General features: G+C 38.7%; 6 protein-coding genes and 1 non-coding gene across 7 annotated transcripts; 6 read left to right on the top strand and 1 right to left on the bottom strand.

Moving 5' to 3' along the window:
* The first annotated feature begins 13,234 nt into the window (after nucleotides 1-13,234).
* TRNAW-CCA lies at nucleotides 13,235-13,306 on the top strand. The gene has a single exon. It is a non-coding gene; the product is annotated as a tRNA-Trp (tRNA).
* Nucleotides 13,307-13,648: 342 nt separating this feature from the next.
* On the bottom strand, nucleotides 13,649-14,340 carry LOC122643626 (pentatricopeptide repeat-containing protein At4g37170-like). The gene is made up of 3 exons (XM_043837233.1): nucleotides 14,092-14,340; nucleotides 13,980-13,996; nucleotides 13,649-13,886 (listed from the first exon to the last, which is right to left on the bottom strand). The coding sequence occupies exons 1-3, from the start codon at nucleotides 14,338-14,340 to the stop codon at nucleotides 13,649-13,651; spliced, it is 504 nt and encodes a 167-aa protein (XP_043693168.1).
* Nucleotides 14,341-25,925: 11,585 nt separating this feature from the next.
* Nucleotides 25,926-43,968, top strand: LOC122642986 (homeobox protein knotted-1-like LET6). The gene is made up of 4 exons (XM_043836614.1): nucleotides 25,926-26,230; nucleotides 26,352-26,601; nucleotides 42,968-43,212; nucleotides 43,754-43,968. The coding sequence occupies exons 1-4, from the start codon at nucleotides 25,937-25,939 to the stop codon at nucleotides 43,955-43,957; spliced, it is 993 nt and encodes a 330-aa protein (XP_043692549.1). The 5' UTR covers nucleotides 25,926-25,936; the 3' UTR covers nucleotides 43,958-43,968.
* An 11,005-nt stretch (nucleotides 43,969-54,973) lies between these two features.
* On the top strand, nucleotides 54,974-55,667 carry LOC122643625. The gene is made up of 2 exons (XM_043837232.1): nucleotides 54,974-55,075; nucleotides 55,421-55,667. Exons 1-2 carry the CDS (start codon nucleotides 54,974-54,976, stop codon nucleotides 55,658-55,660), a joined length of 342 nt encoding a protein of 113 aa, XP_043693167.1. The 3' UTR covers nucleotides 55,661-55,667.
* Nucleotides 55,668-63,831: 8,164 nt separating this feature from the next.
* Nucleotides 63,832-65,715, top strand: LOC122644153 (pentatricopeptide repeat-containing protein At5g18950). The gene has a single exon (XM_043837770.1). The coding sequence runs from the start codon at nucleotides 63,868-63,870 to the stop codon at nucleotides 65,692-65,694; it is 1,827 nt and encodes a 608-aa protein (XP_043693705.1). The 5' UTR covers nucleotides 63,832-63,867; the 3' UTR covers nucleotides 65,695-65,715.
* Nucleotides 65,716-81,655: 15,940 nt separating this feature from the next.
* LOC122642778 (adenylyltransferase and sulfurtransferase MOCS3) lies at nucleotides 81,656-110,175 on the top strand. Its single transcript, XM_043836357.1, has 11 exons — nucleotides 81,656-82,050; nucleotides 82,593-82,685; nucleotides 83,887-83,942; nucleotides 93,622-93,686; nucleotides 93,777-93,851; nucleotides 93,975-94,053; nucleotides 94,316-94,354; nucleotides 95,046-95,154; nucleotides 105,210-105,328; nucleotides 107,097-107,213; nucleotides 109,691-110,175. Exons 1-11 carry the CDS (start codon nucleotides 81,789-81,791, stop codon nucleotides 110,075-110,077), a joined length of 1,401 nt encoding a protein of 466 aa, XP_043692292.1. The 5' UTR covers nucleotides 81,656-81,788; the 3' UTR covers nucleotides 110,078-110,175.
* Nucleotides 99,519-100,180, top strand: LOC122642779. Its single transcript, XM_043836358.1, has one exon. It carries the CDS (start codon nucleotides 99,519-99,521, stop codon nucleotides 100,143-100,145), a length of 627 nt encoding a protein of 208 aa, XP_043692293.1. The 3' UTR covers nucleotides 100,146-100,180.
* Nucleotides 110,176-121,127: the final 10,952 nt, after the last annotated feature.

Here is a 121,127-nt window from a genome sequence, read left to right as displayed (position 1 = left end):
AGTGTACGAGTCTTATTCAATATGGGAGGTCTAGGTATATCAGAGCCAATCATATCCTTTAGTTAAATGTTCTGGTGGTACTGGTTTTGGAGATGCTACCCTTTGTTCCAGGAATAATTATCACCTCCAATTCGCTGACCGCTCCAATTTCTTCCAAATCCTCACATAGGAGTGGAAATGACTATCCTACCGTACCTTGGGTAGTGTGTTCGGGCAGGGGGTAGGGTGGCCATGTCCGCTAATATGCATGGAATTGAAGGGATTGGAAATTCCTTGCATCTACGTGTGTCCACCTATAGTTGTTGAAATATCTTGACATTTTAAACGGGAATTTTAGCTAGAACTTTTGTTACAGGTTTGGTAGCAAATCTTAATATTTTTTAAGTGTGGCCCATGTTCGAGCCGACTTAAGATTTCCTAGACCTTAGATGTTGGGTCAAAACAGCTTGGTTTATGAGGTCAGTAGTTTCTTACATTGATTTTGTTACTGGAGATTGTCAGAAGTTTTTCTGGGACTCGTTAAAAATGGATCATTATCTGCTCCTTTTCCTCCAAGTTCTTCAAATAGGGGGGTGGAAATGACCATCTTACCCCCTGCCCTGAACACACTGCCCATGTGGGGCCGCCTGTGCCTTGCTCTACTTCTCTCCAAACATGCATGCAGCCAATGATGCATCATCCCTATTTTGTACTGCCGCTGCATCATCAGATCAATGAGTTGTTTTTCTGATTTGCAGGATTATCAATCACCAGGTTCTGGATGATCGTCAGCCATAGGTGGTTCTTTGGGAGGATTTTTATTAGTTTATATATTTAACTGCTACTACAGCTTTAACTACTATTCCAAATTTGTATTTTATTATTGTCTTTTATTTTTGGGGATGATTAGTTATTAGATGAGTTTAATTAATGCAAATACCCATCCATATGGATATTATTTATTATGATTTAAGTGAAGAATATATATATGGTTGTTAATTAGTTTGATTTCTTCATTCGTATTTCATAATTTGGTGTTTGTTTTAACAAGAAAGGCAAGATAGATGATGGTTACGTATCCATTACTTTACTTTTTATGCTACTATATATGGACTCATCACTACCAATTTTTTTTTTTTTTTCTTTTGGGTACCCATTACCATTTGATTGAATCACATATATATGGATCAACATATAGATCTATCTATTTAGTTCATATGGCTAACTAAAATACCAGTAGGCTTCATCATCAAGTTTTCCTCATATATATTCTTCTTTTTATACATAAAACCCTAAAAACACTTTCTTCCCCTTCCAAATCACACATTTCAATTCAAGTATACTTATTATGATCTTCTGAATAAAACTTCGTAGTAACAATCCATTTTACATCCTTAAATTTTTTCTATAGGGAAGTAGTTTTCTGTACGGGAGTGTGGCCTACGCCAATATTCCCATGTGTCTATCTCTCTCCTCCTTGAAACAAAGGGGCAGAGGTGTCTTTTCACATGGGGAGGAGAGAGATAGACTCATGGGAGTATTGGCATAGGTCACACTCCCGGATGAGAATTTGTTCCAAATTTTTTTTAATTATGCTTCTTTTACTCTGCAAAAAAATTAAAGAAAATCTCTGCAATGAATGATGTAATCAGAGATGAAAATAGACAAGTAAACTAAACAAATATTTTTTAGATATTTTCCCAAAGAAATGTTTGCACTGGAATAGAATAAGATATATAATAATTGACCTCCTACTACTACCCCACAAAACCATATCTGAAGTCTAGAGTTAATTGGATATATAGAGGTTAGGGTTTCCAAGCTAGTAAGAGGAAATACAGCCTATACAGGCACTGTGCTTCTAAGTCTCTCCCACCAAGTGAGGGTATTGTTTTCGTTATCTGTGAAACATCCTTTATACTAGCTAGTCCAATTAACGAAGGTTGTTCATGAAAAGGAAAGTGAAAGGAATTTGAGAAGCTGGAGGGAGGGTAAGCACTATGGAAAGATAAGACACTCTTGGGGGTGGGGAGTTGGGGACATGTGAAGACCTCGATCATCAGATCAGGCTGGGACTGTGGGCCCTGTTTAGACTTTAGCTTGTCTCCAGAGAGCCCAGCACGCCTAGGGTGTTGCCAGCCATTGGGCTATGCCACACATATCCCTAGGCATGTGCCGAGATATGTGCAACACAACTCAACCGCTGAATACTCCCTGACAACAGGGCTCCCTGGAGACGATCCTGATCCGTCTGTCTAACTATGTTTAGGTGGTGTCAATTTTTGTTGCAGACCCTCTTGACCCTTCTCCAGTTCTCCTTCCTCTGTCAAATCCTTCTCCCTCCAGCCAAATCACATTCCTCATTCTCTTATATTTTATGAGTGAGTGGTCCATCACAGCACTACCACTACTTTCTTTAAGCGCACCTCTAAACGCAACGAATAAATCGAAGCCCCCTTGATTTATATGAATTGAGATCTTAACCGAGTTAAATGATTCATGAGTTGAGGAGACATTCTACCTCTATGGAAATGCGTAAGAATGACATGGGAAATCCATATTGGATCACTTGTGAATGGATCGATCGACCCAATTGTCTTTCTTTTTAGTCTATCAATGATTTATTGATAGCATATATGCCTTGGTTTTTATAGGAATGAATGGATGGTCTAAGGACTAGTGAGGTGTCCTTTCTTTCCTTGAGATCGGTCTATGGATTCCACAACTCAACTTGCCAAATTTCTTGCGTTCAGACTTGAGATGGGTCCAACTCATTCAATTCCTTACTCAGATAAGTTTTCTTTGTTTTGGGCCCTTGTGTGAGTTAGAATTGCATTCCTCGTGTCAGTCGATCACGGCCTGGAGATGTTTGGTAGATACTAGGGGTCCAAATTTGGCCCTGTTGGCTCGAACCCGCCCTGAGCCGGAACAGGGCCTGGGCTAAAGATTTCTAGCCCTAAGGGCGGGTTAGGGTCAGAAATGCCTGGCCCTGAGTCAGGGTCGGGTCGGGTCTTGGTTGAGGCATCGGGCTCAGCCTGACCCTGATTTTGACCTTGATTTTTTGCTCTGATTTTTTACCCTGATTTTGACCCTGAACTTGGCTTTGATCTTGACCCTAATTTTGACCCTGATCTTGGCCTTGATGATGACCCTGATCTTGACCCTGATCTAGACCCTGATTTTGAACCTGATTATATATAATGATAATATGATATAAGAAATTATTAATGTAACAAATAACAACTAACAAGGATTCATAAATTAGACTTTTAACTACATTATATATATTATATAATCTATAATCAGAATTGGAAAGGATTAATGTGTAAATTCATTTAACAAATAAAAGGCTGAGAGAGTGAGTGACTGAGAGAGTTTTTCTATACCAGTTAACAGGTAATGCATGTTGTTATTTGATAATGAAAATTTTATAACTTTATATTATAAAATGAGAGAGTGCTACCTGCTGGTGTGAAAGCATGCGTGGTCATGGCTTATAGATATAGTCTGTTTGCACTCTATACAATGAAAGCATAGAGTCTATCAGGGTCAGGGTCAGGGTTAGGGTCAGGGTCAGGGTCAGGGCCAGAGCAATCAGGGTCAGGCCAGGGCTTGGGCTGGGCCTAGCCTGGGCTAGCCCATCAGGGTTTTTAGGCCTTGAGTCAAGGTCAGGGCGGATCTAGGCCGAGCTAAGGGGACTCAGGGTTGGGCTAGGGTTTTAAAAAGCCCGACACAACCCGACCCTGTTGCAGCCCTAGTAGATACTCTTCCTATCTTAGATAAGTTTCGGAGGTGTTCTTTGCAGGTTCCCCTATTTTATTGCTTTTATTGGGCAGGGTTCGAGAGTAGAGACCATCTATTCTTTGAGTATCCCTTACATTCCTCATTTGGGGAGATATCTTGGCTTTTTGTTCACCGTCTAGGAGACTTAGGAGGAGGGTTGTTTTGGAAACCCAGTGGGTGAGAAAAATTCTTTTTAGGGGGACTCTATTGGTGGTTTGCCAAGTTGGCCTCCTACTGCTCTATTGCCCATATATGGATGGAACATAAATTTAGGATCTTTCATAACAAGACGCGGACCGGATCATTATCACCTACAATTCTGACACCCTCCAATTCCCTACAATCCCTCACATGGGAGTGAAATGACCACTTACCCACTGCATTGGGAAGTGTGTCCAAACAGTGGGTAAGTGGTCATTTCACTCCCATGTGAGGGATTGTAGGGAAATTGGAGGGTGTCAGAATTGTAAGAGATAAAAATTCGGGGCATAATTCGCCTAGAAATCTATTCCTTGCGGAGAAATGGGAAATGGGGAATGGGGGGGGGGGGGGGGGTTATCCCTTGTGGGAACCCTAGCTGATGTTGTTTGTCTTTCTATGGGTTGCATCGTATTTTGTTTTTTTGCTTTAGCTCTTGTCGTTCGCCTACTATACCCCTTTGTAGGGTAGTTTTTGGAGCCCCTTTCCTCTTTGGGTTTCCTTTCAATAAATTGATATTACCTATATAAAAAAAGCCCGGCCTGTGTGGATGAGAGGGATGACAACAGAGCTGGTTTCATACATGTCACATTTCATGGCTTTGAACCTATGGGGGTGCAAACCCTAAAACTTCACCATTAATGTGATTGTTACACTATATGCATTGATTAATGCTCAAATTCTTTCAAATCTTGGAGGAGGAAGGAGAAAAGCTAACATGGTTTCTAGAGCCTTGACTGGTTGTAGATTTGTAACCAGTAGGCACAGCTGGTTAATGCTTTGGTTGGTGGTATTTAGATCTTGGGTGCACATCCCACCTTTACCTTGGGGAAGGGAGAGTTAGGGAGGGGTTAATGGAAAAAATACATACATATAATAAATCTTTCTTTTCTTCCTTAAGGGAAGCAGATTAAAATTTTTGGTCATTTAGGGTGAGTGAGAATATCTTCATCCCAGTGATTTATCGCTATAATTGGATTCATGGAACAATGAAACTCATCATTAACTCATTCTCCCTATTTTGACGATGACGAAGTTTAAAACATCTTTTCTTAATTGAATTAGAAGGTGATCCTGTGGTCAAAAGATTCTGTCATCACCATTGGTGAGTGAAAATTCGATCAAGCAAAAAAAAAGTAACAAAGAGTTGATGACATATTCTGCCTAAATAGGAACAGAGCTAGCAATGGTTTGAGGAAGTGGACAACAATTGATTTCCTAGTAGAGGACATACCAGCTTAGATGTCTTGTTATTTTTTTCCAAATAAAATTTGTAACAAATTTTTTTTTTTTGGGGTAAAATTTGTAACATTTTAGACTCTATCAATTCTGGTTTTTGGAAAGGTTTAGAAAGTGCCCAAAAAAAAAAAAAATTCCTTGATTTCTTGGGATTTATTTATTGTCCTAAATCCTTAGGACTTCAATTTCATAGTAGCTTTGTTCATAATAAGGTTTTGTTATTAAAATTAGTTTGGTACTTACTTATTAACTCTTTTGCTTTTATAGGAAAAAAAATGTTAAATGCTTGATATTTTCATAACTCTGAATTAATTTGGTGGAAGTTTTGCCATTGATTTGTTTCCTTACTAAGGATGGATCTCTCACAACTAAGATGGTAGCAAATTTTTTAATCAGTTCCCAAAGAGGGATGGTTAATAGATCATCTAATAGAAAGGTTTGAAATATTATGTTGAGTCCTAAGATTTACCCAAAATTTAGATTGTCTCTATAGAAAACTTTAATAGGTGATCTTAATACTCAGGAGGGGCTATCTCATTTTTTTATAAAATTGGATCCATTGTTTGTGTTTTGTCATAGGCAAGTAGAGTTGGATTGGCATCATTTCTATCTTATGATGTTCCAAATAGAATTTGAGTTGTAAAATCATTAGGGTTGTATATAGAATCCCTTCAAGGTTCTTCTCTTTTCAATTTGATAGAATGTTTTCTGTTCAACTCATTTGACAAAATCTAAACAACATATGATTTTGTCAAAATCTGTTTTGATATTCTTCTATGACAGTTATGATGTTCTATTAACTTCATCTCTTAACTCTTATTATACTTAAACTGACCTCATTTGATGATCAAATCTTAAGACTGGCTAATTACTAGAGATTATCATCTATGAATCAGCTTATTCGTATCTGTGATGACAACTTTGATCTTGTTGCAGGAGAGGCCAGATGGATTTCATTGTGTTATTTAACTTTCAATTTGTTGTTGCATATGTAGAAAATGATTTTTCATGATGTGCTCAAGATCCATAAAAATGGTTTTTCATTATGTGCTTAAGATCCATAAATTAGGAGAATTCTATAAGAATTATAGGGGAAAAATATAGGGATAAAAAAGTATAAAAATTTGGACTAATTATCTAGACTTTATGATATGGTTGGCATATGTGAATAGTTCAGACAGACCTTGGGAAATATTTTCATTGTCACATGATGTTTCAATTGTTAATTCACACTATTGATTCTATAAATAGTGCTAAAATCAATAAACAAATAGTTTCGATTGTGTATATGTTGGCCAAGAAGGCTAGGTCTTTAAAATTGAAGGACAAATTTTTGGTAGATGTACTTATAATTTTAGGGAGAATATTTTCTATGCCGGTGGTGTAGGCTGCTCCTAAACATATGGCGATGGGCGAAATGATCATTCTGCTTTCTTAAATGGCAGGCTCATGTATCTGGGCACAGGCTACGCTATGGCACAGAGAACGTCAACCCTTAATTCTCTTAATGTTTTAATTTCTTTTTTTTCATATAAAAAAGATCTTGCTTGATGTAATCGACGATAGGTTACACCAAGACACCATGCTTGGCAACCCCGAAACCCTAACAATAGACAATATTTTGTGTAATAAAGAAGTTACCTTCATTAATGGTTTTCGTCTCATTCAAAAAGGTTTTTTTGTCTCTTGTGTTTGTGTGCCACATAGGATGGTGACGACTTATGTCACCTCCTATGGCTGCACGGAGATTTATCCAAAATGATATATGTATAAAGGGTATCACGTAATTACATTAAATGAATAATTATTATAAAAGATAGTGAAAGTAATTAGGACTGCATGATACTATTTCTATTTTTATTCTAAAAATAATATTTTATATTTTTGTTTATAGGTCTAATTTTTGTAAAAATAATAACTGTGTTTGAAAAATATAGTAATTTTTATTTTTGGACCAAACAAGAAATAGAAACACATTTGTTATGAGTAGTAATTTCCATTTATTTACACCGCCACCAAGGAATCAGAAGATTTTACTGTTCTCCAAATTGATCTTTTGACTTGAAGATTTTTAAAATTTTTCTAGTAAAACGTGGAAATTTAGAACCGTATCGATTGACACCCTTATTTCGAGTGTTGAAAAGAAAAAGGTCGTGGCCAGATTTTTTGATTGAATCTCACCTTCTCCTTGTGGTCATGGCCACTAGATTACGTCTATTACCATTGGCAACTGGGAAAAATAAAATTATATTTTTATGCTCAAGAAATTTACTCGAAATACAGATTTAAACCGATTTAATATGGATCAAAATTGGATTTGATGTCGGATCCGGATATCCCTGACTAAATATGGATACCTATAAATGGATACAAATGTGAATTAAATCTGGATTTTTCGTCATCGGTTTATATCCTTGACTTGTGTAACTCAGACCCTTCCTCTCCCAGAATGATACAATTCGCTCTCAATCCATGTATTTCCCTTGTTTTAGCTCTTTTCCTTACTCTCTTGAACTTGTGAAATCTTCAAGAACCATCAAGATCATTAATTATTTAATTTTTAATATTAAGTGAATATATATATTCGAGAGGAGAATATAATCTGCGTGAGACGCAGGGGCCACGCCCACACACAACAAGGGCTAGAATGATCGCCATGCCCCCCATGTATGGAGGAAATTTTGTCTCGTTTTGTGCCATCGCGTGCGCTCTCATTGGCTGACATGCACGACATGACCCCTGTATCCCACCTAGAAAATAACACCCCATATTCTAATCAGATGGATAATGTTCCAAATTACCTGAATTTTATCTGGAAACCCATAAATGGATTCGAATGCAAATGGATTTAGATTTTCAATTATTTGTGTACATTCCTAGAATCACCTGACCTGACATTGACATGATAAATTAGCAAGTTCTCCTTTGGGGTTGTTTGTAACTCTTGTATGTTTGAAAATCACATAGGAGTGGCAAACTAGCAAGGAATTTGAGCAATGCCATTGTTCATAGGCCATGACAGAAGATAACCAGATATATTACTAGCGCTGCAACTGGAACGAATACGAATTGGATGTGATAGGATTCGGATATTCTCTGTTTAGATACAGATTTCTCTAAACAGATACAGATGCAAATCGAATTCGAATTTTTCATTATCCATTTACATCTCTAACTTGTGTAACCTAGACGACCATTCTCCTCCCCAATGGATACAATTCACTTTCAATCCATGTCTCAATTGTTTTAATCTCATAATTCTCATTTCCTCATTCTTGGAACCAACATGTTGAATCTTCAAAAACTCACAAGATCATTAGTTATTTAATTTTTTATTATTAGTTTGATATCTATTTAGATCGAATAATTTTTACTGAATTATTCAAATTAAAATTCGAATACCCATAAACGAACATAGATGCAAATCGAATTCAAATTTTCGAATATCCATATACATCGTTAATTCTAATCTAAAAGAGTTATTGGGTCCACGCCAACTCCATGTGGAGTGTAGAGTGGACATTACCATCATATGCAAACCACTGCCCAGTTACCACACGACACGGCAGTACAGTAGCTCCATGGTTTGGCAAATCCATAACTCAATCTTCACCAAATAAGAGAGGGAAGAGGGAAGTGTGTGATGAGTGTGCGTGTGAGTGTAGGTTTGGTACTTTTGTAGGGTGCATGTCTCTTCTTCTTTCAGTCTATGACTGCATGGATGTGATTTTTGAACATAAATCAGTCACAAGTCCTCTCGCTCTCTCTCTCTCTCTCTAAACAATCTAACGTACAAAACAACTATTAGAGGTAAGGTCAACTCAAAACCAGAAAGGCTTTCGTTCTCCCAAGGTCCAATCCCTGTTCCCCACTCATAGAAAGAAACCCATCAAAAAATGGTCTCTTTCTTTCTTTCTGTCTTCCTCTATCAATATATGAAAGAGTTTTTCTTCATATATTGGTAGGAGGAGTGGGAACATCAACCCAATCTTTCTTAAGATCCAAATTTAATCAAAGAAGGGGTGGAGTGACAGTTAATTGAAATTTAATGATAAATGAGGAAGGCTTTTCAGTGTCACACCAACAAAAAGAGGACAGGAAGAGGTGGGATGTGTGAAGTGATCCATTACCTCCACCATGTGGTGCTGGTTCACCAAATTCATCTTGGATGGATGTCTTAATTTTCGTATTGATATTGAACTGATCAAAGAATTATGAGTTATAACCCTCTACTTATCAGATTTTTCTTTGAAGTTCGAACAGTAAACTGAAGTCACTTCATGCATAAAGTTGTTTTTAAGGGAAAAAGATCCTACCACAACCATGGTTCTAAGTATCGGTATTGTATCGGGCGATACATATTAGTTTTGTAGGTGTTTGATTCCGATACCAGGCTGATCTTGGAACGTTTTCATGGATCGATTATGGTATCGAGTAGTATTGTCGGTATCACCCGGGTAGCCTATCCCTTAAAGTGCGTTAAATTGTAATGTTAAACTTCTAAATTTTGAAATGATTGTCAAACTTTTCACATCAATTTCAATCACATTCAAACTTTCAAAAGTCTTAATGGAATGACCCTTGACCAATGGGACAATGACACTTATATAAACAGGCAGTTTTTTAATATTTTCCAAAGAAAACTTTGAAGCATTTTCTTATTTTTCTCTTCCTTGGAGTGTGTTTCTATGAGTTTGTGAGCTGTGATTTTATTCATCAAAAAATTTTTAAAAAAAATTGTCTTTTAAAATCAAATACATGGTTTGAGGTATTGGTATCGTATTTGCAAGTGATCGATCCTGATACTGTGTCGATATCGTATCAATGATACGGCATGGACAAGAAGTAAAATGGTAAAAAAAAAAAAAAAAAAAACAAACATTTTTAAAAGAGAATCATGGGCAAATTTGTCTAATATGGTCAATCCTTGTCGATACCGTATCAGTTTTCAAGTTGATCAATACTCGTTCCAATACCGTACACTAAAATCATGATCAAATAACAAACAAAGAACAAGGTAGCTGAACATTTGATCTGCATTTTTGTGATTTTGTTGATCTTTCCTGCCCATCCTCCTAATCTCACAAGATACAAGTCTAATTATCAAAAGATCTTAAAGGTAGCACCGTGTTGCATAATTCTTCACATCCACCTATCGATTAAGTCGGTTAATCTTTCGGGATTGGTGTGTGATTACACTTGCATTAAAAAAAAAAAAAAAAAACCTATTGAACGAGATGGTTGAATGACTGAAATTTCTAGATTTTTCTCCTCTTCAATTGGTTTTTCTAAAAAGTTAAAACTGAAAATTACAAGTAATTTCCATGATAAATTTTGAATTTTATGATTTTAATTGCAAAAAATATGAAATTCAACGTGATATGTCACTATTAAATATTAATACAAATATCAAGTGATTGTTTGCATTTATCATACAAAAGTAATTGACTTTATAGTATTTTTGAACAAATATTATATTTTTTATTTATAGGATTTTTTAGAATTTTTTGTTATTTATTTATGGAAAAAGTTTTCTGTCTGGGAGTGTGGCCTACGCCAGTACTCCCACGAGTCTATCTCTCTCCTCCCCATGTGAAAAGACACATTTTTCCCCTTGTTTTAAGGAGGAGAGAGATAGACACATGGGAGTGCTAGAGTAGGCCACACTCCCGTACAGAAAACTGCTTCCCTTTATTTTTTATTTGGTCAATACGGGTCCGATACCAAGAAAGTATGCTGACTCAGCCTTTTGGCCGAAACCAATCCGATATAGACCATACCTATTCGATACCATATCATTTTTCGGGTTACCGATACCCATTCCGATACCGTGCACTAGAAGTGACCATGCACTAGAAGTGACCATGAGCACAACGGACAAACGCAACAATAAACGCAATTGATTAATCTAATCCATTGATTATATATTATGAGATCCTAACCGTTCAATATTTTACCCTTAACCAGCTAATCCAAACTCCATCTTCCCTTTCATAATAATAATAAATAAATAAAAACTCCATCTTTCCACCGACAATACACAGGAAGGGCGGAGGTGGGAGGAGCGAAGGGGGCGGTGTTGCAGATGGGTTGGGGGAGTTGCAGAGGGTAGGCGGTGGTATTCTGTGAAGAAGAAGGGTTAGAAATTGCAAGGAGGGCGGCGGTGGAGGAAAGGGGGCGGTGTTGCAGGTGACCAATGTTTCTCCTCTTTCTCTATAAAATAAATTGCCCTCTCCACCTTCTCAACTCTCAATTTAGGATTGTATATCATCACCTCTTCTATCTTTCTGCTCTTTTATTTTTATTTTTACCTCATAGATTTTCTGATTTGGTTTGTAACTCTTTCGTTAATCGCATGGATCGATCTTCTTCTTGATTCTATTAGTTCTTTGTTCCCTTTTGAAATTGGAACTTGGCTGGCGAAGAAGAAGAAGAGTCATGTTCGATATCTAATAAAATATGCATTAAAATAACCGGCTGTGGGAGGTAATAACCAGTAACTATTAAAATAGACTTAACGGTTAAGATCTCATTCCATAGAAATCAATGGTTAAGATTTAACCATTGCGGTTAACGATGCATTTGATGAAAATATCGGTCATGCTGCGACCAACCACTCTATTTTTAATGGAAATAAAAGAAAAAGGGCCGAATTTCCATCCAATCACAGTGAATGGGATCCGCAGAAGAAGTCAGGAAAAGGTTTTAATTGGGAGAATATTTTGAAACATATTAAAACCCTAGGAGAGATTTGTGAATCCTTCAACGGTTGGTGAACCGTCTTCTATGGATGGAGAAAAATTTTACCCTAAGAAAAATATCATTAACGTAAAGATTCCTAAATTCTTTAGAATCAATATTAATAGACATCCTAACTTTCCCCATCCTAACCTTCCTTGCTAGAATACAACTCAAAGGGGAAGAGTTCTCTTTTGTTGGGAGTGTGACCCTTGTGCCAGAGGGAGGGCCAATGAGAGTGTGCATGGAGGCATCAGCGGGAGTGGGATTTTCACCTTTCTTGGGGGTGGGGGCGGTCATTTCATCCCACCGTGTGTCTGAGTACAGGGGTTATGCTCTCAGACAAAATCCGCTTGATCTACATGATCAATTGAATCAAAGTTTTCTGAATCCAACCAAACCTCTAAAGATTTTCTACCCAATAATAGTGCTACTTGTTGGCTGATGTGGCCCAAAGTGCCACATCACTTAATTTAGTTTTGCTAAAAGGTGGTTAGTGTATTTTCCCTATCCATGAGGGAAAGTGGGAAACTACCTAATGGTAGTAGTTACAAGTGATAAGAATTTTGAGGGTTCTAGTCTTACGTTTTGGGATTACTCTTTACCATCCAGGAGTGTGTATTTTGTGAGAGACGAAAAGATTATACAACTATCTTCTCTGCCATTGAAGGAATTTTACTAGATAAAGTGAATATATCGGCGGACAAGAAATTCACCGGAGTTGTTCGGAGATAATGGATTCCTTGGAGCAATCTCAGGGTTTATAAGCTTCTAATTTTAGTTGGAATTCGACTATTTAATATTCTCTATAAAAACAATTTAAATTTAGGATGAATATTGAGTTTCCACATACACTTCCATCACTTACAGGCAGCCAAATTACCATAATGGAAGAAGAGAAGCCCTTAATCTCTAGATATAAAAGAAAATGCATTTTAGTAGATAATATACCGGTTTTCTTAATAGGGCAACACTACTAATCCATAGTTTGATTTGTAGAAAGATAAATTTTAGTGATAGAAGATGCTATATGTTGAGGAAAAATCTATAAATGACCTTGAGATTCCAAATCCTATCGCTGATAAGATCACTCACCAAATAGAATTCAGGATGCCTCAAGAACAATTAATGGAAGAGAAAAGTCTCACCGATTATCTAAGAAGAGACATTACGAAAATACTTAACTTTTAAGCCAGAGTTCCATAGACTATCGGAGTTAAATCAATAATCACCAGCCAAGTTTAATCAAAAGTTCTATATGAGTCACTATAAAAGAAGCAAGATATCGTCTTCACAAGGATCCGTGGCGCAATGGTAGCGCGTCTGACTCCAGATCAGAAGGTTGCGTGTTCGATTCACGTCGGGTTCAATTCCCTCCAAATTAAGTAATTTTTTTTTGGGATTTGGCGTAGTGGTATAATTCTCATTTCAATAATTTATGAGTTTTTTATAATTATCATCCCAAAATCTTTCATATTTACTATTACCCCCCAACAAAATTTTGAAACAACTATTACCCTCTCTTGTTGCATACTAATAACCAACTGGCCCCCACCGTTACAGATCCGTAACGGAAGGGGTTAGTCGTGAGAATGTACCATTGTCACGGAATTTTTAAGATCAAAATACCCTTATGTCAAAACGAAATAAACTTCAAAGGTTTATCGTCTTCACTTCACCTGCACTTCATCATCTTCACTTCCTCTTCACTTCACCTGTTGTAGCAAATCGGAGGAAGAACTTCGTCGACGGCGCTAGAGCACCCATCCCCGAACTTCATCGGCGGTGCTACAACACCCATCCCCTCTGCAGCTCGTTTTGCCAGTCTAAGGTTTGCATGAATTCTACAACCACCAAGTAATGATGCCCATAAGAACTTATCAGGCTTCATTGGCATATTATCAATAATCTCTTCAGCTTTCTCAAATCGGCCAGAACGACCAAGCACTCTCAATGTTTACACACTTCGAATACAGATGGACAAGAGCACTAGCAGCAAATCAGACCGGTTCAAACCCAATCCGAGTCATGTGCCCATGGACCTGTTTCCCAACATCTTCTGCAGCATGAGTTGAGCAAGCAGTCAAAATCCCAGCAAATGTAAATTCATTAGGTCTGACCCTTGATCTCAAAAGGTTAGTGAATAACTCAAACCCCTCTTTGTTCCTCCCACTTTGAACGTATCTTCCTATCATCGTAGTCCATGAAACAACCTCTCGGTCCATACAACTCCAAAGCTTCCCTGGGCTGGTCATTGCGAGAATACCCAGAAATCATTGAACTCCAAGAGCAATTATCCCTATCAGGCATTTCTTCGAACAGTTGGTGAGTTTTATTAAGCTGACCTATCTTTGCATAACCCGCAATCATGATGTTTCGAGAACACAAATCCCTGTCAGTCATTTCATCAAACAATTTCTGGGCATAGACCAGGCTGTCACACTTCTATTACTTTTCAAGGAGGCGATTGCAGATAAACAACAGGTTCAAAAACTGAACTCTTAATGTGGTTATGGACCCTTCTGCCCTCCTAGAGTGCTCGTTGTTGAAGGCATAGTTGTAGAAGAGAAGAATATATTGAAGCTGATTAAAAATGATCTAAAATATCTAGCATTTGACTTGCTTGCTTCAATTGTCTCCGTTGGCATAATATATGTATGGCTTCTTTCCATTTGTTGTTGTTTTATTTTTTTGGGTTAATCAATTTGTTGTTTCTATAGAGTCGGTTTATGAGGCTACTTCCATCGGATTTTAAGAATGGGTTTTGATAAAGAGGTTTCTTCAAGTGGGCTTGTATTAATGTGGAGAAACACACCTCCACTGAATTTGAGTTAGACAAATAGAAGCTCTCCGGTTTGGTGATGGGTGCTCTAGCGCCGCTGACGAATAGAGAGCCGAATGAGAAGAGGGGATGGGTGCTCTAGCGCCGTCGATGAAGTTCTTCCTCCGGTTTGCTGCAACATATGAAGTGAAGAGGAAGTGAAGACGATGAAGTGCAGGTGAAGTGAAGAGGAAGTGAAGAAAATAAACCTTTAAAGTTTATTTTGTTTTAACATAAGGGTATTTTGATCCTAAAAAATCCGTGACAAGGACACACTCTCACGATTAACCCCTTCCGTTACGGATCTGTAACGGTGGAAGCTAGTTGGTTATTAGTATGTAACATGGGAGGGTAACAGTTGTTTCAAAGTTTTTGGGGGGTAATAATACATACAAAAGATTTTGAAATGATAATTATAAAAAACCCATAATTTTATAGAAATATAGTGCAAATAATTATACCAAACACCTTCCAAAATTGAAAGCACTTCCTGAAATAATTCTCGAAATCAAATCAAAGAGAGCCTAATATTTTTTACACTTTATTTTCGTAAAATTGAAACTTGCCCGCTTTGAGATCAGATGATAGGAATGCTTTAATGTCCTCTCCATGCATAGGATCGATGATGTCATGTACTTAATGTCATCACACATCACTCATATTAATCCCTCAATTAACCAACTAACTAACCAACAAATTGAGTCAGGAGGATTGAATCTCTTTCACTAGGGTGTTGAGTAATTATAATACGCAATCATTGATTTATGTGTCTATCTTTCTTTTCAAATTCAAATTTTTTTTTTTTAAAATTTTTTCTTTTCTTAACTTACAAACATGGCCGTAAGACTCCTTTGAACCCAAAGATTGGAAAGCCAACTCCATACACACTTAAAAACCCCTTCTCCCCCAATAGTATCACACCCTTCTTCTGGGGCCAAACCACTGCAAAAATAAACCCCCTCAAAATTAACAGAGACACGTACTCTCCAAGATCCAAGAATAACATAGCTAGGGTTCTCAAAAGAAAGGGGTATTAAAATGTTGATGATCAATCACCACTTTCTTTCTTGGGTCTATAAATTTTAATACCAAGGAAATCGGCCGATAAATGGATTGGTTCCAGATGTGGGTTGTCATGTCGGGTCATCTTAGGATCTAAAGACAGAGGCTCATCTACAGCAGTAGATACATCATGCATAGGAGGAGCAGAAGGTTGCTCCACAAGGGAAATATATAGTAGGAGGAATAGACAAATCCTCAGAGCACACCAGAGAGGTGAAATGCTCTGATGCCTTCTCCATAAATAAATTTTCTAGTTTAAACTCATCAAAATCATCTACCTGTGTATTCAAAGCCGAGGAATCTGAAACTGGATTAATAGAACCCTCATGCACCTTCTCTTGACATTTCTTCAAGGGGTAACAGTAATTGATATGAGATCTGTATTTCATTCCATGTGAATTGTATCGGTTCCATAAGTTATATAGAATACAAGAGAAACCCTTTTAAGGTAGAATTCCACATGTGATAATAGATTTGGTTTTCATATCGCATCTGGGTTATACTTAGAAAGAGAATAACCTACTCAAATTGAGAAAATCAATATAGCGTTTCGAGAAGAAGGAAGGCTATATTGGTTAATACACCCTCTTAAGATAAAGAGTCTGAACAGTGGATCTTTAGCTTGTCCCGTAAAAATTGAAACCGACCGATAGGAAGGGCTTTGATCAATGCCAAATGACAAACAACAACTAAAACTCTGAACAACAACGTACTAAAAGAACCATAAGATGCCAAATGAATCACCCTATGATGACCCCCCCCCCCCCTCCTCCAATTGTTTACACTTTACAGACACAAATGACCATCATTCCTATATTATCTGTCAACCTTTAAACCATAGGAAACCCAAAGTGGCCCCATACAATGAGAAGATATCAAGGCTAGCTGTCACTACTTAATTAATAATATGTATTTTAAAGTATAAGAAATTGGGTTTGTCTTTAATTTGTAGCTAGTTAAAAGATAGAGTAGATGTCTATCTTTGCATTCTTTTCTTCTTTTTTGGATATATACTTCTATCTCACATGCAAACGTTCGTGATACAAAAACATCTACAAGCTTCATATCATAAAAGAAAAAGAAGGGAAGGGAAGGGAAGGGAAGGGAAGGGAGGAGGGAGGAGGGAGGAGGGAGGAGGGAGGGGGAGGGGACAATATCTCATCCTAGAATTGAAAATAAATAAATAAATAAATAAAGGTTTTTTCCCATCACTATGCCTACTGAAGTATAACGCTTCACTATTTACCACATGATAGTACATGGGTTAGTCGATGTTATAGAAGACCAGACAACTATAATTTCAGCTTAAAATGAGTAGGGTGAGTGGTTAAAATTACAAAAGATGTCATTATGCATTTTATATCTATCTCCATTTGATGGCATGCATTTTGGTAATTTTTCTAAAACTTTGAATTAGAGTTCGAGCAACTTTTCATGCTTATGTTGGACTAAAATTTGGCCATTGAGATTTATATGGGGTTTTCAATGTCATGGATTAACCTATGATTGACAAATGGGAAATAGTGAAGCGTTATACTTCACTGAGCATAGTGACGTCTAAAATGACCCTAAAGATAAAACAACGGTAGTTCTAGGGATCTTTGTCCCCTCCGTGCCCTACCTGACCCAGTTTCCCCAGTGCCTGTAATAAGGGGGGCAAAGACCACCCTACCCCTTCCGAGATGGGATCCACTCCCCCTTATTACAGGCACTGGAGAATTGGACAGAGCAAAGAACTGGAGGAGATAATTTTCCGTAATTCTATTATCCAATAATAACAGTCCCAACAATATTCATGGATGACACCATGGATTAAAACTAAATGTGTGTTGACTCCTTTTTTAACTATTATTATGAAGAATGAAAGTAGGAAACTGAAGATATAGAAATCTTACGAAGCATAAATTTATTTGATTTAGTGAATAAGATATTTTAATTGGGAACGATTGGTGGTTCCCACCTTACCCCTTCATGAGCTATTTTTGTGGTATTTTTAGTGTTGATGTTAATGTAATTTGATGCCTTCATATTTGTTGTAGGAATTCTTTATACGAATGATGGTTTTGATCAATCATAACAAAGGGGTTTGACCACTTAATGATTTAATGTTTTCAAAATAAAGCTTTATGCCAGGGGAAGAGATCTAAATTTAGGTTGTGTTTGGTATGGATTCTTGGAATGCATTCTACGTTGATTTTGCATTTTTAGATGACAAAAATAACTATTTTCATCACTCAAGAATGCAAAATCAACTTAGAAAGCTTCCTAGAATGCATACCAAATGCTGCCTTAGATTTGGATCCAATATAAAATTAAACATCCATGATCTATTTATTTCCATGGATGAAGGAAGAATACATGACCAAATTTCTAAGGATTGTGATTCATGTCATAACATGTTGTAAACAACACCAATAAATTTGAGAATATAAGACTTATTTATCTGCTAAAAAACATGCCTCGTAGTGACTTCCATAGTTTGTAATCTTGGGATCAAATCAATCGATTCGCCTGGATCGGATTGGTATCAACCAAGGCCAATCTTGAATATTGAGCAATTTGATATCGATCCACTGGTATGACCAAAAGTAAAAAAAAGTATTGAAAATCAATTTTTATTAAAAAGCAGGATCCCATCTTATTCGAACCGATTCAAGGTGATCTGGATCGGTATCCGCTCATCCGATTTCCAATACCTTAAACCATTGTGATTACGAGCAATAGGAAAGATTACTCCATCAAGCACAATAACATTTACTCAGTACTGCAAGGCTGCAACAAAAATGCTACAAATAAGAGATTGAAGATGGGCTGAGTCGTGTGATCCTTATGGTGCAATACGTGTTCTTTGTGAATCAATTTCTAAGATGAAATGACCATGTAAACCCTTTCGGTAGTTGTTGCACTCACTTACTGGACTATGTTGGGACACACTTGATTGTGTTCAATAAACAAGTACAAGAAACTCAGAATACTTTTCAAAATCAGTAAAATCAAAAGGCAAACAGGGTGAGAATATGAGAGACTGAGTGAGGAAGGTGTAAGACACTAAGAAAAAATCATATTTGAAGTGAAGTGTGAAGAATGTCATCTACATATAGAAGAGAGACACCCCTTGAAAACACCAATCCAAAATGAGTCAAGAGATGTCTTTCTTATAAAGAAAAGACATAAAAAAAGGTCACCACGGATGTTTGGTACCAACGCGTGTCTCCGACGTGGGTAAAAACTACTAAACGTGGCATGTCGGTAAAGTTTTTGTCTTGAAATAATTAAGCTCCGCAGATAGCAAAACGGAAACCACTCACACATAGATGAATCGACATCCTCTACTTGTGCGGGTAAGACGGTCATTGCGTCTCATTGTATGTAGGGCACACACAGAAGTACGGACGAACAGAAGTAGAGGATCCGGACTCCACATAGATACTCTACCTACCTCAACTTAGGTAAGGTTTGTGAAAATAACACCCGACCTTGAAGATAAGTGACTATGATGACAATTTTTTCATGGAAACCTGAACTTATAGTTTTCATTACAGTATAAAAACCTCACTTCACTCTCTTTCAAAACCAATGTGGGATTAAAGATTTTTCACTTTTTTTTGCATATTGCGAAAGAAGTAACATTGGGAAAATTTTGGTTTCAACATTATGTGTTGTGTGTTGTGTATATCCACTGGAAGTCGATTAATCTTTTGGGATTGGTGTGTGGTCTTGAAGTCAATTAACCTTCTAGCCAAGGTTTTAAGTCACTATATTAGCGATGGTATCGGTCACTACAGATATCGATATGTGTACACTTGTCAGTTGGTTGAATTGGCTCTATATCAAAAGGTCGTTTTTGGGTTTAAAAAATTATCTTTTTGACTGTATCAACTGATTGTATTTCTTCTACCAAAAAAAAAAGTGATTGTACATCGATATTACATTCAGCCAATATCGATATGTATTGGCCAGTACACTGACACGATACCGATATTTAAAACCATGTTTCTAGCGGCCCAAATTTACCAAGTCCTCATTGAGGTCTTGCAATGATTAACAAAGAAAGTAACCTCAACTGAAATTCCCCCATTAATCATGAGTCTATGAGAGAGAGAGAGAGAGAGATATCATTTTTAATCTTATTTTTTTCAAATATATCTTTTCTAATCAAAGTAGCTTATGAACTATTACTTTTTTTGGTAAACAGGGAATTTATTGATGAGAGGGGTGGATACAAGCAGCAGCATCATTCACATAGAGATCCTGAAGCCACCAAATGGAGTTTGGCCAATCTGTCACGCACCCAAGTGACAGGGCCTTCCTTGCTAGGGCATCTGAAATGCTATTCAGAGTCCTGGGAACAAAAGAAAAGGCAATGTTGGAGAAAGAAGAAGCAAGCTTAGATACATTAGAAACAAGATCCTCCACCTCCCAAACTAAAGCTTGCTCACCATCGATAAATCGAATCGCATCTCTACTATCAAATTCCACATCAATGTTGTCCAGCCCCAATTCCAAAGCAGCAATCAAAGCACTACGAATGGCCAACACCTCTCCTTGGATGATCGAACCAAACTGAAGAGGAAGGGACCTAGCCAACGAGATAGCCCTTGTATGATCTCTCCAAATTACACTCAAACCACCTTTCTCGGCACCCTTAAAAAGCGCCGCATCACAGTTCAACTTTGTAGTACCCATCGGAGGGGGGTTTCAATGGGCACAATAGTGTGGATTTTCACCAGCATTAGGAGTAGAGTGATCACCCGGCCTTTGGACAGCATTAAGAAATTTCAGGAAAGCATTATCAGCCATTTGAAGAACATCACTAGGAGTCCACGTCTTACCATTAAAGGTCAACTCATTTCGAGCACGCCAAAGATACCAACAGAGAAAGGAGGCACGAGAGAGAGAATCCCGAGCAAGCCTCTTATCCTGCTTGAGCCAAAAGTCCCAACCCCGAATCCAATGAGCTAAGCGGGGCGTATCACTCGGGGGGGAGAACTGCAGCGGGCTCCCAAACCAAACATTGCGCGCAAAAGGGCAATCGAAAAGATGATCACCGGTTTCAGGGGAAGTACCACATCTCATGCAACTCTGATCTACACTAATCTGCCTCGAGTGCAACCCAGCCCCAGTAGCCACCGCTTCATTACAAACTCTCCAAAGAAAAGCTTTGATCTTTGGGAGGGTTTGAATGGACCAAATGCGATTCCACACCATGTCTGGAATTTGCTCTCACTGCCTTGATCTAGACGTTGAGGCCCTGGTGTAGCCTTCTTCCTCCTCCTTCCTAGCAAGGAAACGATAAGCAGGCTTGATTGAAAACCGGCCATCTTTAGAAGCCCCCCAATACCTCTGGTCCTCACCAGGAAAGATACTAAGGGGGATTTTGAGGATAGCTTTAACATCATTCGGATGGAAAGTAGACTGAAGCAAGTTACGATTCCACATACGAGTAGTCAGGTCAATGAGATCAACGACCATTGACAGAGCACACCCCTCCGGCTTCGAAGACTGGAGCATGTAGTTTGGCAAGGAGGGGACCCACCTATCCTCCCAAATCCTAATCTTTGAACCATCACCAACCTTCCAAATTAGCCCTTCCTGTAGAACATCCCTTCCTAGCAGGAGACTCCTCCAACCCCAAGAGGAGCGATTATCAATCTTAGCCTACATAAAATCACAGTGGGGGAAGTTGTTGGACTTTAGGAATTTTGCCCAATAAGAAGTAGGGTTCGCCCATAATCTCCAAGCAGCTAATTGAAATGTATTTTACTTACTAATTGATTGATTAGTTTTCAAAATTAAGATTAAAATAGTGAAAATTCATGTTACTACATACTAAGAGTTTTGAAATGTTTTTTTTGTTTTTTTTTTGTTTTGTCCTTTCTGGAAGAAGATGAACAGGTCCTTGTTTTTAAGTGAATCATCATTATTTAACAAAAGTACTGATGAGTAAAAGTATTACCCTTTTGTTTTGCTTTCATGGCAACACATAAGAATTTTTTTGAAAACGTTTTTCCCACTCAATTCAACTTAAAAGCTCATTTCATTCCTCCCACTGTTTTAAATGGGGAATCGGTGATAAAATCTGTCTTGAGCGCTGGGCTCTTAGGAGAGGAGCCCGATGCCCTTTCTAGGAGGTCTTTTGGGTTCAAGTCTCTTGGTTCTCATTTCCCCTCCATCCCCCATAGAATATACCTATCTTAAAAAGAAAAAAGAAGAAGAATTTGTAAATGGTAAAAAATGAGGAGGAAGCAAAATTATAGCCTCCATAATTTCATGGATTGTAACTATTATCCCTACGAAAATTGTTTTGAAAATTCCTTTGATTGTATGGTTGTTTTAAATTCTCTTCTACCTGATATGTAATATGTACAACATCTTTCATTGTAGGCAGTCAACTGGATGCAAGTACAACACTAATTTGAGGGTGCAAACCATTGCGGATTTGTGGTCTTAATTCCATTTTATATCTGGTGGCAACGAAACACTAGATGATATGAGGGTGTTGCGCATCCATCAGAGGTTATTATCAGATGGGTTTTTATGATCACTTTGGGAATTGGGAAGTTGATTTTAGGACTTTACACATTGTTTTAAAGAAGCAAATCCAATTCTGGATTTCTTAGCAAAAGAGGTAACAAAACTCGGCTCAACTTCAACTGATTATAGTTTCCCTAAAATCGGTTAAAGAGGACCTTCACTGGGATGTAGTGGGAAAGTCCAGGTTCCGATTTTGCTAATGTTGTAATTTGGAGATCAGATTTCCCCTGTTGATGGCAATGCCGAAGGTGGGAGTTTTCTATCTTTTTTCTCTTTTCTCCCGGATTTTATATTCTTTCTCCTCTAAGGAAAAAAAATAAAGTTCTGTTATGCATACGGTATGGTTCTACGGGCAAAAGAATAGGAAAAATAAGTAGAAGAAACAAATGCGTCTTGAACTCTTGGTCAACTGCCAGATGATCTCCAAATTTGCAAGAATCCTTTTTTTTTGGGGTGTAAAAGAATCCTTTTACCCAAAGAGGAAATTCTCAGTGAGCCAAAATGGCCGTGAACTATGAAACAGTTTAGAGACCATTTAGGTGGCATATATATATATATATATATTTACGAAGAAAGGACATGATTTGGTTGCTTGGGGTTACAAATGGAAAGGAGATGATGTGGCAGGACTCAAGGGTTGTTGATTTTAGATTTTGTTCAGTTTATCTGCATTCATTAACAAATAGAAATAGACCTGGATCCTGTGCATCCGGGCAGCTGGGCTGCATGGGTAGCGCTAGAGTGACGTGTTTTGATTGCCTTATCCTGCCCAAGTGCCTTACACCGGTTCTTACAGCGTCGCACCATTCCACCCATCATTTTGTTACATGGTTAGTGGATAGAACAGGGCCTCCGGATCAAAGGTTCAAAACTGAGAATTCTTGGAGTGAGATTTTCTGTTTGCAAATTCCAGTTTCATTCATCAAGGGTAAAGCGGTGCGAAATAATTCAATTTGGATCCTCTACTACCGAGCTGCCTGGCAGGACCGTGCTGCCCAGACACGGTGTTGCGCGTAATGTCTACCTTACCCCTGCCCAAACGCCTTGCCCGAGTGGGGATAAGGCGGTCATTGCACGCAGCACCGTGTCTGGGCAACACGGTCCTGTCAGACAGCTCGGCAGTTGAGGATTTGGATCCGAAATAATTAGGATGTACAATAAATGACAATATTATTATTCCTTATCCTTGATTGGGGGTGTAAATGAATAGCCGAAATCCGTTTTTGTATCCGTGTCCGCATCCGTTTAGCACTATCCGAATCCGTCCGAAAGCTAAACGGATGCGGATACGGATACGGATAGATTATAGCTATCCGAAAAGCTATAATTACATGTAAACGGATAAAATATCCGATCCGTATCCGTGTTCGTATCCGTTTAGCACTATCCGAATCCGTTTGATTAAGGGTGTCAATTTGGGACCGGAATCGGGAACCGTCCCAATCCCGTCCCGCTAAAACCCGGTACCGGACCGTCCCATTAGTAAATGGGATGGTACTGGTATCTGATTTTGGTACCGAATGATAAATGGAACGGGACGGTTCTGGGACGGGATTCCCAACGGTACCAGTACCGAAATACCAATTAGGTACCGGATGGTACCGAAACTACTAGTACCATTTAAAAAGAAAGAATATATAAGATCTTTTAAAAAAAAAAAAAGGTATAAGAATTACGATTCATTAGGGTTTCACTAATTGCCTTTTGAATACGAAGAGGAAGAACAGGTCAATAGCTGTAGCTTGAAGTCTCTCCTCACAGAATCTGCTACAGTGTTACTCCCTCCTCCCTCGACCAACTACAGCTACTAGGTTCTTCCTTTTTGCACTTCGTACTTCGTACCATACTACCATGTGACATGTGTGATAAATAGAGTTTTATTTGGAAAAATAAAAAAGAAAACACAACGGGATTCTTCCATTTTGTAAGACTTCACTAGATTTAAAAAAATGAGAAGCTTATTATATGGGATCTTAGGAAGTTTGAAGAAGTAAAAGTATGATTTCATAATTTAAGTTGCTTTACAAAAAGCAGTCGACAACTTAGATTTCATGATAGTGAAAAAAATTCCACAACACTAATAAACCCGCCTTGTTAGAAAAAAAATTAAACTTCTCTATTTTTCTACAGTGCCTAGAACCGTTGAAGAACTGGTACCGTTTCGTCCCGCTAGTAATCGGGACTGGGATCTAGCTTTGGTCTCGTTGACTAAATGGGACAGTATTAGGATGGACACTTTTGGTATCAGTATCGGTACCATCCCATCCCAAATATCAAGAACCATTTCAATTGACACCCTTACGTCCGATAACTAATCGGATGCGAATGCGGATATAGCACTATCCTAGCCGAATCTGATCCGTTTACAACCCTATCCTTCATAGTCTGATAGATGAGTTAACCATGCTTTCCTCCAAGTTTAATGCAGGCCCTAATTAACTTGCTAAGCAACCCTTCTTCTTCTAGCTCTTTCACTTCTTCTCCACCACCTGAACAAAATCTTTCTGAAGAAAACCCTTCCACCGTTCTCTCTCTCTCTCTCTGTCGCTCGCGTCTGGAGTCTGGACTGTGTAGAGGTAGCTGGAGCCCTGGAGGCAACCAATAGATTATAGGAGAGAGTAGAGAGTAGATCCACATAAAGAGGAGTTGGGGGATGGGGAAGGGTGGAAGAGACATTCGGACTGTCCCACCCGACTTTTCTTTGTTAGACCATTTTTTCCTACTGTGTATAATTACCGATTTGATGGAATGACACTGATAAAGAATGAATTGAATAGCAGTGACACCAAAATTGAAATGGAGAAAGAAACTCGAGTCTCGAGGGACAGACGTTGAGCAAACACTACACGAGCAAGCACGAGCCAGAGCTAGAGCTAGTATTAATTGAACGGGCTGGGGTGATTGACACCAAAAGTACAGTTTAAACTGTAGAGAGAGAGAGCAGTGGCCACTGGGATTAATTCCGTGCATGCCCCGGAAATCCTCCCCCTTCGTTTTTACTTATAATAATATACTATTATTGCCTTTCTTGACTCATCCTCGATTTGGTCGTCTATTTTAAATCTTTCTCATTTTCTCTCCATCTCTTAAGCCTGTTATAGCAGCGGATCAGTGGCAGTGCAAGAATCGAGGAGGAGGGTTTTTGATCTCGGGAAGGAAAGTTTTACAGAGTGGGCTGCAGGCACAGGATAATATTATGGGCCGCCCTTTATTCTTTCCTGTTTCACTCCCAAACACCGCGTTTACTATGCGTCACAAATAAAATCTCTTTTTCTCTCTTTCTCTCTTTCTCTCTTTCTCTCATATCACAGTTTTCATTCACTATTGAGTGGCTCAGAGAGAGAAATAATAGGGAGGGAGAAGGAAAGCCCAAAGCGAGAAAAATCAAAAAAGAGACTGAACTAATAATGATTTTAATGTGCAGAAAGGAAAATTACTCATTTCCAAAGGAACCCTGAATCTGAATTTTTGCTTTTTGTTCTAACACCAGAGAAAGCAGTAGAAGAGCATAAAACCCGGGAGAACTTCCAAAAGATATTATTAACAGAATACTCTTAATTAATATAGAAGAGAGAGAGAGAGATGCAGGGTGGTGGTTATGGTAGTAGTAGTAGTAATTCATGTTTAATGAATTTTGGAGATAATAGTGGAAATGGGTTGTCTTCCTTGATGATGATGATGAAGCCTCTCATGACTTCTCCTCCTCCTAATCACAACACCAGTAGTAGTGGGAATGGGTTTTCTTCCCTCATCCTCAACAACGACAACACCACCACCACTACCACCACCAGCAATGGTTCCTCCTCTATCAGGGCTAAGATCATGTCTCATCCTTACTATCCTCGTCTCTTAACTGCCTACGTCAACTGCCAAAAGGTAAAGAAGAAGAAGATAATAATCTTTCCTTTAATCTTTGTTAATTTTTAGGGTATTGAGAAAGAGACCCATTGACCTAAAGTGAGAGATGGGTGGGTGTCCTTTTCTTATTTCCAAACAGGTGGGAGCACCACCTGAAGTGGTGGCAAGGTTAGAAGAAGCTTGTGCGTCGTCTGAAGAAGCCATGGCTAGGAACAGAAAGGGATGCTTAGGTGAAGACCCAGCACTTGATCAGTTCATGGAAGCTTACACTGAGATGCTCACTAAGTATGAACAAGAGCTCACCAAACCCTTTAAAGAAGCTATGATGTTCCTCTCTAGGATTGAATGCCAATTCAAGTCTCTCACTGTGTCTTCTTCCACGGATTCTGGTGATGACCCTTTCTTTTTATTTTCTTTGTTTATTAAAATTATAAGTTCTTGCAGCTTTTGCCCATGCATGTAGGCGGAAACATAAGGCAGTGTATTCTTTTTTTTTCTTTTTTTTTAATTTATAAATTTCTTTAATTTAATTGGTTTAGCTATTTTATATTTAATTTTTCATGATTTTTCTTTGAGACAAGAAAAGAAGCTTCCTCTCTCTCTCTCTCTCTCTGTGGAGGGTAAGTGAGTTCCTTTCTGTCCATGAAACATACGTAGTAGAGGAGAAGGGGGAAGAAAGGGTAGGGAGAGATTTAGTTGACAAACTACTGAATGCAACTGTAGAAGACAATGGATCGATTTGAGGGGTGTTTATGGAAGATTTTTTGGAGTACAAGTCTGGAAGTTCTTTTGGTTGGAGTGTAGTTCTTAGTTGCTAAAAGCTTATATTTACAGTTTTCTTCGAGTGATTTTGATTTTTTTTTTTTTTTTTTCATTAGATTAATAATTTTCTTACTGGTAGTATCCATAAGATAATGAGAGTTGATTGAGAATATTTTCAACTGGTTTGCTTGAGATGTACATGATATTGATTTAGGTAAGAGTTTATGTGTGACTGACGCTTAAGCAGTCGTTTACTCGTTGGCCCGATGACCTAGGGCGCAACTTGCATTAAAAGACTCGATGGTTCACAGGAATTATAGGTTGTACTTAATTTATTTTTTTCTTCCTTCTATCAAAAATCTTGCATTCCTATTGAATTTTGGCTCTTACAGCTTCGACTTGAGACTGGTACATCACATTTCACACTTTATAGAGGATGCAATCTTATGCTTTTCCTTTTTCCTCTTTTTTTTTTTGGGGGGGGGGGGGTTGGGGGGTGTTCTTTTAGCTGAGATTGGTTTACAGCTCTTCAATATAAGACTGATGTGTCTCATTTTTCAATTTAGGAGGGGAAAATTATTATTTCAAGATTATAAAAAAAATACCCTACCTCAGTTGAAAAGGTTACATTGAATAGCCTAAATTTTTCATAATGGTTGTTACCTACTTTTTTCCTTGAGCTTATCTAGACTTTATTATTAATATCAGTCAAGATTTGTTAAATCTGCAAGTTCTTAGTGCCTTTTATGGTGGAGCTTTTTGGAAAAGACAACTTAGTTTATGAGCCATACATTTATATGAAAAGACACCTTAGTATATGAGTCATACAATCAAAATGTGACAACCAATTTATATTCAATGTGCAATAATATGCATTCTTAGGTCCTTGGCAGTTTTTCTTAATAATATATCATTTTCTTAATTATTTTCAAACTGATTTATATTTTTTCGTTCCTTTGAATGCTTATGGAAATTCTGATGCTTTAATCAGAGATGGTATCCTGGATATATACATCTAAAGCATGCAAAAGAAACTTCATTTTTTGTATTTCTTAAACAATTACAAAGCAAATCCAGCTTGAGGAAACCAAAAATTTAAAGTATCTTAGTATCACCCTCATGCATATTGTAACAAGGGAGACAAAATGGAACTCAACATTCAGGATTCCAATCATGCTTTAATATATGAGGGCCTCTCATAAGTTGAAAATCTGCTATCAACGAATAGGGGGTAAGGTTGCGTACATTTACCCCTCTCAGACCCTACGGTAGCGGGAGCCTAGTGCACTGAAATGCTCGATCTCCAAGCCATGTGATATGTTTTAAGATTCCTTTCTATTTTTTCTAAGAAGATATAATTAGATCCTATTAGTAGTACTGTAAAAATGCAGTTATCTTCAAATCATCTTGTTCCAACAAAACTAGAGAAATCCCTACAAATAGAAAATAAAAGAAAGAAATCTGGGGTTTTTGTAATTCTTAATAGGAATAAGATTAGACCTTTCTCTTGCATTTTAATTGAACTTATTTTAAGTGGATTAGCAGCTCTTATGGAACTGCTGTGATAGTGCACAGCTTGTAAACTTTTCATCTAACTCTGTTTGAAACTCAAGCCTTTTTTGTTTTCTTTCTTTTTAATAAGATGGCGCAGCCTTTGTTTTAATTAAAATGAAGATACTACACATGGTTTTCTTTTCTTCATGAGCATTGAATTAATCTTGCTATTATTTGGGAAATTTTTTCTGATTCGGGTGAAATTGCACAACAGATGTTTCAAATCTAGCCTCTATTAGATGCCATGCTGTTGAGTCATGAGTGTTCAGGGAAATTTTACATTTCTCACTTTCTGTTCCTTTAGTTGGTATAAGTTTATTATTTTTTTTGCGCCTTTCTTCAATGTAAGCAAGATCAATGCCGGTATGTCAGTTTGGTTTTCTCAACTCCTTTCATAGCTAGCTTCATCAGCTTCATGGTTTTCACCTTCGATAAATGCTATTCTCTGATTGTTAATCTTTTAAATACTTGAATTAGATTCCCCCCTTCCCAAACAAAAGTGGTCTGCTAGACTTAATTATATTCTTATCTTGTCATGGATGACTCTAATTACATCCTTTTGGGTTGTCAAGCATGGAAAGGTCTAATTCCTAACTTGTCTTCCTTTGGAAGAAGAAAAATGGAAAGAGAAAAACAATTAGAATTTATTCTCAGAAATCATTCTCTAGAAGAATGTATTGGCAAATTTACAACAATTCTTCATAGTTATATCTGAGAGGAGACATTGGGAATTGAAGATGAATAACTTTATATTATCATAATCTGTGCATGAGATGCATTATATTGTAGCTTGTGTGTCTCATCACAATCTATATATAAATATATGATTTATTTGGTTTCATATTGAGACTGTTACAGTGGTGGTTCATTAAAGAACGTACCCCCCAAGAAGTGATAAACTGATAATGGTCCATCAATAAATTTTGATTCCTTTTGAGACTGAATAACTGGGTGCACAACCAACTCAGCTTTAGGATGGCTATTAGGAGAAGATTGTTAAATATGCTTAACCATCGGAGTATGGAACTCAGGAAAAGATCTAGAATGAAGTATTGCATTTGACTGATTGATCTCTGTGTTATTCACGTGGATAATGGATTTTATTTCTGTGTGAGAATATTTAAAAAATTCCCCTTCTAATATTTGATGGTTTCCTTTTTCCCCCCTCCCCTCTCCTTAAATGTCTCTTGAGGATAGCCTTTATTTGAAGCACTTGGTTGGGTGGATTGATAAATGTATCAATCTTTTTGTCCTCTGATGGTTAAAGTAGCATTTTATAGTTTGGTTCCACCCATTATCTCTGGTAACCAGTTTATAAAATTTTGTGCTTCCAGATCGGATGTATATATCTATATCTTTATTAGAATAGCTGAGACTTTTTGTGCAGATCAAAAATGCATTTTGTGTAGCTTAATAATGTGGGTGTTTACTGCTACTTGTTGAAAACTCAATAAATGGATGCTTTATTTGTAGAATGAATGTACTGTATATGTTAGGTTCTGCACTCAAAGTCAAAGGTATCCAAAATGTCGTTGGGTTCTGTTAACTTCCCCATCATTCTTGTAATCGTCGCCTGAAATTTGCACAAGTATGTCCACACCCCTCTGATTAGGGAAAATTTGATGACTAAGTATGCCAAGATAGACGCAAAGGTAGGTTTAGATCACAATAGGAGCACAGAAGAAATTTCTTTTCCCAGAATCGATCGATAGGGGCATTCTTCTCAGCCAAAAAAAGATAATGATGCAGTCTCATTGGAAGCTATGGATCAGGAGAGTCAAGAACACACTCTGACTCTACTGTAGAGTGTGTAACCATGGTTAGTAATCTCGGATCGGATTGGCCGGATCGGATCGATATTGTGAAATCTGCAATAAATTTAAATTTTATGAAACTTGTGTGATTTTAGGTTCCAGCTCTGAGTCTCTGGTGGCATCGATGCTATGGGCTGCATCGGTCGAGGATACAGATGAATCTCTTGACACTACTATGGAGGATTCTAGGGATTCTTCCCAACTTGCCCTTCTGGAGTCAGAGGACCCCTGTGGAACCTTGCATCGGAGTTACCTGTGTCGGATTTGCTACTTGGAGGCTATGCAGAACCTCTCTCTTAATTAAACTCGATGTAAGTATAATTTAAATGAATCTCTCGACACTACTATGGAGGATTCTAGGGATTCTTCCCAACTTGCCCTTCTGGAGTCATAGAACCCCTGTGGAATGCCGCATCGGAGTTACCTGTGTCAGATTTGCTACTTGGAGGCTATGTAGAACCTCTCCCTTAATTAAACTCGATGTAAGTATAATTTAAATGTATTTTTATAGTGTTATGTGCGACCAATTAGAGTTCTAGGGGTAGTTTGGTCAATTTACCTCTATGGGACCCACGTCCTCAGTGGAGAATCCTATTCCTAACATTTACCCGTATTTGGATTATCCCTGATGTCATATGACATCATTATATAATTAGAACAAGATTTTAGGTACGAAATTCTATTTAAGATCTATTTTAAAATCTATTTTAGAATCTGATTTTTAACTTAACTAAACAAACAACCCTTAAATAGTCCACTATATATATAAAACCCATTCTTAAAAATCACTATTCACAACTCCAAAGACTTAAGAGAGGAAACGATTCAGTTTGGAAGCCTTGGAGAATAAGAAAAAGAGGAGGGAGAAGAGAGGGCTGTACTTGGAGTTTGATCCCATACTTGGAATTCAAGCTTTGGAACCTCCATTGGAGACTTCGCTGCATAATTGGAGGCTGCCTTCACTTTGTTCTTGCTACTACACTTAGGTAGGCTATGGAAAACCTGCTACTCCCTCTTTATCTTCTCTATTCTCTAACTCTAATTCAGCCAAATCACCTTGCTGCCATTAAAGCTTCAAGACCAAGCTTAGATATTTAGGCTTCTACATGAAATTGGACTGTTTTAGATCAGTCCTGGTTCAGTTAGACCTGAAATTTCATGACTAATCCTCTTCTGGACCCAATTTCTGTGTTTATTGTCCTAGTGATAAACCCTAAAGCAACCAATTTGGGTTTATTTGTCAAAATTCCCAAATGGAGAACTTAACCATGAAATTGGACCCTAATTTACCAATCTGAAATTATTACTAAAATTCCCCAAATTAACAACCAAATAAGCTGATCCACCTTAGAATTAGGTCAAATGATGAAATTCAAGTCATGCATGTGAAGATCCATCCAAGGAGAGCAAAACCCCCAATTCGTCCTCAGGGCCGGATGCAGTTGTAGGCCCAGGGCCGGACGTTCAGCCCTGTATCCCTCTGAATCCGGCTGCTCCTTTTGGTGCCCCTGCTGCCCTAGTATCTTGGGGTTTGCCCTTAGCTTCTATCTGAACCTAATGGATGTTGTTTGTATGTGAATTAGGGTTGTAATTCCTGTATTTTTTCTATCTTGACTGGATCTTTAGGAAAGTATTTGACTAGGACTAGACTACTATACAGGTAAGGGAACTTTGATTTTAATTTTTGGTGTGTTTATCACTTTAATTTGCTGTTGTTCTGAATTCCATTTCATGCATCATCAAAACTACTTAGATGCATATGGTTTCTTAACTTTTATTTATTGCAATAGAATCTGCATGTGAACTAGACTGCATTGGCATCTTGCATTGCATTAATATTATTCTTGTTGTGAATGTATTGATGGTGAGGTATTGTACTTTTATAATTCAGCTATCCATACATGTGCCATCATGAATAGATTGCACTGGGCTAGGTTGTATGTCATCGCACGGTACTACGTCTCTTACCAATAGGGGAAGAGGTATTGGACAATCCGTGGTACAGTCGAAGGGTATGTCGGGGTACCATTCACTGTCCCATGTTAGCGTCTGTGCTCCGCTATGGGAATAAACAGTAGGGTTGGTCTTTGGGGGTTTGCTGGTTGGGCTGCCTGGTGACATGCCTGAACTGGTGGGTCCTCACCGTAGTAGAATGGTTTCGCTCGGGTGACCGACGTCTGGTTATGTGTTTCCGGGACCAAGGTTAGCATCTACTACAGTAGTACTTAAACCTCATGAGACTTAGTATCCGTGTTAGGAGCATGTTAGATTAGAACATGCATCATAAATTATTGTGTTTGTTTGCATGCATTCCTTTACTGGGCTCAGTGGAGAGCTCACCCCCGTGGATATCCTTATTTTTCTTATAGATGAAGCTACTCTCGTTGCTGCTAGTGTTTCTGTGGGGATTCCTTCTACTCAGGACTTTCCTGCTGCTCATGGAGCTGATACTCCTCTCCTGGTTGAGCACGATGCTTCGTGTTCCTGTGATGGATGCACATTCTCCTGATCCTCCAAAATGATCAAGCTCTTTCTTCCTCTTTTGTTATAACACTTTTGTATTAGTTATTGTATATAGTCATTTAGGGTCTTTGAGTTACTCCTTTTGTGAATCACCAATATAACTCTCTTGTACATAAATGTTCATATAAATATAATTGTTATCACTAGTTCTTCTTTATTACTGTTTTATTGCCTTATTTAATTGCTTCCGTTGCATTTAGATTTTGATTATTATGAATGAAATTGCGAATAGAGTACTGCATTTGCTATCCTAGTGGGTTGGTTAGATGTCTGAGACATCCAGTCACACTTGGTCCTTATAAACTAGGCCGGGGTATGACAGGTATCGGTCATGAATAATCCCGAGATATGGCCAAACCTATCTAGGTTTCATGGAATGGTAGTTAGATTGGATAACTCGTTGGGATCGGCCGATCTAATCCGACACATATGACAAACGGTTAAACATGTTTCCTTGTTCTTTGTCCTGAATCTTTGAAGCAAATATTCCTAGATTTGGGAGCTTCATATCCACGGAAAATTAGGGGGATCTTACCATTTTTTTACTGGGGAATCGATTAAGGAAAAATTTTGAAGTTCCCAGGCAGTGAGAGGGGAGGGGTGAATCAGTGCACACACAAATTTTCTTACAAAGACTTCGGTCGACAACCCTGTTTAGTTGGTAAACCAAATAACAAACTCATCTACTCCTCTTCCCAGCAGAACAGGAAAGGAGTCTACCAGATGTGCTCAACCACTCTGCAGACAAAGGCACTTCTATGCAAGACAAGCAATCAAAGTACACAAAGATTTACGTTGTTCAACAATATGCCTACATCCACGGAGTGCCCTCACTGGGCAAATCTCAATAACTTCCTCACTAGAGAACCCTTACTAGGCTTTACAAGTGCCTCTCATTGAGGTCTTATCCTTTGTAGCACAAAGTAGATAATTGAGGTTTAAACAACACTCAGCATCAAGTCTAGGCCAACTGTGGCATTTCATTAAACATATAGCATGTCCACAATGACTTGCAATATAATCGCAAACCCAAAAACAAATATAGGTTTCTCAATATATCTATAACAAATGGGACTAGGGATTTAATACCTCACTTGGGCTACGCCAAGTGGAATCCACTGCTCCACAAAGCCTAGAAGATCAAACAATCAACTCCCATGGCAACCAAGAACAAAGCCATCTTCAAATAAGGTTTTCAATAAATGAAATAGGCTTCTGCCGCAGAGCTTTTTTCCTGAAAGCATCAAATGGAAAAGCTAATTCTTTCAATTTGTAGATCTCAACAAGCTACCCCAAATCGATATATTTCATGCCCTATTTGGAGTTGTGTAGTTCCTAGAAATTAAGAAACAAGTTAGGCCAACCACAGAGTCTTATTTAGAATTTTTTCAAACAATACACGCCGTCGGCGCAATTCTCGGGCACGCTTTAATCACTGCTGTACGATTGACATCATATATTAGGATAAAGACGCGACCGTTAGATGAAAATTCCAGCCACCCAATCTAGTGAGGCTCGTGACAAACAGAAATTTCACTACTTAAAGTCCTCAATTACGCATGTGCGTAAATCACAACAAATGATATCCAATCTTTGATCATCGCTGTTGATTATCACCGGATCAGATCAATTAAGACCATAGGATCAACATTTGATCACATACAATATTGAAGCACAGAGTGATCAAGTGCCAATTAATCAAATAGAAGGATTTAAAATCTATACAACCCTTTTAATTTCAGCCATGCAATCTACCACGTTTTTTGGAAAACGAATTTTCAACTATGACCAATCCACGTGGCTAAAAAAATCGAATCTTATATGATTGTACTCCACATCACCTCCTCTCTCTCCATCTGTACGGCTAGATGACTCACCGGGTGATTTAAAAAAATCACAAAAATCATTATAACGTTCTTATTCCAGAGAGCACTTTAAATTGGCATCCAAAATTTTTCTAAGGCATGGAAGACTGATTTTGTATCCTCCATGTGCTCGACAAAAATCCTCTTAGGACTTGGCTTCATAACGACAACCACAAAGCCCATCGTACGCACGTCCAGTGCCTGTGTGCATCACACCCTTTCAGCCATGCGTTGCGTGCCGCCCAAATGCGTGCTGCTAGGCCATGCCGTGCACACAAGCCATGTCTTGTTGACCATGCTGCTTCTGCTATTGCCTTGCCATGCTGGCTGGGCTGCTGCTGCCCAACTAGCAAGCACCAGTAGCCATGTCACCTGTGCCAACGTGCCATGCACCCATATTTTGTTGCACATCATATGTGCCACATGGCATTATTTCTACTTAAAAATTCTGCCACATCATCAAAACTTGCTACATCACCTCCATGTGGGCCTTACCTAGCTGTAGGCCCATTTTAGCTTCAAAGGCATGATTTCAAGTTCCCAACCATAATGCCACCATTTCAAAAGCCATGGGCCACCATGTCTAAAGCTGAAACAGATCCACTGTAACATTTCATGCTCTACAAGCACCTTGCACTTGCAACCTGCACTGCTACCACCACACACTGTGTTGCCAACAATGTCCCACTTTGGAGTTGTTGGCAACACCTATAGGGCATTTCTTCACCTCCTTTGACAACAAGTACAAAGGGTCTTCAAGGGCCAAAAAAATATAAAGATAGATACTCCCCCTGAGTTGAGGATTCCCCCTAAAACGCACAACTCTCTGAGAGTAGTTAGAGATGTGAAACATCTGTTAAATCTAAACACGCACCCTACAGCTATGCTGTCCTACAGGTGACACCATCAGAATAAGACTCTAAGGGGGTGAGACAACACCCAATAGAGTCCTCAACCTCTCAAATGCTTCCTTGCACAATGGATTAGTGAAGATATCAGCCACTTGGTTTGTTGTGGGAACAAAATCCAGCCTCACCTCATTCAAAGCAACCTGCTCCTTCAAGAAGTGATATCTAATGTCAATGTGCTTCGTTCTTGAATGTGGTACAAGATTCTTAGAAATAATGCTAGCACTTAAATTATCACCCCTTTAGAGTCTTATTCTGGTGGTGTCACCTGCAGGACAACATGGCTGCAGGGGGAGTGTTTAGATTCCATAGATGTTTCACATCTCTAATGACTCTCAGAGGAATGTGTGTTTTAGGGGGAGTCCTCATCTCAGGGGGAGTATCTGTCTTTATATTTTTTTGGTCCTTGAGGACCCTTTGTATTTGTTCTCAAAGGGGGAGAAGAAATGCCTTATAGGTGTTGCTAACGACTTCAGGAAGGGGGGGGGGAGATTGTTGTTCCCATGATGAAAGTTGTCGTTGTTGGAAACACAGTGTGTGGTGGTAGCAGTGCAAGGTGCTTGTGGAGCTTGATGTGTTTCAGCTTAGGAGATGGTGGCCCATGGCTTTTGGAATGATGGCATTATGATTGGGAGCTTGAAATCATGCCTTGGAAGCTAAAATGAGCCTACAACTAGGTGGGGCCCACATGGAGGTGATGTGGCAAGTTCTGATGATGTGGCAGAGTTTTTGGGCAGAAATAATGCCATATGGCATGGATGATGTGCGGCAAAATATGGGTGACATGGCTACCGGTGTTTGCTGGTTGGGTAGCAGCAGCATGGCAAGGCAATGGTAGTAGCAGCATGGTTAGCAAGACATGGCTTGTGTGCACGGCATGGCCTAGCAGCATGCATTTGGGTGGCACGTAGCGTATGGTTGCAAGGGTGTGATGTACACAGGCACTGGGCATGCGTATGATGAGCTTTGTGGTTGTGGCTTTAAAGCCAAGTCCTAAGAGGACTTTTGTCGGGCACATGGAGAGCACCTGGTGAGTCATCTGGCCATACTGGAAGAATTTGGGTTAGCTCGTCGAGATCTACACACTGGAAGAATTAGTTTTTTGATTTGGCGCCTCCAGGAAAAAAGCTCTGCGGCAGAAGCCTATTTTTTTCATTGAAAACCTTATTTAAAGATGGCTTCGTTCTTGGTTGCCATTGGAGTTGATTGCTTGATCTTCTAGGCATGTGGAGCAGTGGATTCCACTTGGCATAGCCCAAGTGAGGCATTGAATCCCTAATCTCTTTTGTTATATATATTGGGAAACTTATATTTGTTTTTGGGTTTGGGAGTATGTTGTAAGTCACTGTGGGCATGCCACATGTTTGATGAAATGCCATAGTTGACCTGGGCTTAATGTTGAGTGTTGTTTAAACCTCATTTATTTACCTTGTGCTACAAAGGATAAGACCTTAGTGAGAGACACTTGTAAAGCCTAGTGAGGGTTCTCTAGTGAGGAGATTATTGAGATTTGCCCAGTAAGGGCACTCCGTGGATGTAGGCATACTGTCGAACCTCGTAAATTTGTGTAATTTGATTGCTTGTCTTGCATAGTAGTGCCTTTGTCTGCAGAGTGGGTGAGCACATCTGGTAGACTACTTTCCTGTTGTGTTGGGAAGAGGAGTGGATGTGTTTGTGATTTGGTTTGCCAGCTAAACAGGGTGGTCGACCGGAGTCTTTGAAAGGAAATTTTTGTGTGTACTTATTCACCCCTCCCCTCTCAGTGCCTGGAAACTTCAATTGGAGTCAGAGCTTGGTACCCAGAATTTAAGGCTTAACCGTCTGGGGATCTATGAGAGGTCAAGATGGTAAAGAGCATTGACAGAAAGGGGAACAACAAATTTATTCAAAGTAAACATTGATTTCATCCGTTTGCGATTTCATTACATTACGTGGTTAGGGTTTTAAAACCCAGATTTGCAATTTGGAGATTTGGGAGTCTCAAATCCTGGAGAAAAAAGGGGGATACTACCCCTTTAGATTGGGTAATCGATTAAAGTAGGATTTAATTCCATAAAAACATACTCTAAATAGGGATAATGGTGGTAGTGGGTGAGGTTGATGAAACAAATCAATATAAGTTAAACAAAGAAATAGGGATTAGGGTATAAGTTGGTGATTATGGTGGTAGTGGATAAGGTTAATTCCCCACAAACCTTGTGATTACCGCTTTTTAGATTTTTTATATATTTTTTTAATTTTTTAATATTTTTTCTAACCAGTACTAACCAATTCCAGGACTTATCCAATAAAACCAAGATATTTTCTACTTTAGACTGATCCAAAACGATTTTGACCGATCCTTTCGGTGTAGACCGATCCCGGGATTAAGAACCTTGTGTGTAACTGAGTAACATGAACACAAAGAGAAAGCAGAAGCGAAGGGGAAAAGCTACAGTTCTTCTAGACTGTTGTGAAATTCTCTGTGGTATCAGAAATGGTATCATAAACTCAACTGAGTAATTCTTACTCATTCAATTCATTGTTGGACTTTCCCAAAACAAGAGATGGTTGGTCAAAATCCATATTTTTGCAACTTTCCAAAAACCAGAATTTCTAGAATTTATGATGTTTGGAAAGTTCCAGAATTGATGAGTCATCCTTCACTAAAGACATGAGTGAGGTGGCATTGTTGGTCAAGGTACTAAAGCTCGAAGTCGGTGGGATCTCGGTCCCTCGAAAAATCGAGTCGAGTCAAGACTCGAAGCCTCAACTCGGTGGGTTTTAGACCTAGTTTGGGTCTGAAACTTGGTATTCAGCTTATTTTTTGCCATTTAAACACAATTGCATTATCAGATTTCTCAAAAACAAAGTCCAAATATGAGTTTTACTTTGAACCCGAAGTTGGTAGATCGTCCAAAGTTGTGAAACATATCTTAAAATGACATGAATCTACCAAGGATTGAACAAATTTTTTTTAAATAAAAATAAATTCGGAGAAAAATAGTTTACCTTTGAAAAATCCTTCAAATTTGTGATGAATCTTGAAAATATGTAGTTGAATCTTCGAATGTCCAACTGAATCACCTCTCCAGAAGTTCAAGTCATGAAATCCATCCAAAAAATGTAGAAAGAGAGTGGTTTTGGAAAGAAGAGAGCTTATTTGGGGGTTTTGGACAGAACTCGCCATATCTCGACGAGTTCTATTGAGTTAGGTGGATTATTAAAGTGGTACATGGGCAAAAATGTGGGTCAAACCGAGATATCGACCCTAGACGAGATATCTCGCCGAGATTTCGGCGAGATATTGTAATTTTGAATATCGCCTCCCATCTCGATTCGGGTTCTCAAAAAATCGAGAAACTCGGCGAGATCTCGCAGAGTCGAGACGAGTTTTAGAACTATGTTCTTGGCTAGGCGCAGATGGGCTGGCATGGCTGGTGTTGGGCCTTCATGTGGCTCCATGTGGGCATTGCTACACTTTGGCCATCATAAAATATGACGGTGGCTGCTTTTGAAATTGATCTGAAGTGATATAGAATCCGCATCAGATGAGGCCTCCATTGAAGAAAAGGGACTACTTATAGGGAGAACTATTAACTCAATGAAATGTGTTGATTATTCGATTCTCCAATGGAGAATATATATCACATAAAATATATAGCAAGGTATTGGAGATTACATAAATATAATGATGGGCCTGGTTGAAAGAGGGAGAAGAAGTGTGGGATAAGAGAGGGGTAACTGTGGCAGATGATGTGGCTGAGTCCACAGTCAATCTGCCGTAATTCAATGTAATGTGCTTGACTATTCGATTCTCCAATGGAGAATATATATATGTGTTTACAAGAGAGAGTTCCTAGAGTATATAAACTAGGAAACAAGATATTGGAGATCACATTAATTATCACCAATGCACCCAAGACAAGAGTCCATAACCAAGTCAATATCTTTGGGAGAGTCCATATCATATATGTGGATTTTGTTTTCCAAAGACAGAGAGTCCAAAAACGATGGGAATGGTTACCGTCAATAAGCACCCTGTGAAAATGTGAAAGTGAGTGCATCGATGGAGTGAATTCGGACTGCATACCGTCTTCAAGGGAGTGCATTCAAGTCCGTGCATTATTAGTAGTGGAAGCAGTGTTCGGTTGCGTAACTGAAACTAGCATTTAGAATATGAATTTTGATTTTGTATATCCCACAAGAAATGCCATAGGTGCCAATCATTGCAATTATGGGCATTTATTTGATAATAAAAAACATAGAGTCAACTTCCACCAATATGTTTAAGAGGGTTGTTTACGGTCAATACCAACTGATATATGTTGACACGGCCATTAAAGGCCCAGGTGACTATCCGACTATGATTTTGTTTTTGAGATCAGACAATGAAAGAGATCGATTTCACACACAAAAATGTAGGTTTCAAAATACTTGATCTTTATGTTTAAAATCATTGTTTTTAATCCCATTTTTCGTTATAAATCAATTGATTTAGGTAAAACTAAGTTAGTTGATGCTTCGAACTTGATCATTGGCAAGGATTTGTACTCAAATCGTTGAAAGTTTGGTCTCATTGTATGTTGTTCTCCATTTTAATGTTTATGCATAATAGGTGTTATATATTGCTTGTTTAGACTGTTTTGTGCTTCAAAAGTGTATTTTTTCATGTGTATCTGTAGTGTACGATATGTATTTTCGATACGATACGTCTCTTAAAATCACCCTTCTGATACACTACCCGATACCGATACTTTAAACCTTGCATTTACATTCCAATATCTTAAAGCCAATTTAGCAACTTCATCTTTAGTTGCAATGGATTAGATGATCTTCCTTCAAAGACCAATTGATTTTCTCCAGATCATCCAAATGACAGTACATGAATTTTACGTTGTATTATAGTATCTTACTTATTTGGTTGCTAAAGTTTCATGGGTACAAGAAGGAAATCAAAGGTTACCAAGGTTTATATGGTTATTGGTATGACACTACTTGAAGTCTTTTGAAAACTAAATTAATGGAATCCTGATTCAATTGCTGTGATACTTCTGAATTTCCTAATTCAAACTAATCAAATATTAATGCCTCTCACTGTATACATAACCATTAATGGCTGGCTTACATCACTAGAACCTAGATCTGTGTCACATTTGATAGATTAAGATGTCAGAATCAATGTTGGAAAAGATATAGATCACATTTTTCGGCTTTTCATCCACGATACCTTGTAGGAATGTAGGCTCTGTGCGAACCCTGTGTAATAATCTTATTTATCTAAGCTGATCTTGTTCCTTCCATGTCTTTCCGTGGCCATGAATGTATCATTCTGTTTCAACTCAACCTAATGAGCTGTATAACTATCTCAACTTCTTGGGGCTGCCTAAATGATTTGACCATTGCATCCATGGTACTATTTGAAGCTTAATTTGCTGCAATGTACAACAGTAAAGGTAGATTCTTTTGTTTGCAATATTATGGATTTGTATTTAAGAATGTTAGTCACAAGTTGGTAATGTGGATGCACAATTGAATTGAAGAAATGTGAAAATTTTGATGGATATTTGACTGATTCCCAATTGGTTGGTTTCTTGTTCATTATCATCTTGAAAGTATTCCAAGATTGGATATCCCTTCAACCTTTCTTATCATCTATTATATGGAAAATTTTGCATTGCTATAGGGATGCAAACCCTATTGTGCATTTTCTTGCTAAGGAGGCAGCTAAGCTAGGAGTGTCCTCTGCCATGGTGGATTTCCCACAGCATGTTAAAGAGGAGTTGTCGGTTGATGACCAATGCAGATCTAGATTTCGGTTCTCTAGGTGGATATCCCTTCAACCTTTCTTATCATCTATTATATGGAAAATTTTGCCTTGCTATAGGGGTGCAAACCCTATTGTGCATTTTCTTGCTGGAGGCAGCTAAGCTAGGGGTGTCCTCTGCCATGGTGGATTTCCCAAAGCATGTTAAAGAGGAGTTGTCGGTTGATGCCCAATGCAGACCTAGATTTCGGTTCTCTAGGTGGATATCCCTTCAACCTTTCTTATCATCTATTATATGGAAAATTTTGCATTGCTATAGGGATGCAAACCGTATTGTGCATTATCTTGCTGGAGGCAGCTAACCTAGGGGTGCCCTCTGCCATGGTGGATTTCCCACAGCATGTTAAAGAGGAGTTGTCGGTTGATGCCCAATGCAGACCTAGATTTCGGTTCTCTAGGTGATTTTTTGTCTTTGGTCTGGTTAGTTTTCTCCTGCTGATGGCAATGCCGAAGGTGGGGGGTTTCTAACCAGTTTTGTCATTGTGGACATTAATTATGTATTTTTCTATTCAGGAAAAAAAAAATTATGGAAGTATTCTGTTATGTGAAAAATCTGGAATTATATTATAGCAAGTCTAGTGAAAGCAATATATACAACTAGGGTGGATTCACCCTTGCACCATGTGTACAATCCCCGGACAGAATACTAACAAGAGTTTTAATGTTACACCTTGCGGAAAATCGGCCGATCGGCCGTTACTCTACAAAATTCCTTGCTGAGGCCGTTTCTCCGCATTCTTGCTTGATGTGCCCCCTTTTGAGTCTTTCCTAAATCCCATTTTTGTTTTTTTTTGGCGTGCATTACTTATCCTATCTTTTTCTCTGTCTTCTTCTTGTTAGTGTTTTCTGTGTGTTTGGCGGTCCGTAAATAAGGAGCTGTTTGGTTTTGATGGGCCTTCTATAGCATAGCTGACAGGCTATCCAGTCTAGCAATGCGTATTTTTCTGTTAACATTTCGATAGGATATTCCTCCTGTGTATTCTCTTTTTGGAGATACTGCTCAAAGCATTCTGCCATAGTGGTTCTACTTTGCTTTCTTGCAATTAGGTCCTCATGCACGGATGTACACATCTACCAATTTTCTGTAGCATTTGAAGGATAACCTTGGGCAATGAGAACCAAGGGACAATGATTAATGACTAAATGGTCTTTATGTGTTTTATCTCTATAAAATTTTGGTAAATGTAGTTAATTTTCTAGTGGTTCTGAGTTTTGTGTAGAAATATCTATATTTCAGTTAATCCTCTTTTTCCGTTCCCCAAATTAATTTGTTTTATTAAAATTAAGCTTTCATTCCAGTTGAGGTTGCAATCGATCGGTGTATCTGAAGAAATATTAAAGTCCCAAGTAGGAATGAGGTCAAATACTCCATTTGTATATTTATTTATGTATGTACATAGTATATTTGTTTTCACATTTGTTATGCTTATTCAAATATTCACTATGAATACGTGTATTTATGTCTCTGCATCATATCTTGCTTTCATATTTGCAATACTTATTGATCGATCACTTTTCGTCAGCATGTGTTGTGGGTTCAGATCGTAATGGATCATCTAAGGACGAGGTTGATGCACATGAAAACTTCATTGATCCTCAAGCAGAAGACAAAGAGCTGAAGGGTCAGCTTTTGCGCAAGTACAGTGGATACTTGGGCAGTCTCAAGCAGGAATTTTCGAAGAAGAGAAAGAAAGGAAAGTTGCCAAAGGAAGCTAGACAGCAATTGTTGGACTGGTGGAGCAGAAACTATAGATGGCCTTATCCCTCGGTACTATATCTTTCAATTTTCTTTTTAAATTATGAAAGAAAAAAAACACATCATTGTTTGCTATTACAAGGCAAAAATTCAATGGTCTCGCATAGTAAATGCGCTAGTTTGATGTCCCGGACCACAACCCTTCCCCCAATTTGGCTCTCCTCCAGCTGTGGCTGGAGCTGGAGGATCAAGCCCAGCAAAACAAGGGGTGTTTGGGTAATTTCACAGGGGTTTCACAGGTTAGTCCCCCTGTGAAATGACCAACCCCCCCCCCCCCCCTTTTTGCTGGGCTGGATCCTCCAGTTCCCGCGACGGCCTGAGGAAACCCAAGTCCCCCTCCCCCCAAAGCCCCAGGGAATGTGAAATGGTTTGCCATAATTTGTTTTCTTTGGAGGAAAGCAGTAGTTATGGTTATGATCATGAAACCTGAGTCTATTCATGGCATACAATATCTTTTGTTCGGAATTTATACAATGCCTGCTCTCTATGTTGTCCCTTACAGTTAACTTTGAGTTATCCATGGAAGAGTGAGACTTTGTTAGTTTGGTTGCAGGAATCACAGAAGCTGGCACTCTCAGAATCAACAGGTCTGGATCAGAAGCAAATAAACAACTGGTTCATCAATCAGAGGAAGCGCCACTGGAAACCTTCAGAAGAGATGCAGTTTATGGTGGTCGATGCAACACATCCCCCCTACTTCATCGACAATGCTATGGGAAATCCTTACCCAATGGATTGCACGCCGACATTCCTTTGAAATGTTGATGGCAGCATCTTTGAACCTATCACATATTCTTGCATGGTAAATTAAATAAAATAGTTCCAGTAGAGAGTATACTAGTATTAGCGCATGTATGTAGAGGCAACCGGTGATTGTGCCAATTCAGCTCGGGTTTTGCATGGTGTTTTTAGGGCTCGATTCATGTGTGGACTTGTATAATTCTATTGGACAAACCCAAGGAACTGTTGGTTCTTCTGAACTAAATCACTGTTTCAATCGGGAGAAAGTTTTCCTCCACTGTGGGTGAAGCAAAAGTACACTCATCTATGGTCATAAATTCTATCACCGTACCAGATATCCTCTACACACCAGTGGAAGTTTGAACCCTCCACGGGTGAAGGAAAACTGCTTGTTTTGAAATGTGTATGAAATAAAATTGAATAGTGAAGTGCTGATGGGTAATGGCTAATTTGATGTGGGTCTCAGTTTCTTTGCGGTGGATTTGTGTAATGGAGATAGGGGTGTAAGTTTGGTTGTATTGGCCCAAGCCCGCCCTGAGCTTGAATAGGGTTTGGGCTGGATTTTTCAACTCTGTGGGTTGGTTAGGGTTGGTTAGGGTTGAAATTTTCAGGTCTGGTTCAAGGTTGGGTTGGGTTAGGGTTGAGGTCTTGCGCAAAGCGTAGTCTGGCTCGATTCTGTGTCAAGTTATGTTTTATAATTTATTGTTTATATTTTGTAAATTTTTTAGTATCTAATTATTTATTGATTTGCAAAGAAATAAAAAGCTAATTTATCTATGGAACGAAATATTAACAATTTTAAGATTCGACTAAATTTTTTAACCTAAAGAAAAGTCTAATAGTCAATTGAGTAAGAAACAAACCAATGTCCAATCACATTGTCTATTTTTTGAATGCATAGGATTTCATGAATGGTAAAATATCTTGGCCGAACCTGGCGTCTTTCACTCCCTAGATGGAGATGACATTGGTGGTTCCATGGAGACAGACCTCTTTACCATGTGTAGAATCACTTTTATATGGCCTGTAGTTGGGAGTTCTTTCACTCCCTAGATGGAGATGACATTGGTGGTTCCATGGAGACAGACCTCTTTACCATGTGTAGAATCACTTTTATATGGCCTGTAGTTGGGAGTTCTTTCACTCCCTAGATGGAGATGACATTGGTGGTTCCATGGAGACAGACCTCTTTGCTATGTGTAGAATCACTTTTATATGGCCTGTAGTTGGGAGTCCAGATCTTATACGATGCACTGCCTTGTTTTGATTGTGCTGCGTAGACACAGGGCTTCGTCCAATGACCACCTTACCCCAACTTGGGCAAGGCACTCGGGCAGGGCTAAGGTAGTCATTGTTCCTGGCCCTGGGTCTGTGCAGTGCACCGTAGAGAATCTGTTTCCCTGTAGCGGGTCATTTTTCCGTAAACTGTAAAGAAGATTTTTACCAACAAAAAACCAAAACTGTGAAAGATCATTCATAGGAAGCTAGCCAGTTACTATTGTCTACTGCCACAATGGGTACGTAGAGCATGAGACAGCAGCTGCTTTTGTCTTTGTTAACATTGTAGTTTTTTGTTCTCTACCTCTGCAGTTTTTGCTTTTCTTTCTTTCTTTCTACACTGAGCCGAGGAACCTGAACCAACAACTAGATGGGGTTAAGACTCAAGACGGCCATTGTGGACGGTGGTGGTTACATGAAAAGTAGTTGTGCTGATGTTGCAAATTCGGTTGACCAAGCTGTAAATTCCAACCTTTCTGTGCCACTTCATCCTATTAACCAACCTCTTCCATCTCAACTTCATAACTTCCCTCCTAACCAAACCTATTCTAAATCAGCCTCAAACCTATACTTCTGCCCTATTTCTTCCGACTCAGCTTCAAAACTACCCTTATCCTATGTCCGAACAATCTCAGCTTCATACCTTTTTCTCCTTTACTATTTCTAATATTAATTCCTCACCACAACCAGGAAACAATCCTATTCAGATACCTACACCAATCCAACCTGGATTTTCTACTCCACCATCTAACCCTTCTTTCCTTTCCATGCTGGCTGAGATTCATTCTAAATGCAACTCTAGTGATATTTAGTCTCCTGACATTACTCACCTTCTCTTTAGTATTTTGCCACACCTTTCAACAGTTTTCATCACTAATCCTAATTCGGAATGTCCACAACAAAAATCTCAACTTCCTATTTTTATGCATATAGACACTAGTGAGGGAGATGTTTCTAATTTGGTTTACTCTTCACTAGATGCTTATGAGTCACATGAGAAGAAGAATAAATGTGCTCGCTCAAACCTCTGTTGATGAGTCATGTTCTCTGGATGGAGAAGATTTCGACTAGTGGATCATTGTGGGTTCCGTTGTTTGGCCCCACGGGAGCCAATGAAGATTTTGAGCTGGAATTGTGAGGGTTTGGGGAGTCTCTTGATAGTTCAGATGTTTGCTGGAATCTCTCTATCTACACATCCTAATATTATTTTTCTTATGGAGACTAAATGTGGCTATCAGCATTTGAAATGTTTGTGTCGTCGGTCGAGAATGGACCATGTTTATTCTATTGATGTGATTGGCTCACCAAGTGGTCTTGATTTATTCTGAGAGCATTATATCAAAGTGATCCTCAGTTTTAACTCTAATCGAGTTTTGGATGCAATTTTTATTGTAAATGGCAGCTATACATTTTCCCTTGGTTGTGTATATGGTGATCTTGTACGGTCTACACGACAACAGGTTTAGAATCAATTGATGCAACTGGGCCGTAATAGATCCAATGACTGGCTTCTATTTGGTGATTTCAATTCCTACTTAAAGTGGCAGGAGAAACATGGAGGTACTCCACCAAATGCTCGAGACACGTCATCCTGGAGAGTCATGGCCCATCTTTCACTTGGTGTAATAGGCGAGCAGGGAGTTCTAATGTCAAGATCAGATTGGATCGGGCTTTATATAATCATGCTTGGCGGCTTAATAACGTAAGTACTGTTGTTTTTGTTACGGATGCTATTGGCTCTGATCACTCACCACTTTTGATCGATACAGAAAGTGTAAATTTCAAGGTTGTAGACCCTTTCGTTTTGAATCTATGTGGTTTTGCCACCCTGGTTGCAAATCAGCCGCACAGATAGCTTGGTCTATTCCTTATACTTGTGATGCTTCTTCTATTATACATGATAAACTAGTTTCTTGCAGAACAAATTATAAATTATGGAACAAGGAGGTGCTTGGTAATGTACACCAACGCATTCGATCTCTTGTTCATGATATTGAGGCCTTTGAACGTTTACCTTTTACGAAGACTATTTGTTTACAATTTTTTGTTCTCAAGTCCAATTTGGAGGATGTATTAGGAAGTAAAGAGGAGTTATGGAGACAAAAATCCAGAATTGATTGGTTGAGGGCTGGAATACGAAAGTTTTTCATGCCACTACTACTGTCCATCATCGACAACATAACATGATTTTGAGTCTCAAGATGCCGAATGGAGTTTGGACACAAACTGATCAGTAAATTTATAGTATTGTTCTTACTCACTTTGAAGAAGCATTCACTACAGAAGGTGTGGACTCAGTATCTGTTGAAGCTGTGCTTGGTGTTGTAGATCCGGTCATTTCTGATGAGATGAATACGATGTTATGCTGCCTGCCAACCATGGCTGAGATGGGTGCTACACTTTTTGATATGAGCCCTATGAAGTCTCCTACTCCAGATGGATTTTTTGTCTGCCTTCTTTCGATGATACTCGGAAATTATTAAGGTAGACCTCTTTAATTAGGTTTGCAGTTTTTTTGAAACTGGATTGATTTCAGGTGTACTTAATGATACCTTAATATGTCTTGTACCAAAGGTTGCTAAGCCTGAAACTACTGATCAATTTCGACCGATAGCTTTATGTAGTGTGGTGTGTAAAGTGCTTACTAATATTATGGCTAGTCGGTTGAAATTAATTCTTCATAATATCACAAGTCCATATCAATCTACATTTGTTCCTGGCCTTTCTGTCACAGATAATATTCTCATGGCACATGAATTGTTTCATTATATGCGGAAGAGGAAGAAGGGAAAAAAGAAATATCTTGCTATGAAATTGGATTCTTATGTATGGGTTTTATAAGCAGCCAGTGGGTTTAGATTGTAATGGGTCGTTTGCATTCAGTCTCTTATCAAATTCTAATTAATGGTGCTCCTAGAAGATCAATCTCTCCAAGTTGGGGAATACGTCAAGGGGACCCATTATCACCGACGTTGTTCGTTTTTTGTTCACATGCTCTTAGTTATTTGTTGTTAAAGGCATAATCTGAACAACATATTCATGGGACCAAAGTTCGTAATCGGGCCCCATCGGTTACACATCTACTGTTTGCAGATGAGCCTAACTTTTTTTCGAAGGTAAATATTGAGGAAATACACTATTTGAGAGATGTATTACCTCTCTATTGAAAGGTATCGAATCGATCCATTAATTTGAAGAAATCATCCTTGACTTTTTCTCCTAATACTCATCCCCTCTCCTAATACTCATCCAAAGTTGAAGCGGTGATTATCTAGGATCTTGAAGATTCCTTATAATTTAGGACCGAGGAAGTATTTGGAATTACCTACAAATTTTGGAGTCTCAAAGGTTGCTCTCTTTAAAGACATCACTACCAAGATTGAGGGGGAGAATACAAGGTTGGAAGTCTAAACTTCTATCACATGCAGGTAAGGAAGTTTTGTTAAAATCAATCATTTTCTCTATGGGGAATTATGCTTCTATGCACTTAAATTGCTAGCATCACATCACTAGAATGTTTGAAAGATTTCCTCCATTTTTTTTTTCTGGGGTGATAATGAAGGCCACATACATTGGATTTCATAGGATCGATTATGACGATTGAAGGAAAAAGGAGGTCTGGATTTTGGGGACTCTACTCTACAAAACCCTGCTTTATTGTCTAAACTGCTTTCAAACTTTGGTCAGAGCCGGACTTTTTACTTTCACAGTTTATGAAAGCTATTTACTATCCAAGATCTGATTTTTTTTAATCCACTAGTGGCCATGATCCTAGTTGGGGTTGATGGAGTATTTTGATTGAAAAGGATGTACTTGTTGATGGTTTCGGTTGGAGTATTGACAATGGCAATTCCATTAATCCATGGTTGGATAAATGATTGCCTAATCAAGTTGAAAGGAAATCAACCACATCTAAAATTTATAATCCTGATTTAAATCTGGTTTCTGATTTAATCGATCATTACAATATGACATGGAGGGATCTACTAAATCTTTATTTCTATCCTGGTGTTGTGGCAGCGATTCTGGGGATAAATCTTCGGCTTTTTCTAGGTGAAGATAAACTTCATTGGTGTGCCTCACGCAATGGAGACTTCACTATGAAGAGTGTACGTCTACCATTTATTATCCAATCAAAGATTATCCTTGGAATTACAGAGAGCTTCAACTTCTTCAACCTTATCTTATAGGCCCAGATACAGTGTGGAAGAAGACTATTTGGGGAAGCAAGACTCTTCAAAAAATCCAATGATTCCTTTGGAGATCATGTGCTTCAGGTCTTGCAACATGTGAAAGCTTTAAGATGCTGTCAGATATGATGTAGATCATGTTTGGCTGTGGTTTAGGTTATATTGTTTCATCTCAAACAGATTCACAATTGGCATCTTTCATTAAAGAATGGAGATATTTTGCTAATTGTGGGAAGGAACGTAGCAGTCGTCTTATTTCATTTCCTTCTTTTATTTTATGGTACATCTGGCTTTCTAGATGTGACTATGTTTTTGGAAAGCATATTTGGAGCCCAGAAGATGTAATTCTGTTCTCTACTAAAGTGTATGAAGTGTTTCAAAGTGTGTCACCAATCCTGAATATTAGTTGTGATACTGATAAGAAGAAGATAGATTGTAGAATTCTGTAGTTGTTTGTTTTTTTCATTGTAATTGTATATGGAATATATACATAAAAGAGGATGAATATACAGGGAATGATGGAAGAAAATAATCCTAAGATTACTCTTAAACATTGATTGAGAATTGAGAGGAAAAAAATTAGGAAAGATTTGATGAAGAATCATATCCTAATACTCCCCCTCAAGTTGGAGTATGGAGTTCACAAATGCTCAACTTGGACTTCAAAAATTGGAATTGTTCCCTGCCAAGAGATTTGGTGAATAAACCGGCTATTTGGTCTGTAGTTGCTATTTTTGTTGGCCGTATTATCCCTTGTTGATGTTTTTCACGAATCACATGACAATCAATTTCGATGTATTTAGTGCGTTCATGAAAGACCGGATTCGAGGCAATGTGAAGAGCAGTTTGGTTGTCACAGTATAAAGGTGTCAGAGTGAGAATGGGAATACCAAGATCTTTGAATAAGAAGGACAACCAAGTGAATTCGCATGTGGCAACCGCCATTGCACGATATTCAGCTTCAGCCTAGAACTGGGACACCGTAGCTTGTTTCTTAGTCTTCCAAGAGATGGGACATGATCCCATAAAAATGCAGTATCCAGTGGTGAAACGCCTAGTAGTAGGACAAGAGGTCCAATCAGAGTCGTAATAGGCTCGAAGCTGAAGTGGTGATATAGAGGAAAAAAATAGACCTTGTCCTAGACTTGACTTAAGATAACAGAGTAGTTTATGAGCGGCATCCATATGTGGTTGTTGGGCTGATACATAAATTGGCTAAGGATATTGATAGTGTGTACAATGTCTGGTCGAGTGATTGTCAAATAAATCAAACGACCAACGAGACGATGATAAGAGGAAGGATCAGCCAATATATCACCAGTTGAGTTCCTTAATTTAATATTTTGTTCCATCGGGATATCTGAGGGACGAGTGCTAGTGAAACCACAATCAGCCAAGATGTCAAGGATATAATTTCTTTGATTAAGATAAAGTCTTTTGTTGGAACGGGCCACTTCAATTCCAAGGAAGTATTTCAAATGTCCAAAATCCTTGATATGGAATTGACGATGAAGAAATTGTTATACTTGCTCGATCAAGAGAGTGCTGGAACCGGTGATGATTATATCATCCACATATAAGATTGGAGTAAAGATTTGATGAAGAATCATATCCTAATAGATACATCTACCGATGAACTGCCAAGTTGGACTTTTCTTTGGACTCTTCCTCTAGATTGGATCAAAGTGACTTCTAATGCAATTAAGTTTCCAATCACGCTCTAACAAAGGGGGACTTGGTTTTGTCTTTTGGAACCAAAAAGGTCATGTTCTTCGTGCTATCTCTGTGCCTGTAGATTTCAACACTATCATCGAGGTAGAGGCTTTGGCAATAAGATATGCACTATTGGTGGGGATCTTAGAGGGATATTATCAACTTACGGTGGAATCAGATCATAAAGATATTGTCCTCTATCGTCAACGTAGAGGAAGTCCTTCACCACTGGTTATCAAACCTATTTTGGATGATGTTATTCACCTATTTTCTTACTTTATCTCATGTAGTTTCTCATATATTCCAAGAGAACAAAATAGCTTTGCTAACTCTTCGGCATGGAAGGCTCTGTCGGTAACGACAATGTGACCTAATTCTGCTCTATAGATTATGGAGTTAGTTTCTTCTCCATCCCATGTGTAATACACGTTGATCTCAATAATAAATCTGTCTTCTTGGGTCTAAATTCTATTATGGTTTTTTTTTTATTTTTTCATTTGTTTTAAATAGAAACAAGATTCATATATGATATCAATCACTTGTAAAAATATTTGGATAATTTACACATACCATCCCTACGGTTTAACGAAAGTATAATTTTACCCCCCAGTTTTGGAAAATTCTATGTACCCCTTGAAATTTACAAATGCTAACAAATACACCCATTCCGTCAGTCTTAAAAACATGGTGTGAAATGACAAAATTACCCTTGCAAAGAAAAAAAAACCTGCAACTCATCTTCCCCAATTGATGAGTTGCAGGTTTTATGCAGAAACCAAAACTAATAGAGAGCTCTGTATCTGAAAACAATTGCTAACAAAGCCATGGCAGTCTCCCACTCCCCCACCCCACCCCACCCCACACAGCAAGCAAGCCAGCAAACCACGAGAGTTGCAGGCTTATTTTCAAGAAAGTAAGCCCCAAATTTGCTAATAACAGATAATAACAATAACGAAAATACTTTATTGCCAATTTCTTTGAGGTAGCCTTACAAACAGAAAATCCCTCGAGAAATTGGACGAGACGCATCTTAGTTTCTCTTTCTTGAAGAGAGGTTTGAGTCTCACTCCTCTCTCTCTCTCTCTCTACACTTTGATTTGCTATTTCTGAAATTTGTGCTTTAATGGCGAACAGCAATCTATCTCGACGGATTATCAAGGCATGTCTCGATCCTGTACTTTGATCCCTTTTTTAATTTCTCTGATCGCATACCCAATCTTGCCGTTGGTTGATTCTTGAAAATTTTCATGAAAGAAAACCTTTTTCATGATTTTTCCGTTGTTGAAGATTTTTTTTGACGATCTTCTGTTCCCTTCTTTTTTTCCCCTTTGATTGAGTTTCTGATTCTAGGGTTTGGTAAATATTCTTTGGTGAATCATAAGATCGATACTGTGTGACTCTTTTTGGATGATCGAGTTTGATCTCAAGAAACAAACACCAAACACAAAACACAGAAAGAGATAATTGGGAGGATGAAACACAATTAATTACGCATTGTTTCTTTGTCTATTAATTAGAACTTCTATCTATATGAGTCCTGAGAATATTGATCGATTAAACAGAACAGAGAATAACTTTATAAAGGAATAAAACTTTACCTTTAATCTGCTTCGTTAAATTCTAAAAGGAGTTGTTTCATTGGATGCTTATGATTCTTACCAAAAAAATTTGGATGCTTATGAAAGTTGCGTATCGTATCGTTGTAGATTTACAATAAAAGCACAATATTACTTTCCATCCAGGATAGAATTAATACTTCATCGAATTGATCCTTCTGCTGATTTCAATCTCTCTCTCTCTCTCTCTCTCTCTCTCTCTCTCTCTAAAGCTCTCTCCCTCAAAGTCCAAAAGAAAGAAAGTGGAGGGAGCACTCCTTTCGATCTGCATCGTCTGTTGGTACTTAGATTCTAAAGTCATTCATACCATGCATTGGGTGCGTAAAAGATTTTGGTTTCTGCATAACACCTACAATTCATCGATTGGGAAAGATGAGTTGAAGGTTTTTTTATTTTTTTATTTTTCTTTACAAGGGTAATTTTGTCATTTTAATCTATGTTTTTAGCACTGTTAGTCATAAACTGACGGAATACGTGTATTTATTAACATTTGTAAACCTCATGAGGGTATACAGAATTATCCAAAACTGAGGGTCAAATTATACTTTCGTTAAACCTCATAGGGGTGGTATGTATAAATTACCCAAAATATTTTTGTATTAAAAAAAACAAAAAATAAAAATGATACTAAAAAGACCCTTAATTTCAAAGTCAAACTACTCCATACGATCCTGCATTGATTTTTACCCCTAACCATTAAATTCTTCATTAAAATTGAATTGAATCGAGTTTTCATTTACCATGGATGAAGGAAAGAATCTCTTCATCAATTACCATTATTGGCCATGAGTGGTTGCGAGAAAACAATAATTAAAAGGTATTTCGTACCTCCAACAAACAAGGGGAGAATTAATAATGACATTAAACTGGTTTATTTGGAAGGCTCGAAACCAACTAATCTTCCACAACCAATGTTGGTCTCCTTAGCAAGTGATCTCTATGGCTGAAAAGGCTTTCAATGAATTCTCTGAGGTTTGTTTTAAGTCTAATTCAGTCCATGCTACAGTTTCAGTTTGTTCTCCTCTCCGTCTTTGCGGCTGGTCCCCTCCTGATGATCCTTTTGTGAAGGTAAATTGGGATGCAGCCTGGGTGAAGAAGACCAATAGAGGGGGGTTTAGGAATCATCATCAGGGATCATCTTGGGATTCCCCTTCATGCCTTTACTGCGGGTTTTGATGGTGTCTCAAGTCTTTTCGCTGAAGCTGTTGCTGTTAGAACTGGGCTTCTTCAAGCGGCGAAGTGTGGTTTCTCTTCCATTGTGGTGGAGTCGGATTGCTCAAATTTGATCTGCCAAATTAACTGTAAAAGCTTCGATTTGGAGATCAGTGGGGTGGGATTTGATATCCTTCAGCTTCAAGGTTCCTTTGCTGCTTGGTTTTTTAGGTTAGTTCCAAGGTCGTCTAATTCAGTTGCAGACTCCTTGGCCCGGTCGGCCTTTTCGCATGAATCCCCGATTGCTTGGCCAATTATCTCTCAATGGCTGATAAATCTTTGTAATTTAGATGTCACTGCTTGTATCGATTCGGTTTCTCAATGAATTTGCTTTTTATCACAAAAATAAATAAATAAATAAAAAAGGGAAAACTTTCTCCAATTTGAAATGCTAACTGCACGCACATTGGAGTGAGTAATAACTAATAAGAGACTGAGAGAGTTGGTACTCAAACCCAGCTCAATTTTTTTCATTTCTGTGCACTAAGTGGGCCAAGGTAACCCTATTAAAGAATTGGACCAGCCTGGCCCAACTTGTACTGGCTCTACTAGATATTTATCGTTTTTTTTTTTTGGAGTTGGGGTTGTTCTACCGGTCCTACTTAGTTCAATTGCCATTTTCTTTCTGTTGCAAAGGAATCGATAGCTTTCGATAATCCAATTTGATCCAATCAATTATTAGAAAGTCATACAACTTATCCATAAAAATGAAAGCGAAGAGAGCAAGAGAGAGAGAGAGAGAGAGAGAGAGAGGGAAAGGATGAGAATTGAGAATAGACCTTTCGCCTGCTTTAAAGGATAGTAAAGCGTGGAATATTTCAACAGCACCACGTGGCTCGTTTATACCTAATTATTCTGGCCACGTCTACCACCATTAAAGCACCCCTCTCTCTCTCGCTCTCACTCTCTGTTTCACCTTCTTCATCACTTGCTCTTTTAAGTAGAACACCACCCCCACCCCCTGATTGCTCTTCATAAGGCCAAGAACAAACGAAGAAAGGAAGAAAGAAAGGAGGAGGAACCATGGGTCAGCATCATCTTCTCCAAACAGTTTCATGGTTAAGTTCGTCGCTGCCCAGGCCAGTACTTTTGACATCACCATCGCTCCAGAGGCACCTCATCAAGGTACCCACTTCTTGAAGTAAAACTATTTGCGTTCACCACATACCCTTTTCGCCGATCTTCTTTTAATTTTTTATTTTGAGTGGAGGGTTGGGTTTTTTTTTTTGGTAAACTGGAGGGTTGGGTTGAGGTTGAGGTTGGTTTGGTTTGAAATTTTGAATTCTTCTCTGTTTCTATTTCTATTTCTTATGCCATCTGCGCGTACGTACATCTGGTTACCTTCTAATTAGAAGAAGAAGAAAAAAGATGGAAAAGAGGAGAGAGGGATGGGCATGTGACTGATTTGATTCATTCTTGCAAGTACTTCTATAATTCCATGCAATGTGTTTGATGAATTGTTTGTTTCAGAGATACACTGAGAGCAAGGAGAGCGATGGACATGTAATCGGAGAGAAAGGGAGGTCGACGGCGGAAGAGTTCAGTAGGGTAGCTAAGGAAAAGGCAGAGTCGGTGAGTCGAACTGCTAAGGAAACATTGGAAGGCGTAAAAGAAGCTATGGTGGGTTCCACTGACGATGAATCCCCGAAGCAGGAATACAAGAAGCCTGTGGAGAAGGGTAATTACGACAATATGGGTCGCCAGGATTAGTCATTATAAATAGCAGCAGTTGAGATTGTATTATACTGAAATAACGCAGGTAGATAACAAGACTTGGATTTGATGATATCGCCCGTGAATTTCTCTATGATGATATTTTGTTCAATTTGGATCTTGTACCATGCAGTTGTCCGTTCTGTCTGTGCTGCGCAGACATAGAGCCGTATGCAAAGACTGCCTTACCTCTACTCTTCTACTTGGGCAAAGCGTTCGGACAAAGGTAAAGCAGTCTTTGCGTGTGACTCTATTCCTGCACAACATAGGCAGAACGGACAGCTGCATCGTAGACAATCTGGATCATATTTTGTTTGGATTTATTAGAGGGCCGGAAAGAAAATTTACCTCTATTGTAGAGGACTGAAAGCTATGATTCCCTCGTTAGTGGAAAAAGGAAAAGGCAAAAAAGGTATATCTTTGGTCATGTGAGGGCCGAGGGGTGATATATCCTAGATGGTCCCCAAATGGTTCCCTAGCGCGACTTTGGGCTTCACATCAGGTCCAAGCTCTATGGTCCCATTCTTGTCAAGCTTTCTAACGTGGCTTATAGGGTATACTCATTATCGATATGATTCTCCCTTATAATCAATAAATAGAATAATAAATAAGGTAGTTTATCCCATGTAATAATGGAAAGTGATATTTTCAAAAGGGTTATCTTTCGTAGCATTAAAGGGAGTGGAGTGGAGTGGAGTGGAATGTTTCACTATGATTTTTTTGCATATATTTATTTTCTCTTAACTTTGTTCATTATATTGACGTATAGCAAATATAAGAATTTCACAAAGTACGAAAATTGTGCTAAATCCTTGTGTTTTGAGTCTAGTTCTTTTGCACGTACGTACAGGTGGTGCACATACATGTGAGAGGTAATCATTTGTCCCAGTTTTGCCATTCAAAAGGGGAAGAGGGGTATTTATGAAAGCAAAAGGACAAGTGGTTGTCTCTAACATGTACGTTCACCTACACGATGATCTATTCTCACGTGGTTCCCCCTCCCTCACGGACTTGGGTTTTTTTCAATTGTGGCGGGAGTTGGAGGATCCAGCCCAACAATACAAGAGGTGTTTGGGTCATTTCACAGGTGAGTCCTATGTGGGTTCTCCTCCCGCTGTTGCTAGAGCTAGAGGATCCAGTCAGCAAAAACGGATTTTTATCGCCCCCAATGCATGATTCCCCATTGTAGATCCAGTGCACCCCTAGGAGGATGACATGTGTCAAATGACCATCCAACGGTCCAAATTAAAATTCCTTGAAAGAACCTCAAAAGACTTCACTCCATTCACCATCTCTCTTCTCCATGAACGACGACCAAACCAGACTCTGATTTCGCACTTACCTCTCCAGGCTCTCTCACGTCGGCGCACCTTCACACGACGGAGCGACGAGATTGAATCGAACTTCTTGGGTTTAGAATCTCTAACTCCCTCTCTGCCAAACTCTGATTACAATCGTTCATCTTCCTAGCACAAACGAATCTCGTCCCTCTACAACTCATATATTCATGTTGGCTCCTTTGTAGCGCGACAAGGAGTGTAGCGCACCATCTGACGGCCTGTAGTGCTTGGGCACGCAACCTACCTTACGACACCCTATCTATGTGTTTGGCTACGTGCCTAAGCGCTACAGGCCACCGGATGGTGCGCTACACTCCCTGTCGGTCGCTCTATAGAGAACCCAAATCCTATTCTACCAGTATTTCTTATTCCTGGGCTCAGCTTCCAACACTTCGGATAAATCAATCCAACTTAAGATCATAAGAAATAGAGGATCTATACAGCAATCATATCAACACGATTTCTCTCTCCCTCAATTTCCTCAATTTCCCCTCTCAGATGATCAACACATGGCATCCTAAAATTCAACGGTCATTTTTAAAATTGAATTTCTTTTCCCCTAAAGTGAGAGGATATCTTGTCTCTCCTCTTTCCCGCACATCTCTCTCTCCACTCCACCCTCTCTGAGAAAGGTGCGAACCTCTCTATCACTGCAAACATATTTGCTGGAGACATAAAGTCAGAGATCTGCAACCTGCGCTACCACCACTCCTCCCACTCTCAGAGAGAACCTCTCTCTTGCTCCTCTCGCTTTCCCCAGCCGTTCTCACCATCTCACTTTGTCGGAGTACCCTGCAGCTGTGACCATCACACCACAGGAGAAGTTCTCTCTCCTCTCACTCCTCTACATATGTCGGAGTACCCATCGGAGAAGGCTTCATTCTACATTCGCATCTATCTCTGCCGTAGTAACCAAACCCCACCATTGTAAATCCCTTCAAATTACTTTCTCTCATTATACATATATTATGAATGAAAAAATTACTGAAATAAACAGAAACAGACTGTGTCCTTGCGTGCCTTGTTATTCATAGAAAGGTGATGGATTGCTTCATTGAAAGTGGGTTCTTTCAAGCTATCCATATATGGGCCTTCACTGTGTCCTTTGTGTGCCTTGATATGGCTTCCGATTTGTTGCTGGAATTTCGATCTGCTCATCTTGTATTAATCCATCATTTTGCCAGTTTTGGTTGGGTCCCAGGGCTGATTCAGTGTTTTGGTGAATACCCAAAACATATACTAGTTGCTAGGAAAAGAGAAACCAATGATTAATTATATTGGATTAACCTAACATGGTTTTAATTGATGTAGGTGAATCTTTAGCTCAAAAAGGTCGAGCAATTGATTTTTTATCAGGAAATAATGGTTTGAGTCTATCAAAACTCTCATATTAATTAATTAATGAATTTTCTTTCAAATTCTGACCTTGGAATTGTTGTTTTCCTTTCAGAGTTACCTTTTTATTCCCTGTCATTGACTTGCTGTTAAGTTTATTACCTATTGCTATTAAGAGACTTGTGCATCTGTGTGGTGTTTGTAAAGGTGAGTACCCACTAAGAATATAGGGGGAAAAAATAAAATTAATTAATACAAAGAATGGGTTGGTTCAACTCCACTGTAACTTAATTTTTCTTTTATTATATTTTTTCTTCATTCACAAGGGCCACTATTGTCACCACATGAGTTCTCATGAAGATCTTATAAAAATAAGTTCTCATTCAAAGAAAAGGTTCAGAAACAATCATGGGTCCTCCTTTTTATTATATCTTTCTTCTCTTTCTGGTAGGTTAGAGGACATGCATGTTGAACAAGTGTGTGTCCATCAAACCCGGTTTGATCCGGTTCAACCGGTTCACTTTTGTATTGAACTTTTATACATTTTAGTTTGATATTGTCACATGCGATATAAACTTTTTGAGCATTATGTATCCCTAAGTTTTACTTAAAATGGTAGTCACGACTAGGGTTTGGGCTGGGCACCCTTATCATATGGTCGTCACATTGGGTATGCCTAGACATGTGATGTCAGGGTACGAATGCGCGAGTGCTCACATGTTTGATGTGTGCATTGGCGAAAAATCTACTTTGTCGATTCCCTCATGTATTATTGCCAGATGTAGGAAGGGATAAACATGTGTCATCGACATCCTATGCTTGAGGGAACCCTATCACTGCAAAATGTGATTGCATTCTTTGATTCATCAATGACTGAAACTCAAGCGAGTCGAAGCCGGTGTTCTGGGAATGCGTGAACACTTTGTGAGTGAAGGAATTATCCAACATGGTCTCCACTACCCGATTGGGGAACACCAAGATTGAGACTGTCTATGTATGGTCGGATCAGAATCTGGATCCAGTGCTGTTTTGGAAATGGTTTTGCAAAAATCTATTTTACATAAAATGATAGATTATATATAATTATTTGAACAAAATGTTTTATCGAGTTTTGCGGGACCCGATCAGATGCACAGATGCTCTTATATGGACATGTACTATGGATTGGGGTTTGGCAGTACATGTGTACATGCCCTATAGATTCCATAATGATGGTGTTGATTAGTGGGGGGGTTGTCTATGATAAATAGTTATCATATAGGGAGTTATTTGGAATTTGCGGTTTTAATTAATACTTTATTTAATTAATGGATATGGTGCTAATTGTAATTATCCATTAATAATTAAATAAAGTAATTAATTAATACTTTCCCTATTAGATTCTGCTTCTTCACCTGTGTAGGACTCTGAGTTTAAACAGAACTGCCAAACAGAGAGAGAGAGACAGACAGACTCTCACTGGGATTAAAGTAATCCATCATGGTTCTAATCAAACTCTTATCTATATAAGGGGACCAAAACGCAGAGGGGGCAGACAGTGCTCCATGTTTTTAGCAGACCCCCTCTCTCTCCTGCTTTTTTGTCTCTCTCTCTCTCCCTCTGGTGATCTTTCTTCTTCTTCTTGCTTCTCTCATCTGTGTTTGAGAGTTAGGGTTTGAGAAACCCTAAATCTGTGCTGAAGAGGTTGAGAGCATCTGAGATTGGCTTGAAGAACCTTGGTAGCACCATTGGAGGTTCAAATCTGTTTGCTAGGAGCGCTCACTGGAGGAAGAACCACTGTCTATTGGAGGAGCAACACTTGAGGCTCACCAGGTTAGCAGTTCTTTATTAATTCCTTCAGTTGTTTAATTATTAATATTTATGGGATGCGAAAGAAACTCGAATCGATTATTTTTCGCTGCGCATTCGAGTATGGGATGGATCCCTCTTGCCATGTGATGGACTAGAGATGAATTTCTCCATCCCTATTGTGGTGATAAATTTTATGGGACACAATAGGGAAGGAGAAACCCTAATAGGGATGCACCAGGGTTCCCATGGGCGACCATGGGAAACCCTAAAAATTAAATAAGGCACCCATGAGACACCATGGGATAACCCAGGGGGTGCAATACTCTAATTGGTTTATAATTGGTTTCCCTAGGGAGCCATGATTTGATCCTTGGACCGTAGTTATGCCTACAATGCATGCCTCAATACATGTAGTGGCAAAGATATCCAAATAAGATAATAACATTAAGGGAGAATGTTCTCTGTGCTGCAGCGCAGGCTACGCTCAGGCACATGGGCCTACCACTTAGGGGGGGCATGGTGGTCATTGTGCCTACCCCCCATGTGCCTGGGCGCAGCCTGCTCTGCGGCACAGAGAACAGCGCCCATAATATTAAACAGTTGCAAGAATCTGAAACATGAAATTAAGAAAGATACTACTAAGCCCTTGATATTTAAATTAATTCTTTCATTAGTTAGCCGCAGTACATGGAGAGGAATGAAGTGAATAATATAGAGAAGAAGAATACAAAATACCTATTCCATTGGTGTAACACAAGGGTTCTTTTCTGATTCTTCGTATCTATTGATTAATCTATCTCTCTCTATACACAATTAGAAGTAGTCAAAATGGTGAGGGATCTGATAAGTAGCTTCTCTTTCTTTGAATTGACACTTGCTGATATCTTTTCCATAATTGTTCAGTCACTGCAAGCAGCGACAGAAATGAAGGCACCAAGTCCACTAACCATGGATCCACCGCTACCTGGTATAGGTGCTGGAGGAGGAGCTGAGGTTTCTGCAAATAGAAATCAATTAAAACCATCAAAGCTCAGTGATTTCATCAATGAAATATAGGAAATGAAAACATAACACATTGTTTGCGTATAAAACGTCTCTTTATTTAGATCAAAGAGCATTAAGAAATTACCAGGTTGAGGTGGGTTACACACTGGAGTAGCATCAGAGGCTGCAGGAGGTGCTGGCTTTGCTACAAATGCAACATTAAAATTTTAAGATAATCCATCCTTCAAAACCATCTAGGCATTATGAAAGACACTGATAGTCAAGGAACATCAAGAAGTAAACATGGAAAGCTTAAAAGAATAAATTATGTCACTGGTTGTTGATGCAAACCCGAGAAGGTAAGCAAGCCAAGATCGAATCTGGAAGAGGGTTTTGATTTGAATCTAATTTGAGTGGGTTATGGGTAGGTATGATGGAGGTTGATGGAGGGTACGTGGCTGGAAGGAATGGGTGATGAAGATGAAGGAGTCCCACCTTGATCCCACTTGAGTCTCACTAGCAAAAGTTCAAAGAGAGTTTTGTTTTCAATTCATGGGTGCTTTTGAGAGCAGCTAGGACTTGCATTATATAGAAATAGAAATCTTGAGTACAACACAAAACATTAAAAGAATCTTATAATTCCAAAAACCCCTTTGAAATTCCCCATACATAGATAACAATTCCTAGACATAGAAAACTAAACAAAAAACAATTGATGACACACTGAATAAAAGATAAATAACAAAGTGGGCAGCATAGAGAAATAAAAGCAATATCTCAGCATCATACAGTACTATCAAGATCAATTGATGTTTCTAGGCGGTACTCAAAAAAATACAGCCACATGTGTAGGGGTTCCCCTACATCAGCAGCACTGTAGGTGTAGGGATTGCCCTACACCAGCAGAAAATCGTGGGTTGTTAGGTCTTATTTTAGGGAAATGTTCTCTGCACCAGGGGTGCAAGATGTGCATAGACACATGGAGGTGGGCGAAATGATCGCCCCATGGCACTGTGGTGCAGAGAACATTGCCCCCTTATTTTATTAGACTTTTATTTAGTTCTTATTTTATGTTGAATTGTATTCTTATTTGGATTCTAACTTCTATTTTCTAGTTTTTGTCTCAGTCCTTAAGGTTATAAATATTTAATTGCTCTGTTTTGAAGAAATAAAATTGTTGTTGTTGGCAATCAAAGTCAGGGATGTAACGAACACTCGAAAATCGGAATTTGGTTCATCCGCATCCATTTAGGGATATCTGTATTCAATTATGAAATATCTGAATCCGATCACATCCTATTCATATCCGATCCGTATTCAATCCGTTTACATCTCTAGTTTCCAAGTTACTAATGCTATAGTTTCAAATCTCCATATCAAGCCATCAGAATTCAAAAAAAAATTGAGAACAAGTTCCTACCAATATCCTCTCAACCCGGTCCAAATCTGGAGTTCATCCGCTGGCTGGTTTGGTAGTTATTCACTAAACTTTTAATTTTGAGTTTAGCTTCTAATTTGGTAAACTGATGATTAAGACCTTTATTGGTGGGACTATTTAGACCAGATCTCTCATTGGGAAATATCTAGGGTTAGGTTTACTGGTAATCTAGCCTTACATTATCCAAATTATGGTACAAATTCAATTATCAAAGTCAATCAGAAAGTTGTAGAGGATCAATGATTGATTCTAACAGTAAGTTCTTACTTTTACATAAAAAAATTATACGTATAAGTTAAATAATTTCCTGCAATATATTATGCTTCAAGCACTGCCAATTATTTAAATGTTAGGAACTTGACCAATACACCAAAAGCTCCAGAAGTGATGGTACGTGTTAAGTCAATCCCTTTAATCCTAATTTCACCTGAGCTCTATTTTGGTGAAAGGCCAGTCGCACCCTTTGAATAGTGGTCGATTTCAACTGTATTAAACACGTACCGTATCATTGCTGTGCGTATTTTATTGCATAGGATTTTTTAAAAGTATTATTGCCATATAATCCGTTTACTTGCCGTATGCATCCATACCCGTATTATTACCATTCCCGAACTAACTATGGTGGTACCCAGCTATATGTGGTGCACCCTCTGATTTTGTTGCATAAAACTCAAGTACGTTCTTGTTTGATATTCCTGTTATGGGCAGTACCTGCTGCCCCAAAAGCTTGGGTTGAACCATCTCAGATTTCAACTATTCAACTTGAAAGTACAGGCTCTGGTTCTTTACTTGATTGCAAGTCAACCTGTTGCAATAACCAATCCAAAACTAGAACCGGAAATAGGCTTGCAAAAATTTCCCACTGACAACTTAAAAATGAATTCATCAACTTTACAAGAGGTTGAAGGGAATGAAAAAATGGACAAAAATGTCTCAATTTATTAAAATGGAGTTCATGTAGACCATGGTGGTTCTGATTATCTTGTCTCTTTCAATAATGGCATTTCTATAAATATTGACAAGTGTTAAGAAATTGTTCTGGAACAAGTTTTTCCGAACTAATTACTGTTCTGTTTTTGTTTAGGGATCAGTTCTGGAACAGGTTTATCAAACGTTCATTGACAACAGAAGAACAGTCTTCTAGTACAGAAACAAGAAAAAAAAAACGTTTCTATCCAAAGAACAGGAAAACAGCACAGAAACGTTACCAAATACTGCGATCGGTTTTTAACTGGCTCTATCTTGCTTGTGAGGAAACTCTAAGAACAGAAACAAAGAGAGAAGAGTAGAAGACTGCAGAGCGATAGAGAGGTAAAATGGCACCATCTTCGTCTTCTCTGATCGTTAGCTTCCTTCGCCAGAACATTCGTAGACTCCAAATCCCTTACCGACCTGGAAGAACTACACGAAATCTTGTCGTAGAAGGAGGAGGAGATGCAACACAACAAGAACCCCAAATCATGGATGGAAAGGTTCAGCTTCAATTCACAGAACAAATGGCGATTGAGGTCTGCAAGACCATACGAACACGACCCAGATGGGAACAGACACTCCTCTCTGATTTTCCCTCTCTCAGTCACAGTATGTTCAATCCTAACTGCGTTAGAGAGATCATTAAGCGTCAAAACAATGCTTTCCTGTCTTTCCGTTTCTTTCAATGGGTCTCCTCTCAGCCTGGTTTCTCTCCTGACCATCAATTGTGCTCTGTTCTCTTCGATACCCTCGTCGAAGCCAAAGCAACCAAAGCTGCAAAATCATTTCTTTTGAGTTTCCCTGGATTTCAACCCCAACCTTCTTCTTTGGAATCCTTCATTCGATGTCTCTGCGATGATGGAGAAATCTATGACGCTGTTGATGTGTTTTCGCGGCTCAAAAATGTCAACTTTGTGCCTTCTCTATCAGTTTGGAATTCAGCTTTATTGGGTTCTCTACGCATTGGGAAAACCGATCTGGTTTGGGATTTGTATGCTGAGATGATGGAATTTGGCTTTGTGGGCGATGTTGACACTGTTGGGTACCTAATCCGAGCCTTCTGTAAGGACAACAAGCTTTCCGAAGCTTATGAGCTTCTCCGGCAAGTGATTGAAGCTGGGCATACCCCGGATAATATTGCTTTCACCAAATTGATTTCTGGATTTTGCAAAGATGGTAATTACGTTAAGGTCTCAGAGCTTCTCCATTTAATGATAGCGAAGGATCGGCTTCCTGATATCTTCACTTATCAGGAAATCATTTATGGGCTCTGCAAGAACGGTATGGGGAATGAAGCTTTTCGGGTCTTCAGTGATCTCAAGGACAGAGGCTATGCTCTTGATAGAGTTATGTACACAACAGTGATTGATGGTCTCTGCAAGATGGGTAAATTAGGGGAAGCAAGAAAGCTTTGGTATGAGATGATTCATAAAGGATTCAAGCCAAATGAGTTTACATATAATGCACTCATGGATGGATACTGCAAGGCAGGTAATTTGGAAAAAGCCCAGGAGTTACGTGGGGAGATGAGTGATAGAGGATACAGAGAAAGCACGGTGAGTTATAACACATTGATTGCAGGATTTTGTCTACATGGGAGGACAGACAAAGCACATGAGCTGTTTGAAGAAATGCCCAATAAAGGTATCAACCGTGATGTAGTTACATATAATACTCTGATTCAGTGTCTTTGTAAGGAAGGGCAAGTAGTTGAGGCTATGAACTTGTTCAATGAACTTATGATGATGGATTTGCAACCATCTACTTCATCTTACACACCTCTGATTCAGGCTCTTTGTGAGGAGGGAAATGCACAGGAAGCAATAGAGTTGTGGAGAGATATGCAAAAGTGGAGTTTGGAGCCATTGGTCTGTACTCATGATTATATCATTACAGGATTGTGTAAGCAGGGAAATCCAACAGAAGGCATGGAGTGGTTGACTAAGATGTTAACAAGTAAGCTGAAACCTAGGAAGAAGACTTTTAACAGATTGGTTGATGCTCTCTCTTCAAATGATCGGTTTGATGATGCTTTGCTTGTTTTAGATTCTCTGTTTGGAATGGGTTATACTCTTGAGAAACCGGTTTGCCTTTCTTTAATTAGTCAACTTTGCAAAGAGAATTTGTGTCAAGCTCAGGAGGATATAGAGGCTGTTTTGGGAAGAGACTGAAGCCTCTTAAGATATCATAGCACAACATGGAGTGGTTGACTAAGATGTTAACAAGTAAGCTGAAACCTTGGAAGAAGACTTTTAACAGAGTGGTTGATGCTCTCTCTTCAAATGATCGGTTTGATGATGCTTTGCTTGTTTTAGATTCTCTGTTTGGAATGGATTATACTCTTAAAGAATCGGTTTGCCTTTCTCTAAATTAGTCAACTTTGCAAAGAGAATTTGTGTCAAGCTCAGGAGGATATAGAGGCTGTTTTGGGAAGAGACTGAAGCCTCTTAAGATATCATAGCACAACATGGAGTGGTTGACTAAGATGTTAACAAGTAAGCTGAAACCTTGGAAGAAGACTTTTAACAGAGTGGTTGATGCTCTCTCTTCAAATGATCGGTTTGATGATGCTTTGCTTGTTTTAGATTCTCTGTTTGGAATGGATTATACTCTTAAAGAATCGGTTTGCCTTTCTCTAAATTAGTCAACGTTGCAAAGAGAATTTGTGTCAAGCTCAGGAGGATATAGAGGCTGGTTTGGGAAGAGACTGAAGCCTCTTAAGATATCATAGCACAACAATTTTGTTCTTTTATTCTTCATTCTTTTTGGAAATCTGTAACTGGAAATTTGTAATTTATGTCAAGGATCTGGTTCTCCTACATGGATGTTATGGAAAGAATGTTCTAAACTGCCACCTATATCTGCCATGTGATAGGTGAGATGATGCTGAAATTTTGTAAATAGGTAGATTCCAAGGTTCCTGCTCACATGCCAAATTTTGTAACACTGATGCATCTGAACACCATGTTTATTCACAGTTCCTGCAAACAGGTCAGTTCTTAACCCTAATTTCCTGCACATGTTAGTGGACTGAGTCTGATAATTTTCTCTCATATCTGACTGGGATTTCAGATCAGGTTTTATATTTTTCAATCGCATATCCTATACTTCAGTTCTCTATTTTCAAGATTCAATCTTTGATCTGTTTTATGGGTTTTCTTCTGCAACTGAAACTCTTTGAATTCCTGAGTTTTGAATTGAGTTTTGATCAGAGCACATATTCAGGAATCGCATCTGATACTCTGTTGATCTCATTTTTCAAATTCAGTTTATATATATATATAGAGAGAGAGAGAGAGATTCTCAGAGTTCTATTAATATTCAAATTCCTGAAATTTTCAGTTTTGATCTTTGATTTCGCTTTCTGGTTTCAGAATACTATTCTGTGATTACTGCTGATTGTCTAATGATATTAAGTCTGAGTTTCCTTACTACTGTTTTTAATGTATTTACTTTTGTATGATGTTCTGAGATCAGTCCATATTCTGCTATCAGTTCTTGGTTCTAGAACAGTCCTAATCCAACTAGGATCTTTCATAACTTTGAATTACCGTTGGATTGGTTCCAGATTCTGATATTCTATTCTCTTAATAGAATAGGGTATTCCATCAAATTCTGAAGCGCATCTGATATTCTGAAATTATGTTAATGTTCACTCTTCAATTCTGGTCACTTCTACTTCACTGTGATTCTGGTTTCTTTGTGTTTCTGTTACTTAGTAACCCTAGGTGACTACAAACCCGTCACTCACCCTCCTTCCCACACTAAAAGTTCTTTTTTTCCTTAATGACTATATATTAAAGAGTAACAAAATCTTCAACAGTGAATTGTCAATGCTCTTAAAGGATCAACCAGAAGCACAAAACCAGTTGAAAGAAATTGTTATAAGACTCCAGGAACAAAAAAGCATAAAGAACCCTACTTCTTTGTCCAAACTTGGAAATGTAATCTTGCCCAAATATGAGTAAGATCCATGACTTCAACCAACAGTTTCATCAGTATTCAAAGTTCACAACTATAACTTCAAGGGACCTTCTAGTTTGGTTAGCTGGAAATGATCATCTCTGTTTTTGGGTGTATAAGAATCCCCCAAAACTTGCGAAGGTCATAAGTCATAACAGGTGGAACTTCACTAAATCTATTGGAAGCATAGTTGTAGTGAAGCATTGCAAATGTTACAAATGAAATCCAAATCCTTCCTCTTAGTTCAATTCCTAAATAAGGTTGATAAATATTTATTAAAAGAGCTTTTTCTCCTCTACATGTTTAACGTTTCCATTATTAGCAAGATAATTCATTGGCAAGTATGCACAAATGAAATATTTCAAAAGAGAAAAACTTAAAAATTCTCTCATTTAGAGGCAACCTGACTAGAAAATAATAGAAACATGAATTCCATGAACAGGATAAGAAGAGGAGGGAGAAAAGAAAAGAAAAAGGAGGAAGGTGGATTCCTTTCCCTTGAAGAAATTCAGACACATTTTCATATCCTCTATTCAAAGGCCTGTGGATTTTTTCGGTCCTATGCACGATGAGAGTCTATCAAGTCAACCAGGTGAGCTCCTGGTTGTATGACTAAACTACGAAGTGTTGTCATTTCATAGTTTTTTTAACAATGCCCTACAACTGCAGAAGGATCTGATGGTCAGATCCAAATCAATTTGAGTTAAAAAAAAACTCCCAAAAACACAGTATCGTCAGATCTGTTTGGAGAAATCTGACTTCAGAGAATCAGGGTCTCTGATCAGCCCCAAGAAGTTGCTTACCAGTTGTATCAATAAGATCCTGAAATCTTAGGAGAAACTGCTGGCCGGAAGTAAATTAAATGGAGGATCTCAATGCCGCCATGATAGAAATCCAGAAACAGGTATCGCCAACTCTTGTATGTAATAAATATCAATTCTGGTAGAAAACTAACTCCATAGAATGCCAGCAGTTGATATTAGCCTTCATGTAAACAGCATAATCAGATGAAGAAACTAGTTTTTCATGATATAAACTAGATCTTCATAGATATAATTGCAGCAAAGGGTGGCTGCACACCTTAAGAGGACATCAAAATAGTGACTCAAAACAGGGAAAAAAAGAATGCTAGTACTGATTATCTAAGCTTTGATACCATGTAACATTACAGAATCAGATAACGAGTAGCAACAGCAGAGAATAAGAGAAAGGGAGAAAGAAGAAGAGAGAAATACCGCTGGAGAGAGCAATAGTCCATACAATTCCCTCTCCCTCCACAATGCTTTATAGCTTTCAAACACTAGTTACAACACCACAAGGACTCCTTGTGGTAATAAAAAGCTAATAGAAGATTACAATACCAGTGGAAGACTAACTAATTTAAGTTAAAAATACAATAGGAAACCAATTGTATCGCTCTCCAAGACTACCGCAGGGGACTGACAATAGTACCCCTGCGATATTACACCATATCTTAACAGTTTTATTTTCTCTATTTTTGTCGTTTATAATTTTCAGAGTTTTATTTTCTCTACTTTTGTTGTTTATAGTTTTCACTGTTTTATTTTCTCTATTTTTGTTGTTTATAGTTTTCTTTTTCTGTTTGGGGGGGGGGGGGGTAGGAGAGTCTGCTGACTATCATAGTCTGGGGATAGGCAACCAGGTCAACTGTCAATCAAAAACAATTTTTCCACAACAAATCCACAAAAGGAAAAAAGTAAAACCAAAACAAAATACAATGAAGTTATGTAACCCAAGTATTGCAGCAGTAAATGGACTAGACCACAGACTAATTTGATAAATGGCACATCTAATTGCAGGATATGGAATGCACATATATACTAATCTTTTAATAGTATGATATATATATATATATATAATCATATATACTATATAAGTTTACGAACTCATGTTTTGTGGCAAATTTTTCACTTGACTACTTTACCCTTCTTTTTTACTTAAATACCATATTTTCTTCACTATTATCTTTGCCTTTTATTTTATATTTTCATAAGTTATTGATACCCTATTATTTATTTTTATTTTAATATTCATGTAATTTTCTCTCCACTCTTCGCACTTTCGACTCAATACTCCTCTTTTCCTCGCAGCATTTCTCCTCTTTCCTTCGTCTCTAACTCCCTTCCCTTCTCACCGTTACTTCACTCCTCCTCACCGTCCCATCTCAGCCCTTCTTGGGTTGCTCCGTTAGTGCTGCACGGCAAGTGGCCTCAAATCTCACCGATAATTCCCTCATCGTCATCTCTTCGGTTTGTAAGTTGACTTTGTGTTAAATTGATTTCTGATATAGGGGTTGGATGCAAATTGCTAGCCTGTCTGTTCCGCTACTCACCACAATCCTTAATTGGTATCCTTCTGTTACAATATCTGATTTCGGTGTTGGATGCAAGTTGCTAGCCTCTCCGTTCCGCTACTTGGTAGCCTCTCTGTTCCGCTACTCACCACAATCCTTAATTGATATGCTTCTGTTACGCATCTCGATCTCACGCTCTGCCCTCGATCACCGCAATATGCTTTAACTATGAGGCATCCTCCTCCCTCCTTCGACTTCAACTCTTCAACTGAGGCAGTGACACTGCCGGACAAAAGGTAAGGATTATGAAAACTCAGGTTTCTCTTACAATCCATCCCCTTCTTTACATACCAGCCCCGTCCCCTTCTCTACAACCCCTTCCCCATCTTGTTTGCGTAACCCCTTCTCTAACATTATTTGTTACCTTTATTTGAAAAGGGTACGTTGAACTCATGCTCTATAATTGCAAAAGTCATTACTCTTGCGTCTAGGGTTTTTTAATAAATAACCTTATTTGTTACCAATATTTGAAAGGGTACGCTGAATTCATGCCCTGTAATTGCAAAATTCATTACTCTCATGTCTAGGGTTTAGGGTTTTTAAATAAATACCCTTATTTGTTACCAAAATTTGAAAAGGGTTCGCTGAATTCATGCTCTGAAACTGCAAAATTCATTACTCTTGTTTCTAGGGTTTAGGCTTTTTTTAAATAAGCTCATATTTCTGAATACAGTACAAAAATTGAAAAAAATACCAAACGATATTGCAGGCAGGAAAAAAGAGCTGAATCTGAGAACACCTTAACGAATTAAGGAGATTTTGGTTGAACTCCACGGTTAGATAATTTTGGATCTGAAGTTGGGCTAGGCTCCAAAATTTTTATCAACGAGGATGAAATACGAGAGAGATGCCTCAGCTTGTCCAAATATTGCTTTATTTTGCTACTATAGCAACCTAAATCTGAAACTCAGACGCATAAGTGTATTATGTTTAGCCCACGAATAACACTTTTTTCCTTCTTACACCATTCCTTTGCTTCTTGTGTTGTGTGTTTATGATATATGTTGGTTTGACAGTTGATGTCCAATCTTGAGTTGGTGAAAATGGCTGCAGAAAGCATGAAGAACATGAGGCCAAAAGACTTAAAAAATGCTGCCAAATAGTCAAAGTATGCTCGTACAGAAGATATGATGGACATTGGTTCGAAGATGGCTAATGTCACACCTGAAGAAATTGCAGCTATACGTGCCCATGCAGAAGCCCAGATCACTTATGAGTTGAATGCAGCTCAGATGCTAAAGAGACATGTATCCCAAGTTGCAGTCATTGATTTTTTTTCTCAAATCATGGTTACATATGTAGTTATTATAGTGGACGGGTTTGGCTTGGCAAATTGTGATTGTTGAATCAGTCACTGACTGACTTGGGAAAGTTCTGTGCCGTAGTGGACCCAAAATTGTAGCATTTTTCTATAGCTTCCACAGTGCTCATGTCTTCAATTTTTGTTGACTGTTGCGTTTCTTACTTCTCCCTTGTGCCCATGCTTTTCATGATTGACATTCATGGTTCCTTTGGGCCTTTGATGGGAATATATATGATTGTTAGTGTTCAACGTGACTGATTCTTATGCCTGGTTTTTCCCTCTTAAAAGTGTTTCAAGTCTCCCTTGTAAGACTAAGAGTTGGGATCATTCAATTAATGCAACACCAATCCAAAGTATTTTCTGGCATTTGGAAGTTTAGATTGGTCGGTATGTCTCTGAACATGAAGGCTATATTCCTGAATCTATATGTGGCATCTTGTCTGGCTACCGCCTCTTGATTCCTTTATTTTGTTATTTTTTTCATTTGTCTTAAAATAAAAAATGGAAATCTGGTATCCATTCCCTTGTGATATGTGGTAATTAAAGGGATCAATTGGTGCAGGGATGCCAAGGAAAGATTGGAAAGAGCAGGTGAAGGGAGACGAGGAGCAGGACGTATATACTCATTCTTCATTTCTTTTCAGTCACATCACACTCCTGAAACTTGTAACATTATTATGCCTTGTTTTTCAGATTTTGATCCTTGATCTTTTACAGGATTAGTCATTGAATAACTGGAGAAGAAATCCAAGCTGTCCCTGCTAAAAGCCATAAAAACTCTATGTCAATAGATTATTCAGTGACACAGCCGTAGCATAGTACTAAATCTCGTGAAATTTTGGTCGAGATCTCGAATATTTTGAGTATTGCGACCTGACTGAAACGAAACAGCAGTTCAAATATAAAGAATGCAAAAACTCAGTCGAAATTTTGATCATCTCGCGATATCTCGAGACAAAATTAAAATCTCACGAGATATTGAGATTTCTATTTCAAAATTAGGTTTATAAATACCAAAACTCGTTAGTCTTGGTCGAAATTTCGACCGAGACTTAACAAGCTCCGGTTTTTTGGTTTTTTTTCTCCTTGTTCTTTATCCTTTCACTTCTCCTTGTTGATTCTTGCATCGGCTTTCGAATCTTTGCTGCATCTACGCCAGAGAACACACCATTAGCACATTTGTGAAGCTTTTCCACTAATTCAGATAAAACCAATTTCTCCAAAAATGTTTTTTTGAAAGAAGAATGATCAATACTTGTTGGTTTGTGATGAAATTAATATATGTTAAGACACCAGAAGTCGATCGACAACCTCACGGTGTCGAAATTTTTTTTCAATATATATATATATATATATATATATTTTTTATTATTATTATTATTATTATTATTTTTTGCTTCAAAATTTTGATTTTCTTACAACAAGAATGTAAAAAAATAGGAGTTATGTGCATTGTATGGTGCTCAATGAAATATCTTCTCCATCCATTCCCAGTTTTAAGTATGACTCCCACTCACAGGAACGTAGTGGATCATCTTTTGTAGATGACATCTTTTTCTATCTAAGAAGGTTTCCATGAAGTTTCAGGCCTTAACTTGGCCTAAAACCAACAGAAATGACCTACCGAAACATAACAGAAAAATGCAAAATTTTGATCGAAATATCCGAAATTTTGGATATTTCGGATATTTTGGTCAACCCAAAACATCGAAAAGAAACAAGTTTTCGAACTATGAGCAGCAGGAAGCCAATGAATGCTCTCAGTCAAAGTGTTTCCAACTTTAGAATTGGTTTCTAGGATCACTTCTAGCTTTAGGCCTTTTACTAAAAGTGGTTGTACCACTGAGGCAGAGTGTTTAGGTTTGGACGATGATTCAAAAGCCATATGAAGCATCTAAAACTTCTCTCTGGCTTAGTTTTAGTTGCAGCAATATAGTTGCTAAATGGGAGAGGGTTCTCTGAGCAAGCGGCATAGAGGGGCGCACCACTGAGGTGCGGCAAAATAGTATCGAACATTGGAAGGGAACAATGTCATTTTATGTTAAGAGGAGAGAGATAGACACAAGATGCTAGCGTACCCTACCCCAGCGACTTAGAGAACCTTTACCATATTTTTATGATCCCAATAAGCTTGGCAGAACAACATCCACCCCCTTTCAAAAAAAATGCTAACAAATTTTCCTGTTTTCTCATAGAGGAATGAAAGCAAAAACAACATAATGATAGGTGGTGTATATTTCAGTATCTCTGATGATTGGTGATGAATATATTTTATCTATTTATTAGTCATAGAGGTTAGCTTATGGTCTTTATTCTGGGAGCTTATTCATACATGATGTGATTTCTCATGATGCAATGGATCTTGCTTTGTAGTTACAACTCCTTTCGTATTCTTCCACAGCTAGTGGTGCACAAATAATAATCTAAGAAAGTAAGTCACTGCTATAAACCCAGTATTTGGTTTCCAAGATCTCAAACCCTATTGCTGTATGTAACACAAATCTTTTTCTTCTGAAGAAAACAGGGAAAATGTTGCACATCTGACATCCTCTTGGACTTGTGTTTTATATTTGTTCATGTACATGAAAATAATCCAATTGGATGTTTGTAACCATGTCAATTATGTGCTTATTAAGGACCTAACCTACACAAACGGAAAGGCAAACTACAAATATATTTGGTAGATGACATGAGTAATTTGTTGTTATCTTTTTTTTATATATTTTTATATATTTGATAGTTAGCCCTCAAGACTTTGCCCTTTCGAGTGCATTAACAAGAATAACAAGGAGTAACATTAATAGATATAGTTCTTCAAATGCAGAAAAATAGAATAAAGAGGCAGACCAATGCCCCGTTTCTTGAACCCGTCTGTGCACACTACACAAGCATAGAATGACAAGCTAGATATGTATTTGGTAGATGAATATGTTTGTAATTTGTTCTTATCTTTTTTTGTACTTATTTTTAAATGTCAGGTTGGTATATTCCTTTAGGCGTCTTTTGCTTTGTATTAATTTTGACTTCTTCCTGCAATTCTCTTCAAGTTTCAAATTGTTATAGTTGACTCCTGAGTCCTGGCTAATGACTTGTAATGATGCTCACATATATACCTTTTTTTTTTTTCTTTTTTTTTTCTTTTTTAAGTCAATCAATGGATTATATGTAAGCAATAATTAGACAGAAAGAAACGTAGCCATTTGGTTTATGGACGGTTATTTTCTTCTTTTTTTTGTTGATAGAGGAACTTTATTTATGACTCGAGTGATAAATAGTCACTAATTCCCTCTCTTTGCCAAGGCCCAAGGAGGTCATCGACGAGGCAGACGAGCCGCTCCTCTTAACTCGACAGACGCCACCCCTCACATCCTCAAAGCCCTTGTCGGATAGCGCTGAATCTCCAAGACCACAAGTCTTCTCTCGGATCTATCAAATCCCTGGTGACCTCTCTCTCATCGAATGTAAAGCTTTATTTCATTATGAAATTGTTTCATAATGAAATCTTTCTGGTAATGTAATGTTTGATTTCAATACGAAATTTCCTATTGTCTATTTGATATTATGATTCTTGTATCTAATTTTTTGTTTGGTTTAATACGAATTCTTTCTACTATTTTTTTCTATTGTGTTTTTGATATTATATTGTCTGTTTGATGTTATGATTCCTGTATCTAATTTTCTGTTTGGTTTTAATACGAAGTCTTTCTACTATTTTTTTCTATTGTGTTTTTTATATTATGATTCCTGCATCTTATTTTCTTCAGTACTCTTGGGTCTTTCCAGTTCTAACGAAACAAAAGATTCCTGCATCTAATTTTCTTCAGTACTCTTGGGTCTTTCCAGTTTTAACGAAACAAAGGCTATTCACCTTTTTTTTTTTTTTTAAAAAAAAAAGATTCACCTTACTAGTCATCACGCAGGCGTTACCAACAATTCTAGATTTGTTTGTTTGGGTTTCCTTATTACAGCCTATGCCTGATCCCATGGGACGTTTTAGAGAAAATTGGGCTGAATAAATGCTCTTTTATTTCATGTGATAACAATATACCGAATTTTGATCGAACGGATTAATAGAGCCGTTTTGTTTTCCTTTTGTTCTCTATTTTCATCAATTTTAGAGGTTTCATCTACAGTTTTGGTTTTGCTATGACGTTAGGTGATGCACATAGCAAAGCAAGGAAAATTGGGTTTCTATTTGGATCCTCCCTTTGAGACTCTCTGAAGGAGATTAGAGGGGGGTTATTTCCAACCAACTAATGTAAAGTTCGATTTCTCTTCTTTTTCTTTACTTCTACTTGTATGTATCCTTGTTCTGCTAAGGATAATAGTATTTAGTTCTCTGGATGTATTTGTCATTTGTCCATTGTTCCATTCTTGGTTGATTTGATCTGTTTCATACTTCAAAATACTGTATTTTGAAATTTTTGTGTCTGCATGACAAAAGATTCTTTTACCTCAATATTTCAACTTAATAGGGGTAGGATACTGTGTGGAATCATCAATAACAAAATGGGGGTTAAAGTTTCAACCGAAAAAAAACAGGTGGCAGTATTTTTGGTAGCTTGTGGCACAACTACAGCCTCCTACTGTCTCTGGGTTTTTCTTCTACTGGTCTTCATTCTTTAGTATTCCACAATTTGCAATTCTTATAAGTTGTCTATCCCTCACTGCCTTATGCCTTTATTGTTAGATATTTATGCTGGATTCATTTAGAAATGAGTTCAGATTGGTTCCTGGGCCCATTAATTTTTTTTAATGGGCCTTGATGCAACAGTAAGGTTACTCCATTGTGACCAAGTGATCACGGGTTTGAGTATGAAAACAGCTCTCTACAAAAGCAGGGGTAAGGTTGCATACATGATGACCCTTCCCAAACCTTGCAGTGGCTGGAGCTTTTTGCACTGGGTTACTCTTTTTTTATTTATATACTTTTAGCTAGAATTAAGAATGTAGGGATGCTACCTTGTCTTCACACAGGTAATTGACAAGAATGAAACAATAATTACAGTAGCTCTTCACATTGATCTTCTTCTGGTATCTTAGTTGTGTCAGAAAAGAGCATTTGTCTTTTTTAAGACTGTTATACTACCAACTATATGGACTCTACTCCAATGATAGTGTTAATCATTACTCTACTTCTGTTAAATCATTGTTGTTAATCACTTTCATGGTTAAGGATTACAGATAGTTGTGTTCATTTAGATCTCTGCTCATATTCTTGATAATATTTTGACCAAAACCTTATGAGAATTGGTGTAATAGTTCTGTTACATGAGTTCCTAATGTTTGAGAGATTCATGCATATTCTTGGAACACCTTAAATGGTAAAAAGAGAATATGGAGAGTAGGCAATGTCCTTTATGAAAGACACTCTCCATGATAAAACTTGCCAAAATGAAATACAAAATTTCTTCCTCTTTAATACCAAATTCATGGTCCTTACAACTCCACATCAAGTAAGAATTGGAAAACCTTATATTGCAACTTGACACTGAGGGTGTTGGTACCGTCCTCCATAAGTTACTTATTAATCGCTTTAATTTCTCTTCTAATTGCATCATGTTTATATATCTATATGTTTTTTTTTTTCCTTCTCATCTTCAGTGTCCTTATTGTTTATACCTGTAAATTTCTTTCGTGTCTACCACTTGCATTTTTTCATTGCTAAAAAATTGACATAAGCAACCACACTTAGTGCAACTTAGCATTTCACTAATTAGAATTTGATCTATAAGCGGTGAAAGATGTTATTACATTCTTTGCAATGCTTAATGTATTTGTTTACATTCTTTTTAACTTGAAATTACTTTTTAAAAGACAACATTTAAGCATGACAAGCAAAAATATTCCTAAAAATATTCTTTTCATGTTTGTTTGTATTTCTTTTTCTTTTCTCCCCCTTCCTCCTTAATTGTACATGACAAGGAAGTATATTTTGGCATGGGAGAATAAGTAAAATAATCCATCCATGTGATGTGGTATCCTCTATGGGTAGGTTATGCTTGAACAAGATACAACTTCTTTCTAGGAAAATAACATCCAAAAAGTTTAATTGAAAGTTGTTCTCCAAACTTTTATATTGAATTTCAGTAAGGTAATTTTCGTTTGTTTTTTTATCCCTAAAGTTGTTTTTGCTTTTGAGACAATTCCATGCAAAATATTTTTCATCAAAACAAATGGGATCTAAAGCTGATGTTATTTATGTTATGGTTGGTTTGTGTTTTTTTTTTTCTCACTATTTTTGGGTTGCATAAGAAGAAATTATAACAATACACTTTTTTTGTTGTTTCTTGAAGGAAAAGCAGAGTAAGGTAATTTTCATTTGTGTTTCTGCCAGAAGGGCTGGTTTTATTTATTGACAGTTCTTGCTCTGCTGGTTGGATCTTTACCCAAAGACTTAGTGGGTTTTGATGATGTATTGGTACTCAAATCCATTTAGTGTGCAGGGCTGCTTTTTTTTTTATAGAAAACTATCATATAAGTTGTGTTGTAGTGTCTTTGGGAGGACAATAATGGATGTTTGTTTCAGGATACAATTACTCTTGATTTGAAGGTTATTGAGAGGATTGGAGTGAGAGTGGCACGTTGAGTGTTGGGAGATCCATTATCTAGAGATATCTCGCGGATTTATTTGTTCACCGACTAGGGAAAGCCATTGCTTCCACTTGTCTTAGGGCTCACATGTGGAGCTTTGTTTGAGTGTTGAAGCTGAATTTGGAAATACGGGTAGTGAATCTTTTGATGTAGGGGTCAAGCGAAGCGATCGTTCTTTTACAATGTGATATTTGATGGTTCCTCTATGGGAAGCCCATACCCATGATGGTTATACATGTATAGAAACATTAACCAGCTGGAATCTAGAGAAAGAGAGAACGTAGAGGAGAGTAGGAGTTGAAAGAGAGGGTCAATGAGAAACAATGGGGGAAGAAAGACAACAAGACATGATGGCAGAGCACAGATGTCCAAGTTAGTCCTTGTAGTCTTTCGAATATCTCTCAGGATCTCATTGACCCTCCCAGATTTTAGGTTTATTGTTGATTCTGGGTGTCTTTGCTGTTGGACATTTCTAGTGTTTATAGAGAGGATCTGTCAATAAGACAAATATGTTGCAGCCTTGCACCTGGCCACAATTAGGATTCCTCCAAAGACTCCATCAATGGATATTAAGAGAAGATACCCGTGGCAAATTTTTGAAGTTCCATCCTTCCACTGATGAGTGAGTCATGCCATGATTTCTTGGCATTTTTTTAGATGGAACTGCCAAAAAAATAAATAAATAAATAAAATAAAATAAAATAAAAAATATATATATATTGACAGTCACAGCTGCCGCTGCTTGGCGTGTGGTTTGCTTCCCAGCTTGTCCTCCGCCACGAGTGCACTTCATTGCCTGGCGGGCTACTGGGTTCCCCTCAGGCTAGGAAATCTCGGGATTGGTGGAAACAACATTCTGTTCGCCGACCATCGTTCTTGATGGATTTAGAGATTAGAAAGGCTTGTAAGCTGTCGTTCCCACAGATGGCGCCAATCTGTTGTGTCAAGAACTGGGTCGGATCCTAGTTAGCAAATTCAGATTCGGGAATTATTCGGATAAAGAATTATTCGGAATAATTCGTTTTGTTAATTTAAGATTTCGGTCAAAAAAAGGGTCAAAAAATCAGACATAATAAAATTCGGATTCGGATTCGGGAATTATTCGTTTACCAAAATAAAAGTCGAACAAAAAATTCGGTCGTTATTTTTAATATTTATAGTATCCGTTTAACATTATCAATCAATAAATATACCAGCATAAGATACAAGTAACATAAGAATTAGAATACACGCATTCATAGTCCACTAATTCCATCATCCATAAAAACATAACAAGAATTACAATGGTCTAAAGCATAACAAAAATCAAGACTTTTTTTTTTCTTTTCCTTTCATAGTCAATTATGTGAAATGGGTTCATTATAAATTATGTGCAATCGGTATTGATGAACATGTGCAAAGAGGATTTCCAATTTCATTCAAGAATCAAGACTAAAGAGGGCAAGGACTTTGTGAGTGGGGCATGCCGTGGAGACAAATTGTGATTATTCAAGAGGAATTCCAATTTCATTCAAGAATCAAGAGTGCAAAGGCTGCTGTGATTTGTGACTTGTGACTTTGCAAGTGGGGCATGTCGTGGAGACAAATACATTACAGAGCATGTGGTTTACCTCTTAAAGATCCTCAACCCTTAGTTGGTCCAATGGAAATTTGATTGGTCACTTGATAATTGCTACACCGAACCTTGCTAAGCCCCACTTGAGAATTGAGAGAGAGGTTGATGCTATATACAATGAAAACAAATAATAAACTGAGAGAGCAGAGTCAGCAGACTAGCAGAATCGCAGGCAGCAGAGTTTTTTTTTTTTTTTTTTTTTGGGTTAAAGGGCAGCAAAGTTGAGAATGATAAAACAATCAAAAGGTTGGGACTTGGGAGGAGCGCGGCTACTTGGTGACGGTGTTTTCTTCTTTGGGTTTTTGTTTTTTTTTATCTTTCAATCAATTGTACAGTGAAGATCGATCAATAGCAGACCGTAGACGACGTCTTGTGAGCTGGATTACTGGAGTGGAGCCGTAGATGGTGAAAGATGAGAGAGTGAAGAAGAGGGTTAGGAGAAGGAGCAAAGATGGAACTCAAGGTCACTTGTAGCGGTGGCCGCAGGGCTGGACTCGTCGGAGTGTCGAAGAAGAAGAAGAGCCGCAGACTGGTTTTTGACTCTTTGTCTCTCTCACAGTAAAACTATAAAAGGGTTAAAGGGGTAAAACTGTGAAAGTGTTAAACCGTGAAACCCTAAGGGATAAAAGGAATAAGGGATATTAAGGGTTTTTTTTTTTAAGCTAACCGAATTATTCGTATATAATTTGGTTCGGCCGAATATAACGCGATTTTTTAAATAGTTCAAATAAAGCATGAGTTTTTCCGACTAATATTTATAAATCGGATTCGGGAAGAATAATTCATATTATTCGATATAATTCGATTCTGCCGAATAATTAGTGAATTATTCGGAGAATTAAATAACTAGGGGTCGGATCGACCTGTTCCTGCAATACAGAGTCAGCAAGAGAGGGCCGGGCGGTGTCGGTTTGTCCACTTTGATGCCTAAGTCATAACTCTTAGCAACAGATAAGAAATATTGGATTCAGATAATCGTGGAAGGAATTTATCCAGTTATTTATAGGCAACGAGTGAGGCATGGTGGGTAGAATTGTGCCCTATTAGGAAAGGAGAGTCCTGGGCATGGAGTGAGAGATTTTAGGAGTAATTCTTGGGATAGGGTTGATCCCTTGATCCCTTTGCGCTTTATTAGGCGACGTATGTGCGATAATCTCGGGCCATTAGGACTAGCGGCGTGTTCTCTTTTCATGGAGTGTAGTGATCGGGTCGCCCTGAGAAGGTTGTTCTTGCTTCTCACAGGGTGGGCAAGGTTTTGGTCTGGTCGTGCCTTCATGAAGGGTCGGCCTGTCGATCCCTCGCTGCTCGACCATGTCCGGTCTCGCATATATGATCCCCGAAGTTGGGCGCTTGTATGAGTCTCGTCTTTCTGGATACCTCATGGCAAGCGTTCACCCCACTTGACCTCGGCTCGTCCTCGATGCACGTGTTAGCTCCTCATTGACTGATGTTTCATGACATATCACATATATATTATTTATGTGGGGAAAACCTTAGACACAAGTAAGGAGAGATCACATTGTGAGGTGGATGGTGGTGTAGAGAGTTATCTAGCATAGTGAAAAATCTTTGGTTTTCTCGGTTGGATATAGGCATTTGTTTCAACCCACATTAAATTCCTCTCGTTTTATGCGATTGGTTGCTTGGTTTATTCCTCGTGGTTTTGCATTTGTTCCTACATTTTCTTGGTCATTGAGAAGAAATAACCAGCCCAAATAAACCTAAGTACTCCTCAATATGTAATAAAACCAGCCTAATAACACATGACTCCTCTCTCTCTCTCTGCACTGGCACCAACATTTGGCACCAACATTGCTGCCTCTTCCACCATTGCCACCACCACCACTACTGTGACCATCATCGGGAACTGGACCAGAACGGACCTGGGAAGTAGAAAACACTGAAAAGTACTCAAAACTACTTCCCACCCTCTAGGAGTCGATCCCGAACCAACCCGCTAGGTACTTATAGACTTAATTAACTTTAATTTAAAAAAATAAACCCATTCCCTTGGCCAAAATTGGACCGACTAAATACTTGGCTGATTCCACCGATCCGGACCGATTCAAGCCATATAGGTATCAGTCGGTCGATCCGGATCCGGTTCCATGTTTTTAAACACTGGGTTTCATGCACTTGAATTTAGTATTGATTTGTTTTACCAAAAAAAAAATAAAAAAATTTAGTATTGATTTTCACCAATTCGATTCCTCTACTTGCAGGCCTTGCTTGTATGTATTGACCTTTTTTTTACTTTTTTTAATCGCAGTCGGATGACTACGAAGTTACAGATGCAGTCCTTGTCTTTTTTGATATGCGCAGTGGGTGAAATTTTTGTGAACGCAAGGGAGGGTTAGGGTTTTGCCGGCGTTGCTGCAGCTTGCACTCTGATCTCGTTTGTTGTCGGCTTCACGTAATGGATTCCAATGGCGGTGAGGCATCTCAAATTCTTCGAGAAATCGAAAAGTTGAAGTTAGCGAAAAGCGAGTTAGAGCAACGGATATCGTTCCTCCAAGCTCGTTTAGGTGAGCTGAATGCCGTCGAAACGGAGGAGGAGAAGGATTCTAACCATTGTCGTCCAGCGTTGGTCAATGGTGCAGGGTTCGGACATGGACTGTCTCCAGATAATATATACCGATACAGTCGACACCTAGTGCTATCTTCATTTGGAGTTCAAGGTCGGCTTACTTTGATAGTTATTTATGTTTTTTTACTTATTCGGTTTGAATTCTTGTTGATTGGCGCCCTTTGATTTATTGTGATTGCGATTGTGGGAAATAGGTTTCAGTGTTTACTTGTTTAGATATTAATGAAGGAAACAAGTTCCCACTTACTTGAAACAAGTAGAGACTACACTACTTTATTAATTTTTTCAATTGAGTTCAGTTTGACACCTTGTCCTTGCTTTTTACTAATCTTCGTGGAAAATGATGGATTCTGAGGTTGCCGGTTGTTGGATGTAATATCCTCATGCCGTGGTAATAATATTAACAGATCGAAAATTTCTCAACTTGGGTTTGTAATTTGTCTTGCCGGCCCTTTTTATTTCAGTTCCTAGTTCTATTCTACTTCGAAAGCTATCACTTCAGATTACGTGGGTTCTTTGTGTTTTGAAGTTCCCATCTTTTGTCTATGTTGGAAGTTTAAGGCTATAAGTTATTCTGTGTTATTATAGCCTATTATTTTCTACTTGCTGACTTGGGCTGCCTGTATGCTATAGGGCAGTCAAGTCTGCTGAGGTCTTCAATTTTGGTGGTTGGTGCTGGAGGGCTTGGTGCACCTGCTCTATTGTATCTTGCGGCTTGTGGTGTTGGTAAATATTTTTCTATTTTAAATAACGCCTGCAGTGTTGATTTTGAACTGTAATTTCAGCATCTTTTATAAGTGCTATAGTGTTCTAGATTACGCTGTTTACTTTTCATTTTTCATGAAAATATATATATATATTTTGATAAGTTTTTTGTTAGTCAATTTCTTTTTATTGCATCTGGGCTGTCTGCAATTCCTAGGAAAAAGAGGGATATAACTGGTAAGGTTCTTCTAATTGTCACTCTGAAGGTGTATTGCATAGCATGTCACCACACATTGATTCTGCCATGTGATAGCTCAGTTGGAGCTCAAATTTGTGGGCAGATCCCAAGGTCCCCTGTTCACATGTCAAATTTCAGCCCAATTGGAGTTTTCCATGTGGGAAGTTAAATCATCAAAAAATTCAGGACTACAAGAGGGTGCATGGACTGTTGGGAGGATGTGTGGACATACATGAAAAGATAAGTGATTGAATTTAAGAAGAAAGTGGACGGATTTGCTGCACCATTTTAACACATGACAGATTATTTTCAGATTTAATTGTCCCCATTCTTTCCTGGGAACTTTTAAATGTCATTATGCCTGGTCATGTTTTAGTGCAACGGTTAAGTTGCTATTGCAACCTGTTGGTTGCAGGTTCAGAACTTGGAAACAGCCTCTCCTGCGAAGCAGGGGGGAAGGCTGCATACATTGCTCTTCCAGACCCTGCAGTAGCGGGAACCTCTTGCACTGGGCGCTCTTTTTTTTATTATTTATTTTTTAATGCCTGGGTCATGTTTTAATGCTTCGCGACCTGGCCTGTGGCAGTACATGGGTGGATCCATGTGATGGAGGGCCTTCCACAAATCTCATTGGTAAAAGTGACTTGAAGTTCTATCCAAATTTAGTTATGAAACTGCCACAATTGGAGATTAAGATAATAATCCAAAATGAAACTTCTATAACTCTGGGCTGAAGTTTTACAAGGGAGATGGATGCAGGGACACATCCATGTACATGGCAGGTTATGAAGTTATGTCACTATGGATAACGACATTTAATATTCCTTTCTTTGGGTATTCTTGTTCTTTTAGTCATAAGAATGATTTCGGTACATTAATTGATGAGTGCTTCTATGTTGGCTGCAATGACTAGCATTTCTTGTTGAATATGTGGTTATCTATTTCTTTAACTTATTTTTCGTTTTTTTTTTTCCAACTCCACAGGTCGGATTGGTATTGTTGATCATGATGTTGTAGAGCTTAATAATCTACACCGGCAGGTATCTGTCTAAAGTATTCATCAAAATTAACTTAATATGCATTCCTACTCAGCTGATGGTGTGATCTGCCCGTGACTGCACATTAGGTTTCAGTTCAGGTCCTCATGATGCACTATTGATAACTTTAACTGAGGCTATTTTTCCCAACTCTAGTTATAATTGTTTGGCTCAGTTCTACATTGAACAGATCTTTTATTTACTCCTTTAATTTCTTTTGATAATTTTACTTGACTTTTATGTTTATCATAAGTTAAAACGCAAAACCCAGACTAGAAGTCGAACCAGAAAAGGAATCCAGTCGGGTCAATCTAAGAAAATGAATTATTCTTTCTAAAAGGAAGAAATCTATAAAATTAATTGAACCAGTTTCCTGCTGACATTAAAAAAAAGAGGTTTTATTTGAGGGTAGTCCCCCCCCCTCCTAATTTCACTCATTAATTACTTGAGAATATCAATTGTCCTTGTGAAATATAATGGAAATAGAACTGAATCTCCCTACCGTGGTTTAGCAAACTTGAATTGGGTCCCTTACTTCCTTCTAGCCTTCCTGATAGTTCTATCCTTATATATAATTTCTCAGCAAGTGTACAACAACAACAACAACAACAACAACAACAACAAGAAGCTCAGCCTTATCCCAACTTAATGGGGTCAGCTACATGGATTCAAACAAAACAAAGTAGGGAAAACTGTGGTCTAACCCAAAAAGGGGAATGAAGAGATGGGAAAAGAGGGATGAAGAAAGAGATGAGAAATGAAAAATGGAGAATGACAAATGAAAGATGAAAGATGAAAGATGAAAGTAAGAGGAAAGAGGCACAACCCAGTAGGTCGGAAGATTCTCAGCTACATGGGGTCCGCGACATGGATCCTTGCCCTCCAATAGGCTCTGTCCGAGGTCATACTTGGTACAAGGCCTAGACTATGCACGTTCTTCCTTACCACTTCTCCTACGGTCATTTTAGGTCTGCCCCTAGCTCTTTTAGCTCCTTCAATCAGAATCATATCATTCCTCCTTACTGGGGCGTCCCTAGGCCTCCGTTGAATATGACCATACCACCTTAAACAACTCTTTCGGAGCTTGTCACTGATCGGGGCAACACCCAAGTCCGCACTTATATGTTCATTTCGTACTTTATTCTTCCTTATTTTTCCACACATCCATCTTAACATCCTCATTTCTGTTGCACATAGCTTCTCAATATGACATTTCTTAACTGCCCAACATTCAGCCCCAATGCCCCATACATCAGTCCTATAGAATTTTCCTTTTAGCTTTAAAGGAATACGTCGGTCACACAACACTTTGGATGTACCCTGCCACTTCATTCACCCCACTTTAATTTCTCGGCAAGTGTAATCCATTACAAATGACCTTGCTATTCAAATTCCTAAGTAGTCAAGTACACCACGTGGAGTGTATTGTCTTCATTGATCTAGCGCCATAGTTTGAAAACTCGTCTCGACCTCGACGACTGAGATCTTGCCGAGTTTGTGCATTTTTTTTGGTTTCGGTATGATGTTTCTGTGAACAAATGACCCTAGTTGGCTCCGAATCTTTAAGGGAAGATTGTTTTAGGCTTAATAAACATATTTACTTCAAATTGTTAAAAAAAAAAAAGCACCCAATTTGGTGTTTTAGATTCGCACCCTTGGTTGGCAGTAAATGTAGAACCCTTAATGTGAAATTGCCTATTCTATACATTGTTTGAGTACTATGAGATATAATTGGCAAGTAAAGCAAGTAAGAATGAAGACACAAAATATTGAATAAGTATTTAAAAAATAGTTAAAGACTTAAAGTTTCTACTACAAACTCCTCCACGTGAAGTGTTCACAATGCATATTACATAGACACCCAACAATGAGCAATACATTAGTCATAGAGACCCTACTTCACTAGTCTTCTATGTCCCAACTCCCAATAATACAATCGATTTCTTTGTAGTGATGTGGCGACCCCCAGTAGTGTATCCCAGTTGTATTGAATGATGATGTGGCTAAAAAGTCATGAAACAAGGTTTTCCCCCTTCTCTAGACAAAAAACCCCTTCTCTATTGAGTTACTTTGAAATTTCAAAGTGTGCTCTCGACTTGGTGCTTTTTTATAATGTGGAATGTAGCACTTTTCCGGAATTTCGGCGAGACAGTACAAAGTACCAAAATCTCGCTAAAATTTTGGTCGAGATATTCGAGTTTGTGCATATTCTGTGTCGTATGTGAACTCATCTGGAGCAGCTCGAGATTCTCGAGTTTTCCGAGATCTCGGTGAGTTTTAGAATATGTCTAGCGCCACTGTGCACTTGTGCAGCAATCTAGGAAAGTACAAAGCATGGTCTAAATGTAGTTTAGGAGAGCTTCAGCCTGTTTTTCACCATTAGTTATAGATTCTGTAGTTCCAAGTAATATATGAATGACATAGTCTCTATTGACTCCAGTTAAGCAAGTAGTTATGTTGCACAATAATAAGCATTTACTGCTTTCCTGTTGTGCATTTCTTTCAACGGTACCTATGTAATAACAATCTGGGTTTTACCTAACATGTAATCTTTGGTGATCCACTAGTCATTCAATCAGCTTCATTCTTGTTAACTGCCACAGCTATTTTTTTTTGCATTGTCCTCGTCTGTTTGAGGTACCAAGAAAAGATTGATACCCTTTTAAATTTCTGAGGGGATTCTCGAGCTATCTTTTCCTCGTATGCATTAATTGCACATTTGTCAGCATTTTCTTTGCCCATCCCACAAGGGTCACTTTTACTGACATCTTTTTTTTGATATTCCTTTATAATTATTCAAGATCTTAATATTGACATCTCCCAACTAATATTTATAATTTGTTGCTGTGGAGAAACTGAGAAATATGGCTTGTGTCAAATTGATTACCGCCCTTCTTTATTTGTAATGTGTGAGAGAACATTCTAGAATAAGACAGGGATATAAATACCCCTAGGACATAAATACCCTTAAACCTATTTTACAACAAACCCCCTCAAGTTGGGGCATAAATATCAAACATGCCCAACTTGCTAACAATAGAAATAAAACTCTTGCTATTAAGACTCTTAGTAAGAATAATAGCTAGTTGATCCTCGGACTGAACAAAAGGAATACAAATCAATTCTTGCTTCAGCTTCTCCTTGATAAAATGTCCGATCGATCTCAACATGCTTGGTACGATCGTGTTGAACTGGGTTATGAGCGATACTTATTACTGATTTGCTATCACAGTAGAGGCACATGGACAATGTAACAGGAACACACAAATCAACTAGAAGGCCTTTCAGCCAAAGAAGCTCACGAATGCCATGGGCCATTGCATGAAACTCTGCTTTAGCACTGGATCGGGCAACCACTGATTGTTTCTTGCTCCTCCAAGTCACCAGATTCCCTCCAACGAAAGTACAATACCCAAGGTGGACCTCCTGTCATCTAGACATCCTGCCCAATCTGCATCGGTGTAGGCCTCAATCCGTAAATGATCCTGGGAAGAAAAGAGTACACCTTTTCGAAGTGCAGACTTCAAATATCACAAGATCTTATATGCTGCCTAGGTGAGTGGAGTGAGGGTCATGCATATACTGACTCACAACACTCACAGCAAAGGCAATAGTAGGTCATATGTGAGATAGGTAGATTAATCTGCCAACTAATCTCTGATAGCTGCCTCTATCCACTGGATCTCCATCTTTACTCTTTAGGTGAGTATTTGGTTCCAAGGGGGTATCTGCAGGCTTACACCCCAACATACCTATTTCAGATAACAAATCAAGAGTATACTTCTGTTGAGATAGGAAGATACCTTGAGCAGCATAGGCAACCTCGATCCCAAAAAAATATCTGAGCTGTCGTAGATCCTTGATCTCGAATTTTGTCCCCAAATAAGTCTTCAACTTCTTTATTTCATCAACATCATTCCCAATAATAACAATGTCGTCAACATACACGATCAATACAGTGATGAGCTTGTCTCTCTTCTTGATAAACAAAGTATGATCAGCATCACTTTGTTTGTAGCCGATGGACACCATTGCTCTATGGAATCGCCCAAACCAACTCTTGGATATTGTTTCAATCCATAGAGAGCCTTTTTGAGATGACACATTTTTCCATAGGTTTGATTATCAGTAAAACCCGGGGGGATATCCATATACACCTCCTCTTCAAGTTCTCCATGGAGAAATGCATTCTTTACATCTAGTTGTTGAAGATCCCATCCTTGATTGGCTGCACACGAACTGATGACTCTAATAGTATTCATCTTTGTCACTGGGACAAAGGTCTCTTGATAGTCAGTCCCATGAGTCTGAGTGAACCCTCTAGCAACCATTCTCGCCTTCGGAACATGGCATAAACAGAATGAGAGTAAAAAGCTCATTAGATTTAGATATGGGATGTTGAGTATAAGTTCTTTGGGGTTTACGAATAACAATAGGTAAATCTAAACTAGGATCCAAAGGAGACTTACCAAGAGCAATGGGCAAAGAACTTGGATCTGGGAGCAACGATTGGTTAGATGCGGTGGTGTCAACTTGCTTCTGTTTATGCCATGTTCCTTCGGTAAAAAGCTTCAAAGGATCAGATTTCCTAGTCTCTGTCTCCCCTTGCACTTGAGATTGTGCTTGCTCTTGTCCCGTTATTCCATCTTCAAGTTCAACACCAGAAGTGTTTTCTACCATGGGAACATCAAGAGAAGTAAAGTAATCAACGGATCTTCTTCACTAGAAGACTCCCCCTAAAGAGGAGTAGGAGATGGAAAATACACCTTCCCCTCGCGAAAAACCACATATATAGTAACAAAGAGCTTTCTAGAGCAAGGATGGTAACACTTGTAGCCCTTTTGGGTGGCAGAATAGCCCAAAAAATATATCACAACCCCTTGGGATCAAACTTGCCATGGATGTGGTGATTCCGGGCAAAAACCACACAACCAAACACCTTGGAGGCACCATAAAGGAGGAAGAACCCATCAACACCTTAACCAGACAGTGCGAAGTCAACACCCGGGAGGGCAGCCAATTAATGAGATCAACTGCCTATAGAACATCTTCCCGAAACTGAGGCGGAACAGTCATGGCAAACAACAAAGATCGGGCAACCTCCAAAAGATGACGATTCTTCTGCTCGACAACTCCATTTTGAGCCGGAGTATCCACGCAACTCGTTTGATGAATAATGCCATGGTTTGATAAATACTTCTGAAATGCACCATCGATATATTCCTTCCCATTATCTGATAGAAAGATTTTGACCTTGGCATCAAATTAGGTTTGGACCATGTTGTGGGAGAGTTGAGAACAATTAAATACATCTCTTTTCTGGTGCATAAGATACACCCTTGTGGTACGACTAAAACAATCTATAAAAGTGACAAACCATCTATATCTAGAGGTAGAAACATAATGGGCAGAGCCCCATACATCAGAGTTAGGGGTGTCAATGGGTCGGGTTGGGCCGGGCCTGCCTAAACCCTGACCCTGACCCTAGAGGCCTTAACTTAAACCCTGACCTTGACCTTGACCTAACCCTGGCAGGGCCAAGAAACCCTCAACCCTGACCCGACCCTGCCAGGGTTTTCCCTAACCTGGCCTGGCCCGACCCGAATAGGGTCTGGCAGGGTCGGGTTGGCCCTGTCCCTGATGATGTGTGGGAGAGTGGAAAGAGAGAGATGAAGTAAAACCCTCAACCTCAACAACCCTTCAAACTTCACTTTAAACCTCTCAAATCTCTCAATCCAATTTCCAAACCAGGAGAAAATCCAAGAAATAAAGTGTACAGACAGAAAAATCGGCTCCATGGAAGTGGGACGGGCGGCAGAGCGGCCAGGGAGAGTGGGTGACGGAGTGGTAGACCTAGTGGTTGGAGTGAGGATGAAGAGTGATGGGCATCAGGGTGGTGCCGCCAGTCAATAAAGAGATGGTCCTTGCCAAAGTCTTCCATACCGCGCTCGAAGGACACGATGTCTCCTGCATCAAGCTTCTTCTCCTTCATGAACCTGCTCCAGCCTTTAGTCATCACATAGCTCTGGCTGCTGTTCCAATAGGAATATCGGAAGTGCCATGGTTTGCCGTTGTGATTTTCGAAGCTCAACAGAAGTCCCTTCTCGTTGATGGTGGAGTCCAGTGGAAAGTACTTCTTGGTGTGCAGAGAAATAGAGATGGGGTTTGGGGACGGCGGATGAAGGGAAAGAGTTTTAAAATCGAGGGTTTTGAGTGTTTTTTTTTATATTTTTTGTTAGGATAAAGAATAATATAATATATATAATATATATAAATATCTATATATCTATATATTTATTTATAAACAATTCAGGGTCCGGCAGGGCCGGGCTGGGTTCAACCCGAGGCCTAAACCTGACCCGATCCGACCCTGCTAGGGTCAAGCTACTCCTAAACCCTAACCCGCCCTTCGGGCTGAAAAATCAGGGTCGGGTCGGGTCGGGTCCGGGCTCAGGGCGGGTTCGGGCCGAGTGGGCTTTATTGACACCCCTAATCAGAGTGACTTAAACCAAAAGGTATCATACTATGATTGTCAGAAATAGGATAAACAGCCCGCGTTTGCTTTGCAAAAATGCAAGCATCACAACTAAAATTATTGGGATTACATTTATTCACCAAGCTGAGAAATAAAGAAAATAAAACTCCTAAAGGAGGATGACCCAAGCGACGATGCCACCAATGCAAATCACTCAAAGAAGAAGAAAGCGAATTAGACTGGGAAACCTTTGCTGATGGAGAACTGTCAAGCAAGGAAGGACCACCATTCACATTACCACAACCAATCGTATTTCCCATTACGAGATCTTGAAAAATATAGTGATCAGGAAAAAAAGTTACTTTGCAATTTAGATCGCGGGTAAGAGAACTAATAGAAAGCAAGTTAGTGGAAAATTTTGGAACATGTAAAACATATGAAAGAGATAGAGAACCATCAGCCACACGAACGTTTGTATTTCCAGATAAAGGAGAATATTGGGAAAAATGAAGAGGAGAACCAGTCATATGATCAGTAGCCCCTGTATCAATTATCCAAGTATCGGATGAGATAGAGGAACTTTGACCATAAAAAGAGATACCTGGCTGGTCAGAGGTAAAAGATGAAGATTGTTCGAAATTCCCTGGCAGGGAGGTAGTCGATGCCGCAGATGGGGCTGGTGATAAGGAAGAAGAGTCCATTTAGTGACCAGATTTTGTAGGGTATGGAGAACCTCCTGAGAAACAGATTGATCAGCAACAACAGTGTCTCTAGATGAAGTATGATGGGCATGCGCAGAAGTGGGACGACCCTGACTGCGACCGCAAGTATTTGCAGGGCGCCCATGCAATTTCCAACATCTCTCACGGGTATGCCATTCCTTGCCACAATAGTCACATTTTAATGGGGCTCAATTAGAAGTAGAACGGTCACCAGTACCACGGGAAAGACCACCACGAGAAATATTTTGGGAATTAGTGGCACGAGCAGATTGTTCTTAAGAAATGGGATGAACAATAGCATTACATCGATTATCCTCAGATTACACTATAGCATAACCCTGCTTAAGAGTAGGGAATGGTTCCCGATTCAGAACATGGATCCGGATCTGATCAAACGCAATATTAAGTCCTGTGAGAAAAGAAAAAACTCGAAGCCTATCTTCCCATTTCTTGAAAGCAAAAGCATCAATTCACAGGTAGCAGAAAAAGATCCATAAAAATCTAACTGTTGCCACGTGCTACGCAAAGTAGAGTAATACTGAGAAAGAGATAACTCCCCTTGTTTTGTGGCATGAATCTTCTGGCGAAGTTCGTAATACTGGGCAGCATTACCGACCTGTGAGTGTGTATCTGTAGCTGTCTTCCAAATTTTGGCAGCAGTGTCAAGAAGTAAATAACCCCCAGCTATTATAGGATCCATAGAGTTGATGAGGTAGGACATTACAAGAAAATTGGAAGGCATCCATTTGTCTTGAGCCGGACTAGCAGCAGTAGGCATAACAACACCAGTAAGAAATCCGGAAACCCACGAGCACCGACAGTCAGGTAGCAATATCGCACCCATATCAAGTAATTGCTCCCATTTAATTTAATGGAGCTAGCAGGGAATGGAAGCAGGTCCCGTTGATTGACCCCTGTTGTTCAGTAGATGCAGAGGAGATCTTAGAGTCACCCATGGTTGCTGGTCAGAGTCAAATCACAAAAGCATTAATACTTCTCGGATCCAAATAAGAACATCACCTTCCAAAAAAATACGGAAGGAGAATTAAATCATGAAGGGAGAAGAAAAAGCCCTTGGTGGGAGAAAAAAAAGTTTCACCACCAAGGGTGAAACCGAGAGAGAGGCGAGAGGGGTGGAGCCGCTAGAAGGCAGTGAAGGCTAGAGGAAGCGGAGGCGGTAGGTAGTGGTGCTGGTGGAGGCGGAAAAGATAGAGGGTGGCGGAGGTGGTGACTACGACCATGGTTCGAGAACTTGCGAGATATCGGTAAGATCTCGGTTTTTTGAGAAATCGAGTCGAGTTACCATACGATTTAAAAAATTACACTATCTCGGTCGAGTTCTCGGGTAACTTGAGATCTCGGGTCGACCTAGGACTCAACCCATCTACCTCTTTAAAACTTACCTAACTTGACAGAACTCGACATATCTCGGTCGAGTTCTGTCCAAAGCCCATTTTCTTCCCCATTTGAAGCTCCTTCTTCATTTGACCTGTGGATTTCAACTTCTGACCTTCGGGAGAGTTGAATCAGCTGCACATTTGAAGGATTCAGCTACACATCTTCAAGATTCATCTTAAATCTGAAGCATCTTTGAGAGGTAAACAATTCTTCCCCAAATCTTTTTTTCCTTTCATGACAACACTTATATGAGTGCTGTGGCAAACTATGTGCAAAACTACAGCAACACTATGACATGAGAATTCTATGTGGATCGTGTTGGGACTGAATGCATTAACATATCACATTTTATGTAACATTTGTTTAAAGATTGATGTATTGTACACTTTAACATTTCTAATGCTTATTTAAGTTGTTTTACATTAATTGAATGTTTTGATTGCTTTCTATTACTAAATTATGTGTAGAGTAGGGTATTTTAGTACGTTGTCGCCTACAACCTATGGTCCGAAGTGAAACTCATATTTGGACTTTGTTTTTGCAAAATCTGATAGTGCCATTGTGTTTAAATGGCCTTAAATAGGCTGAATACCAAGTTTCAGATCCAAACTAGGTTTAAAACCCACCGAGTTGAGGCTTCAAGCCGAAAAAAAAATATTCATCAACTCGGCAAGATCTCGAATTGACTTGGTTTTTCCAAGGGTTGAGTTGGTATCGAGTTCCGAGTTTTAGTACCTTGACTACGACCGAGAAGAAGAAAGATGGTTGTGGAGGTGGTGAAATGGTGCTTGCTGTATAGAAACCAAGAAGAGAGAGATGGCCTATGGTTTCGTGAAAAGAACCATTAGGGTTCTAATCCCGAAGGGGCATCCCTACTCTGATACCATGTGGAGAAATTGAGAAATATGGCTTGTGTCATTTTGGTCACAGCCCCTCTTTATTTATAATGTGTGAGAGAACATTCTAGAATAAGACAAGGACATAAATACCCTTGAACCTATTTTACAACAGTTGCGTAACACCTTTTGTCATTCATGGTTGTGATGTTGAGTGATCTTATCTGTTGGTTTCCATCTCTGTGGTTCAGATTATCCATACAGAAGCATTTATTGGTCAATCAAAAGTTGAATCTGCTGCAGCTGCTTGTCGCGCGTATGTAATACTCTTATATGCATCATGTATCATTCTGTCTTGTTTTCTTCTCCTGCATCTCCAGGTCTCTTGATATGGTCATAATTGCAGGATTAATTCCACTGTTCAGATAGAGGAACATAAAGAAGCCTTGCGAGCATCCAATGCTTTGGAAATTTTGAGCAAGTATCCTTTGTATAGAAATATGGATACGATTTAAGCTCTGCCAATTTCTCTCCATGCTTATTTTCTTTTCTCTGTTTGTGTTGTTAAAATATTATTGTTTCCATGACTGCTAACATTTTGTAGATACGACATAGTAATAGATGCCACGGACAATGCCCCCAGCAGGTACATGATCAGTGATTGCTGTGTAGTTTTGGGAAAGGTGAGGTAGTTCAGCACAGTGCTGGCAACGTGTATATCATTTGCTTAAAATGTTTTAGTTCAGTTCATAACTAATATAGTAACTTTGGAGCTAACATGGTTTGAAACTTAGGGTCTTCCTAGACTTGAGTCGTGTGACTTACCATCTTGCTTCTTTGCTAATTTTCAATAGTTCTTTCTAACCAAAACTTTCTTTGAGAGGGACCTTCTGCTCATAAAATTTCCATGTAACCATCTGACTTGTTTTATTTTTATTCTTGCAGCCTCTTGTATCAGGTGCTGCAGTGGGAGTAGAAGGGCAGGTACACTATCAATTGCTTTTAGACGACTTGGATGTCCTTTCCACTATCATTCCTTTCTGTTGAATATTTTACTAAACCATGGATCCTGGTCACCCCCTTGATGAACTTCCCATCGAAATCAACAAGAGCAAGTGTCTGCCGAAAACATGGTCTATAATATTTTTTAACGTGTTGAGAACATAGTTGACAAATTTGGAAGGAAAAGATTTCAGATGTAATTCGTTTTTGTCATTGAAAATTCGGTTTAAAAAAAAAGCAGGCTATGGGCAAAGGTTGGATTCGATTTAATTCGGGGATAAATCATTTTGTTCGAAAATTTTGGGACAAAAAATTCAGTCCATTTTCCTAACATTTTATTAAATTTGCAAAAAAATAGATTTTTTAAACCCATTTTCAATTTTTTTTGTTGAATGTGTTGAACCAAATTATTTTTTGAATTGTTCTCATGGACAGGATTTTTGGAGCCCTAAATTCTTGTGCCGAATTATTCATGAATTATATGCGAACTATCAAAGGTTCATGAATGTTTCTTAATTTTGCAAATCAATTCATCAGTTTGAGTTTTTGCTGAATTATTCTTGAATTTGCCAACTATGGTTGAAAATCTGAGATTGAATAATGTGGTGTTAAATTTTTTCTGCATCTTCAATATAGCCTTGGGATAATTGCTGTTTTGAATTTTGTATTACAGCTTACTATTTACAATCACAATGGAGGTCCATGCTATCGATGCCTATTTCCGATGCCACCACCTACAACAGCTTGTCAAAGTTGTTCAGACAATGGAGTTTTAGGAGTAGGTAAATATAATCCTACTGGGCTTTTTTCTCTTTGCTTTACAACTATCTAGGCTCTTCAGGGATTCAATTGGGCATATTTTTATGAAAATGTAGTTGACATTGTTGATGAATTGGGGAGAAGCATTGTGGTTCCAATTTATAAAAATAACGGTGATATTCAAAGCTGTAATAACTAGTAACTATAAAGGAATAGAACTTATGATTCATACTACGAACTTATGGGAAAGAGCATTTGAAATCCGCCTGAGACAAGAAACTAATATTTTAGATAACCAATTTGGTTTTATGCCAGCAAGATCAACCACAGAAGCTGTTTATTTACTTGGGAGACTACTGGAAAGATTGAGAGACTGTAAGAAGGATCTCCATATGGTTTTTGTCGACTTAGAAAAAGCTTGTGATGGAGTCCCTAGAGAGTTAATTTGACAAGTATTAGAGAAGAAAAGTGTTTCGATTAAATATGTGGACATAGTTAAAGATATGTATAATGGTGGTGTAGTGACTAGTCACTAGTGTAAAAACTGTTTATTTTTTTGTTGGAGTGGGGGTGGGGGGGAAGGGGGTGGGAGGATAGTAAATTCCTAATTACAATTGGATTATATCAAGGATCAATTTTAAGCCCATATTTGTTTGCGTTAATCATAGACGAGCTGACTAGAGACATTCAAGATTAGATCCCTTGGTGTATGCCTTTTGCTGATGCTATTCTTTTGGTGGAGAGGGTCCAAAAATCAAGGCGACACCAACAAGGTGGACCAAGGCGTGCAAGGTGACCAATACGGATGGGTGATTTGATTCAGATTTTGATTGAAGAAGCTAAAAGAGCCAGGGTTAGTCCTAAAATGACTTTAGGAGACATGGTGAGGAAAGAAATGAATAGCTTAGGACTAGTAACAGGTATGGCTTTGGGTAGAGCTGATTGGAGAAAAAGGATCCATGTAGTCGACCCCATTTAGTTGATATTAGGTTGAGTTGATTTCAGTGAAGTTGAGTCAATATTGTTGATCAATCTTCTTGAAATTCAAAGTCAAGGCCTCAAAGGAAGAATGTTTGATCTGTTCTATTGGTTATAAATATCAACAGTTTGAGACTTAATATCTTTTCTTTATGTGTTTGTTAATTTTCCTTTACTTGTTCCACTTTGGTTTTGTGGAATCCTGGAAGCTATATCAATTCGTATCTGACCAAATCTCCTATGTGTTATCTACTTCTTCATTTAATACTAGAGGTGGCAGCAGATCAACTCGGCCCTGGTGGATGGTCCATCAGCAAGAACTATTGCTGTTTAGATTGGGGATTCCATTGAGGACTAGAATTGTAGAGGGAAGTTTCCCCTGACATGCTATTCAAATTTCAAAGCATGTAGTCATGAGGGGTTAATTAGGACCACCCCACCCCAGAGAAGGGAAAAAATAAAAGAAAATCACCACAGTTTCTCTTTGAACTTCTTTAACATACCAATCATTGATAGAGTGGTGATGCTTTCCAGTACCTTACAAAATTATTGAACTTGTCAATAATTGATGCAGATAAATCAGAAAGTGGGCTGATTTAGTGGTGTTAAAAAATTATTTATCCACCCCGTGTCCCCCTTTGGATAGTCCGCCGTGTTAAAAAGCTCCTGTATGATATACATATTATTTCCTCCCTTTCCTACAAGGTCGGCCTTTTAGAGGAAGCGGTTTCTACATGGTATCAAAGCAGGCAGGGGTCACGGTATCGAGTCCCCCTGGGAGCGGGCAGGTGTTAAAAAATTATTTATCCACCTGTGTCCCCCTTTGGATAGTCCGCCGCGTTAAAAGGCTCCTGTATGATATACATATTATTTCCTCCCTTTCCTACAAGGTCGGCCTTTTAGAGGAAGCGGTTTCTACATGGTATCAGAGCAGGCAGGGGTCACGGTATCGAGTCCCCCTGGGAGCGGGCAGGTGTTAAAAAAATTATTTTATCCACCCGTGTCCCCCTTTTGGATAGTCCGCCGTGTTAGAGCTCTTGTATGATATACATATTGTTTCCTCCCTTTCCTACAAGGTCAGCCTTTTAGAGGAAGCGGTTTCTACATGGTATCAAAGCAGGCAGGGGTCACGGTATCGAGTCCCCCTGGGAGCGGGCAGGTGTTAAAAAATTATTTTATCCACCCGTGTCCCCCTTTGGATAGTCCGCCGTGTTAAAAAGCTCCTGTATGATATACATATTATTTCCTCCCTTTCCTACAAGGTCGGCCTTTTAGAGGAAGCGATTTCTACAAGTGGAATAAGCCTTGGGTTGGTGATGTAGTTCAACTGTTCGAGGAAGAAGTATTGTTCATGCAGTACTGTTCATAAGGACTGTGTTCCACTGAAGACAGCTTGTGTGGACTGAAGATCTTATGGCTGGAATTAGCTTTTAGAAGTTGCTATTACCATAGTTTCTATTTTGTATGATTATGTGGGCCCATGTTGCTGCCACATGTGGAGTTACTACAATCTTTCCGAGTTGCTATTTGTTTTAGTTTCTATTCTTGTAACGGGCTCTTATTCATTAAAAGTAGTAGCAACTAAGAGTCTTTTTATTTAGTAAGTTTCTAATATTTGTAATAGCAAAGGATCTTCTTTCTAAAAGTTCCTAAGTACCTTGACAGCAAAGTAACCCCACATAATAGAGGGGCTACTAATTTTTTTATTGTGGCTATTGTTTCAAATTTCTGTCCATCTATTTTACCTAATCTAGCTGTCAACTTGCTTTGATATTTTAGACACATAATCCACCTATTAGGACCACCATTGGACCTTAGCTTCAGTCCCATTGGTTGGTTGGATTGAGAGTTTTAGCTTGTCAATTTTCTGCCATATGTTGTCAGTTTCTGGTTCACTGGAGCTTTCATGGGTTTGCTAGTGTTAGTCTTTTCAGCCTAGTAATCCTCATAAGTTGGGCTACATATATACTGAGCCTTTGGTCCAAGGGGTTTTCATTGTAATGGGCCACTTTAATAATCCTAAAATATAGGTAGGAGTAAGGAATACAGGATTTATTAGTTCGTTAAGTTTGGGTCTTAGTGTTTGTTTTTTATGCAGATAAGCTACCTAAAGGGCTTCTTTTATTGGAAATAAGCCTTGGGTTGGTTATGTATGTGTTGGGCCTTTGATCCCATGTGTTGGGCCTTTGTAATGGGTCTAAAATATGGGTAGAATGTAGGCATACGGGATTAGGCTTAGTTTTTTTAATTTTTAATGAGTATAAATAAATGAGATCTCCCTCCCTTGCGTAGGAGGTTTTCTTGTTAGGATTATGTTTACTTTTTCAAGTAGGTTTTGTTATTAGCAATAGAATTTGATTTCCTAGTTAGAGTAGGATTCTGATTTAGTTTTTTTATTACAAAGCTTGTAAAAGCCATTGGCTCAGAGACGATTTATGATGAATGAAGTTTGAAGTTTTCTTTAATGGATGCTGTGTGATTCAGTAGGGGCGAGATATCCTTGGGGGGCAGTGAGATTCTGTACCTTGTTGGTGGGAAGCCATAGTTATCCTTCTCTTTCTTCTTATTCTCTGTTTTTCTTCCTCAAGTAAGTGTCATTTCATCTGATTCGACTCAAGCTTGCTGTTATCTATTAATTATAGTTGGGTAGGTTAATCATCCTCTTTTATTGCTGAATACATACTGTTCTTGCTGAGAACCAAATCACAGCAGGAAGCATCTCAATTTGGGCTGGTGGATGCCCTGGCTTCGACTCTTTTTTAGCAAAAACAAGATTCACCATTAATGGGATTCTAGCCATCAGACCAAGGAGATCTTTTAGGGCATTCAAGTGCTACCCTTAAGGGACCTTCTTCCAGAGTTAATTGCTGACCTGATTCACAGATCTCATTTAATTAAATTTCTTCTGATTCTATCCTATTTTGAGTTCAGACCTGTATATTGTCTAATTACTTTACATTCAACCGTTAGATTGATTTATATTTGGGTAAAGTACACGTACCCCCCTATAATGCACCCAATATTCCTCGTACCCCCCTAAGGTTCTGAAAAGTCCACGTACCACCCCTACTTTACCCCCCTAATTTCAGATAAGTCCAAACCGTTAAGTTTAGCCGTTAAGTGATAAAAACTTGACCATTTTACGCTTTCTTCTATGTTTATAAATTTGAAAAGACCTAATTGCCCTAACCTATTTGTTCGCCCTAACCTAATTTGATAAGACCCTTTTACCCACACTATTTGTTCTTAAGAACCTAACCCAATCTAATTACCAAAATGCCCTTGTTAGGGCGTAATTACCAAAATACCCTCATCTTCCCCAAAATCCATCTTCTCCAAAATCCATCAACCCCCAACTTCTTTTTGTTCCGATTTGATCTTCTTTCAGTTTTTTTATTTTCAAATTGAAATGACGATTTCTTCTTCTAGAACCAAACCGCACGGGTTTCAGAGATCGGTCTCACCTTCTGGGAGATTTTATTCCTCGTCGACGACATCTTCGTCGTCGACTGGTTTTGCGTATTTTAGTTCGAGTTTTTCCTCTGGATCTATTGGTTTCTTCCATAGATCAACTTCTCCAACTTGTGTCAGCCTCTATGGATTTGGATCCGTTTCCTCTTCGCCGTCTGTTCGATTTTCTATTGATCGATCTATTTCTCCAAGCAGGTCGATTGCGGCTTCTACTCGTGACCAGGTCGTGAAGAAGCATAGTAATCCTATGTCCTCCCCGTCGTGTCCGAGGAGAACGTGTATGTGTTCGCCAACTACGCATTCTGGTTCGTTTCGTTGCAGTCTCCACAAAGGATTCAACAGCCATCACCATCATCATTCTGGATCGTATCCGTCTAATCGATTGAACGCTTGGAGATCGGCAATGACGAATTCGCTGGTTCGGATTGGGACCGTTGAAGGAGAATGGGTTAAGAGGGCCTTGGCGGCTTTGATCCGACCTTCTTCTCATCGTCAGAGGAGAAGAGCGGCGTTCCGTCCTGGACCTAGTAGGCTTTCTAACATGTCGAAAGCCCAAGACTTGTGATTCTTTGCAGGTTCGTTCATTATGTTTCCTCGAATTCCTCTATACAGAAAATCCTGTATTGGTCACCAGTGTTTGGGCACTGACCATGGTAGTCGCCGGAAAGGTAGTTTTTTTCTTTTTTCTTTTGGGGTCTTATGGGGAGAGCAAGACGCATTGCGTGGAGCAACCATCTGCCTACCCAATCATCATTCAGAGGCTTCGTTTTTTTTGTACTCCGAAGACCAATTACCCTGAAAGCAGATAGAGGACCGACGAACTTGTATATACCAATTTGCCGCTAATGATGGCTATTGAAGAGTATGATCAGAGACCAATTTCATTCATTAAATCTGAAAAATTAAGAAAAATAATTAACCAAAGGATCCATTTAATCTGCTAAAGCTTGCAAAACCAGATATTCGTCATCTGTGGTGTTATTTGATATATAAGCAGTGTTCAGTCATTGAACGATTCGTCATCTCTGTGGGCAGCGTGGTGGTTTTTCTCGCCCCCTTTTGATGATTTGATCTCCGTTCTCCATTATCGGACTTGAACAGATCCCTTTTGATGATTTGATCTCCGTTCTCCATTACCGGACTTGAACAGATCCCTTTTGATGATTTGATGGAAGTTTGAGAGAAATTTCAAAAATGGAAGATGGATTTTGGGGAATATGAGGGTATTTTGGTAATTATCCCTAGCAAGGGCATTTTAGTAATTAGGTTGGGTTAGGTTCTTAAGAACAAGTAGTGGGGGTAAAAGGGTCTTATCAAATTAGGTTAGGGCAAAAAGGTCTTTTCATATTATGAACAAATAGGTCAGGGCAATTAGGTCTTTTCAAATTTATAAACATAGAAGAAAGGGTAAAATGGTCAAGTTTTTAGCACTTAACGGCTAAACTTAACGGTTTGGACTTATCTGGAATTAGGGGGGTAAAGTAGGGGTGGTACGTGGACTTTTCAGAACCTTAGGGGGGTACGAGGAATATTGGGTGCATTATAGGGGGGTACGTATACTTTACCCTTTATATTTTGGGGTTTGCTTTAGTCAGTGAAGAAGGGAACTCTACCAGGTTTTGAACTTAATATGACTTCCAGATTTTGATTAATTAGACATCTCTTGCTTCTGAATTTTAAGTTTCAGATTTGCTAATTCTTTAATTACTCTTATTCCGACCATTAGATCTCTGCTATCTTCTGAAGATCATCTATCCTAATTATTTGTGAGTGAATGTCAGAGTTTGACCTTCATCTAAGAAGGTTGGCTTTTGTTTGACTTTTCTGTTTGGGTGACTTGGGATCCTGTCTGAAGGGTGTTTAGCCTACCCCACCAGTTTTCTTTTGAATTTTGTTATTATTATTTTTTTTTGTAATTATCTTAGTTGGGATAGGTACACTATAAATAGATGTAATGGCCTATGTGCCACCCCCCCCCCCCCCCAAAAAAAAAAAAAAAAAAAACCATAAACAAACAAATTGAAATAATATATCGGTCAGTTTTTTGAAACTTTGTGCTGAATCAACAGTGGTATGCTGATGGATTCCAAGTGAAGGTTGAAGTGGATTTGTCTGAAGAAGAGTGGATTCTCTTCATGGGTTTTGGTGGATCCCAAAACTACTGCATGTGGATTCCTTCTGTATTATCCCTTCTATCTTCATATCTGTTTTATTCAAATTCACAGATCAGATTTCTATCAAATTCTTCTCTCTGTGGCAACCGTGTTTCACCCTTCATAGTCTGTTGCTGTTTTAATTACATATCTCTAGTGGTACACTAGCTTCTGTTTCGATAATCTCTGATGTACAATTTTTAAATTCTGGTTTCTCCGGATTGATACATAAGTTCTGGTTCTACTACTTACTTTCCTAGTGGAACAAGGACTGGTCCCATACTAGATAAACTCAAATTAAGAGTGTAGTGGCAAAACTGTAAATATTGTGAAGTTCAAGATTCTTTAAGAAGGGACAAATAGACTCAATAGCAGAATAATAATTAACTCCAAAAGGGAAGGATCAATCTGTATTCTAATTGCTTGGGAATAAGTTAGAACAGAATTTAAAAACAAAGGGCTTTGTGTAAACATTGGAATTTTAGGGTCCTAATTGTAGAAATCAACTTTGCTCTTCTTCTTCTTCAACCCACGATAAAAGCAGTTCCAGTGGAAGAAGGAAACAGCTCTCGATTGCAACAATCCCTCACCTGAGACTCCAAGTTGCAGGAAAACTTAAGAGTACGTAATACATATCTCTATCAAGTCCAGATCAAAGAAACCTCAGCAAACAAGCAATTATTTAAAGATAAATCCCTGATAATTGAAGGTGTCGGGAGTTGCAGGCCACGGTTAGGTCTTAGAAAATGGACTACTAGTTGTCAAGGCGTTGCCTAGGCGTCCAGGCGTGATTGTGGGGGCTGGGCAGACGCTTGACTTATGCTAACTTCAAAAGGCGAGCCTTCTTGCCCTGGGCATCGCCTTGGGCACCTAGTTACCTGGGCTGGTGCCATATTGCTTTTTTTTAATGTTTTGATTTTATATATTAATGCTGTTTGTAATGTTTCTATTGGCTTGTGTAAAGATTATAAAATAGGTGAGAAACCTGAAGTACTGTGGAATCGCTGGAATAGGGTACTAGGTACAAGGGTTAAGAAACTCAGGGAGAAAGGAAATAAAGAAGAACGTAAGAAATAAGAAGGAAGGAGTAAGAAGGGGACTGGATCTAGGAAAAGAGATGATTTGAGAAAGAAGAAGAGGATAGGAGGAATAAGGCCACATGACCTGCAATTGCACCACCCAATTTTCTTTTCATTCAATTAACCTCCATCGTTGGGTTACAGAGTATATATAGATGCTATCACGTGATTGATATTAATAAGGAAATGTGAAACTGGAAACTAACTCAAACAAGGAAGCTAATCCCCTACGTAGCAAACCTAAAATAAACATAATAAAATAAAGGGAAAATTACATACTCCTCCCCTGTACTTTGCCCTAATTACACGTTCCTCCCCTTGATTTTTTCACTTTACATTTTGACCCCTTATGGCTGACGGTGTTAGGGTACTGTTAGTTAATGGTTTGAAAAGACAATATTACCCTTGTTCTAAAACACAAGTAGAATTACAATGATACCCTTTTCATCATCTTCAACCTTAAAACACCCATTTCTTTCCTCCTCCTCCACCACCACCACCGCCATCACTACAGCTGCTGGAAATTTGATTAACAACAGGACTCCAGCGACTTCTTGATCTGCTACTCATTCCAGTGAAATAGACCATATATAGCTTACGATCTCAAAAGGGGAAAAAAAGGATTTTGTTTCCAGTGGGGATTTTGCCGGTTTTGGGCACAGAGAAAGGGGGTTTGAGGTTAGTTTCTTCAATCATGGGCAGTTTGTGTTTTTCTTCCTTCTTCGATTTCATGGGATGTTAATCAAGCTCTCAAATATAATACCTTGCTGTGAAAACCTTTGTGGAAAGCTAAAATAGATTTAATAGATTGGGAAAATCAAGGATCTTGGATGGCTTCAAAGTTCAGGAATCTGCCGACAAGAACTTCACAATTGGGATTTTGTTAAATTATCTAAGGTTTTGATTATGTCTCTTTTTCGTTTAAGGGTCTTTCTCTAATATTTTAATTCAAACGTTCTCCCATTCCCAAATGATTTTACCAATTTATTGAAGGATGGAATCAGTGTATAGAACTTGGATACACTAAATCAAGGACACGTTGAGCATCTGCGATTTCGATGAGCTTCGCAGGGACCTACACATAGTCCTTGGCATTGCCAAGTGGCAGGTGGCTTTCACATTCCATAGTTTCTTCTCTGAGATTAGGGTTTCTGAAACGTTGCTGATTTGCTGAGTTTGTCGCTGCAGTTGGAGGAGTTTGAATGGACGTCAGCTTGAGTTATGTCAGGAGCTCTAGCTTGGCCAAGGATGGAAGAACGAGGCACAGCCAATTCCATGATGATGTGGGTGGGGGCGGGTGGGATTGCAGCATGAAGAAGAAGGGGGGTATTGCTGGGTTCAGAAAGTTTGATTCAATGTCAAAATCAGAGGTTGCAGGAGCATGGTGGGGACAAAGTTGCAAGAGGAGGAAGAAGAAGAAGGGCAAAAGGGTCATCTCACAATGACCAAGGGTTAGTTTGGGTATTATAAAAAATCTAACTATGCCACATCAACACTTAACAGACAGATGCTAACGGTAGGGGAGGAATTAGTAATTTTTCAAAAACTACAGGGGAATCGTATGTAAGGTGGAAAAACCAAGGGGAGGAACGTATAATTAGGGCAAAGTACAGGGGAGGATATGTAATTTTCCCTAAAATAAAAGATTACAAGGCTATCCCCCTTACCAACCCTTATTAGACCTTGGTCTGGGTATCCAGATTGGTTCATGCCAGTCCAGCCATGATAATGCCACTGCATCAATTACTCTATTGTTTATTATTTTGTTATCAGAATTTCCTCAAATACTGCAGGACTGTTTTACTACCAGAACAAACCATTCGACCCTAGTTCTGAGCCAGTGCTGAGTTATTTCCTTTTGCTGGACTGATATCACTATTTTGTGACCATGTTTAAGCTAATTTCGATTTTTAGTCTTCATTAATACAACTATTTTTCTCCTTCCAAATGACCTAGCCAAAGGGAAATGCAACAAATGCCATGAAATTTACGTGTTAGGTTTGAAGGCAGTAGTGTATGATGAATATATAATCCACTTTAACCGTGGAAAGTAACAGTTGTGCTGGCGAACTGAGACTAAAACTACTTGCTCCTTTGGCATATTGATCATTATATGTGGGTCTGGTGTTGTTAAATGGTTTGAAGTAACATTTCTTGAAACAAAGAAATGAATTTCCTATAACATGCTTCTTGTCAACGATATTTGGCAAGTACATTGGAAAGCTACTTTTGAATAAGTTTTGCACCCCATCTGATGCCATGCTCATCAATTTTTGGATTTTTTGTCTTCTCTGTATCCTCACTAATTTGATTTTATTTGGTACAAGTTAGCTTTTCCAAGCATTCTATTAATACTAGTATTTTATGCCATGTAAAATATTTGTTTCATTTTTTTAGTCCCAGGTATTATTGGTTGCCTCCAAGCCCTAGAAGCTATAAAGGTTGCAACAGCTATTGGTGAACCCCTCTCAGGACGAATGCTTCTTTTAGATGCCATATCAGCACGGATTCGTATTGTATGTTTTCCTCAAACTCTTTCTGTCATTCCTCCTAAAATTTAAATGCTTGTTTACTGCTGAAAAATCACTTATGTATGTTAACATTCTCAACAATTTATGCCATATTGTATCTCCTTGAACAGATCAAGTTTTTGTTGCAGGAAGTTTCTACTTCATCCATGATGAAATAATTAATATATGTTGGAATTCTTTGCCTGTCAAGTAGGCAATCATATGTAAAGACAATGCATAACAACTACATTTGTCTTCAGATTTCATGGGAGAAAGACCCTGTGACAATATTGGATGATCCGGATATTGTGCTTTTAAAAAAGGGTGTATCCAGTGCACGAGGCTCGCGCCACTGTGGGGTCTGGGGAAGGTCATAATGTACGCAGCCTTACCCCTGCTTTCGCAGAGAGCCTATTTCCAGACTTGAACTCGTGACCGGTCACAAAGGAGAAACCTTACCATTGCACCAAGGCCTGCCCACTGATATTTTGCTTTTATTCTTTAGAATTAATTAGCCTTAGTTGCCTTAGGTTTTCTTATCGGGGAGCAATTACCAGGCTTACAATGTGGTTTGGCCAGCACTAACTCATCCATTCTAATAGGATTAGTGGGCCCTTACTTGATAAAGTCACTGTCATATTTCGTGAAGTTCTATCCCATACACTTAGGCCTGATTTGGTATGATTTCTATTTCAATTTCAGGAGGTGATTTCTATTTCTGAAATTGTTTGGTTTGATTTTTGCACTTTATTTTAGTGAAATGGAAATTCTGAAATATTTCAGAATTTCTATTTCACTTGATTTAAGCATTTAGCACTCTTGCTCTTAAATGAGCACATGGTTAATTTCATGTTAAAAATAAAATACCACCCTTCTTCTCCTAATGGTCTCACCACCACCACCCCACTCCCACCATTGCCACCGCCACCACCACCACCACCACCCCATTACCACCACCACTACTACCCTGCTACCACCATCACCACCACCACCACTACTACCCTGCTACCACCACCGCCACCACCGCCACCATTGCCATTGCCACCACCGCTACTACTTCCATGTCACCACTACCCTACCACCATCATCACTACCACCACCACCGCCACTGTCCTGCTGCCACCACCACCATCCTTCCTAAAGAAATATAGAGAATCTATTCTCAGAATTTGAACTATCAAATGGATTTTTTTTATTCTTGAAATATTTCATATTGATACAACCAAAACAATTTCTATTTTTTGACCAAAAATCTATTTGTTGACTATTTCAAGAAATCAATCCAAAATTGAAATAGAAATCATACCAAATCAGGCCTTAACCCCTTAAACCTGTTAATGAGCCTTGCCAAGCTGGCAGCTGCTTTAAGCAGTAAACGATACCTTTTACTACTCGGTAGAATAAAATAAACTAGAAGATTCTTTTGTATTGCTGGGGTTGGTCTTGTACTTTTTGATAATCTTCAGGATTTATGCAAGGGGCTCACTCTGACACTAATTAACTGGACCTTGAGAAATAAAATTTTGATGTGAATAAAAAGATTCTGTGATTCAATTCATTAATACCAACATTGGATGTTAACTCATCATCTCTACCCTCTCCCAAGAAAAAGAGGGGGGTGGGGTTTTGGGAGCAAAGATTGATTTGAGGTTCGCTGGTGTGGGCTCCCTTCTCATATATATCAAATTTATGTGTTCTCTGCTATTCATATTATTTTAATTGTAAGGTCCTACAAAGTTTGATTCCTGAGATTTTTATGTTTGGGGTTTTTTAGGTGAAAATAAGAGGAAGATGTTTGGAATGTGAAGCTTGTGGAGAGAATGCAGTATTCACACAGCAGTTATTTCGAGATTTTGACTATGAGAAGTTTACTCAGTCTCCGCTAAAGAGGGTATTTCTCTCCTCTCCTAACACCCGTTTGTCTTCTATTAGCAACTGCAGATTGTTATTGGATTGCTTACAATTAGTATGTGCTTCCAATTGGATTTTTAGCATATTATAAGTGAGCTACTTTGTTGCATAATTGGTTTGTTCATTTACACGCAACAAATTTTCCCCACGATTTCATTATGAATCAGGTTATAGATATATTAATTAATAGGTGTGCAAATTAGAACTATGAAATTGTTTTATATTGGTACTAGAACCATGGAAGGTGAAGTTCTATTTTTCCTTGTTTTTGTAGCACGAGTATTACTGTTGATGACAAAAAAAATTACATTCACACTTTAGAGTAGTCAAAATATTAAGGCCTTTTATTCAACTCTTCCAACATGAGCTTTCCCTTTTTGCAGTTTCTGTAGTATGCTATCATGTCTATATGTTGTGTTTTGTGAAATGTAAATGCTTACTCCTCAGCAAACCCACGAGGCCACGATGTGATTTCTTATATAGTAGCGAGTTAATATCCATATGCTTGTTTTTTAATTGAAATTTCTTATAGATCACAACAGTTACTCTGTTAACGGCATGGATTGTCTCCCTAATTTTGATGAATATTATTGCTTATGTCTTGAAGTTTAAATTTTTGAACAAGAAATATGTAAATTTTGTAACCACTAAAGAGTGTGTAGTCTATGTTAACCTGTGGTGACAAACATGGCAGCCAATTGAAAGTTTGAAACTGGTGAGTAATTGTGGACTTGCGATCTGACAGGTTAGACTAGGAAATGTTTGAGTGGTAATATGAACCATGTTGTCTGGTCCTTTTGCAGGGGAGAAAGAAAATGGTCGTATATTTAGTGGTATCACACATTTACAAATATTCTATCTTAATCCTGTTGAACTCTGTTCCCCATGAGTGCCTGTAGAATAGAGGTTATTTACTCATTTACTGTAAAAATATCATTTTGGAGCCATTCCATTTGTTCATATATCACATGTCAAATCTAGATGTCGTTTTTACGCGTGCACATGTAGTGGTTACCTTAGTTTAAAGCAGTGGTGCCAAATGTCCAGGTTCCTTGATGCCATGACAGCCTCTACAAATAGCATAGGGTATAACCATGTGAAAATGTTAATCCACATAATGACATAAACAATTAAAGAAACTAGTGAAAAATTAGTGAATAACTTGCGAATTGAGGAACAAGAGAGGCCTTGTTGAGAGATCCTCGACTTCAAATTTCAACTTAAAAAAAACATTACTCTATTTATCCTAGTTTCCATTTGGGGGCATCTGATGTTTGCTGGCCCATTACATCAAATTTAAGCAGTGCCATGTTATATGTTCCAAGTGTATCCCAAGTTTTGTGACAAATTACAAAGATGCCACTATTAGAGGTTAGTGGCATTTTCTGTCTTTTATATGGCTCTGTCTCTTAGAATTTCCTTGCAGTATATCATGAAATATTCTCAGGACTGCTAATAATAATGTACTCTCCAGGTTCTTTATAGATATATGAATACGAAATACACCAAAGTAACCAACTTGACTTCGTAAGACAATTCTTTCACCTTTCCACCATACATGTGCAAGCCTTGCACTCTTGAAGATTATTTCCCTGATTATTTTAATGATGCCCAGACTGATAAAAAGTGCTCTTTGAGAAGCTAAGATGAACTAGATACGGTAGCCCTTGCCCTAGCAGAAGGGGGAATAGTTAACACACTTACATACCATACAGTCTATACTCTAGAAACCAAACAAGGTGTAAGACACAAAAAACACCGTTTTAAGCTAGGTTTGAGGAATTCAAATAGGAGAGTACTTGACCACTGCTAAAAAGCGCTTTTTGAGAAGAAGCTAAGATGACCTTATAGAACCCTATCCACGACCAGCTGATAGCAAAAGGAGAAGCTAGAGCAGTGCACGGCAGCGGGAAACAATGCTAGAGCTGCTTAGCAACCTTTGCTACAGGAGAGGCTGCTCTTATCCTATTCGATTGGAAATCACTCGTTCTATTCTCTCTGAGGTCCGGTTGGTGAAGCGTGACGTTTAGGGGGGTGCGTCAAATTGCTGAAAGGCCTTGGTGATTTGAACCCCATGTTAATCTGCAAATAGAAAACCACAATGATTCCAAACTTGACTACAATAGTCTCGTATCCATGCTGCCCCGACTCCAAACTCGATGTTTGTTAGTGTGGACGTGATGAAGATGATTGGATTAGATTTCATGTTTTTTTACATGGAATAATTAGTGCTGAAACAGGTCATACCATGTATTTCTAAATAATTGGTGGCTGGGATCTTAGTCATGTGTCTCTCTCTCATTCACACACACACACATGGTCAGACATGTTTGCTTGCTAGATAGAACTGCCATTCTAGTCTTAAGGAGAATAATACCTTTAATTATATCACAAGTCTTGTATTGAGGAGTGTGTTTTTCTCTTTACATAATGATTTGGGTTTCCTATGGAATGCAGCCACCCTTGAAGCTGAACCTGCTTCCAGATAATGCGAGAATAAGCACTGCAGAGTACAAAGAGAAAGTCATCAATGGAGAAGCACATGTATTAGTGGATGTACGTCCTGCACACCACTTCAAGATTGTTTCTCTGCCGAAGTCCTTGAACATTCCATTGTCAAGCTTGGAGAGTAAGTTGTCAGATATATCTTCAGCCTTAAAGCGAGAGGAAGAGCGGACAAGTTCTGGTTCAGGTGCTTCTTTATATGTAGTATGTAGAAGAGGTAATGATTCACAGAGGGCTGTTCAACTCCTCCATAAAATGGGTTTAACTTCAGCTCGGGATATTATTGGCGGTATAGAGGCTTGGGCTCGTGATGTTGATCCTAATTTCCCTACATACTAGCAGGAAATGCTTGTTGTGAAAATGTATGGACAATTAACTAATGGCTCTGATCTTTTGAAATTTAATGCTATATTTAAGGGAAAGTTCTCCCTGTTCAAGGAATTCTCTGATGGTTGATGGATGAATGTAATAATGTATTTTTCCTAGTTTTAATTAGGCATATAATTGTTAAACTTTTTAGTTCCATCCATTGAAGAAACTAAGGAATTTTAGCTCATGCCGACAGCATTGCTATTGGGACAAAGATCCTTTGGCTCTGATTGGTTACAAGTAAAGGGTAGTGAAATCACTATAAAGAAAAGGGAACATTTTGCAATCATATCTTGTAACCTACCTAAAATATTTACTATATTTATTTGGTAAATATATTTTTCAATGTAAAATTTATTAGTCAAGTCATATTTGGATGTTGTGGAAGTAGTCGCAGGATAATGTGAGGCAACAAAAATTCACTTTTCCTCTACAAAAATTGGGATAAAACAATATTCTCTTTGGTTTTGTTCTGTTTTTATTATTATTTGTTATTTTATTTGGGATGTAAGGAACAAAGTAATTCATGGGCAGCCACAGTTGATCCACAGTATGTGATGCGGTCTGTAACTAAATGGCTCCATGATTTGAACATTACCCTCCCTCTCTAACCACTCTTGATTATAGCCCCATGATGCTTCCAAATAATTATTCTCCGTCTCTGTTTTTTAACTTTGAAGTAACTTGCCCTCTTCTAATGTGTGCAGGTCTTTTTGAACCTTAAGTAAGATTAACTGTTTGGGCTTTTTGTATTGTAATAGCTGGATAAACTGTTCTAACATCAGCACGGTAACTCAACTCTACTGATGTGTTGGAAGCGGAGCTTACAGGAGTGCTAAATGGATGGATATCTGCCGCCAATCTCAATATCAAAATCATGGAAGTTTTAAGAGTCACAACAGAGAATTGAGCTACGTTCTTACTTGATACTGGAATTTTGAGTCAGGGCCTTAACATAATTTTCATTTCAGACATTCATATTATGTTTGTGTGATTGTTGTGCATCAGCCTTCCCTGGCAGGGTTTGAAAGCTGGGACTAAAAAGCAGAAGTACGATAAGATCAGTGAAAAGAAGATGCTAACGCCTATAGAGGTAATCTCCCTTTCCAACTTGCCAGTAGCTTATAATAAAGTCCTCTTTGCTGGTGCTCTGACTGCAAGGCGGCTCATCCATGCATTATTGAGTAAGTTCTTTTGGATATTAAATTTGCAGGCTAATTGAATTTGCTTGAAATGCTTATATTATTCTACAGGGGCTCTATAAATCATATCCTTCGGAGTTTATATCATACTTACACTATTGTCGATCCCTGCGGTTTGATGACAGACCAGATTATTCATAACTGAAGAGACTTTTCCGTGACCTATTCATCCGAGAAGGTAAATCCAAAGTTTTTTCTTAAGAAAAGTATATGGCTGGCAGCCCTTTAAGATAGTGCTTTGTATTGTTAAATCCTCGACACATTAAGAAAGGCATGGATGGGGTGTTTTTATATCTAAATTTAACTCTCATCACTATATTTGACTATATGTTTTACTGGACTATATTGAAGTATCCTCAGATTGTTGCCAATCCTAGATTACGTGTGGGTGTTTTTAGAACTTTTAAGTATGTATCTTTTTCCTTAAATTAATGTTTCTAAATATACTTTTTCTGTGAGCTTTCAGCAGCCCAGTGGGAAAACAGGCCCAAGTGTTGGGCCATCCGCAGAAAGAAGACCAGAGAGGACTTCAGGTATGTTATGATCATGGAAGATAAACTCGATCGAAACCTGTCGAAACCACCGAGTTAACTCGGTTTCGCAGGTTTTCGAGACGAGTTGAAAGGGGACTTTATAAAATCCTTGGATTCGACCGGATTTCGATGGTTTCAATCAGTTTTGACCATATTTTGGTAGTTTTGATACTTATGTCCATCGAAACTTGGTTCGAAACTAGGACAAATAGGTATTTATGTTAGAAACCAGGACAAACACTTAGTTATGTCTAATATCATTTAAGTAAGTTCATTTACTTAAAATATTATTCATAAATAAGCAAATATCCTTCTATTTGAATCTAATAAAAATAGTTAAAAAATAAAATTTCAAAAGGAAAAAAAAAGTCAACCCCTCAGTTCAAGAACAAAAACTGGATTTTCGTCGATAGGTGTAATTTTCAACTTTCTAATGCTAGGGTTTTTCTCAAATCTAAAAATTTCATGTACGACTGTGTAAGCCGTGTATGTAAGAGGGTAAGAGTTTCAAGGCATTAATTAATGGGTGGAGGTTTATGACTTTTCCAACTCTTTGTGAGGGGACATAACCGTGCATGTTTATACGGCCGTGTATGAAAACTTCCTCCATCTTAATATGGTAAAACATTGCTAAAAACCAAAAGTGCGGTAAATATTTATTTGCTTTGATGTCCAAAAAAATATTTTCATTCAGAACGATTTTGACAGCATTCGTGCACACCAAATTAAGTTTGACCGGTACATAACTCCTTTAATATAAATTAGATTTAAGTAATCTTGGATTTGTTGGAAAACTATCTAAATAAAGTTTTCTAACAAATCCAAGATTGCTTAAATTTGATTTATATTGAAGGATTTATGTTCTGGTCAAACTTTATTCGATACCATGTCCAAGAACAACTTACAATATCACACTTGGATCAAAACAAGAAGTAATATTTTTAGCGTTTTCTATGAGAAACTAATGCATGGATTAGGTTTAAAATGTCAAAAATAGGCAGCACAACAAGAATTAGGGCAAAACAAACATCTTTTGGACCTCGAAACTAAAGTTCGAGTTAGTCTAGAGAAAGTCTCAGGTTTCAATCGAGATATAGTTGAAACGAACTCGATTTCTAGCTGATTGAAATCTAGTCAAAACCCGAGTTTTAGAACCTTAGTTATAATACAATTAATATTCTTCAATTAGGCATAGGAAGATTTTATTTTAGCCCATGGATGGGTTTTATGGGCCTCGGGATTTTTATTTTGGGTTTATTGCTGTAATGGGTTTGTTTACTAATCCCTATTTGGAGTTTTAATTTTATATATGGGATTAAGTATCTGGATAATATTGTGTGGGTCTGTTGAGTAGTCAAGTTAGGTTAGTCTAGAAAGAGTCCTTTTTATTTAAGTATTTTATGTCCTATCGTTAGTCAGCAGTTTTATGTTATTTTGGAGTCTACTTAGTTAGTTTAACTTATTAGGAAAGTTAAAGTGTACTTAAGTAGTTTTTTTTTTTTTTTTTTTTTGGGGGGGGGGGTTTATAAAGGAAAATTATCACCTCCAGTTTGCTGACCGGCCCAGTTCCCCAGTTCCTCTAATAGGGGGATGGTGGACCCCACCCGGGCAGGGTGTTTGGGCATGGGTAGAGAGGTCATTTCAGCCTCCCTTTGTTAGAGGAATTGGGGAACTGGACCGGTCAACAAACTGAAGGTGATAAAGATCCGGTTTATAAATATGTAATCACCCTCCTCCTGATTGGGACTTGAATGGATATGATTTTGCAATTGAGTGCTTTGCTGGTTTTATTCTCTCGTCTCTTAACTTGTTAAAAGTTTTCTTTCTCCTCCCCACCCCACGATTATACTCTCTTAGTACTTATACTCTCTGAGTACTTCTTTCTTTTCTCATCTCTCCTCTCATTATTCCTCCCATTATTTCTCTCATTATATCTCTTTCTCTTCCCCCATGGTAGGAAGTTTTCTCCCTTTCTCTTCTTCTCTCTCTGCTATTGGTTTGTTTAGCTTCAAATTCTATTTTAAGGGAGATTTTATTTCTTCTCACGTTACTATTTCTCTCCTATTTTCCCTCTCTTTCTTTATTTTCACTACCATCACCCATCGATATCATCTCTCCTGTTTTCCCTCTCTTTATTTTCACTACACCCATCAATATTTTAATTCTGGTTAGTTATTTCTTGGAGTAAATATTGAATTTTACATATTAAAATCTGTTGTTATTCCTCATTAATTTTGAACCATTAGATCTAGGTTCAGGTTTGGCCATATCAAAACCATTAGGTCAAAATCTGATAATCTGAAATTAGATCTGGCCCATATATAGCCTCCTGATGAATTATTGGATGGTTTGCACAGCACATGGGTTAGCCATGTCTAGTCTAGTTTAGGATCCTATCTTAACCATAAAACCCTAAATGTATTGAGCTCTCTCTAACCCTTGTACTTTTAATGCTGAACCAAAACTACCAAAATTTAGTTTTTCCATTCATAGCTCAAAATTTTCACATGAGGATTGCATTTGGACGGAAATTTCTCAGATATATAGACGACCATGTTGAAATGTTAACATGTACATTTTAGCAAACCAATTAAACTTTTGGGCGATTGAGGAATCCTTGCCCAATTTCGAATTATTAGTTGAGTTTAAGCATATTATTATATTCTGTGTGTGTGTGTGTGTTCAGGCTTTTATTTATTTATGCAATTCACTTTATAATGAAAATCAAATAAAGTGAGTGGTGAATGATTAGTGACTCATAGGCGGCCAAATGAGGGATTGGCAGATAGGATTTATTTATTTATTTATTGGTAATTGGGAGCTTTACATATATATTTGATTGAAGCGCGGGGGGGGGGGGATTGAATCGCGGAGGGGATAAGATACTAGCCAAGAGACTCGAACTTGAGACCTCTTGGTGAGCAGGGGCATGAAGCGCACCACGGCTCACCAACTGAGCTAAGCAATTGTTGGTATTGGCAGATAGGATTATACACTTAACTTTAAGATAAAGCATCGAGCTCGAGCCACGGAGCATCTGTAGATGCGTTTGGAGCCGATCTTCCACTGACCTCAATGATGGGGAATTTGAATTCGATACTATCGATCTAACCCAATTTATGCTGCTGCAAAGTGTGATCAGAGTGATGGTGAGAGAGTTCGATTATGCTGCTGCAAGGTGCCCATGTGGTGGGGTCGGATCGAGTGGATAAGCACATCAATTGCAGTGAATTGTTGGTGATTTGAAGTTCTCTCTATAGTCAACCCTAAGATTGCTAGAGTTGTTTTCCAAGGGGTTTCAGGCCTTGGTTCCTGCCGTTGGTTCCAGAATCGATATTTCTGTTATGTTGCTGCTGCTTCTACTCCTTCCCTTCTACTACCATTAATTATTGATTCATCCTGCAACATTGTGATGCCAAAGGAAGCTTCCATCAGATTCATCTGATGTTACAAGGAAATTGGGGCTACAATTTCTAACTAAAAGGGTTTCTTTCCATTGTTTTCCGTAAATTGGGTATATTTCTCCACCTTCTAGGAGTGTTTTTTTCTCCTCCGTCTGGGAGTGTTTAGAGTTTTTTTTGCAATAAACCATGGATTCTAATCTGCTATCTCTCTCATCCCCCTTACCCCCACCCTTACCAGATCCTTCTCCATCCTCTATACCAAATCACCATGACCCACCACCATATATTTCTGATTGTGATAATACTGATGATGAAGATACCTTTGTTGTCGATGATGATATTGAGGAACAACTATCACACAATGCAGAGTTAACTCTGGCTGGTTATGTTTTAGCAAGGAAACCCTATAGAAAGCAGGCAGTGACCGACGCACTGATATCAGCATGGAATACCAGTCACCCTGTGACTGTTTCTTTTATCAGAAATCACACCTACCTATTTAAATTTGAGCATCTGATGGACGTCCAAAATGTCCTCAATGAAGCCCCATGGTCGATAGCCGAAAATTTGATAGTTCTGGAGTGATGGAACTCTTCCAAAAGTTGGAAGTTTGCTGTCACTGAGATATGGGCCCAATTTCATGCGATCCCCGAAGAACTTCAAGACCATAATCTGATGACACGGTTTGTTCAGAAGGCTGGGAAAACATCAAAGCTAATGCATATCACTGGAGTGCAATCAGGGCAGCGGGTTAGCTTTTTCAGAGCACGCATCCAGTTGGAAGTTGCAAAGTCGTTAAAAGCCTCATTAAAGATTAAACGTAAGAATAGAAACCTGCACCTCGTGGATATAAGATATGAACGTCTCCCACTCTTTTGTTTCTTCTGTGGCCTCCTGGGCCATGATGAGCAGAGGTTCCAAGCTATGTTTGAAGTAGAGCAAACTCATTGTGCATTGCATGAGTGCCCGATAGACTATCCTTGCCCACAGTTCAATCGACGTCAGTACCAAACACAGCTCCGTTGTCCAATTTCAAATGGTCATCTACTTGAACAAGCAACCATTATTCTACCCAAAGCTCCACCTCATCATACTCATCCACTGGTGTCCACCGTAGATGCCCACTGGCCATCCATGAGCACCGGTGGAGCGTACATTTCCTCACCTGCTATGGTAACCAATCCCACTCCTCACTTAGCTTTAAATGTCTTCCCCAATTCCCCAAGTCCATATTCTCCATTACCCACCAACCATACTACAAATGACCAACCATTATCTTCCCATATTGTGCAACCGTTAGACTTTATCCCACCACCACTCTTTCCTAATTCCACTCAACCTATACCCCTATCCATAACTAGCCCACCACAAACAGTTACCTACCAACCAATGGAATCCACAGTCCTAAATTACCTCCATCACCTCCCTCAAACTTCGAAAATACACCAGGCCTTATCTACCCTTCTACCCCATCTTTCCAGGTGCTCTCTACCAAACCCGAATCCATCTCTGACCCACCTTCCCACCTCCTCTTCCTATCCTCATCCCAATCATGTGGTCCCCTCTACCCATCACCCAAACTCTACCTCGACTCATATAAGTCGCCCTATGCAAGCTCCTAAACGATAAAGGCTAGCATCAGATGAAGCTCTCTCGTTGGAAGATACTGAGATGGTGAAACAAGAAGAAGCTGCCCCTCTGTCCCATTTTTTAGGACAGCCCCCCGTAGAGACTGGAGAACAGCAGTCCCACGGGTCACAATGAAGTTGTTGGGATGGAATTGTCAAGGGCTAGGGAGTCCCTCGACAATTCGCTCCTTGAATCATCTCCTTAATAAAGATAAGCCGGATGTGGTATTTTTTATGGAAACAAAAATGAAGAAAGGAAAGGTCAATGGGTTACAGAGGAAAAGAAATTTTCAAGGTTTTGCAGTAGTGGAACCTCAAGGTGCATCTGGAGGCCTTGCGTTGTTCTGGAAGGACTCTATAAATCTGATTGTTTTGAGCTCTGATGCGAGAATAATGGACGTAGAAATTGCTATAGTTGATCACCCCCCTTTTTTTCTCACATGTGTATATGGTGATCCCGTAAAGCATAAGAGGAAGGAGGTGTGGGATCGTATAACTTCCTTGGGAAGGCAACACCAAGGTAATTGGCTATGTTTTGGTGATTTTAATTCTTACTTATCATGGCATGAGAAAGCAAGTGGATCGCAGCAAAATTCTCTGGATCCTGATATTTTTTGAGATTTCCTAAATTCCTATAATTTCATTGATCTTGGGTTTATGGTCCTTATTACACTTCGAACAACACGAGAGATGGAACTACAAATATTAGAAACCATTTGGATCGTGCCCTGTGTAACCCTGATTGGAGACAAAGTTTTGGTGATTCAGTGGTCTTTGTGAAACCAGCAGTGAGCTCTGATCATTGCCCTATTATCATTGATATTGAGGGAGGTTTGTTCCATGGACATCGACCCTTTAGGTTCGAATCCTTGTGGTTGAAGCACCAGGACTACTGAAATGCTGTTGTACAGGTTTGGTTAATCTCTCCTGCCGGGTCGACGGGTAGCAAAGTGTTGGGGAAAATTCGGCATTGTCAAAAGGTCTTTAAGAAATGGAATAGGGAGGTTTTTGGAATAATTCAGGAGACTATTAAGAATTTAAAGGCTGAGATGGAACATATTCAAAGCCTACCAGTGTCTCTCTTTTCTCAACAAAGAGAATCACAAGTGCATAAGCTCCTAGAGGACGAATTACTGAAAGAAGAAGAGCTGTGGAGGCAGAAATCTCGCATTGCATGGTTTCAGGGTGGAGATAAGAATACATCCTTTTTTCACATATCTACGATACGACGGCAACATAGTAACAAAATTATGAAGCTGAAATTCCCCTCAGTCCAATGGTCAACCTCGGATGCTGATGTTTCTAATATCTTGTGCAATCATTTCCAAAATCAGTAAGTAACTGAACCTGTAGATAATGTGGCTTTAACACAGGTTCTTGATGTTATCCAGTCAGTAGTCACTGCTGAGATAAATGAGATGTTATGCAAAGCCCCAACCTTGGAGGAAGTTCAGGCTGCCTTATTTGCTATAGTGCCTTTGAAATCCCCTGGGTCAGATGGATTACCACCTATTTTCTTCCAACAATATTGGGATTTCGTAAAGAATAATATTTTTACCTATATTGTTGATTTTTTTGTAACGGGTCACATCCCTGTGGAATTGAACAAAACTTACATTTGTCTCATTCCGAAGGTGAACCATCCAGAGCTGGCAGAACAGTTTCGCCCCATTAGCCTTTGCAATGTGGTCTTCAAAATCATCACCAAATTGGTGGCAGATCGCTTGCATGGAGTCTTGGATCGAATCATAACTCCCTCCTAATATGCTTTTATTCCCAAACGCCTCATCTCTGATAATATCTTGGTAGCACATGAGATGTTTCACTATATCAAGAAACACAAAAAAGGTAAAGATAAATTTTTTGCCTTGAAGTTAGATATGAGGAAAGCATATGATAGGTTAGAATGGTGTTTTATTGCGGGCATACTAAGTTAGATATGAGGAAAGCATATGATAGGTTAGAATGGTGTTTTATTGCGGGCATACTCTTAAAGTTGGGTTTCTGTAATGATTGGGTATTTTGGGTTATGGCCTGTATCCGGACTGTTTCTTATAACCTGCTTATAAATGGATGTATCAAGGGCGCCATATCTCCTTCAAGAGGTATATGGCAAGGGGACTCAATTTCCCCTGCAATTTTTATTTTATATTCCCAGGCACTCACTGCGGTTATAAGACAAGAGGAGCTTGCTGGTAACCTGCATGGAGTCAGGGTTCGGCATAGAGGTGTTCCTATTACACACCTTTTATTTGCCGACGATTGTCTCTTGTTTTCACAAGTTACGGTTGGGGAAATTCATTCTTTGAAGCAGTGTTTGGATCTTTATTGTAAGGCAACAGGTCAAGCTATTAATCTCTAGAAATCTAGTCTTACCTTCAGCCCGAATACACCTCTGAAGTTTAAGAGATGGTTTTCAAGAGTTCTGAAAGTTTCATACGGTGAAGGTCCCACAAAGTACTTGGGGCTGCCTACTGAGTTTGGAGCCTCAAAGAAACACTTATTTCAGGAGGTGAAGGAGAGATCATTAAACAAATTTTGTTACAGGGTTGGAAGGAACGACCCTTATCACATGCAGGAAAAGAGATTCTCTTGAAGACAACTATTTCCCCTTTGACAAATTTTACTAGCTCACACTTCTATTGGGGTGAAACTGAGAAAAATGCTCTGATCCATTGGATGTCATGGTCTAAGTTGTGTAGATCCAAAAACAAAGGCGGTTTGGGGTTCAAAGACTCTCGGCTACAGAACCAAGCTCTATTAGCCAAAGTAGCATGGAGACTGTGGTCATCACCGGATTCCCATTGGGCTTGTTTTATTAAGGCAATTTACTTCCCTCCACGGACTTCCTTCATGCGAGAGTGGGTAACAAACCCTCTTAGGGCTGGCGAAGCCTTTTGGAGGGAAGAAAGGTTTTACAGGCCGGATTAATGTGGCAAATAGGTGATGGTCGACAAGTTGATATATGGGTAGATTGATGGATTCCTTCACTACCGGGTTACAAGACCAGTACCTATGCCCGCAGGATTGCCCTCTCTTATCTGTTTTTGAGCTTATTGATTCAGGTAACCGGACTTGGCGTATGGACTTGTTGCAGTAATATTTTCATCCCTCTGATAGGGAAGCTATTTTAAAGATCTCTCTTAGCTTATTTGTATATGAGGATAAGCTTATATGGGGGCCATCGCCAAATGGAAGGTTTACAGTTAAATCCGCCTATCACTTGTTGGTTAAATTGAAGGATGAAGAGAATCTGCAAGTGCATCTTCCTCAAGGCTGCATAGTTGGGATCGTGTTCCTGATAATATATGGAAGCGTATATAGGCTACTAGGACACTATCAAAGATAAAGTCCTTCATCTGGCGAGCATTAAATGAAGGACTAGCCACGGGTGATGGGCTGGCCATTCGAAAGTTTCCAATTGATCCAGTTTGTATTAGACGTGGTATGAAGAGAGAAACTGTGGATCACATGTTATTTGTTTGGCAGTTCTCTAATATACTCACCTTCCTCTATCTCAGTTCCAACTTTAAAGGATTGGCTAAGTAGTTGGGATGCTTTGTTTCGCAAAGATAAATGTTTGGCCCATGAATCGTTGTCTAGAGCCTCCTTCATACGCTGGTATATTTGGCGGGCTAGAATGACTTGGTTTTCAAAACCAAGTCTTGGACACCTATAGAAGTCATCTCAGTAGCGGAAAAGGCTTATTGTGAATATAACTCAGCATTGGATGTGCCAACAAAGTCTCAAATTGCTTGAACCACATCTCCAGCAACCGTTAGCCAAGTGTGTTGGGTACACCTTCTTGTAGGCACATTGAAGGCCAGTTGTGATGCAGCACTAGCAAAGGAGAACTCCAAAGGAGGTTTAGGGGTTGTTCTCAGAGATCACAGAGGTGTTCAGATGAAAGTTATCTCAATCCCCCATCATCTCAGTTCTGCTCTACAAGGAGAAGCATTGGCGGTACGGCTTGCTCTTACCCATGCGCTTGAAGATGGACACCTCCGTTTGCAGTTGGAAATGGATAGCAAGGAGCTTCATATCTTCATTCAAGACCCTAACCGTGTGCACCCCCCCTTTGAAGCTGCAATCACGATTGCTGATGTGAGACGTATGACCTCCTCTTTTGAGTCTATTTCCTTTCTTTGTATTTCAAGGGATCTAAACTCTGTTGCAGATACCCTGGCCCTGTCTATCATGTGTAGTACAGTATGGCCGCTTACCATTCCATGGCTTCACGACCTTTGTCTGAG

Source organism: Telopea speciosissima, chromosome 10, assembly GCF_018873765.1.
Source record: "Telopea speciosissima isolate NSW1024214 ecotype Mountain lineage chromosome 10, Tspe_v1, whole genome shotgun sequence".
Classification (NCBI taxonomy): Eukaryota; Viridiplantae; Streptophyta; class Magnoliopsida; order Proteales; family Proteaceae; genus Telopea; species Telopea speciosissima.
Note: the sequence above shows the minus strand (reverse complement) of the source record. Positions and strands in the feature narration are given on the sequence as shown.

Coding starts and splice junctions, on each gene's coding strand:
- LOC122643625 (XM_043837232.1), top strand. CDS start 54,974: ATGGGTCAGCATCATCTTCTCCAAACAGTTTCATGGTTAAGTTCGTCG. Junction 55,076..55,420: donor TCCAGAGGCACCTCATCAAG/GTACCCACTTCT, acceptor TGTTTGTTTCAG/AGATACACTGAGAGCAAGGA.
- LOC122642779 (XM_043836358.1), top strand. CDS start 99,519: ATGACGATTTCTTCTTCTAGAACCAAACCGCACGGGTTTCAGAGATCG.
- LOC122642986 (XM_043836614.1), top strand. CDS start 25,937: ATGCAGGGTGGTGGTTATGGTAGTAGTAGTAGTAATTCATGTTTAATG. Junction 26,231..26,351: donor CCTACGTCAACTGCCAAAAG/GTAAAGAAGAAG, acceptor ATTTCCAAACAG/GTGGGAGCACCACCTGAAGT. Junction 26,602..42,967: donor GTCTTCTTCCACGGATTCTG/GTGATGACCCTT, acceptor ACTTTTCGTCAG/CATGTGTTGTGGGTTCAGAT.
- LOC122642778 (XM_043836357.1), top strand. CDS start 81,789: ATGGATTCCAATGGCGGTGAGGCATCTCAAATTCTTCGAGAAATCGAA. Junction 105,329..107,096: donor TATCAGCACGGATTCGTATT/GTATGTTTTCCT, acceptor GGGGTTTTTTAG/GTGAAAATAAGAGGAAGATG. Junction 107,214..109,690: donor CTCAGTCTCCGCTAAAGAGG/GTATTTCTCTCC, acceptor TATGGAATGCAG/CCACCCTTGAAGCTGAACCT.
- LOC122643626 (XM_043837233.1), bottom strand. CDS start 14,340: ATGACTGACAGGGATTTGTGTTCTCGAAACATCATGATTGCGGGTTAT.
- LOC122644153 (XM_043837770.1), top strand. CDS start 63,868: ATGGCACCATCTTCGTCTTCTCTGATCGTTAGCTTCCTTCGCCAGAAC.